Genomic DNA, 144,179 nt, shown 5'->3' with positions numbered 1-144,179 from the left:
CCTGCCAATAAAAGTGGTCAGAAACTTTTTTTGCGTTCATGTTTGGATTAGCACTAGATCCACCAACCATCCAGAATGTATAAAATTGAATATATTAAATTCAACGTGTAATATACTTTTTATACATATATATATATATATATATATATATATATTTTTTTTTTATATGCTGTAATTTTAATCAATTGATTTATTTACTATAACAGAATTGTATGCGCACATATATATGTATATATTTTTATATATATATATATATATATATATATATATATAAAAAATAAAGAAATGTGGGCAGCACCACTATCAATATAGTACAAACGGAGTGCCAGTGGCTGAGTAGGCGATCCACCTCCAAATAATGTAGAAAAAATGAAATCCGCAGCACATCCAAATAGTGAAAGAGTAAAAAAAAAAGGCTTTATTCACCAAGCATGCAACGTTTCAATCCTCTCAATGGGATTTTTCTCTATATATATATATATCCTCCCCCCAACCGTGTGGGGGCCCTTTCTGTGGATTTTTTGTTATTTCTTTTAGCTTCGGCAATTCTTCCCCTCTTTTTCTTTGTTGTTTAGACTTGAAAAAGGAGTTATAAACTCCGAAACGCGTTGTCAACTGAACAATAAATAGTATTTATACCTAAAAACCTGAAACTGTGGTCGTCCCTGTGCACCAAAGAGGTACCCTATCGTGTGTTTTCGGACACAAATCACTCTTCTCGCCCCTAACAATCCCTAGGAGTTTTTGGCAACTCCATCCAAAGGGACTGAACGGGTACCGGCAGCACGGACCTCCCTCACCCTCCCAACCTATTGTGTGTCTAAACCTGTTGTGCGCTTACACCTGCACAACACCCAAAGGTGAGCACATTCTATCCATCACGTTTATCTGCGTATCATCGCTTACTACCCTATGAGCGCCTCTCCCTTTTCTCTTTTGCCATAATTGCTGTTTGCGGGGTGGCAGGTTGCACTGTCACTCCAGAAGTGTATGAAGAGGCCACGACTTCAGCAGAAGAGGAAGCAGGAGGGGCCAGAGACCTTTCTTGGTTTTTGAGGTGTCTACTCCACTGCAGCTCGTGCTTTGCACTTAAATGCCTGGTCATGCAGGTTGTGCTCAGGTTGAGAATGTTTATGCCTCGCTTCAAGCTCTGATTGCACAGCGTGCAAACCACTCGTGTCTTGTCGTCAGCACATTGTCTGAAGAACTGCCACGCCAGGGAACTCCTTGGAGCTGGCTTTGGTGTGCTTGGTCCCTTGCTGCGGTGGGCAGTAGGAGGCGTACTGTCTAGAGAACGGCCGCTCGGCTTTTGCACCCTGCTCCCTCTTCTGCTGTGCTGGTGGCTCTGTGCGACCACCACCTCTTCCTCTGAATTACATAGGTCACTCGCATGACCTTGATTCCATGTGGGGTCGAGGACCTCATCGTCCTCCACATCATCTTCCACCCAGTCTTCACCCCTGACTTCCTTGTCGGTCTGCACACTTTCGAAAGCCCCAGTAGTTGGCACCTGTGTTTCGTCATCTTCCTAGACGTGCTGCAATGGTCCTCCCATGTACTCATCTTGAAAAATAAGTGGTTGGACATCGGTGCACTTAATCTCTTCCACTTCTGGGGCAGGGCTAGGTGGATGGCCCTGGGAAACCCTGCTAACAGAGTCATCAAAAAGCAGAAGAGACTGCTGCATGACTTGGGGCTCAGACTGCTTGGCTGATTTGCAAGGGGGTGAGGTGAAAGACTGATGGACATCGGCTGCAGGTGCCAACTGTGGTCTTTCAGCAGGAGACAGGGTGGGAGACAATGTGAAGGAACTGGATCCACTGTCAGCAACCCAATCTACTATCACCTGTACTTGTTTAGGCCTCACCATTCGTAGAGCAGCATTAGGCCCGACCAAATACCGCTGCAGGTTTTGTCGCCTACTCGCACCTGAGGAAGGGGTTTCACTTGTGCGTGTAGCTGGCACAGATCGACCAAGTCCTCTCCCTGCAACAGGAGCTCCACCAGCAGCACCACGACCTGGGCCACGTCCCTTATTTGATGCTCTCCTCATATTTTTTTAATTTAGGATCTTGCCCTAAATAGGTGTTTAATAATAGTAGAAAAGAACGACAGTATGTAAAGGGTGTGTCTCACACGGCCTGAACCAGACTAGGCCTCAATTAAAGATTTCTTAGCACAAAATGGCTGTATTTCAAATGGCTGTATTTAAAATGGCTGTATTTAAAATGGCTGTATTTCAAATGCCTAATTCAAACCCCTGTCATCGTCCTCCTCATCATCTTCCACCCAGTCTTCACCCCTGACTTCCTTGTCGGTCTGCACACTTTCGAAAGCCCCAGTAGTTGGCACCTGTGTTTCGTCATCATCCTAGACGTGCTGCGATGGTCTTCCCATGTACTCATCTTGAAAAATAAGTGGTTAGGCATCAGTGCACTCAATCTCTTCCACTTCTGGGGCAGGGATAGGTGGATGGCCCTGGGAAACCCTGCTAACAGAGTCATCAAAAAGCAGAAGAGACTGCTGCATGACTTGGGGCTCAGACTTCTTGGCTGATTTGCAAGGGGGTGAGGTGAAAGACTGATGGACATCGGCTGCAGGTGCCAACTGTGGTCTTTCAGCAGGAGACTGGGTGGGAGACAATGTGAAGGACCTGGATCCACTGTCAGCAACCCAATCTACTATCACCTGTACTTGTTCAGGCCTCACCATTCGTAGAGCAGCATTAGGCCCGACCAAATACCGCTGCAGGTTTTGTCGCCTACTCGCACCTGAGGAAGGGGTTTCACTTGTGCGTGTAGCTGGCACAGATCGACCATGTCCTCTCCCTGAAACGGGAGCTCCACCAGCAGCACCACAACCTGAGCCACGTCCCTTATTTGATGCTCTCCTCATATTTTTTGAATTTAGGATCTTGCCCTAAATGGGTGTTTAATTAATAGTAGAAAAGAACGACAGTATGTAAAGGGTATATCTCACACAACCTGAACCACATTTGGCCTCAATTAAAGATTTCTTAGCACAAAATGGCTGTATTTCAAATGGCTGTATTTCAAATGCCTAATTCAAACTCCTGTCTGTATAGGGGGGATCACACACGCCCTGAATCAGTGTAGGCCTGCAGTAAATATATTTTTGCACAAAATGGCTGTATTTCAAATGCCTAATTCAAACCCCTGTATGTATAGGGGGGATCACACACGCCCTGAACCAGTGTAGGAATGAAGTAAATATATCTTTGTACAAAATGGCTGTATTTCAAATGGCTGTATTTCAAATGCCTAATTCAAACCCCTGTATGTTATAGGGGGGATCAAACACGTCCTGAATCAGTGTAGGCCTGCAGTAAATATATCTTTGCACAAAATGGCTGTATTTCAAATGGCTGTATTTCAAATGCCTAATTCAAACCCCTGTATGTATAGGGGGGATCACACACACCCTGAACCAGTGTAGGCCTGCAGTAAATATATCTTTGCACAAAATGGCTGTATTTCAAATGGCTGTATTTCAAATGCCTAATTCAAACCCCTGTATGTATAGGGGGATCACACACGCCCTGAACCAGTGTAGGAATGAAGTAAATATATCTTTGTACAAAATGGCTGTATTTCAAATGGCTGTATTTCAAATGCCTAATTCAAACCCCTGTATGTATAGGGGGGATCAAACACGCCCTGAATCAGTGTAGGCCTGCAGTAAATATATCTTTGCACAAAATGGCTGTATTTCAAATGGCTGTATTTCAAATGCCTAATTCAAACCCCTGTATGTATAGGGGGGATCACACACACCCTGAACCAGTGTAGGCCTGCAGTAAATATATCTTTGCACAAAATGGCTGTATTTCAAATGGCTGTATTTCAAATGCCTAATTCAAACCCCTTTATGTAGAGGTGGTATCTCAGAGGGCCTGAACCTCTGTAGCCCTGAAGTAAATATATCTTTGCACAAAATGGCTGTATTTCAAATGCATAATTCAAACCCCTGTATGTATAGGGGGGATCACACACTTCCTGAACCAGTTTAGGCCTGAAGTAAATATATCTTTGCACAAAATGTCTGTATTTCTAATGGCTGTATTTCAAATGCCTGATTCAAACCCCTGTATGTAGGGGGGTATCTCACACGATCTGAACCAGTGTAGGCCTGCAGTAAATATATCTTTGCACAAAATGGCTGTATTTAAAATGGCTGTATTTCAAATGCCTAATTCAAATCCCTGTATGTATAGGGGGATCACACACGCCCTGAACCAGACTAGGCCTGAAGTCAATATTTCTTTGCACAAAATGGCTGTATTTCAAATGGCTGTATTTCAAATGCCTAATTCAAACCTCTGTATGTAGAGGTGGTTTGTCAGAGGGCCTGAACCTCTGTAGGCCTGAAGTAAATATATCTTTGCACAAAATGGCTGTATTTCAAATGGCTGTATTTCAAATGCCTAATTCAAACCCCTGTATGTATAGGGGGGATCACACACACCCTGAACCAGTGTAGGCCTGCAGTAAATATATCTTTGCACAAAATGGCTGTATTTCAAATGGCTGTATTTCAAATGCCTAATTCAAACCCCTGTATGTATAGGGGAGATCACACACGCCCTGAACCAGTGTAGGAATGAAGTAAATATATCTTTGTACAAAATGGCTGTATTTCAAATGCCTAATTCAAACCCCTGTATGTATAGGGGGGATCAAACACGCCCTGAATCAGTGTAGGCCTGCAGTAAATATATCTTTGCACAAAATGGCTGTATTTCAAATGGCTGTATTTCAAATGCCTAATTCAAACCCCTGTATGTATAGGGGGGATCACACACACCCTGAACCAGTGTAGGCCTGCAGTAAATATATCTTTGCACAAAATGGCTGTATTTCAAATGGCTGTATTTCAAATGCCTAATTCAAACCCCTTTATGTAGAGGTGGTATCTCAGAGGGCCTGAACCTCTGTAGCCCTGAAGTAAATATATCTTTGCACAAAATGGCTGTATTTCAAATGCATAATTCAAACCCCTGTATGTATAGGGGGGATCACACACTTCCTGAACCAGTTTAGGCCTGAAGTAAATATATCTTTGCACAAAATGTCTGTATTTCTAATGGCTGTATTTCAAATGCCTGATTCAAACCCCTGTATGTAGGGGGGTATCTAACACGATCTGAACCAGTGTAGGCCTGCAGTAAATATATCTTTGCACAAAATGGCTGTATTTAAAATGGCTGTATTTCAAATGCCTAATTCAAACCCCTGTATGTATAGGGGGGATCACACACGCCCTGAATCAGTGTTGGCCTGCAGTAAATATATCTTTGCACAAAATGGCTGTATTTCAAATGCCTAATTCAAACCCCTGTATGTAGAGGTGGTATGTCAGAGGGCCTGAACCTCTGTAGGCCTGAAGTAAATATATCTTTGCACAAAATGGCTGTATTTCAAATGCCAAATTCAAACCCCTGTATGTATAGGGGGGATCACACACGCCCTGAACCAGTGTAGGCCTGCAGTAAATATATCTTTGCACAAAATGGCTGTATTTCAAATGCCTAATTCAAACCCCTGTATGTAGAGGTGGTATGTCAGAGGGCCTGAACCTCTGTAGGCCTGCAGTAAATATATCTTTGCACAAAATGGCTGTATTTCAATTGGCTGTATTTCAAATGCCTAAGGCTACTTTCACACCTGCGTTCAGGTGTCCGCTCGTGAGCTCCATTTGAAGGGGCTCACAAGCGGCACCGAACGCAGCCGTCCAGCCCTAATGCATTCTCAGTGGAGGCGGATCCACTGAGAATGCATCCGCCTGCCAGCGTTCAGCCTCCGCTCCGCTCAGTGAGCGGACACCTGAACGCTGCTTGCAGCGTTCGAGTGTCCGCCTGGCCGTGCGGAGGTGAGCGGATCCGTCCAGACTTATAATGGAAGTCAATGGGGACTGATCCGCTTGAAGATGACACAATATGTCTCAATCTTCAAGCGGATCCGTCCCCCATTGACTTTCAATGTAAAGTCTGAACGGATCCGCTCAGGCTACTTTCACACTTAGAAATTTTTCTAAGTTATAATGCAGACGGATCCGTTCTGAACGGATGCAAACGTCTGCATTATAGGAGCGGATCCGTCTGATGAAACATCAGACGGACCCGCTCCGAACGCTAGTGTAAAAGTAGCCTTATTCAAACCCCTGTATGTATAGGGGGGATCACACACGCCCTGAATCCGTGTAGGCCTGCAGTAAATATATCTTTGCACAAAATGGCTGTATTTCAAATGCCTAATTCAAACCCCTGTATGTAGAGGTGGTATCTCAGAGGGCCTGAACCTCTGTAGGCCTGCAGTAAATATATCTTTGCACAAAATGGCTGTATTTCAATTGGCTGTATTTCAAATGCCTAATTCAAACCCCTGTATGTATAGGGGGGATCACACATGCCCTGAACCAGTGTAGGCCTGCAGTAAATATATCTTTGCACAAAATGGCTGTATTTCAAATGGCTGTATTTCAAATGCCTAATTCAAACCCCTGTATGTAGAGGGGGTATCTCAGAGGGCCTGAACCAGTGAATGCCTGAATTCAATTTTAGTGCACCAGATGGCGGTATTTAAAATCTCTGAATGTAACCCAAATGTATTAAGGGTGTATCTTTTTCAAACCCTAGAAAATGATGGGTGTATTTCTACCTTAAATTGCAGAGTGACTAATACAGATGTTGTAGAAGTCTTTTTTTCCTAACAGAATATGAAAGCTGTATATATTAAACTTGAATTTAACACTTGCAGATCTGGAAAATACAGTTTTTTGAAAAGAAAAGTGTGTTTTTCAAACCCCAGAAAATGATGGGTGTATTTCTACCTTAAATTGCACACTGACTAATACAGATGTTGTAGTTTGCCCCCAAAAAATGGTGATTTGCAATCTCCCAAAAGCTCAGATGCAGTGCTGGTGCACTGAGCATGTAAAAAATGGCCACCGCCGCCGCCACCCACCTAACTAACAGAATTCTAAAAGTTTGTATTTTTTGGTCAATGAGCTCACAACTATTTGTCTGTAGATCGCTGAGTTAGATTCTCTCCTATGCTCTCCCTGAAATCCCAAACACTTGTAACAGCAGAGTGACGTGCAGCGCTACGTGACTCAAGCTTATATAGAGCCTGGGTCACATGCTGCTCTGACCAATCACAGCCATGCCATTAGTAGGCATGGGTGTGATGGCCTCTTGGGTCAAGTAGTATGATGCTTGTTGATTGGCTGCTGTGCAGCCTTTCAAAAAGCGCCAAGAAAGCGGCGAACACCGAACCCGAACTTTTACGGAAATGTTCGGGTCCGGGGTCCCAAAATCCTAAAGTTCGGTACAAACCCGTGCTTGTATGTCCTGGGTTAAAACTGGGTAAAAAAAATTCTACTACAGTTAGATGGATGCCAAATGGGTGTTCTAAAGTAAAAAAAAAAAAATGTCAAAGACACACTCCACAGAAGAATTTGCTTTCCTATGTCAGTTAGACAGATTCCAAAGGGGCGTTCAAAATTAAAAATGTATTTTCTTTTTAATACTTTTTTTGGGTTTTTCGTTACCGTAGGCCCCAAAACGTTGGGAAATGGCAAAGAGAATGCACAAAGTGACCTGGAGTTTAACAATGGCTGGGGAAAATTGTAGAGAGGCTGTCCCAGATGGGCCGGGACAGACGGCATTCTTTGGCAACAGGAAGTATGTGTGAGGAAAAGGCATGGCCAAAAGTGGGCGTGTACCAGGCGTGGTATATCTAATGGATTTTTAGGACAGGGAGAGTGAAAAAGAGCTTGCTCTGTCCACTCCATGCATTAAGCTACTCTACTGTGGCTCACCATTGTATGTGACAGTGTTCGTCGGACTCTGCGGGCAAGGCCATGTCTCGCTTCTTTCTCCTGCCCCTCTGGGTTCTGGGACAAGTGGGACAGCTGCGGATAATACAATTGCTGACATCACCTATAGTATCTTTTCTTCTCAGTTTAATATCTCCTACGTCCCCTATCTGGCTACCATATATTAAAAGAATTTCCTCTCTCACAACCGTCAGACAGATGAAGGGGTGTTCTTAACCCCTTAGGGAAACATGACGTACTGGTATGGCATGTTTCCCGAGTCCTTAAGGACACATGACGTACCGGTACGTCATGTGTTGTTCCGATCACCGCCGCCCGGCGGGCGGTGATCTGAACATGGTGCCTGCTCAAATCATTGAGCAGGCACCTCGGCTAAATGTGCGGGGGATCCCGTGAACCCCCCCGTGTCGGCGATCGCCCCAAACCGCAGGTCAATTCAGACCTGCGGTTTGCGGCTTTTACCTGGTGCAGCGGTGGTGCCATCAGGTCCCCATGGGGCTGTGGGGGGGACCCGATGGGATGGAAGGCAGCGTGATGCCTTCCTGAGGCATCTGCGCTGCCTTCTGGTGAAGAGCCTGTGAGATCCAGCCCCCTGGTTTTTCCCCCCAAAAATTCAAAGTTTCAAGTGAAAATAAACAAAAATGTAATTTTCCCCAAATAAAGTGAAACAAAATTGGTAAAAAATAGGGGGGGGGAAAAGTATACATAATAGGTATCGCCGCGTCCGAATCGACCGGCTCCATAAACATATCATATGACCTAACCCCTCAGATGAACACTGTGAAAAATAAAAACTGTGCTAAATAAACCATTGTTTTGTCACCTTACATCACAAAAAGTACAACAGCAAGCGATCAAAAAGGTGTTTGCCCACCAACATACAGGGAGTGCAGAATTATTAGGCAAGTTGTATTTTTGAGGATTAATTTTATTATTGAACAACAACCATGTTCTCAATGAACCCAAAAAACTCATTAATATCAAAGCTGAATATTTTTGGAAGTAGTTTTTAGTTTGTTTTTAGTTTTAGCTATTTTAGGGGGATATCTGTGTGTGCAGGTGACTATTACTGTGCATAATTATTAGGCAACTTAACAAAAAACAAATATATACCCATTTCAATTATTTATTTTTACCAGTGAAACCAATAGAACATCTCAACATTAACAAATATACATTTCTGACATTCAAAAACAAAACAAAAACAAATCAGTGACCAATATAGCCACCTTTCTTTGCAAGGACACTCAAAAGCCTGCCATCCATGGATTCTGTCAGTGTTTTGATCTGTTCACCATCAACATTGCGTGCAGCAGCAACCACAGCCTCCCAGACACTGTTCAGAGAGGTGTACTGTTTTCCCTCCTTGTAAATCTCACATTTGATGATGGACCACAGGTTCTCAATGGGGTTCAGATCAGGTGAACAAGGAGGCCATTTCATTAGATTTTCTTCTTTTATACCCTTTCTTGCCAGCCACGCTGTGGAGTACTTGGACGCGTGTGATGGAGCATTGTCCTGCATGAAAATCATGTTTTTCTTGAAGGATGCAGACTTCTTCCTGTACCACTGCTTGAAGAAGGTGTCTTCCAGAAACTGGCAGTAGGACTGGGAGTTGAGCTTGACTCCATCCTCAACCCAAAAAGGCCCCACAAGCTCATCTTTGATGATACCAGCCCAAACCAGTACTCCACCTCCACCTTGCTGGCGTCTGAGTCGGACTGGAGCTCTCTGCCCTTTACCAATCCAGCCACGGGCCCATCCATCTGGCCCATCAAGACTCACTCTCATTTCATCAGTCCATAAAACCTTAGAAAAATCAGTCCTGAGATATTTCTTGGCCCAGTCTTGACGTTTCAGCTTGTGTGTCTTGTTCAGTGGTGGTCGTCTTTCAGCCTTTCTTACCTTGGCCATGTCTCTGAGTATTGCACACCTTGTGCTTTTGGGCACTCCAGTGATGTTGCAGCTCTGAAATATGGCCAAACTGGTGGCAAGTGGCATCTTGGCAGCTGCACGCTTGACTTTTCTCAGTTCATGGGCAGTTATTTTGCGCCTTGGTTTTTCCACACGCTTCTTGCGACCCTGTTGACTATTTTGAATGAAACGCTTGATTGTTCGATGATCACGCTTCAGAAGCTTTGCAATTTTAAGAGTGCTGCATCCCTCTGCAAGATATCTCACTATTTTTGACTTTTCTGAGCCTGTCAAGTCCTTCTTTTGACCCATTTTGCCAAAGGAAAGGAAGTTGCCTAATAATTATGCACACCTAATATAGGGTGTTGATGTCATTAGACCACACCCCTTCTCATTACAGAGATGCACATCACCTAATATGCTTAATTGGTAGTAGGCTTTCGAGCCTATACAGCTTGGAGTAAGACAACATGCATAAAGAGGATGATGTGGTCAAAATACTCATTTGCCTAATAATTCTGCACGCAGTGTAGTACCAATCTAACCGTCACCTCATCCCGCAGAAAACTGAGCCCCTACCTGAGACAATCGCCCAAAAAATTAAAAAACTATGGCTCAGAATATGGAGACACTAAAACATCATTTTTTTGTTTGAAAAAAGCTGTTATTGTGTAAAACTTACATAAATAAAAAAAGTATACATATTTGGTATTGCCGCGTTCGTATTGACCGTTTGTATAAAAATATCACATGATCTAACCTCTCAGATGAACACTGTAAAAAATAAAAACTGTGCTAAATAAACAATTTTTTGTCACCTTACATCACAAAAAGTGTAATAGCAAGCGATAAAAAAGTCATATGCACCCCAAAATAGTGCCAATCAAAACCGTAACCTCATCCCGCAAAAAATGAGATCCTACCTAAGATAATCGCCCAAAAACTGAAAAAACTATGGCTCTCAGAATATGGAGACACTAAAACATGATTTTTTTTTTGTTTCAAAAATTATATTATTGTGTAAAACTTACATAAATAAAAAAAAAGTATACATACTAGGTATTGTCGCATCCGTATTGACCGGGTCTATAAAAATATCACATGACCTAACCCCTCAGATGAACACCTTAAAAAATGTAAAATTAAAACTGTGCTAAATAAACCATTTTTTGTCACCTTAAATCACAAAAAGTGTAATAGCAAGCGATCAAAAAGTCACACGCACCCCAAAATAGTGCCAATAAAACCGTCATCTCATCCCACAAAAATCATACCCTACCCAAGGTAATCGCCCAAAAACTGAAAAAATTATGGCTCTCAGACTATGGAAACACTAAAACATGATTTTTTTTTGCATCAAAAATAAAATCATTGTGTAAAACTTACATAAATAAAAAAAAAAGTATACATATTAGGTATCGCTGTGTCCGTATCGACCGGCTCTATGAAAAATATCACATGATCTAACCTGTCAGATGAATGTTGTAAATAACAAAAAATAAAAACGGTGCCAAAACAGCTATTTCTTGTTATCTTGCCTCACAAAAAGTGTAATATAGAGCAACCAAAAATCATATGTACCCTAAACTAGTACCAACAATACTGCCACCCTATCCCGTATTTTCTAAAATGGGGCCACTTTTTTGGAGTTTCTACTTTAGGGGTGCATCAGGGGGGCTTCAAATGGGACATGGTGTCAAAAAAAACAGTCCAGCAAAACCTGCCTTCCAAAAACCGTATGGCATTCCTTTCCTTCTGCGCCCTGCCGTGTGCCCGTACAGCGGTTTACGACCACATATGGGATGTTTCTGTAAAATACAGAATCAGGGCCATAAATATTGAGTTTGGTTTGGCTGTTAACCCTTGCTTTGTAACCGGAAAAAAATTATTAAAATGGAAAATCTGCCAAAAAAGTAAAATTTTGAAATTGTATCTCTATTTTCCATTAATTCTTGTGGAACACCTAAAGGGTTAACGACGTTTGTAAAATCAGTTTTGAATACCTTGAGGGGTGTAGTTTCTTAGATGTGGTCACTTTTATGTAGTTTCTACTCTAGGGGTGCATCAGGGGGGCTTCAAATGGGACATGGTGTCAAAAAAAACAGTCCAGCAAAACCTGCCTGCCAAATACCGTATGGCATTCCTTTCCTTCTGCGCCCTGCCGTGTGCCCCTACAGCAGTTTAAGAGCACATATGGGGTGTTTCTGTAAACTACAGAATCAGGGCCATAAACATTGAGTTTGGTTTGGCTGTGAACCCTTGCTTTGTAACTGGAAAAAAATAATTAAAATGGAAAATCTGCCAAAAAAGTGAAATTTTGAAATTGTATCACTATTTTCCATTAATTTTTGTGGAACACCTAAAGGGTTAATGACGTTTGTAAAATCAGTTCTGAATACCTTGAGGGGTGTAGTTTATAGAATGGGGTCATTTTTGGGTGGTTTCTATTATGTAAGCCTCACAAAGTGACTTCAGACCTGAACTGGTCCCTCAAAATTGTTTTTTTTTAAATTTCTGAAAAATTTAAAAATTTGCTTCTAAACTTCTAAGGAGAGTTAAGCGAACCCGAACTGTAAAGTTCGGGTTCGTACCGAACTTTAGGTTTTTCGGCACCCGGACCCGAACATTTACGTAAAAGTTTTAGGTCGGTGTTCAGCGATATTTATGGCATTTTTGAAAGGCTGCAAAGCAGCCAATCAACAAGCGTCATACTACTTCCCCCAAAAGGCCATCACAGCCATGCCTACTATTGGCATGGCTGTGATTGGCCAACTGCAGCATGTGACCCAGCCTCTATTTAAGCTGGAGTCACTTAGCACCGCCCGTCACTCTTCTCAGATTAGTGTAGGGAGAGGCTGCAGCTGCTGTGAGGGAGAGATCAGGGAGCGATCTTATCAAAAACTGGTTTATGTACTTAGCGATCTACAGAAAAAGTGTTTTGTGGGTGCAGTGCCTAATTTTTTTAAGCCTGCCCTGAGCCAACTACTGCTGAAAACGAACTTTTTTTTCTTCATTTCATCAATATCAATACCTGATCGGCAGCCATTTTATGCAACAATAGTGCACCAGCATAGGCTATCTGCAAGTCCAGAAATACAGCTTTGGCATACTGGGGTGAAAAAACCCTCTAATATACTGCACATCTGGGATTTGACAAGCATAAGTGACTGTCACATTTATGACAAAAATACAGCTTTTTGGTTAGGGTGAAAAAAGCCTCTAATATACTGAACATCTGTGATTACACGTGCATAAGTCACTGTCACATTTAGGACAGAAATACAGCTTATTGGTTACTGGGGTGAAAAAAGCCTGTAATATACTGCAAATCTGTGATTACACGTGCATAAGTCACTGTCAAATTTAGGACAGAAATACAGCTTTTTGGTTACATACTGCACATCTGTGATTACACGTGCATAAGTCACTGTCACATTTAGGACAGAAATACAGCTTATTGGTTACTGGGGAGAAAAAAGCCTGTAATATACTGCACATCTGTGATTACACGTGCATAAGTCACTGTCACATTTAGGACAGAAATACAGCTTTTTTCTTACTGGGGTGAAAATACCCTCTGATATACTGCACATCTGTGATTACACGTGCATAAGTCACTGTCACATTTAGGACAGAAATACAGCTTTTTGGTTAGGGTGAAAAAACCCTCTGATATACTGCACATCTGTGATTACACGTGCATAAGTGATTGTCACTAGAGAGGGCCCGAATAGTTCGCCGGCGAATAGTTCCCGGCGAACATAGCTTGTTCTCGTTCGCCGCAGTGGGCGAACATATACGATGTTCGTTCCGCCCCCTATACATTATCATTGAGTAAACTTTGACCCTGTACCTCACAGTCAGCAGACACATTCCAGCCAATCAGCAGCAGACCCTCCCTCCCAGACCCTCCCACCTCCTGGACAGCATCCATTTTAGATTCATTCGGAATCTGCATTCTCAGTGAGAGGAGGGACAGTGCTGCTGCTGCTGATTCAATAGGGAAAGCGTTAGCTAGGGCAGTGTTCTGTGTCCACAAACTCATCTGCTGTAAGGACAGCGTCCTGACAGCGCCCCAAAAAGCCCTTTTCAGGGCTGGTACATCTGTCTGCTTTTTTTTAATTTATATATATATATATATATATATATATATATTGCAGTTGCCTGCCCGTGTGAGAGAGGCTGCAGGCTCAGTCACAGACAGTACTGTGTGCACACCATTCATACAGGGTGTAACAGAAAATACCTCGCAAATAAAAAAATATATATATTTAATTTCTTTTTGTGATATAATCACAGTTGCAAGCCCGTGTGTGTCAGGCCCACACAGACTGTATTGTGGCCACTGGCTAGGCCTCCACTCATACCGTTACAGGGTGTCACTCACTCAATACTTTTCAGATAATTTATTTTTTATTTTTCTGTGATATAATCACATTTGCAAGCCCGTGTGTGTCAGGCCCACACAGACTGTATCGTGGCCACTGGCTAGTGGCTAGGCCTCCACTTATACCGTTACAGGGTGTCACTCACTCACAAATACCTTGCAGATAAAAAAAAATTCTATTTAATATTTTTCTGTGATATAATCACATTTGCAAGCCCGTGTGTGTCAGGCCCACACAGACTGTATTGTGGCCACTGGCTAGTGGCTAGGCCTCCACTTATACCGTTACAGGGTGTCACTCACTCACAAATACCTCGCAGATTTAAAAAAATTATATTTAAGATTTTTCTGTGATATAATCACATTTGCAAGCCCGTGTGTGTCAGGCCCACACAGACTGTATTGTGGCCACTGGCTAGGCCTCCACTCATACCGTTACAGGGTGTCACTCACTCAAATACCTTTCAGATAAAAAAAAAATCTATTTAATATTTTTCTGTGATATAATAACATTTGCAAGCCCGTGTGTGTCAGGCCTACACAGACTGTACTGTGCCCACTGCCCACCACTTATATAGGGTGGCACAGTACCTTGCACGCATAGTAACACTTATCTAATAAAAAATGACAGGCAGAGGCAGGCCACGCCGCAGGGGCCGTCGTGGTCGTGGTGCTGTGATTTCCACTGGCCCTGGAATAATGCCCAGTGTTCAGAGGCCACGTACCCTGAACCCCAAAAATTCTGAGAAAATAGTTGACTGGCTTACACAGGACACCCAATCTTCAACAGCTTCCGCTAAGAACCTTGACGCACCATCCTCCTCCAGTTCAGCTTTGGTAACCTGCTCTCAAGTTACCACTCTCCCGCCCGCCGCCACCACCACCACTACCACCACAGCCACCACAGCCGCTTCACTTGATCCCTCAGAGGAGTTATTTACACATCAGTTGGATAGAATTAGTGATGCACAACCATTATTGCCAGAGGATGGAGATAACAGGGATATGTCTCAGTCAGGCAGCATTACACACCTGGACGTACAGTGTGATGATGATGATGATGATGTTGTACCCGCTGCTGCTTCCTTTGCTGAGGTGTCAGATACAAGTGAAGTGGTTGATGATGACGATGTGTCCGTGGATGCCACGTGGGTGCCTGCTCGAAGAGAAAAAGAAGAGGGGGAAAGTTCAGAAGGGGAGACAGAGAGAAGGAGGAGAAGAGTTGGAAGCAGGGGGAGGTCGTCGCAAGGAGCTAGTGGCACAAACAGACAGCATGTATCGGCACCCGGGGTCAGCCAGACAGCACACCAATCAACACATGCTGTTGCCACCACCAGAATGCCGTCATTGCAAAGCTCAGCAGTGTGGCATTTTTTTTGTGTGTCTGCCTCTGACAACAGCGATGCCATTTACAACCTGTGCAAAAAGAAACGGAGTCGTGGGAAATCCAACACCCACCTAGGTACAACTGCTTTGCGAAGGCACATGATCGCACATCACAAACGCCTATGGGATCAACACATGATGACGAGTAGAAGCAGCACACAAGCTCAAAGCCACCATCCTCCTCCTGGTCCAGCATCTTCAGCCACGTCAACCACTGCTGTCCTCCTTGCCCCCTCTCAACCACCCGCCACTCCGCCTCTCACCTTCAGCAGTTCCATCTCATCTGCCTTACAGTCAAGTGTCACGGCCATGGTCATGGTCGTGACTCTTAACCGCATGCTGTTGCCTGCGGTTTGGTTTGGGTGTTCAACCACAGGTGAGGGCCGCTAGTCTGTTGCCTCACTTGTGGTTGCCACGGGCAACAAGTTGTTTTGTATTGTCGCAGTATAGCAGCCTGAGCTGGTGCAAGGCAGCTTGCTGCAATGTGCATGCGGTTGCACCTGGCAACCTGTCTGTTAGGTGTGTCTTCTGAATGTCTGGTGTGCACTGTGTTTTATGTTTTGTATGCACTCTGACATTTTCCCTTCGTCTGTGGCTGCCCGTGGCAACATTTGGTGTTTGTACATGTGGTGGCAGTGTCTCGGCCTTTTGGCCGGCTCCCAGGACACGTGTGCCACGCATGTTGTTGTCAACGGTAACAGCTGCAGTGAGAGTTTGTGTGTATTCCCCTTTATGTGGTTCCACTACACTCCCTGGTGTTGGAAGGGTTAACTTCCTTCCCTGTGTGTCTGAACACTGGGTGTGTCTGTGTGGGTGTGACTACTTGGGCCTATATAGCCTCAGTTAAGACCTGATGTTTGAGGGGTACTCCAGCCTTGTAGTAAGCTGGAGGTACTCTCCTGGTCACATATAACATCTGCCAGTGAGGGCCACCCTTGTTGTCATAAACGTAATGTCTGGTGTTAGTTTATGGTTTATCTGTTATTGCAGCATATGGTTTACTGGGTTCCCGTGTGATGTCTGTTGTGTGCTGTGTCCTTTATGTTGGTTGTGGATAGCAGCACTTGCACGTGGGTTCCAGGTTGTGTGTCTGTGGCAAGTAAGTGTGGAACTAGTCTCACTTACCTGTCATTGCCATATGTCTGTTTATGTTCCCCCTTTCTATGTAGCTTGGCCAGTGAGACTCCTGTTCCTCCGTGTCTAGGAGGAACGGGTTGTCTTACCCTGCTCCTAGTCCAGGGCCACCCTGAGGGCAAGCAGGAATATCAGGTTCCGGAGTATGAGCCCTCCTACCTTCAGGGTTGGCTCATATGGATAGGAGACAGGGTCAGAGTTAGGGATGTGTAGGAGGTGACCAGCTCCCTAATTCTCTGTCCTGGCCTTGCAGCGACTCCATCTGCTGATACCGCACGGCGAAAGGGTTTTCCCCATCCTCAGCCGTTACATCAGGTGTCTGTAAAGGAAATGTTTGAGCGTAGGAAGCCAATGTCACAGAGTCACCCCCTTGCCCGGCGTCTGACAGCTGGCCTGACGGAACTCTTAGCCCGCCAGCTTTTACCATGCCAGCTGGGGGAGTCTGAGGCCTTCAAAAAATTTGTCGCTATTGGGACACCACAGTGGAAGGTACCCGGACAAATTTTTTTTTCAAAAAAGGCAATCCCAAACCTCTACTCAGTGATTGAAAAGGAAGTCATGGCATCTCTGGCATACAGTGTTGGGGCAAGGGTCCATCTGACCACTGATACCTGGTCTGCAAAGCACGGTCAGGGCAGGTATATCACCTACACTGCGCATTGGGTCAACCTGCTGAAGGCTGCCAAGCATGGAATGCGTGGCTCTGCAGCAGAGTTGGTGACACCGCCACGACTTGCAGGCAGGCCTACTGCCACCTCCTCTACTCCTCCTACTCCATCCTCTTCCATAACCTCCTCGGCTGAGTCCTCTTCTGCTGCGGCGTCTGGCTGCACATCAACTGAATCCCCCCAGCTCCCCAGGGGCTATTTCACATCCCGGATACGACAGTGTCACGCTGTCTTGGGGTTGACTTGCCTGAAAGCAGAGAGCCACACCGGACCAGCACTCCTGTCCGCCCTGAAAGCACAGGTGGATCAGTGGCTGACCCAGCACCAACTGAAGATCGGCAAAGTGGTGTGGGACAATGGAAGCAATTTGTTGGCGGCATTGAATTTGGGCAAGTTGTCACATGTGCCGTACATGGCACATGTGTTGAATCTCATCGTGCAACGCTTTGTGTCTAAGTACCCAGGCTTACAGGACGTCCTCAAGCAGGCCAGGAAGGTGTGTGGCCATTTCAGGCGTTCCTCCAGGGCCATGGCGCACTTTTCAGACATTCAGCGCCGAAACAACATGCCAGTGAGGCGCTTGATTTGCGACAGCCCGACACGTTGGCATTCAACACTCCTAATGTTCGACCGCCTGCTCCAATAAGAAAAAGCCGTCAACGAGTATTTGTATGACCGGGGTGCTAGGACAGAATTTTTTTGCCACGTTACTGGACTCTCATGTGCAATGCCTGTAGTCTCGTGCGTCCTTTTGAGGAGGTGACAAACCTAGTCAGTCGCACCGAAGGCACCATTAGCGACCTCATCCCATTTGTTTTCTTCCTGGAGCGTGCCCTGAGAAGAGTGCTGGATCAGGCTGTAGATGAGCGTGAAGAGGAAGAGTTGTGGTCACCATCACCACCAGAAACAGCCTTGTCATCATCGCTTGCCGGACCTGCGGCAACGCTGCAAGAGGAGTATAAGGAAGAGGAGTCAGAGGAGGAATGTGGCTTTAAAGAGGAGGAAGACCAACCCCAGCAGGCATCCCAGGGTGCTCGTTGTTGTCACCTATCTGGGACCCGTGGTGTTGTACGTGGCTGGGGGGAAGAACAGACCGTCAATGACATCAGTGAGGACGAGGAACGGGAAATGAGTAGCTCGGCATCCAACCTTGTGCAAATGGGGTCTTTCATGCTGTCATGTCTGTTGAGGGACCCTCGTATAAAAAGGATGAAGGAGAACGACCTATACTGGGTGGCCACGCTACTAGACCCCCGGTATAAGCAGAAAGTGGCGGAAATCTTACTAATTACCGAAAGTCAGAAAGGATGCAGCAGTTTAAAACAAAACAAAAAAAATATGCTTTACACAGCTTATAAGGGGGATGTCACAGCACAACGGGAATCTAACAGGGGAAGAGGTGAAAGTAATCCTCCTCCTACCACGACCATGGAGGCAAGGACAGGACGCTTTACAGATGTGTTGTTGATGGAGGACATGCAGAGCTTTTTCAGTCCTACACATCGCCACAGCCCTTTGGGATCCAGCCTTAGAGAACGACTCGACCGACAGGTAGCAGACTACCTCGCCTTAACTGAAGATATCGACACTCTGAGGAGCGATGAACCCCTTGACTACTGGGTGTGCAGGCTTGACCTGTGGCCTGAGCTATCCCAGTTTGCGATAGAACTTCTGGCCTGCCCCGCTTCAAGTGTCAGAAAGGACCTTCTGTGCAGCAGCAGTCATTGTCACTGACAAAAGAAGTTGCCTCGGTCAAAAAAGTGTTGATTACCTCACCTTCATTAAGATGAATGAGGCATGGATCCCGAAGGGACTGACAGTGGGGGATACGTTTGACTAACAAAAGGCCTGATGACATGCCTTGGCCTCAAAATGGTCCCCACGCTGCTGTATTTAATGTCTGCATACCGGATGACTTTCGTGAATTCTCCGCCACCAACTAGGGTTCAAGCCGCAATGTTTTAGTCACCTTTCTGCCTGGAAAACATCAATTTTTCCGGCCTCTGCTAAAACAGCGGCTGCAACAATAACGTTATTTTTCAGGCATGTGTACATGCCTAATTTTTCTGGCCTCTGGTTCTGCACTGTGTCTGCAAAAACAAAACAAAAAAAAAAGGCACATACAAGTGTCAATTCCCCTTCGTGATCATTACCTTGTTGTGTTGAAGGGGCTTGCGAATCACAATGAAGCGATCATCACCTCTATGAGTGTGTCGGCAATGTTGCCACACCCCAGATGATAAGGCCGATGCTTCATTATGATCAGACCAAAAGTGATCGGCTGGATAATTTTTCATAGAAAAAAACATAAATTTTTTTATATATTTTTTTTAAGTTGTATGGGTGGGTTTTTAATACATAAAATAAAAAAATCATAATAAAGTCTCTTAATAGTTTATTAGAAATAATGCAGACAATTTTAAAAATCCTCATCAATTCCAATACAAAGCAAGTACAAAGCTCAGAACTAAATTATTCCAGGATGTCGTAATGGTTCGTTAATTTGACAATGGTTAATCAATTCGACACGTGTCCCCGGATAGGGGACGTAACAGGGATTAAACTGATAAGAATAGTACTAGTTAAGACACCACTCATATAGGGTGTCACAGCACATTGCTCCGTGCACGCTCAGTGCCCCAACTTGGGAGTAAGAGGACCGACCAAGCTGCTTTTTCCATCTCCCGGTTCCTAAAATCAATTCAGTTTGGTGTATCAGAGTTTGGTCTGTCACTGTGAAGGCAGTCGAAGGTACTGTAATGACCAGCGTCACGCACAGGGAGGGAAAAGGGAAAGCCCTGCCCAAGGGAGAGGGAAAGGTGGTGACCCCTGACTCACCTTGTGTCACGGCGGGCGTGCACTCAGTATGACAGATAACGAACCAACCAGGCTCTGGGCGAGAGACAGGGAAGGGTCACCTCCTAGCTAATCCCTGACCTCTTTCTCTGCACTGCTCAGCCCATCTACAGATCTTGAAGGTAGATCTGAGATGTCCCCGTGCCTGGGCTGACAAAACCCTGAATTCCCTGAGATGGTGAAGTGGGAAATAGGAGCAGCCTGCTCGCACAGAACCTGGATGGGAAAGATGACACAAAACAACCAACTAGAAACAACACTTATCTTCCTGAGCTGGAGCAGACAGCCAACCTTCCTTCCTAGCTTCCAAGATCACAATAATGAATATAATCCGCTCAGGGCACTGGGCAGAGGAGCTATTTAAACTAATGACTCCACCCAGTGCACCTGATGAGGGGCGGATCCAGCACGACTCCAAAACAAACACTAAACTCGTGCTGCAATCCTGGCCGACCTCCGCACATCGTCAGAGTGGGGCATGACAGTACCCCCCCTCTACGGGTGACCTCCGGACACCCTGGACCAACCTTATCCGGATGGGACCTATGAAAGGCCCTCACCAGACGGCTGGCGTTGACATCTGACGCCGGAACCCACATCCTCTCCTCAGGACCGTATCCCCTCCAGTGAACCAGGTACTGGAGGGAACCCCGCAGAACTCTCGAGTCGAGAATCCTGGAGATCTCGAACTCCAAGTTTCCCTCGACCAGAACAGGAGGAGGAGGCAATGGCGATGGTACCACCGGTTTAACATATTTTTTTAGTAAAGACTTGTGGAAGACATCGTGGATCCTCCAAGTCTGCGGCAGATCAAGTCGAAATGCCACAGGATTGATCACAGCAGAAATCTTATATGGACCAACAAATCTTGGACCCAGTTTCCAAGATGGCATTCTCAACTTGATATTCCTAGTGGACAACCACACCAAATCACCCACACACAGGTCCGGACCAGTCACACGTCTCCTGTCAGCCATTTGTTTATACCTCTCACCCATCCTCTCCAAATTCCCTTGAATCCCCCGCCAGATAGAGGATAAGGCAGAAGAGAATCTCTCATCCTCTGGCATCCCGGAGGAACCAGACCCAGAAAAGGTACCAAACTGAGGATGGAAACCGTATGCGCCAAAACATGGCGACTTACCCGTGGACTCCTGCCTACGGTTATTCAATGCTAATTCTGCTAAGGGCAAGAACGAGGACCAGTCCTCCTGATTCTCAGCCACAAAGCACCTCAAGTAGGTCTCCAGGTTTTGATTGGTACGCTCCGTCTGACCATTCGACTGGGGATGAAAAGCTGACGAGAAAGAAAGTTGAATGCCAAGTCGAGGGCAGAACGCCCTCCAAAACCTGGAGACAAACTGCGTGCCCCTATCAGATACAATATCCGAAGGAATACCGTGCAATTTAACAATATTATCCACAAAAATCTGCGCAAGAGTCTTAGCGTTAGGCAGACTTGTTAGTGGTATAAAGTGAGCCATTTTACTGAAACGATCGACTACCACCAAAATCACTGTTCTCCCGGAGGAACTCGGTAGGTCCGTAATAAAGTCCATGGACAAATGTGTCCAAGGACAAGATGGAATAGACAATGGAAGAAGTGAACCAGGCGGTCGAGTATGAGCAACCTTAGACCGAGCGCAGGTTTCACAAGCTGCCACGTAATTCTCAATACTCTTACGCAAACCTGGCCACCAGAACCTCCGGGACACCAGATCACAGGTGGACTTACCACCAGGATGTCCAGCGAGAACAGTATCGTGATGTTCCTTAAACACCTTGTATCGTAGGCCCTCAGGAACAAACAACCTCCCTGGGGGACACGAACCAGGAGCCCCCTCCTGAGCTCCCAACACCTCCATCTCCAATTCAGGGTGCAGAGCGGAGACCACCACTCCATCCGCCAAAATCGGCGCTGGATCTTCTGAATCACCTCCCCCAGGGAAGCTGCGAGACAAGGCATCAGCCTTGACGTTCTTGACCCCTGGGCGAAAGGTAACCACGAAATTGAACCTGGTAAAAAAAAGTGACCATCTGGCCTGCCTAGGGTTCAGACGCTTGGCAGATTGCAGGTAAGCCAAATTCTTATGATCAGTATACACCGTAACGGGGTGAGACGCCCCCTCCAACCAGTGGCGCCATTCCTCAAAGGCCAACTTGATAGCCAACAACTCTCTATCTCCAACATCATAATTCCTCTCGGCAACCGAGAGCTTCTTGGAGAAGAAGGCACACGGGACCCACTTGCCAGGAGATGAACCCTGTGACAGCACCGCCCCAACCCCCACCTCTGATGCATCAACCTCCACTACGAATGGTTGAGACACATCCGGCTGCACCAGAATGGGAGCGGACGCAAAACGCTCCTTAACAGCCGAAAAGGCCTGCAACGCCTCATCCGACCAGACAGAGACATCGGCGCCCTTCTTGGTCATATCAGTAAGAGGTTTTACTAGGGTAGAATAATTCGAAATAAATTTCCTATAATAATTTGTAAACCCCAAGAACCGCATTAAAGCTTTCTGATTCTCTGGTCGGTCCCACTCCAGAACCGCCCGGACCTTTTCGGAGTCCATAACAAAACCGGAATCAGAAAGCATGTATCCCAAAGACGGAAGCTCTTGCACCGCAAACAAACATTTCTCCAATTTGGCATACAACTTATTCTCCCGATGGATCTTCAAAACCTGTCTCCCATGATCCTGATGGGTCTTCAGATCAGGAGAATAAATTAAAATGTCATCCAGGTAAACTACTACGAACCTCCCCACCAAGTGATGAAAAATGTCATTGACGAATCGCTGAAATACTGCTGGCGCGTTCGTCAACCCAAAAGGCATCACCAGGTTTTCAAAATGACCCTCGTGCGTATTGAAGGCCGTTTTCCACTCATCCCCCTCCTTGATCCTGATCAGATTGTAGGCTCCTCTCAAATCCAACTTGGAGAACACCTTGGCTCCAACAATCTGATCAAAAAGATCAGAGATCAAGGGCAGGGGATATAGATCCCGGATTGTAATACGGTTCAACTCCCGGAAATCCAAACACGGTCTCAGTGATCCATCTTTTTTCTTCACAAAGAACAAACCTACTGCCACTGGAGACTTAGATGGTCTAATATGACCCTTTGCCAAACTCTCAGCGACATACTTTCGCATGACCTCTCTTTCGGGTTGAGAGAGGTTGTAAAGCCGAGACTTTGGCAACTTGGTGCCAGGAATGAGATTAACTGGACAATCATAGTCCCGATGAGGGGGCAATTCCTGAGCCCCACCCTCCGAAAAAACATCCGCAAAATCCGAGAGATACGGAGGTAAAGCCGTAATGGACACTTCAGAAATAGATGTGACAAGACAATTGTCCGAACAAAACTCGCTCCAACCAATGATTTGTTTCGCTTGCCAGTCTATAATTGGGTTATGTCTAATAAACCATGGCAACCCCAAGACTATAGGAGCTGGCAAATCCTTCATGACAAAACAAGAAATAATTTCAGCATGTGAATCACCCACCCTTAAATGAATACCATGAACAATGTGAGTGAGACTCCTTTGAGAAAGAGGGGAAGAATCAATTGCAAAAACACGAATCTCGTTCTCTAACGTGCAAGTACTTAGTCCCAGGCCTTGAAGAAAAAGAAAGTCAATTAGGTTTACCCCAGCACCACAATCAAGGAATACATCAACAAACACATTTTTTGACTCTAGCGCCACCATAGCTGAAAGGAGAAAACGGGAACTGCAGGGAGCTTGCATACCTGTCTGCTCCACCACACCATTCATACAACCAAGTGTGAGGGAGTTTTTTTTTTCTTTTTTCCTTTTCTCTTCCACCTGTGATTTAACACGAGGACAAGAAAAAATAAAATGACCCCTCTTTCCACAAAAGTAACATAGTTTGTGCAATTTCCTAAAGTCTCTACTATCAGAATGGCAAGAAATCTGACTTAATTGCATGGGTTCCTCCGCTACTCCAGAGTTATAAGCAATATCACCCTGGGCAGAAGAAGAAAAAAAAACACACGCAGGAGGAATCCCCTGCACGGAGGGACCCTTACCCCTCTCTCGGATACGTCTATCGAACTGTATAGCCAAAGACATTGCATTCTCTAAAGTATCCGGATACTCATGAAAATCCTTCAACCTTTCAGATAACCCCTGACAAAACTGACTACGTAACGCGGGGTCGTTCCACCCCGACTCAGTAGCCCACCTCCTAAACTCTGTACAGTAACCCTCTGCAGTATGTTCACCCTGCAGTAAGTTACGCAATTTCGATTCTGCCATCGAGACCCGATCTGGGTTATCGTAAATCAATCCCAGGGCTTGGAAAAATTCCTCCACTGACCGGAGAGCCAGAGAACCGGGCGGCAGAGAAAAAGCCCAGGATTGAGCGTCCCCTTTAAGCAGAGACATGATGATACCAACCCTCTGATCCTCATTACCTGACGAAAATGGACGCAGTCGAAAGTACAATTTGCATGACTCTTTAAATCGGAAAAAATCATCCGTACTCCCTGTAAATCTGTCGGGAAGAGCGACTTTAGGCTCCCCACCAATTTGACCTGTACCTGATGCCAGAAACCTCTGACACTGTGTGACCGTACCACGCAGATCCGCAACCTCCAGGGATAAATCCTGCATGCGGTCAACCAGTGCATCAATTGACGCCATCACAAAAGCGCTGGGTGATGGCAGTCACAGTATGGCGGATTATAATGTCACGGCGGGCGTGCACTCAGTATGACAGATAACGAACCAACCAGGCTCTGGGCGAGAGACAGGGAAGGGTCACCTCCTAGCTAATTCCTGACCTCTTTCTCTGCACTGCTCAGCCCATCTACAGATCTTGAAGGTAGATCTGAGATGTCCCCGTGCCTGGGCTGACAAAACCCTGAATTCCCTGAGATGGTGAAGTGGGAAATAGGAGCAGCCTGCTCGCACAGAACCTGGATGGGAAAGATGACACAAAACAACCAACTAGAAACAACACTTATCTTCCTGAGTTGGAGCAGACAGCCAACCTTCCTTCCTAGCTTCCAAGATCACAATAATGAATATAATCCGCTCAGGGCACTGGGCAGAGGAGCTATTTAAACTAATGACTCCACCCAGTGCACCTGATGAGGGGCGGATCCAGCACGACTCCAAAACAAACACTAAACTCGTGCTGCAATCCTGGCCGACCTCCGCACATCGTCAGAGTGGGGCATGACACCTTGCAGCTGGCACCTGACTGCCCTGACGTCCCTAGACGGGTTCCTCACCCGTGCGGCGATCACGTGCCTAAACCCTGGCTTTCCCTAGAATGAGCCCTAGATAGTGAACGGGCCGGTGGGATCGCTAGTCCGCACCACTGACACTAAGAGGGAAACACCAGAGGACAGACAATACAGACAAACACATACACCCAGGTGGGCGACCACAGCAGACCACAAAGTTACAACAGGGATCCGGAGGGTAACGTTCTGGACCAACAACCAGAGAACACAGCTCCAGAGGGTCAGTATAGAAGTCCAGGCAGGAAGCTCTATATCTGGCAACCAGAGAAGTGTGAGAGGGGAATATAAGGAGGTTGGGAGTGCTGGACAAGGAACAGCTGAGGAGAAGGAGCTACGGATCCCTGAGTGAGCCAAAAAGGGTTGCAAAGCAAACCCAGAAAGCTACCATAAGGAAACAGCCCTATTTTACATAGAGCGCGCAGCCAACCGCTGCGACTTCCTGACCCCGGGTTTTAACGGAGTCAGGCGTGGCTCTTGACACCCTCGTGACAGGTACCCGGCCTAAATTTATTTACACAAAAGGCAATCGCACCCTGATATGGGACTTAACAGGGATTAAACTGATGAGAAAAGTACTACAGAAAATGCCACTCATATCGGGTGTGACAGTAAATTTCACGGCGCAGACGCAGTGACCGTGGCGTGGATTCAATCAAAGGGGAGGGAGCCAGCGTTTTTTTAACCATCTCCCCGTTCGAAAAATCAATTTATTAAATGGACCCCAGATTGGGGACCATACAGGGATTAAACTGATGAGAATAGTACTACAGAAAATACCACCCACGGGTGTGACAATAAATTGCACGGCGCAGACGCAGTGACCGTGGCGTGGATTCAAACAAAGGGGAGGGAGCCAGCGTTTTTTTAACCATCTACCCATTGGAAAAATCAATTTAATAAATGGATCCCAGATTGGGGACCATACAGGGATTAAACTGATGAGAATAGTACTACAGAAAATACCACTCACGGGTGTGACAGTAAATTGCACGGTGCAGACGCAGTAACCGTGGCGTGGATTCAAACAAAGAGGATGGAGCCATCGTTTTTTTAACCATTTCCCCGTTCAAAAAATCTATTTAATAAATGGACCCCAGATTGGGGACGTAACAGGGATTAAACTGATGAGAAGAGAGAACTACAGAAAATACCACTCATATCGGGTGTGACTGTAAATTGCACGGTGCAGACGCAGTGACCGTGGCGTGGATTCAAACAAAGAGGAGGGAGCCAGCGTTTTTTTAACCATCTTCCCGTTTGAAAAATCAATTTAATAAATGGATCCCAGATTGGGGACCATACAGGGAATAAACTGATGAGAATAGTTTTACAGAAAATACCACTCACGAGTGTGACAGTAAATTGCACGGCGCAGAGGCAGTGACCGTGGCGTGGATTCAAACAAAGGGGAGGGAGCCAGCGTTTTTTTTAACCATCTCCCCGTTCGAAAAATCAATTTAATAAATAGATCCCAGATTGGGGACCATACAGGGATTAAACTGATGAGAATAGTACTACAGAAAATACCACTCACGGGTGTGACAATAAATTGCACGGCGCAGACGCAGTGACCGTGGCGTGGATTCAATCAAAGGGGAGGGAGCCAGCGTTTTTTTAAACATCTCCCCGTTCGAAAAATCAATTTAATAAATGGACCCCAGATTGGGGACCATACAGGGATTAAACTGATGAGAATAGTACTACAGAAAATACCACTCACGGGTGTGACAATAAATTGCACGGCGCAGACGCAGTGACCGTGGCGTGGATTCAAACAAAGGGGAGGGAGCCAGCGTTTTTTTAACCATCTACCCATTGGAAAAATCAATTTAATAAATGGATCCCAGATTGGGGACCATACAGGGATTAAACTGATAAGAATAGTACTACAGAAAATACCACTCACAGGTGTGACAGTAAATTGCACGGTGCAGACGCAGTAACCGTGGCGTGGATTCAAACAAAGAGGATGGAGCCATCGTTTTATTAACCATTTCCCCATTCAAAAAATCTATTTAATAAATGGACCCCAGATTGGGGACGTAACAGGGATTAAACTGATGAGAAGAGAGAACTACAGAAAATACCACTCATATCGGGTGTGACTGTAAATTGCACGGTGCAGACGCAGTGACCGTGGCATGGATTTAAACAAAGGGGAGGGAGCCAGCATTTTTTTAACCATCTTCCCGTTCGAAAAATCAATTTAATAAATGGACCCCAGATTGGGGACGTAACAGGGATTAAACTGATGAGAAGAGAGAACTACAGAAAATACCACTCATATCGGGTGTGACTGTAAATTGCACGGCGCAGACGCAGTGACCGTGGCGTGGATTCAAACAAAGAGGAGGGAGCCAGCGTTTTTTTAACCATCTTCCCGTTTGAAAAATCAATTTAATAAATGGATCCCAGATTGGGGACCATACAGGGAATAAACTGATGAGAATAGTTTTACAGAAAATACCACTCACGAGTGTGACAGTAAATTGCACGGCGCAGAGGCAGTGACCGTGGCGTGGATTCAAACAAAGGGGAGGGAGCCAGCGTTTTTTTTAACCATCTCCCCGTTCGAAAAATTAATTTAATAAATAGATCCTAGATTGGGGACCATACAGGGATTAAACTGATGAGAATAGTACTACAGAAAATACCACTCACGGGTGTGACAATAAATTGCACGGCGCAGACGCAGTGACCGTGGCGTGGATTCAATCAAAGGGGAGGGAGCCAGCGTTTTTTTAAACATCTCCCCGTTCGAAAAATCAATTTAATAAATGGACCCCAGATTGGGGACCATACAGGGATTAAACTGATGAGAATAGTACTACAGAAAATACCACTCACGGGTGTGACAATAAATTGCACGGCGCAGACGCAGTGACCGTGGCGTGGATTCAAACAAAGGGGAGGGAGCCAGCGTTTTTTTAACCATCTACCCATTGGAAAAATCAATTTAATAAATGGATCCCAGATTGGGGACCATACAGGGATTAAACTGATGAGAATAGTACTACAGAAAATACCACTCACGGGTGTGACAGTAAATTGCACGGTGCAGACGCAGTAACCGTGGCGTGGATTCAAACAAAGAGGATGGAGCCAGCGTTTTTTTAACCATTTCCCCGTTCAAAAAATCAATTTAATAAATGGACCCCAGATTGGGGACGTAACAGGGATTAAACTGATGAGAAGAGAGAACTACAGAAAATACCACTCATATCGGGTGTGACTGTAAATTGCACGGCGCAGACGCAGTGACTGTGGCGTGGGTTCAAACAAAGGGGAGGGAGCCAGCGTTTTTTTAACCATCTTCCCGTTTGAAAAATCAATTTAATAAATGGATCCCAGATTGGGGACCATACAGGGAATAAACTGATGAGAATAGTTTTACAGAAAATATCGCTCACGAGTGTGACAGTAAATTGCACGGGGCAGAGGCAGTGACCGTGGCGTGGATTCAAACAAAGGGGAGGGAGCCAGCGTTTTTTTAACCATCTTCCCGTTCGAAAAATCAATTTAATAAATGGATCCCAGATTGGGGACCATACAGGGAATAAACTGATGAGAATAGTACTACAGAAAATACCACTCACGGGTGTGACAGTAAATTGCACGGCGCAGACGCGATGACCGTGGCGTGGATTCAAACAAAGGGGAGGGATCCAGCGTTTTTTTTAACCATCTCCTCGTTCGAAAAATCTATTTAATAAATGGACCCCAGATTGGGGACGTAACAGGGATTAAACTGATGAGAAAAGTACTACAGAAAATGCCACTAATATCAGGTGTGACAGTAAATTTCACGGTGCAGACGCAGTGAATGTGGCATGGATTCAAACAAAGGGGAGGGAGCCAGCGTTTTTTTAACCATCTCCCTGTTCGAAAAATCAATTTAATAAATGGATCCCAGATTGGGGACCATACAGGGATTAAACTGATGAGAATAGTACTACAGAAAATACCACTCACGGGTGTGACAGTAAATTGCACGGCGCAGACGCAGTGACTGTGACGTGGATTCAAAGAAAGGGGAGGGAGCCAGCGTTTTTTTAACCATCTCCCCGTTCGAAAAATCAAATAAATAAATGGACCCCAGATTGGGGACGTAACAGGGATTAAACTGATGAGAAGAGAGAACTACAGAAAATACCACTCATATCGGGTGTGAGAGTAAATTGCACTGCGCAGATGCAGTGACCGTGGCATGGATTCAAACAAAGGGGAGGGAGCCAGCGTTTTTTTAACCATCTCCCCGTTGGAAAAATCTATTTAATAAATGGATCCCAGATTGGGGACCATACAGGGATTAAACTGATGAGAATAGTACTACAGAAAATACTACTCACGGGTGTGACAGTAAATTGCACGGCGCAGACGCAGTGACCAGGGCGTGGATTCAAACAAAGGGGAGGGAGCCAGCGTTTTTTTAACCATCTCCCCGTTCGAAAAATCTATTTAATAAATGGACCCCAGATTGGGGACATAACAGGGATTAAACTGAAGAGAAGAGAGAACTACAGAAAATACCACTCATATCGGGTGTGACAGTAAATTGCACGGCGCAGACGCAGTGACCGTGGCATGGATTCAAACAAAGGGGAGGGAGCCAGCGTTTTTTTAACCATCTCCACGTTCGAAAAATCTATTTAATAAATGGACCCCAGATTGGGGATGTAACAGGGATTAAACTGATGAGAAGAGAGAACTACAGAAAATACCACTCATATCGGGTGTGACTGTAAATTGCACGGCGCAGAAGCAGTGACCGTGGCGTGGATTCAAACAAAGGGGAGGGAGCCAGCGTTTTTTTTAACAGTCTTCCCGTTGGAAAAATCTATTTAATAAATGGATCCCAGATTGGGGACCATACAGGGATTAAACTGATGAGAATAGTACTACAGAAAATACCACTCACGAGTGTGACAGTAAATTGCACGGCGCAGACGCAGTGACCGTGGCGTGGATTCAAACAAAGGGGAGGGAGCCAGCATTTTTTTAACCATCTTCCCGTTCGAAAAATCAATTTAATAAATGGATCCCAGATTGGGGACTATACAGGGATTAAACTGATGAGAATAGTACTACAGAAAATACCACTCACGAGTGTGACAGTAAATTGCACGGTGCAGACGCAGTGACCGTGGCGTGGATTCAAACAAAGGGGAGGGAGCCAGCGTTTTTTTAACCATCTTCCAGTTTGAAAAATCTATTTAATAAATGGATCCCAGATTGGGGACCATACAGGGATTAAACTGATGAGAATATAACTACAGAAAATACCACCCACGGGTGTGACAGTATATTGCACGGCGCAGACGCAGTGACTGTGGCGTGGATTCAAACAAAGAGGAGGGAGCCAGCGTTTTTTTAACCATCTTCCCGTTTGAAAAATCAATTTAATAAATGGATCCCAGATTGGGGACCATACAGGGAATAAACTGATGAGAATAGTTTTACAGAAAATACCACTCACGAGTGTGACAGTAAATTGCACGGCGCAGAGGCAGTGACCGTGGCGTGGATTCAAACAAAGGGGAGGGAGCCAGCGTTTTTTTTAACCATCTCCCCGTTCGAAAAATCAATTTAATAAATAGATCCCAGATTGGGGACCATATAGGGATTAAACTGATGAGAATAGTACTACAGAAAATACCACTCACGGGTGTGACAATAAATTGCACGGTGCAGACGCAGTGACCGTGGCGTGGATTCAATCAAAGGGGAGGGAGCCAGCGTTTTTTTAAACATCTCCCCGTTCGAAAAATCAATTTAATAAATGGACCCCAGATTGGGGACCATACAGGGATTAAACTGATGAGAATAGTACTACAGAAAATACCACTCACGGGTGTGACAATAAATTGCACGGCGCAGACGCAGTGACCGTGGCGTGGATTCAAACAAAGGGGAGGGAGCCAGCGTTTTTTTAACCATCTACCCATTGGAAAAATCAATTTAATAAATGGATCCCAGATTGGGGACCATACAGGGATTAAACTGATAAGAATAGTACTACAGAAAATACCACTCACGGGTGTGACAGTAAATTGCACGGTGCAGACGCAGTAACCGTGGCGTGGATTCAAACAAAGAGGATGGAGCCATCGTTTTTTTAACCATTTCCCCGTTCAAAAAATCTATTTAATAAATGGACCCCAGATTGGGGACGTAACAGGGATTAAACTGATGAGAAGAGAGAACTACAGAAAATACCACTCATATCGGGTGTGACTGTAAATTGCACGGTGCAGACGCAGTGACCGTGGCATGGATTTAAACAAAGGGGAGGGAGCCAGCATTTTTTTAACCATCTTCCCGTTCGAAAAATCAATTTAATAAATGGACCCCAGATTGGGGACGTAACAGGGATTAAACTGATGAGAAGAGAGAACTACAGAAAATACCACTCATATCGGGTGTGACTGTAAATTGCACGGCGCAGACGCAGTGACCGTGGCGTGGATTCAAACAAAGAGGAGGGAGCCAGCGTTTTTTTAACCATCTTCCCGTTTGAAAAATCAATTTAATAAATGGATCCCAGATTGGGGACCATACATGGAATAAACTGATGAGAATAGTTTTACAGAAAATACCACTCACGAGTGTGACAGTAAATTGCACGGCGCAGAGGCAGTGACCGTGGCGTGGATTCAAACAAAGGGGAGGGAGCCAGCGTTTTTTTTTAACCATCTCCCCGTTCGAAAAATCAATTTAATAAATAGATCCTAGATTGGGGACCATACAGGGATTAAACTGATGAGAATAGTACTACAGAAAATACCACTCACGGGTGTGACAATAAATTGCACGGCGCAGACGCAGTGACCGTGGCGTGGATTCAATCAAAGGGGAGGGAGCCAGCGTTTTTTTAACCATCTCCCCGTTCGAAAAATCAATTTAATAAATGGACCCCAGATTGGGGACCATACAGGGATTAAACTGATGAGAATAGTACTACAGAAAATACCACTTACGGGTGTGACAATAAATTGCACGGCGCAGACGCAGTGACCAGGGCGTGGATTCAAACAAAGGGGAGGGAGCCAGCGTTTTTTTAACCATCTACCCATTGGAAAAATCAATTTAATAAATGGATCCCAGATTGGGGACCATACAGGGATTAAACTGATGAGAATAGTACTACAGAAAATACCACTCACGGGTGTGACAGTAAATTGCACGGTGCAGACGCAGTAACCGTGGCGTGGATTCAAACAAAGAGGATGGAGCCAGCGTTTTTTTAACCATTTCCCCGTTCAAAAAATCAATTTAATAAATGGACCCCAGATTGGGGACGTAACAGGGATTAAACTGATGAGAAGAGAGAACTACAGAAAATACCACTCATATCGGGTGTGACTGTAAATTGCACGGCGCAGACGCAGTGACTGTGGCGTGGGTTCAAACAAAGGGGAGGGAGCCAGCGTTTTTTTAACCATCTTCCCGTTTGAAAAATCAATTTAATAAATGGATCCCAGATTGGGGACCATACAGGGAATAAACTGATGAGAATAGTTTTACAGAAAATACCGCTCACGAGTGTGACAGTAAATTGCACGGGGCAGAGGCAGTGACCGTGGCGTGGATTCAAACAAAGGGGAGGGAGCCAGCGTTTTTTTAACCATCTTCCCGTTCGAAAAATCAATTTAATAAATGGATCCCAGATTGGGGACCATACAGGGAATAAACTGATGAGAATAGTACTACAGAAAATACCACTCACGGGTGTGACAGTAAATTGCACGGCGCAGACGCGATGACCGTGGCGTTGATTCAAACAAAGGGGAGGGATCCAGCGTTTTTTTTAACCATCTCCTCGTTCGAAAAATCTATTTAATAAATGGACCCCAGATTGGGGACGTAACAGGGATTAAACTGATGAGAAAAGTACTACAGAAAATGCCACTCATATCGGGTGTGACAGTAAATTTCACGGCGCAGACGCAGTGAATGTGGCGTGGATTCAAACAAAGGGGAGGGAGCCAACGTTTTTTTAACCATCTCCCTGTTCGAAAAATCAATTTAATAAATGGATCCCAGATTGGGGACCATACAGGGATTAAACTGATGAGAATAGTACTACAGAAAATACCACTCACGGGTGTGACAGTAAATTGCACGGCGCAGACGCAGTGACTGTGACGTGGATTCGAAGAAAGGGGAGGGAGCCAGCGTTTTTTTAACCATCTCCCCGTTCGAAAAATCAAATAAATAAATGGACCCCAGATTGGGGACGTAACAGGGATTAAACTGATGAGAAGAGAGAACTACAGAAAATACCACTCATATCGGGTGTGAGAGTAAATTGCACGCCGCAGATGCAGTGACCGTGGCATGGATTCAAACAAAGGGGAGGGAGCCAGCGTTTTTTTAACCATCTCCCCGTTCGAAAAATCAATTTAATAAATGGATCCCAGATTGGGGACCATACAGGGATTAAACTGATGAGAATAGTACTACAGAAAATACTACTCACGGGTGTGACAGTAAATTGCACGGCGCAGACGCAGTGACCAGGGCGTGGATTCAAACAAAGGGGAGGGAGCCAGTGTTTTTTTAACCATCTCCCCGTTCGAAAAATCTATTTAATAAATGGACCCCAGATTGGGGACATAACAGGGATTAAACTGAAGAGAAGAGAGAACTACAGAAAATACCACTCATATCGGGTGTGACAGTAAATTGCACGGCGCAGACGCAGTGACCGTGGCATGGATTCAAACAAAGGGGAGGGAGCCAGCGTTTTTTTAACCATCTCCATGTTCGAAAAATCTATTTAATGAATGGACCCCAGATTGGGGACGTAACAGGGATTAAACTGATGAGAAGAGAGAACTACAGAAAATACCACTCATATCGGGTGTGACTGTAAATTGCACGGCGCAGAAGCAGTGACCGTGGCGTGGATTCAAACAAAGGGGAGGGAGCCAGCGTTTTTTTTAACAGTCTTCCCGTTGGAAAAATCTATTTAATAAATGGATCCCAGATTGGGGACCATACAGGGATTAAACTGATGAGAATAGTACTACAGAAAATACCACTCACGAGTGTGACAGTAAATTGCACGGTGCAGACGCAGTGACCGTGGCGTGGATTCAAACAAAAGGGAGGGAGCCAGCGTTTTTTTTAACCATCTTCCCGTTCGAAAAATCAATTTAATAAATGGATCCCAGATTGGGGACTATACAGGGATTAAACTGATGAGAATAGTACTACAGAATATACCACTCACGAGTGTGACAGTAAATTGCACGGTGCAGACGCAGTGACCGTGGCGTGGATTCAAACAAAGGGGAGGGAGCCAGCGTTTTTTTAACCATCTTCCAGTTTGAAAAATCTATTTAATAAATGGATCCCAGATTGGGGACCATACAGGGATTAAACTGATGAGAATATAACTACAGAAAATACCACCCACGGGTGTGACAGTATGTTGCACGGCGCAGACGAAGTGACTGTGGCGTGGATTCAAACAAAGGGGAGGGAGCCAGCGTTTTTTTAACCATCTTCCCGTTCGAAAAATCAATTTAATAAATGGACCCCAGATTGGGGACGTAACAGGGATTAAACTGATGAGAAGAGAGAACTACAGAAAATACCACTCATATCGGGTGTGACAGTAAATTGCACGGCGCAGACGCAGTGACCGTGGCGTGGATTCAAACAAAGGGGAGGGAGCCAGCGTTTTTTTAACCATCTTCCCGTTCGAAAAATCTATTTAATAAATGGATTACAGATTGGGGACCATACAGGGATTAAACTGATGAGAATAGTACTACAGAATATACCACTCACGAGTGTGACAGTAAATTGCACGGTGCAGACGCAGTGACCGTGGCGTGGATTCAAACAAAGGGGAGGGAGCCAGCGTTTTTTTAACCATCTTCCAGTTTGAAAAATCTATTTAATAAATGGATCCCAGATTGGGGACCATACAGGGATTAAACTGATGAGAATATAACTACAGAAAATACCACCCACGGGTGTGACAGTATATTGCACGGCGCAGACGCAGTGACTGTGGCGTGGATTCAAACAAAGGGGAGGGAGCCAGCGTTTTTTTAACCATCTTCCCGTTCGAAAAATCAATTTAATAAATGGACCCCAGATTGGGGACGTAACAGGGATTAAACTGATGAGAAGAGAGAACTACAGAAAATACCACTCATATCGGGTGTGACAGTAAATTGCACGGCGCAGACGCAGTGACCGTGGCGTGGATTCAAACAAAGGGGAGGGAGCCAGCGTTTTTTTTAACCATCTTCCCGTTCGAAAAATCTATTTAATAAATGGATTACAGATTGGGGACCATACAGGGATTAAACTGATGAGAATAGTACTACAGAAAATATCACTCACGAGTGTGACAGTAAATTGCACGGCGCGGACGCAGTGACCGTGGCGTGTATTCAAACAAAGGGGAGGGAGCCAGTGTTTTTTTAACCATCTCCCCGTTGGAAAAATCTATTTAATAAATGGATCCCAGATTGGGGACCATACAGGGATTAAACTGATGAGAATAGTACTACAGAAAATACCACTCACGGGTGTGACAGTAAATTGCACGGTGCAGACGCAGTGACCGTGGCGTGGATTCAAACAAAGGGGAGGGAGCCAGCGTTTTTTTAACCATCTCCCCGTTCGAAAAATCAATTTAATAAATGGACCCCAGATTGGGGACATAACAGGGATTAAACTGATGAGAAGAGAGAACTACAGAAAATACCACTCATATTGGGTGTGACTGTAAATTGCACGGCGCAGAAGCAGTGACCGTGGCGTGGATTCAAACAAAGGGGAGGGAGCCAGCGTTTTTTTAACAGTCTCCCCGTTGGAAAAATCTATTTAATAAATGGATCCCAGATTGGGGACCATACAGGGATTAAACTGATGAGAATAGTACTACAGAAAATACCACTCACGGGTGTGACAGTAAATTGCACGGCGCAGACGCAGTGACCGTGGCGTGGATTCAAACAAAGGGGAGGGAGCCATCTCCCCGATCAAAAAATCTATTCAATTCACCTTTCGGGGACCCTTGGTGTTGTACGTGGCTGGGTGGAGGAAGAAACCTTCAATGACATCGACGGGACGTGGCTAGTTTGGTATCCAACCTTGTGCAAATGGGAAGTTTGCGGTTGGGCAAATGGACTGTTTGCTGTTGTTTGCGGTGCATTAAAAGGGGAGTTTGGTCTGTCAATGTCTGTGAAGCGGGCATAACCCTTACACTACCTGATCGATACAACATCATACCTGATCGTATACACACACTGGATGTTTTAAACCACGTTGTTAAAAAAAAATTGGATTGTTAGGTGATTTATGCCCTTTATGGATTAAAATCCAATTCTGCGTCAACTACAGTAGGTGTTTCTGACATTGTGTTTTTAGCACGACAGCGTCGCGCTGATACTCGGCAACATGGTGCCGAGATCTCGCACTCACTGGGATAGTGACAGCACATCCCAGCAAGCGCGTCATAGAAGCGACGGGAGATCCGACTTGGATTCCCGCCAATTCTACACGTGTGCAGCGTTTGTTATGAATCCTGAGGGGGAAGTCCCCGCCGGATTTTAAATAAAAATCCGGCCTGGGTCCCGCCCTCAGGAGCATACCGGGCCCTTAGGTCTGTTATGGGTTGTAAGGAGAGCCCCCCCTACGCCGAAAAAAACGGCGTAGGGGGTCCCCCTACAATCCATACCAGACCCGTATCCAAAGCACGCTACCCGGCCAGCCAGGAAGGGAGTGGGGACGAGCGAGCGCCCCCCCCCCCCCCCCCCCTCCTGAGCCGTACCAGGCTGCATGCCCTCAACATGGGGGGTTGGGTGCTCTGGGGCAGGGGGCGCACTGCGGCCCCCCCACCTCAGAGCACCCTGTCCCCATGTTGATGAGGACAGGGCCCCTTCCCGACAACCCTGGCCGTTGGTTGTCGGGGTATGCGGGCGGGAGGCTTATCGGAATCTGGGAGCCCCCTTTAATAAGGGGGCCCCCAGATACCGGCCCCCCACCCTAAGTGAATGAGTATGGGGTACATCGTACCCCTACCCATTCACCTGCAAGAAAAGTGGTAAAAACACAAATAAACCACACAGTGTATTAAAATATTTTATTTTTCTGCTCCGGAGGCCGCCCCCTGTCTTCTTTATTAGCTCTTTTACCAGGGGGGGGCTCTTCTTCTTCCGATATCCCGACGGGTCTTCTCCGCTATCGGGGGGGGCTTCTCAACTCTCCGGGGTTCTCCTTCTGTCTTCTACTTCTGTCTTGTTGTCTCCTTCTGTCTTCTCCTTCTGTCTTGTTGTCTCCTTCTGTCTTCTGTCTCCGGGGTTCTCCTTCTGTTTTCGCCTCTCTCTGTTGTTGACTCGGCGCACCCCGGTTCTTCGTCTCGCGAGACGTCTCGCGAGACGAAGAATCGGGGTGCGCCGAGTCTCGCGAGACGAAGAACCGGGGTGCGCCGAGTCAACAACAGAGAGAGGCGAAAACAGAAGGAGAACCCCGGAGACAGAAGACAGAAGGAGACAACAAGACAGAAGGAGAAGACAGAAGGAGACAACAAGACAGAAGGAGAAGACAGAAGGAGAACCCCGGAGAGTTGAGAAGACCCCCCCGGATAGCGGAGAAGACAGAAGGAGAACCCCGGAGACAGAAGACAGAAGGAGACAACAAGACAGAAGGAGAAGACAGAAGGAGAACCCCGGAGAGTTGAGAAGACCCCCCGGATAGCGGAGAAGACCCGTCGGGATAGCGGAAGAAGAAGAGCCCCCCCCTGGTAAAAGAGCTAATAAAGAAGACAGGGGGGCGGCCTCCGGAGCAGAAAAATAAAATATTTTAATACACTGTGTGGTTTATTTGTGTTTTTTACCACTTTTCTTGCAGGTGAATGGGTAGGGGTACGATGTACCCCATACTCATTCACTTAGGGTGGGGGGCCGGTATCTGGGGGCCCCCTTATTAAAGGGGGCTCCCAGATTCCGATAAGCCTCCCGCCCGCATACCCCGACAACCAACGGCCAGGGTTGTCGGGAAGGGGCCCTGTCCTCATCAACATGGGGACAGGGTGCTCTGAGGTGGGGGGGCCGCAGTGCGCCCCCTGCCCCAGAGCACCCAACCCCCCATGTTGAGGGCATGCAGACTGGTACGGCTCAGGAGGGGGGGGGGGGGGGCGCCCGCTCGTCCCCACTCCCTTCCTGGCTGGCCGGGTAGCGTGCTTTGGATACGGGTCTGGTATGGATTGTAGGGGGACCCCCTACGCCGTTTTTTTCGGCGTAGGGGGGGCTCTCCTTACAACCCATAACAGACCTAAGGGCCCGGTATGCTCCTGAGGGCGGGACCCAGGCCGGATTTTTATTTAAAATCCGGCGGGGACTTCCCCCTCAGGATTCATAACAAACGCCGCACACGTGTAGAATTGGCGGGAATCCAAGTCGGATCTCCCGTCGCTTCTATGACGGCTCTGTCTCCATCGCGGCAAGCCAGCTCGGCGCTGGCTCCCGCGATGGGGCTCGTATGTGCTCAATCTCGCCGAGAAATACAGCGAGATTGACACAAAATTGGGTTCACCTACTGTATGTCATTTTCCATGGGAGTTTTGCCATGGATCCCCCACCAGCATGCCACAGTCCAGGTGTTAGTCCCCTTGAAACAACTTTTCCATCACTACTGTGGCTAGAAAGAGTCCCTGTGGGTTTTAAAATTCGCCTGCCTATTGAAGTCTATGGCGGTTCGCCCGGTTCGCCCGTTCGCGAACATTTGCAGAAAATTTGATGTTTGCGACATCTCTAATTGTCATATTAAGGCCAGAAATCCGGCTTTGGCATACTGGGGTGAAAAAACCCTCTGATATACTGTACATCTCTGATTACACGTGCATAAGGGATTGTCACATTTAGGCCAGAAATACGCCTTTTTGTCACTGGGGTGAAAAAAGCCTCTAATATATTGCACATCTGGGATTACACATGCATAAGTGAGTGTCACATTTAGGCCAGAAATACGCCTTTTTGGTTACTGGGTTGAAAAATGCCTCTGATATACTGCACATCTGGGATAAGACGTGCATAAGTGAGTGTCACATTTAGGCCACAAATACCGCTGTCATATAGAGTTTAAAAAAAAGAAAAATTGAGTGCAAATTTTTTTAACAGACTTAATTACTTTTTACTTTGCTTTGTAAACGCTAACTATGAGGCAAACATCTAATAAGGGACGCGGTCATGGTCATGGTGGAGCACGTTGGTGGAGCCTCTGGTGCAGGGAGAGGACGTGGCCTTTCTGCCACAGCTACACGTCGTACTGAACCTACTAGCTCAGGTCCCAGTAGCCGCCAGAATCTACAGCGATATTTGGTCGGGCCTAATGCCGTTCTAAGGATTGTAAGGCCTGAGCAAGTACAGGCGCTAGTCAATTGGGTGGCCGACAGTGAATCTAGCACGTTCACATTATCTCCCACCCAGTCTTCTGCAGAAAGCGCACAGGTGGCGCCTGAAACCCATGCCTATCAGTCTGTCACATCACCCCTGTGCATATCGGGGAACCTGTCTGAGCCTCAAGTCATGCAGCAGTCTCTTATACTGTTTGAAGACGCTGCTGGCAGGGTTTTCTCAAGGGCATCCACCTAGCCCTTCCCCAGGGTTGGAAGACATAGAATGCACTGACGCACAACCACTTATGTTTCCTGATGAGGACATGGGAATACCATCTCAGCACGTCTCTGAGGATAACGAAACACAGGTGCCAACTGCTGCGTCTTTCTGCAGTGTGCAGACCGAAAAGGAGATCAGGGAGGAAGACTGGGTGGAAGACGATGCAGGGGACGATGAGGTCCTAGACCCCACATGGAATGAAGGTCGTGCCACTGACTTTCAGAGTTAGGAGTAAGAGGCAGTGGTGAGACCGAGCCAACAGCGATGCAAAAGCGGGAGCAGGGTGCAAAAGCAGAGCAGCCGTCGCCAAAACAGTTCGCCTGCTCCTGGCCACCGTCACCAGGGACCGAGCACACCAAAGGCAGCTTCAAGGAGTTCCCTGCATGGTATTCATACAATGTGCTGATGACAAGACCCGAGTGATTTGCACGCTGTGCCATCAGAGCCTGAAGCGAGGCATTAAAGCAGGGATGCTCAACCTGTGGCCCTCCAGCTGTTGTAAAACTACAACTCCCACAATGCCCTGCTGTAGGCTGATAGCTGTAGGCTGTTCGAGCATGCTGGGAGTTGTAGTTTTGCAACAGCTGGAGGGCCGCAGGTTGAGCATGCCTGCATTAAAGGGTTTCTATCACTTCGTTTGACATATTTAGGTGTCAGACACTAGCGATCCGCTAGTGTCTGCTCTAACAAACCATCCTAATATGATAGGTTTTGGGGCAGCCGTTTTGCTAAAATAAGAACTTATATCTATATGCTAATGAGCCTCTAGGTGCTATGGGGGCGTCATTAGCACCTAGAGGCTCCGTCTACCTTCATAAACTGCCGCCGCCCAGCGCGTCCCTCCAGCCCACCCATCTCCTGCTGAATGCGATCCTCTCCGTGCGCGTCTCTGTTCTGCGCATGTGCAGTGAATGTCTGACCGCTTCCCTGCTCAGACATCTCCACTGCGCCTGTTCCTCGGAGCACTATGATGTCATCGGCGCAGGCGCAGTGGAGATGTCTGAGCAGGGAAGCTGTCAGACATTCACTGCGCATGCGCAGAACAGAGACGCACACGGAGAAGATCGCATTCAGCAGGAGATGGGCGGGCTGGAGGGACGCGCTGGGCGGCGACAGTTTATGAAGGTAGACGGAGCCTCTAGGTGCTAATGACGCTCCCGTAGCACCTAGAAGCTCATTAGCATATAGATATAAGTTGTTATTTTAGCAAAACGGCTAATCATATTAGGATGGTTTGTTAGAGCAGACACTAGCGGATCGCTAGTGTCTAACACCTAAATATGTGATACCAAGTGATAGAAACCCTTTAACGTTCTGAACCTTAGCACAACCTGCATGACCAGTCATCTCCATGCGCGACACGGGCTGCAGTGGAGTAAGCACCTTCAAAACCAAGAAAGGGCTCAGGCCTCTCCTGCTCCCTCTTCTGCTGCTGCCTCGGCCTCTCCCTCCGCCTCTGGAGGAACGTTGTCACCTGCCTCCCAGCAAACAGAGGATGTGCCACCAACAACACCACCTCCGTCACCAAGCATCTCCACCATGTCACACGGAAGCGTTCAGCTCTCCATCCCACAAACCTTTGATAGAAAGCGTAAATTCCCACCTAGCCACCCTCGATCCCTGGCCCTGAATGCCAGCATTTCTAAACTGCTGGCTTTTGAAATGCTGTCATTCAGGCTGGTGGAGATGGACAGCTTCAAACAGCTCATGTCGTTTGCTGTCCCACAGTACGTCGTTCCCAGCCGCCACTACTTCTCCAGGAGAGCCGTGCCCTCCCTGCACAACCAAGTATCGGATAAAATCAAGTGTGCACTGCGCAACGCCATCTGTGGCAAGGTCCACCTAACCACAGATATGTGGACAAGTAAGCACGGCCAGGGATGCTATATCTCCCTAACTGCACACTGGGTAAATGTAGTGGTGGCTGGGCCCCAGGCGGAGAGCTGTTTGGCGCACGTCCTTCCGCCACCAAGGATCGCAGGGCAACATTCTTTGCCTCCTGTCTCCTCCTCCTCCTACTCAGCTTCCTCCTCCTCTTCTTCCACCTGCTCATCCAGTCAGCCACACACCTTCACCACCAACTTCAGCACAGCCCGGGGTAAACGTCAGCAGGCCGTTCTGAAACTCATATGTTTGGGGGACAGGCCCCACACCGCACAGGAGTTGTGGCGGGGTATAGAACAACAGACCGACGAGTGGTTGCTGCCGGTGAGCCTCAAGCCCGGCCTGGTGGTGTGCGATAATGGGCGAAATCTCGTTGCAGCTCTGGGACTAGCCGGTTTGACGCACATGCCTTGCCTGGCGCATATGCTGAATTTGGTGGTGCAGAAGTTTATTCACAACTACCCCGACATGTCAGAGCTGCTGCATAAAGTGTGGGCCGTCTGTTCGCGCTTCCGGCGTTCACATCCTGCCGCTGCTCGCCTGTCTGCGCTACAGCGGAACTTCGGCCTTCCCGCTCACCGCCTCATATGCGACGTGCCCACCAGGTGGAACTCCACCTTGCATATGCTGGACAGACTGTGCGAGCAGCAACAGGCCATAGTGGAGTTTCAGCTGCAGCACGCACGGGTCAGTCGCACTGCGGAACAGCACCACTTCACCACCAATGACTGGGCCTCCATGCGAGACCTGTGTGCCCTGTTGCGCTGTTTCGAGTACTCCACCAACATGGCCAGTGGCGATGACGCCGTTATCAGCGTTACAATACCACTTATATGTCTCCTTGAGAAAACACTTAGGACGATGATGGAAGAGGAGGTGGCCCAGGAGGAGGAGGAGGAAGAGGGGTCATTTTTTGCACTTTCAGGCCAGTCTCTTCGAAGTGACTCAGAGGGAGGTTTTTTGCAACAGCAGAGGCCAGGTACAAATGTGGCCAGACAGGGCCCACTACTGGAGGACGAGGAGGACGAGGATGAGGAGGAGGTGGAGGAGGATGAGGATGAAGCATGTTCACAGCGGGGTGGCACCCAAAGCAGCTCGGGCCCATCACTGGTGCGTGGCTGGGGGGAAACACAGGACGATGACGATACGCCTCCCACAGAGGACAGCTTGTCCTTACCTCTGGGCAGTCTGGCACACATGAGCGACTACATGCTGCAGTGCCTGCCCAAAGACTGCAGAGTTGCCCACATTTTAACATGTGCTGACTACTTAGTGGCCACCCTGCTGGATCCCCGTTACAAAGACAATTTGCCGTCCTTAATTCCCTCACTGGAGCGTGATCGGAAGATGCGCAACTACAGGCGCACGCTGGTAGATGCGCTCCTGAGAGCATTCCCGACTGACGCCGGGGGACAAGTGGAAGCACAAGGCGAAAGGCAGGGGAGGAGGAAGAGGTCGCCAACACAGCTGTGTCTTCGCCAGCACCTCAGAAGGCAGGGTTAGCATGGCCAACATGTGGAAAACCTTTGTCACCTCGCCGCAACAACCGGCCCCAACTGCTAATATGGAGCGTGTTAGCAGGAGGCAGCATTTGAACAATATGGTGGAACAGTACCTGTGCACACGACTACACGTACTGACTGATGTTCCGTACTGACTGATGGCCCCATTCAACTTCTGGGTCTCCAAATTGTCCACATGGCCAGAGCTTGCCCTGTGTGCCTTGGAGGTGCTGGCCTGCCCTGCAGCCAGTGTACTCTCTGAACGTGTATTTAGCACGGCAGGAGGCATCATTACAGACAGACACAGCCACCTGTCCACAGCCAACGTGGACAAGCTCACGTTCATTAAAATGAACCAGGCTTGGATCCCACAAGATTTGTCTGGTCTGTACCTTGTGCAGAATAGACATTTATACCACCGTCAAACATACATTCTTGTGCTCAAGTCAAGTGCAATGATTCTTTGTTTTCTTTTTTTTTTATTTGTCCCAATATTGTGGGGGCTACCTACTCAATAAAAAATTAAAAAAAACATTCTTGGCTACCTGTTCCTCCTCCATTGCTGCCTCCACCTACAACACCACATTCACCGCCTCCTCAACCTCCGACTCCATATCCACCGCCTTCTCTGAGTTGCAGGTTAATAATTTGTAATTTTTAGTTATTTTATTGCATTTTAAGTTATTTCCCTATCCACATTTGTTTGCAGAGCAGTTGCCATGCTCTTAAGCACATTTCACTGCCTTTTACATCCCTCTAGCCTTTTCAAGGACTATTTTAGAGCCATTTTAATTTAGTGCCCTAAATTGAAAAAAAATTCTTATTTTCAATTGTCGGGTGACATTTTACCATTTTTGCGTATACAAACCCCTGCTGTGCCTGGGTGACAGGGGCCTAAATCTCTCAAAATCCTCTGTTGTATTGCTGGGTGACATGAACCCCCTTTTGCCGTGAATGAACCCCTGCTGTGCCTGGGTGACAGGGGCCTAAATCTCTCAAAATCCTCTGTTCTATTGCTGGGTGACATGAACCCCCTTTTGCCGTGAATGAACCCCTGCTGTGCCTGGATGACAGGTGCCTAAATCTCTCAAAATCCTCTGTTCTATTGCTGGGTGACATGTACCCCCTTTTGCCGTGAATGAACCCCTGCTCTGCATTGCTGACAGGGGCCTAAATCTCTCAAAATCCTCCGCTGTTGTATTGCTGGGTGACATGAACCCCCTTTTGCCGTGAATGAACCCCTGCTGTGCCTGGGTGACTGGGGCCTAAATCTCTCAAAATCCTCTGTTCTATTGTTGGGTGACATGATCCCCCTTTTGCTGTGAATGAAACCCTGCTGTGCCTGGGTGACAGGGGCCTAAATTTCTCAAAATCCTCTGTTCTATTGTTGGGTGACATGTACCCCCTTTTGCCGTGAATGAACTCCTGCTCTGCATTGCTGACAGGGAACTAAATTTAGTGAAAACATCTGTTACTGATTGGAAGATGTGCGACTACAAGCGCACGCTGATGACAGCATTCCCACCTGACAGCGGGGGCACAGTGGAAGCACAAGGCGAAGGCAGAGGAGGAGGAAGAGGTCACCAATGCAGCTGGGGCACAGCCAGCACCTGAGAAGGCAGGGTTAGCATGGCCCAAATGTGGAAAAGCTTTGTCAGCCTTGGAGATGCTGACCTGCCCTGCAGCCAGTGTATAGTGTGAACGTGTGTTTAGCACGGCAGAGAGCATTATCACAGGCCACAGCCAATGTGGACAAGCTTACATTTATTAAAATGAACCAGGCATGTCCGTACCTTGTGCAGAATAGACATTTATACCATCCTCAACCATCCATTCTTGTACTCAAGTGCACTTATTCTTAGTTTTTATTTCGTTATATGTCCCAATATTTTGGGGGATACCCCAATTTAAAAATTAAAAAATAACACAAATCAGTGTTGGCTACCTATTCCTCCATCACCGCCGCTTCCACCTACACTGCCACGTCAACCTACACCGCCAGATCCACCCATCCACCGCCTCCTCAACCTCCTACTCCTAGATCCAGATTGTTATTTTTAATTTTTCTGTATTTTATGTTATTTTAAGTCATTTCCCTATTCACATTTGTTTGCAGAACAGTTGCCATGCTCTTAAGCACATTTTGATGCCTTTTTCAGCCCTCTAGCCCTTTCCAGGACTATTTTGGAACCATTTTAGTGCCCAATAGTTCGGGTCCCCATTGACTTCAATGGGGTTCAGGTTCGGGGTCAAGTTCGGGTCCTGAACCCGAACTTTTTTTTTCAAGTTCGGCCTAACCTGCCGAACCTGAACATCCAGGTGTCCGCTCAACTCTACTTCTAAGCCTTGTAATATCCCCAAAAAATAAAATATCATTCTCAGAATGATCCAAACATGAAGTAGACATATGGGGAATGTAAAGTTATAACTATTTTTGGAGGTATTACTATGTATTATAGAAGTAGAGAAATTGAAACTTGGAAATTTGCAATTTTTTAAAAATTTTGGGCAAATTTGGTATTTTTTGAAAAAATAAAAATGTTTGTTTTTTTACTTCATTTTACCAGTGTCATAAAGTACAATATGTGACGAAAAAACAATCTCAGAATGTCCTGGATAAGTCAAAGCGTTTTAAAGTTATCAGCACTTAAAGTGACACTGGTCAGATTTGCAAAAAATTGCCTGGTTCTTAAGGTGAGATAGGGCTGAGTCCTTAAGTGGTTAATAAAAAATAAAAATAAATCATAACTTTCACAGACCCACTCCACAGAAGAATTTCCTCTCCCACAATAGTTAAAAAAAAAAAAAAAGAAGGATGAATGGGGTGTTTCTAATTTTTTTAGATTTTTTTTTATTCTTGACTTGACTTTCACAGACACAATCCACAGAAGAATTTCCTCTCCCACATTAGTTGGATGGATGCAAAAAGGGTCGTCTTATTACAATTCTTTTTTTTTTAAGGGGGTAACTGTCGACCACTGGAGTATAGCAATGGCTAGATGCGGCTCAATATACAGTAAGACATAAAAATCTTGAGCCTGGAGGCGGAGATCCCAGTGAAGGAGGAGGCGGATGTGGCGGTGCAGACGTTATGGTGCAGGTGGATGTGGGGGGTTCAGGTGGAAGAGGCGTAGGAGGTAGCCAGCCTTTATTTTGTTTAAAATTTAAAATTTTTATTTTTTGGTTTGTGAAGGCCTGAAAACATTGGGAAATAGCAAAGAAAATGCACAAACTGTGCTGGAGTATAACAATGGCTGGGTGCTACCAGTATACCTATCTACTCAAGCCAAGGTACAGACAAGTCCTGTGGGATCCATGTCTGGTTCATTTTAATGAACGTGAGCTTGTCTGTAATCACCTCCCTGCAGTGCTAAACACATGTTCTGCACCACCAAGTTCAGCCCATATGCCATGCAAGGGATATGCGTCAAACCAGCTAACCCTAGAGCTGCTACGAGAATTTGTCCATTGTCGCACACCATCAGGCCGTGCTTGAGGCTCAGCGACACCAACAACTTATCACTCTGTTCTTGCATGTCCCCCCACAGCTCCTGCGCGGTGTGGGATCTTTGCCCCAAACATATGAGTTTCAGAACATCCTGCTGTTGTTTCCCCCTGGCTGTGCTGAAGTTGGTGGTGGCGGTGTTGCGCTGACGTGATGAGGAGGTGGTAAAGGAGGAAGCGGAGGAGGAAGCATAGTAGGAGGAGGAGGCACAGCGAAACGTCCAGCAATCCTCGGTGGCGGTAGGACATGTGTCAAACCGCTTTCCACCTCAGACCCAGCCACCACTACATTTACCCAGTGGGCAGTTAGTGAGCTATAACGTCCCTGCCTGTACTTACTGGTTCACGTGTCGGTGGTAATGTGGACCTTGCCACTGATGGTATTGCCCAGCGCACTCCTGATTTTTTTTTTTTTTTTTCTGCCACTTGTTCATTTAGGGCAGGGATGGCCTGCCTGGAAAATTAATGGTGGCTGGGAACCATGTACCATGGGACAGCTGCCGTCATGACATTTATAAAACTCTCCGTCTCCATCAGATGGAATGGCACCATTTCAAAGGCCAGCAATTTTGAAATGCTGGCATTCAGGGCCAAGGCTTGTGGGTGGGTGGGGTACTTCCTCTTTCTCTCCAGTGTTTGGGGAATGGACAGCTGAACGCTTCCATGGTAAAGTGTGGAGATACTTGGTGACGGTGGTGGAGGTGATGGTGTTGCTTCCGCATCTTCTGTTTGTGGGGTGGCAAGTGCCACTGTTGCTCCAGAGGGGAAGGGGGGACAGCCAAGACCGCAGCTGTAGAGGGAGCAGGTGGAGCCTCTGATCTTTTGAGGTTCTTGAAGTGTCTACTGCACTGCAGCTCGTGCTTTGTTGTCAGATGCCGGATCATGCAGGTGGTGCTCAGGTTTAAAACATTTATGCCTCGCTTCAGACTATGACTGCGCAGTGTGAAAACCACCCTTGTCCTGTCGTCAGAACGCTGCCTGAAGAACTGCCACGCCAGGGAACTCTTTTGCGCTGGCTTTGGTGTGCTTGGCGCGTTGGGCAGTAGCAGGTGTACTTGCTGGGGGACAGCTGCTCTGCTTTTGCACCCTGCTCCCTCTTTTGCTGTGTGGCTGGCACTGCATGACCCTCACCTCTTCCTCTGAACTGCACATGTCACTGGCATGACCTGGATGCACTGTGAGGTCTAGGACCTTATCATCCTCCACATTATCTTCCACCCACTCCTCATCCCTGCCCTCCTGGCTGGTCTGCACACTGCAGAAAGCCGCAGCAGTTGACACCTGTGTATCGTCATTGTAATCAGAGACGTGCAGCGGTGGTTATCTCACATCCTCTTCCTCAAACATAAGTGGTTGGACATCAGTGCACGAAAACCCAGTTAGAAGAGTCATCAAAAAGCATAATTGACTGCTGCATGACTTGGGGCTCAGACTGCTTGGCTGTTGTGCAAGGGGGTTGAGGTGGAATACGGATGCCCAACTCTGTGCTTCCAGCAGTGGAGTGGGTGAAAGACATTGTGAAGGAACTGGGTGCACTCTCAGCCATTCAATCTACTACCATATCTACTTGTTCTGGCCTCACCATTCTTAGAGTGGTATTCGGGCCTACAAAATGACGAAGAATGTCCTGTAGCCTGTGTGCACCAGAGGAAGGTGTTTTATTTTGGCACATAGCTGGCACAGATTAACAATGTCCTCTCCCTTCAGCAGGAGCTCCACCACCAGCAGCACCACAACCACAGCCACGTCTCCTAGTTGATACTATCCTTATTTTGTTACGGTCACCCACAAAATTGGCTGACATACGAACAATTGTATATCCGTGACATGGATGCAAAAGAAGTATTTTGAACAAAAAAATTGGTTTGTCTCACTGCCCCAATTAACAGAGTAATTAACTATTATATTTCCCTGTGAGGGTGGCAAGCACATTTTATTTTTCACCACAAAAAATAAGTAGATCTTATAGACCCAATTAACAGGCTGATTAACTATTATATTTCCCTGTGAAGGTGGCAAGTAAAGTTTATTTTTATATAGGCACATATGCTCTGCAGAGAACATGGTTAAATCTGAATAGATAACTACTACTTGTTTGCCCAATTTAAGAACCTGAAAAAAAATATATATATATATTAAAAGTGCAATTGTTTGTACACCCTTCCATTTGACCCTTCAGTGTCTCCGTGAAAGACAGACTACTCGACATATTATATATAAATCCTATGTAAAGACATTTTTGTCTCCAAATTTTTTTTTACTGTGGTTTGATTATGACATCTCAAGGAAGCCAAGTGAATTCATATAGCTCAAAATATCAGACAAAAAGGTTCATGCAAGTAAAAGGTTTGGGGACACAGTAGTCAATTAAATACCCCGTACTGAGCAGTAGCTGAAAAACAAAGTGATTTAAAAGGCTGGGAGGGATCTTGGAGTACTAGAGTCAAAAAGCCATATCATGTACTGCATTGAAGTAAAATATATTCGCAGCCAGTTTTAAAGCAAGTATTTCAGCATTCTGTGTCAGGGAAAAAAATGAAACAGGATGATCAGATTATCTAGTTTCTATTTTTAATAGATGATTATGTCAGACTTCTATATAAAAGACAAAAAATAAACCTGGCAAAAGATTTTTAGTGGAAGCTACTTAAATAGGCTAAATATGAGAATATAATAATACAGTACATACACAGTTGAGTCAAATTATTATGACCACTTCTTAGGCCCAGTTCACACATCAGTTATTTGGTCCGTTATTTCCACCAGTTGGGCCTCTTGCACACGACCGTATGGCTTTTTCAGTATTTTTCGGTCCGCTAAAAACGGATCCGCAAAAAATACAGATGACTTCCGTGTACATTCGGTTTTTGCGGAATGGAACAGCTGGCCCCTGATAGAACAGTACTATCCTTGTCCATTATGCGGACTATAATAGGACATGTTCTCTCTTCTCTCGTAAAACGGAAATACGGAAATGGAAGGCATACGGAGTACCTTCCATTTTCTTTTTGCGGATCCATTGAAATGAATAGTTCCGTATACGGTCCGTATACGGAACGCAAAAAATGGAACGCAAACGGGGGAAAAAAACTTTCGGGTGCAGGAGGCCTAATTGTGAGGCAAAACCAGTAGTGAAGCCTACTCAGAGATAAGGTATAAGGAAAGATTTGCACGTGTTCTGTGTTTTTGACCCGCACCTGCTTTTGGCTCACAAAAACTGATCGAAATAACTGACCAAATAACTGAAGTATGTACTAGGCCTTAGTTTTGACGTGGGCAGCACCAATCTCATGAAGGAAGTCATGTGTCATGAGCGGGCTTTATGGCTATATAAGGTGTGCAATAGGCTGTTTGCACACATATCCCGAATTGCTGTCAGGTGTAAACAGGGCAATTTATCATAGATGCAAAGAGGGATGATTATTGACTGTTGACAAAAAAACAACAACCTGGAAACTGTGGAGCACCATGTTTCATTCATGTGGGAAGTGAACATCTGCTACAAAGGCGCACAAAGGTAAACTGACATGCTACAGTGGAGCAGATCACCACCAAAATGAACCGGGATGCTACCCGACATGTGCCTGAAACAACAGTTCAGCTAATCCTACTGCGTATGGAGCTCAGAAGCAGACAGATAGTAATTGTACCTTACTGTTGAGCGAGTCAAAGTGAAATGAATTGACTTTGATCCGAATTTCAAATTGATCCGAAAATTTTTATTTGCCAAGAATCCAAATTTCCACGCCTTTCGTAGTAACAAATCACTTTTTTCCAAAAATGGTAGCTAAATGTATTACAAAGTAAGAATCTCGGGAATGTAATACAGTAATACAGTCCTGATCAAAAGTTTAAGACCACTTGAAAAATGGCAAAAAATCATATTTAGCATGGCTGGATCTTAACAAGGTTCCAAGTAGAGCTTCATTTGCCGCCTCATCTATCTCATTTAGATTTTCTGTGGACTCTGGTATATTAGGTGGTTTATAATAAACTGCTATTAATAATTTATCATTGTTTTTGCCTCCATGTATTTCTACCCACAGTGACTCCACATTTTCATGTCCCTCACTTATATCTTCTCGGACTGTGGGCTTCAGACAGGACTTTACATAAAGGCAGAACCCTCCCCCTCTCCGGTTTTAGCTATCTTTTCTAATCAGATTGTAACCCTGTACATTAACCGCCCAGTCATAGCTATCATCCAGCCATGTCTCAGTTATTCCCACTATGTCATTGTCCTCCTCACACATCACTAATTCCAGTTCCCCAATTTTTAAAATTTTATGTGTGGTGAATGCTGTGACAAAAAAAAAATATTTTAAAACATTTAACTTGCCATCTTTTCTCACCAAAAAAATTGAATAAAAGTCATACATACCACAAAAATTGAAACCAATAAAAACTGCAGTTTGTTATGCAAAAAATATGACCTCATACAGCTCTGTAGACCAAAATCTAAAATGTTATGGCTGTCTGAATATGACAATTAGAAATGAGCGAAGTTATCAAAAATCACCATGGTAAAAGATCATGTGACGTACCATGTGATGACCGGAGTGACATCATCCCAGGTCCTTAAACTATAGTTAATGCTCTCCACAGGTCCTAGACAGTAAAAGAGTCAGACGGAGATGCCCGGCATCGCGAGCAAGTGGATTAGGGTGAGTTAAATGATTTTTATTTTTTTTAACCCCTCCAGCCCTGTTTTACTTAGCATTCTGTATTCAGAATGCTATTATTTTCCCTTATAACCATGTTATAAGGGAAAATAATAAGGTTCGGGTCTCCATCCCGATCGTCTCCTAGCAATCGTGCGTGAAAATCGCACCGCATCCGCACTTGCTTGCGGATGCTTGCGATTTTCACGCAACCCCATTCATTTTTATGGGGCCTGCGTTACGTGAAAAACGCACAAAGAGGAGCATGCTGCAATTTTCACGCAACGCAAAAGTGATGCGTGAAAATCACTGCTCGTGTGCACAGCCCCATAGAAATGAATGGGTCAGTATTCAGTGCAGGTGCAATGCGTTCACCTCCCGCATCGCATCCGCGCGGAATACTCGCTCGTGTGAAAGGGGCCTAACAGTAAAAAAATTTCAGGGGTGAGGCTGTCGCGGCCATCTTGATTGACAAAACCACACAAAAACTAATGAAGACACGGGGCAAAAACTTGCACATGGTGATTAGAGAAAAATTAGATTTGGCTGGTTCACTGAATTTTCAGAAAAAATGTGGTTTGATTCTAATTAATTTGTGGTGAATCGCTTTAAAAATCGGCTATGTCGTGGGTGCAGAGAGCCTTTATAGTGGTGTAGAACACTGTGCCTTGCAGTAACACGCTTAAGGAGTCTGCTGTGGTAATGAAATAATACTGTGAGTCAGTATGACTAGTGTTGAGCGCGAATATTCGAATCGCAAATTTTAATCTTGAATATCGCCACTTTGAGAATATATGGTACATATATTCGTATTCGCGAATAGTGTTGATCGCGAATATTTTAATATCAAATTTATCGCGAATAGCGGCACTTAGCAACATCCCTAGCAAACCATAGGAACGCTGCCTAACCCCTTAGTGTTGATTGTGAATATTCTAATATTGAATATATCGTGAATATCGGCACTTAGCAACATCCCTATCAACCCATAGGAACGTTGCCTACCCCTTAGTGTTGATCGAATATTCTAATCGCAAATTTTTTGTCGCAAATACATTACATTGCAGATTTTTGCAATTAAGAAAATAATGACTGGAGATCTTTGATTTATGGCGAATATTCGGCCAAAAATTTGCTAAATATTGCAAATTTGAATATTGCCTATGCTGCTCATCACTAAGTATGACATGCAGATGACAGGCGTCGCTCTTAGAATCACTGCGCACTTCACTTTTTTAGGCAGTCATGGGGCCAAAACTGACAAAATAACTCAAGTATGAACTCAGCCTTACAGGTCAATGTTAGCGTCAAGAGGATACACACTCCTTTTACACCATCGTCAGCTGATTTCACATAGATGTCTACAGAACCTGTTCTATTAAATGCTTATACAAGTAGAGTCCCCCGACATAGTGGTGAGGGTGTCAGCAGTAATTTTATTTTTATTTTGCCACTAATACACGCAAAACAGGGCTTTAGAGCAAATAACTGCACCACTGAACGGCAAATATATTTTTATTTTACCACTAATACACGCCACAAAAGGCTATACAACATATAATTGCACCGCTGAACGGCAAATATATTTTACTTTTACCATTAATACATGCCACAAAAGGCTTTACAACATATAACTGCAAGGCTGGACGGCAAATATTTTTTTTTCTTTTGCCACTAATACACACCACAAAAGGCTTTAAATCATATAACTGCACCACTGAACGGCAAATATATTTTTATTTTGCCACTATTACACGACAAAAAGGGCTTTAAAACATATAACTGCACTGCTGAACGGCAAATATATATTTTTTGCCACTAATACACGCCACAAAAAGCTTTACAACATATAACTGCACCGCTGAACGGCAAATATATTTTACTTTTGACACTAATACACGCCACAAAAGGCTTTACAACATATAACTGCACCGCTGAATGGCAAATATATTTTTATTTTGCCACTATTACACGAGAAAAAGGGCGTAGAAAAAAATAACTGCACCACTGAACGGCAAATATATTTTTATTTTACCACCAATACACGCCACAAAAAGCTTTACAACATATAACTAGACCGCTGAACGGCAAATATATTTTACTTTTCCCACTAATACACGCCACAAAAGGCTTTACAACATACACTGCTCAAAAAAATAAAGGGAACACAAAAATAACACATCCTAGGTCTGAATTAATTAAATATTTTTCTGAAATACTTTGTTCTTTACATAGTTGAATGTGCTGACAACAAAATCACACAAAAATAAAAGAATGGAAATAAAAAATTTTAACCCATGGAGGTCTGGATTTGGAGTCACACTCAAAATTAAAGTGGAAAAACACACTACAGGCTAATCCAACTTTGATGTAATGTCTCAAATGAGGCTCAGTAGTGTGTGTGGCCTCCACGTGCCTGTATGACCTCCCTACAACGCCTGTGCATGCTCCTGATGAGGTGGCGGATGGTCTCTTGAGGGATCTCCTCCCAGACCTGGACTAAAGCATCTGCCAACTCCTGGACAGTCTGTGGTGCAACGTGACGTTGGTGGATAGAGCGAGACATGATGTCCCAGATGTGCTCAATTGGATTCAGGTCTGGGGAACGGGCGGGCCAGTCCATAGCATCAATGCCTTCATCTTGCAGGAACTGCTGACATACTCCAGCCACATGAGGTCTAGCATTGTCTTGCATTAGGAGGAACCCAGGGCCAACCGCACCAGCATATGGTCTCACAAGGGGTCTATGGTCTCGTCTCGGTACCTAATGGCAGTCAGGCTACCTCTGGCGAGCACATGGAGGGCTGTGCGGCCCTCCAAAGAAATGCCACCCCACACCATTACTGACCAAATGCCAAACCGGTCATGCTGGAGGATGTTGCAGGCAGCAGAACGTTCTCCAGGGCATCTCCAGACTCTGTCACATCTGTCACATGTGCTCAGTGTGAACCTGCTTTCATCTGTGAAGAGCACAGGGCGCCAGTGGCGAATTTGCCAATCTTGGTGTTCTCTGGCAAATGCCAAACGTCCTGCACGGTGTTGGGCTGTAAGCACAACCCCCACCTGTGGACGTCGGGTCCTCATATCACCCTCATGGAGTCTGTTTCTGACCGTTTGAGACAGACACATGCACATTTGTGGCCTGCTGGAGGTCATTTTCCAGGGCTCTGGCAGTGCTCCTCCTGTTCCTCCTTGCACAAAGGCGGAGGTAGCGGTCCTGCTGCTGGGTTGTTGCCCTCCTACGGCCTCCTGCATGTCTCCTGATATACTGGCCTGTCTCCTGGTAGCGCCTCCATGCTCTGGGCACTACGCTGACAGACACAGCAAACCTTCTTGCCACAGCTCGCATTGATGTGCCATACTGGATAAGCTGCACTACCTGAGCCACTTGTGTGGGTTGTAGACTCCGTTTCATGCTACCACTAGAGTGAAAGCACCGCCAGCATTCAAAAGTGACCAAAACATCAGCCAGGAAGCATAGGAACTGAGAAGTGGTCTGTGGTCACCACCTGCAGAACCACTCCTTTATTGGGGGTGTCTTGCTAATTGCCTATAATTTCCACCTGTTGTCTATCCCATTTGCACAACAGCATGTGAAATTGATTGTCACTCAGTGTTGCTTCCTAAGTGGACAGTTTGATTTCACAGAAGTGTGATTGACTTGGAGTTACATTGTGTTGTTTAAGTGTTCCCTTTATTTTTTTGAGCAGTGTATAACTGCAACGCTGAACAGCAAATATATTTTTCTTTTGCCGCTAATAAACGCCACAAAAGGCTTTACAATAGAGATGGGACGGGGGATTCGTCAAATCCACAAATCCCTCGAATCTTGCTGGATTCGTGGGATTCGTGGACTCGAATCCCGACGTAATTTACATGATACGAATCCCGGTGGGAGGGACTGGGAGGAGGAGCTGGGGGCCGGTGCGTTCACTGTGCTCCAGCCCCTCAACTCCAGTACAGTTATAAAATGTGTAATTCTGACTGCCCCCTCTGTCTGTAGTATAACATTCAATGAATCTTACTCACAGGGCTACTGATATCGTAATGCAGGCCGGCCGGGCAGATGAGCGGCAGAGTGACTGACGTCACCTGCCTGCGCCGCCTGCTTCATTCATAAAGCAGGCGGCGCAGGCAGGTGACGTCAGTCAGTCACTCTGCCGCTCGTCTGCCTGGCCGGCCTGCATTACGATATCAGTAGCCCTGTGAGTAAGATTCATTGAATGTTATACTACAGACAGAGGGGGCAGCATGAATCATTATTAATCAGAATTACAAATTTTATAACTACTGGAGCGGCAATGGGGGGTCTGTGGGTGACACTGTTAAGGGGTGGGGGGTGGGTCTGTGGATGGCACTGTTATAGGATGGGGGGGTCTGTGGATGGCACTGTTATGGGGTGGGGGGGTCTGTGGATGGCACTGTTATGGGGTGGGTGGGTCTGTGGATGGCACTGTTATAGGATGGGGGGGGTCTGTGGATGGCACTGTTATGGGGTGGGGGGGTCTGTGGATGGCACTGTTATAGGATGGGGGGTCTGTGGATGCCACTGTTATGGGGTGGGGGGGTCTGTGGATGGCACTGTTATGGGGTGGGGGGGGTCTGTGGATGGCACTGTTATGAGGTGGGGGGGGTCTGTGGGTGGCACTGTTATAGGATGGGGGGGTCTGTGGATGGCACTGTTATAGGATGGGGGATCTGTGGATGCCAGGGGGAGAGGTGAGAGGCACTATGATACTACTGGCACATTGGAGGGAGGCACTATGATACTGGCACATTATGGGGGGAGATGGCACTATGATACTGGCACATTATGGGGGGAGGTAGCACTATGATACTGGCACATTATGGGGGAGATGGCACTATAATACTGGCACATTGGGGGGGAGATGGCACTATGATATCGGCACATGGGGGGAAGGAGAGAGGCACTCCACACTTGATACTGGCACATGATTAGAGGGGCATCTATGGGGACACTTACTGGCACATTATTGGGTGGCACTGTGGGGCCACTTCTTATTGGCACATTATTGGGGAGCACTATGGGGGCATCTACTGAGGCCACAAAGAAGGGGTATTTTATATGGGGGGCTCTGTGTGGTACTAGTATTATCAGGGGTATTATCTGTTTCTGCAGTATAGTATTGGGAAACACAGCGGCACAGTATTGGGGGTGTTAGGATGATTTGTCCAGAAGATGGGAGGATGATGGAAAAGTAGTAAACTAAGATTTTTTTTTGTCAAGCTGCAGAGACGAAAAATGGCTGAAAAATGGTGGTCTGGTCTGAAGGTCTGAAAGGAGAAGATGAGGAAAGAGAACATGTACATCAAAGAGACGTCACTGAATGTAAGAGGTATGGGGCTGTATTACCCTGTATGTTCTGTGGTGATAGGAGCAGGGGTCATAGCAGGGGTCATCGCGGTCATATAGGGTGCGACCGTGACTGGGAGGTGGAGGTTCAGACAAACTGACGCGGTCTGACTTTGTTTCTTACACCGTTCACACAATTATGTACAGGATTCGTAGGATTCAAGATTCGAAAGATTCAATATATTCGAGAACCTTTTCGGATTCGGATTCGAAAAAAATTGGATTTGTCCCACCTCTACTTTACAACATATAACTGCATCGCTGAACTGCAAATATATTTTACTTTCCCCACTAATTTACGCCACAAAAGGATTTAGAACATATAACTGCACTGGTGAACAGCAAATATATTTTTATTTTGCCACTATTACATGACAAAAAGGGCTTTAAAACATATAAATGCACCGCTAAATGGCAAATATATTTTACTTTTGACACTAATACACGCCACAAAAGGCTTTACAACATATAACTGCACCGCTGAACGGCAAATATATTTTTATTTTGCCACTAATACACATCTTAAAAGGCTTTGCAACATATAAATGCACCACTGAACGACAAATATATTTTTCTTTTGCCACTAATACATGCCACAAAAGACTTTAGAACATACGACTGCACTGCTGAACGGGAAATATATATTTCTTTTGCCACTAATACACGCCACAAAAGGCTTTAGAACATATAAATGCACCGTGAACGGCAAATATACCGTATTTTTCATCCCATAAGATGCAAAGTGGGGGAAAAATGTCCCTGCATCTTATGGGGTGAATACTAATCAGCGCTTCCTTTATGGAAACGCTCATTAGTACCGGAGGACCAGGAAGCGGTTAAGGCTGTGTACTCACCTTTTCCTTGTTTTCGGCTGTTGGATATGCAGTGGCTGCGCACAGCTTGAGGGCGCTCTGTGACCTCACACTGTGCGTGGTGCCGGTTCACAGCACAGCCGAACGAGAGTAAGGATGAAGGTTCACAGCACAGCTGAACGAGAATAAGAATGTGGAGCGGTGGCATCCGGAGCAGGAGAGGTAAGTGATTTTTAAAATTGTATCTGATCTGAGGCTGGGGGCTGCAGGCTGCTCAAATGAAGCTGGGGGCTGCAGGCTGCATAAATTAAGCTGTGGGCCGCAGGCTGCATAAATGAAGTTGGGGGCTGCAGGCTGCATGCATGAAGCTGGAGCTGCAGGCTGCATACATGAAGCTGGGGCTGCAGGCTGCATAAATGAAGCTGGGGCTGGAGGCTGCAAACATGAGGCTGGAGGGCTGATCTGAGGCATGGGGGTCTGATCTGAGGTCTGATTGAGGGTCTTATTAACATTGGTGGTCTGATTGGGGCTGTCAGTTGAGGTCTGATTAACATTGGGGTCTGATCTGAGGTCTGATTTAAAATATTTTTTTCCTATTGTCCTCCTTTAAAACCTAGGTGCGTCTTATGGGTCGGTGTATCTTATAGGGTGAAAAATACAGTATTTTTATTTTGCCACTATTACATGCCATAAAAGGCTTTTGAATATATAACTGCACTGCTAAACAGCAAATATATTTTTCTTTTGCCACTAATATATGCCACAAAAGGCTTTACAACATATAACTGCACCGCTGAACAGCAAAAATATTTTTATTTTGCCACTAATACACGCCACAAAAGGCTTTAGAACATATAAATGCACCGTGAATGGCAAATATACCATATTTTTCACCCCATAAGACGCAAAGTGGGGGGAAAATGTCCTTGCATCTTATGGGGTGAATACTAATGAGCGCTTCCTTTATGGAAACGCTCATTAGTACCAGAGGACCAGGAAGCAGCTAAGGCTGTGTACTCACAGCTTCTTTGTCATCAGCTGTTGGATATGCAATGGCTGCGCACAGCTTGAGGGCGCTCTGTGACCTCACGCTGTGCGTGCCGGTTCACAGCACAGCCAAACGAGAATAAGGATGAAGGTTCACAGCACATCCAAACGAGAATAAGTATGAAGAGCGCAGGCGGTGTGGAGCGGCGGTGTCCGGAGCAGGAGAGGTAAGTGATTTTATTTTATCTGATCTGAGGCTGGGGGCTGCAGGCTGTATAAATGGGGCTGCGGGCTGCATAAATGAAGCTGGGGGCTGCGAGCTGCATAAATGAAGCTGGGGGCTGCGAGCTGCATAAATGAAGCTGGGGGCCGCAGGCTGCATAAATGAAGCTGTGGGCCGCAGGCTGCATACATGAAGCTCGGGCTGCAGGCTGCATACATGAGGCTGAGGGCTGCAAACATGAGACTGCGGGCTGCATACATGAGGCTGGGGAGCTGATCTGAGGTATGGGGTCTGATTGAGGGTCTTATTAACATTGGTAGTCTGATTGGGGCTGTCAGTTGAGGTATGATTAACATTGGGGGTCTGATTGGTGGTCTGATGAAAAATATTTTTTTTCCTATTGTCCTCCTCTAAAACTTAGGTGCATCTTATGGGTCGGTGAGTCTTATAGGGTGAAAAATACAGTATTTTTATTTTGCCACTATTACATGACAAAAAGGGCTTTAGAACATATAACTTCAACGCTGAACGGCAAATATATTTTTCTCTTGCCACTAATACACAACAAAAAGTGCTGAAAATTTTACCAGACAAGTTCTAATAAGCTATTTTGTTCCCACTAATGCAAGCCAAAAAATGCTTTAGAACATATAACTGCACTGCACAAGGGCAAATAAGACTTAGAAACATTTCCTTGTAATAAACCCTGTTAATGGCTGTAACATCCCAATAACAAGAACGGTTTGCTGGAATTACAGAGCTGTATAATGGCAATGTGGGTGCCCAGTCAGTATAGCAAGGTGTAATAGGATTGTTACTATTACCCAGGCTGTAACCTTCCCTACTGAACCCTGTTCAACATAAATGCTGTGGAGTGATCCCTCTCTATCCTTTCCATGCACCTTGAATAATCTTTACCTGCTCTTGTAAATCATTTTTTAGCACAATTACGTTTTTTCTAGCACTGTCCTTAGTGCCTGTTTTCGTCTCTCCCTGCAATAAGTACACTAGAAAATGGCAGAATCCAAGATGGCTGAGGCAATTTATAGGGCTGTGACATCACAGAGCTGGCTGGCTGCTGATTGGCTGCATGCATGACATTATGGGTGATCCCACCTTCCCAGAGTTCCTTTCTCCATGTCCTCACATGTGCAGCAGCTATTTTAGGAAAAAATGCTATTCGTTACCATAAAGCGGGAGGAAATTCATATTCGGTGATAATCGAATTTTTCCTGAAATTCGTATTGAATTCAATTTTGTCAGCTTCTATTCGTTCATATCTAATGGTGACGTGCGTGAGGTTTTGAGCGGGGTCTTCAATCAAGATGGCTATGACAGCCTCTATGCAATCAAATGGATCAGGTGAGTATGTTTTTTTGGGTGTTTTTTACCGCCATTTCAGAAAAAAATATATTTGTTACTACGAAGTGCAAGCAAATTCGGCTTTGTGGTGAATAAAACTTTACCTGAAATTTGGATCAAAGTCAATTTGTTTCAGTTCGATTTGCTCAACTGAAAATGTAGATTTTTTTTCAAAGTAATTAAACCAAATGAAAACTATACAAGTTTGGTATTGTCACAATCGTATTGAGCCACAGAATAAGGACATCATGTAATTTTTATGATAAAACCCACAAAAACTTTTTTTTTTCAATTTTACCCACAAATACAAGACATGGTAAATTACCGTATTTTTCGCCCCATAGGACGCATCCCCCCCCCAAAAAAAAAAGTGGGGGAAAAAACACCCTGTATCTTATGGGGTGAATATTAATGAGCTCTTCTATTATGGAAGCACTTATTAGTACCGGAGGACCAAGAAGCGGTGAAGGCTTTGTACTCACCACTTCCTGGTCCTCGGCTGTCGGCTGTGCAGGGCTGCGCACAGCATGAGGCACTCTGTGACGTCGCACTGTATGCAGCCTTCACAGCACAGCCGACAGCAGGAGGATGCAGATCACTCTGGAGGAGAGGAGCGGCGGCGTCCAGGAGCAGGAGAGGTAATTGTTTTTTTTGTGTTTTATATTTATGAGGCTAATGGACACTTCTGAGGGCTGATGGAGAGGCTGCTGGGGGATAATGGGAAACTACTGGGGGCTGCTATGAGGCTACTGGGGGCTGATATGAGGCTACTGGGGGCTGCTATGAGGCTACTGGTGATAGGCATGGGGCTCTTATCTGAGGTCTAATTGGGGGTCATTCATATTGGGGTCTGATCTGAGGTCTTATTGAGGTCTTATTAACATTAGGAATCTTATTGGGGCTGTTAGCTGAGGTCTGATTAACATTGGGGGTTTGATTGGTGATCTGACCTGAGGTATAATGAAAAATATTTTTTTCTTATTGTCACTCTATAAAACGTAGGTGTGTCTTATTGGCCAGTGCGTCTTATAGGGCAAAAAATACGGTAAGTGGCAACATTAAAAAACGCATCTTTCCCCGCAAAAAATAAGCCCTCATATGGCTATGTGAATGGAAAAATATAGTATATTGGAGCATGGTGAAGAGAAATCAAAAATTCAAAAATGAAAATAGCCCTGGTCTTTAAGAGGTTAAAAAGGTTGTCCAGGATAGGTTATCACTTTCAGATTGGCAGGGTTCTGGCTTCTGGCACCGCCACCTATCAGCTGTATGAAGAGATGGTGCACGCAATGTGCGCGTGCCATCTCCCTTCTCTCTTCCTGTGTGGACAACCCCTTCAAGGCCTCCTGCACACGAACGTGTGTGGATCCGCAATACACGGGCGCTGTTCCGTGGGCATTCCGCAAATCCGGAGATGGTGCAAAATGGAAGCATGGAACGGAACCCTACGAAACCACTGCGGAGTGATTCCGTGGGGTTTCGGCCTGTACTTCCGTTCGGCAAAAAGATAAACCATATCCTATCTTTTTGCAGAACGGGCAGATTGCCGACCCAATAAAGTGAATGGGTCCGCGATCCACTGCGGCTGCCCCGCGGTCGGTGTTTGTGCATTGCGGCCCACAATTTGCGAGCCTCAGCACGGCCACGGGGCACACACGTTTGTGTGTTGCCTAAGTCACATCCTGCAGTGCCTGTCACGGTCATATTGGTGTTTGACCGTGACGCAGTTGCTGTGCAGACTGGTTGCCAGGGGCAACGTGTAGTTTGTGGTTTGCACGTGCCCTTCCCCTTTAACCACCTCCGGACCGCCTAACGCAGATTCGCGTTCCGGAGGTGGCAGCCCTGCGCAGAGTCACGCATATATGCGTCATCTCGCGCGAGCCGGGATTTCCTGTGAACGCGCACACACAGGCGCGCGCGCTCACAGGAACGGAAGGTAAGAGAGTTGATCTCCAGCCTGCCATCGGCGATCGTTCGCTGGCAGGCTGGAGATGTGATTTTTTTTAACCCCTAACAGGTATATTAGACGCTGTTTTGATAACAGCGTCTAATATACCTGCTACCTGGTCCTCTGGTGGTCCCCTTTGTTTGGATCGACCACCAGAGGACACAGGCAGCTCAGTAAAGTAGCACCAAGCACCACTACACTACACTACCCCCCCCGTCACTTATTAACCCCTTATTAGCCCCTGATCACCCCTGATCACCCCATATAGACTCCCTGATCACCCCCCTGTCATTGATTACCCCCCTGTCATTGATCACACCCCTGTAAAGCTCCATTCAGATGCCCTCATGATTTTTACGGATCCACTGATAGATGGATCGGATCCGCAAAACGCATACGGACGTCTGAATAAAGCCTTACAGGGGCGTGATCAATGACTGTGGTGATCACCCCATATAGACTCCCTGATCACCCCCTGTCATTGATCACACCCCTGTAAAGCTCCATTCAGATGTCCGCATGATTTTTACGGATCCACTGATAGATGGATCGGATCCGCAAAACGCATACGGACATCTGAATGGAGCCTTACAGGGGCGTGATCAATGACTGTGGTGATCACCCCATATAGACTCCCTGATCACCCCCCTGTCATTGATTACCCCCCTGTAAGATCCATTCAGATGTCCGCATGATTTTTACGGATCCACTGATAGATGAATCGGATCCGCAAAACGCATACGGACGTCTGAATAAAGCCTTACAGGGTCGTGATCAATGACTGTGGTGATCACCCCATATAGACTCCCTGATCACCCCCCTGTCATTGATTACCCCCCTGTCATTGATCACACCCCTGTAAAGCTCCATTCAGATGTCCGCATGATTTTTACGGATCCACTGATAGATGGATCGGATCCGCAAAACGCATACGGACATCTGAATGGAGCCTTACAGGGGCGTGATCAATGACTGTGGTGATCACCCCATATAGACTCCCTGATCACCCCCCTGTCATTGATTACCCCCCTGTAAGATCCATTCAGATGTCCGCATGATTTTTACGGATCCCCTGATAGATGGGTCGGATCCGCAAAACGCATACGGACGTCTGAATAAAGCCTTACAGGGGCGTGATCAATGACTGTGGTGATCACCCCATATAGACTCCCTGATCACCCCCCTGTCATTGATTACCCCCCGTCATTGATCACACCCCTGTAAAGCTCCATTCAGATGTCCGCATGATTTTTACGGATCCACTGATAGATGGATCGGATCCGCAAAACGCATACGGACATCTGAATGGAGCCTTACAGGGGCGGGATCAATGACTGTGGTGATCACCCCATATAGACTCCCTGATCACCCCCCTGTCATTGATCACCCCCCCTGTCATTGATCACCCCCCCCTGTCAGGCTGCATTCAGATGTCCGTATGATTTTTACGGATCCACGGATACATGGATCGGATCCGCAAAACACATACGGACATCTGAATGGAGCCTTATAGGGGGGTGATCAATGACAGGGGGGTGATCACCCCATATAGACTCCCTGATCACCCCCCTGTCATTGATTACCCCCCTGTCATTGATCACACCCCTGTAAAGCTCCATTCAGATGTCCGCATGATTTTTACGGATCCACTGATAGATGGATCGGATCCGCAAAACGCATACGGACATCTGAATGGAGCCTTACAGGGGCGTGATCAATGACTGTGGTGATCACCCCATATAGACTCCCTGATCACCCCCCTGTCATTGATCACCCCCCTGTCATTGATCACCCCCCCCCCCCCTGTCAGGCTGCATTCAGATGTCCGTATGATTTTTACGGATCCACGGATACATGGATCGGATCCGCAAAACACATACGGACATCTGAATGGAGCCTTATAGGGGGGTGATCAATGACAGGGGGGTGATCACCCCATATAGACTCCCTGATCACCCCCCTGTCATTGATCACCCCCCTGTCATTGATCACCCCCCTGTCGTTGATCACCCCCATGTAAGGCCCCATTCAGACATTTTTTTGGCCCAAGTTAGCGGAATTTTATTTTTTTTTCTTACAAAGTCTCATATTCCACTAACTTGTGTCAAAAAATAAAATCTCACATGAACTCACCATACCCCTCACGGAATCCAAATGCGTAAAATTTTTTAGACATTTATATTTCAGACTTCTTCTCACGCTTTAGGGCCCCTAGAATGCCAGGGCAGTATAAATACCCCACATGTGACCCCATTTCGGAAAGAAGACACCCCAAGGTATTTCGTGAGGGGCATATTGAGTCCATGAAAGATTGAAATTTTTGTCCCAAGTTAGCGGAAAGGGAGACTTTGTGAGAACAAAATAAATAAAATCAATTTCCGCTAACTTGTGCCAAAAAAAAAAAATTTCTATGAACTCGCCATGCCCCTCATTGAATACCTTGGGGTGTCTTATTTCCAAAATGGGGTCACATGTGGGGTATTTATACTGCCCTGGCATTCTAGGGGCCCTAAAGCGTGAGAAGAAGTCTGGGATCCAAATGTCTAAAAATGCCCTCATAAAAGGAATGTGGGCCCCTTTGCGCATCTAGGCTGCAAAAAAGTGCCACACATGTGGTATCTCCGTACTCAGGAGAAGTTGGGGAATGTGTTTTGGGGTGTCATTTTACATATACCCATGCTGGGTGAGAGAAATATCTTGGCAAAAGACAACTTTTCCCATTTTTTTATACAAAGTTGGCATTTGACCAAGATATTTATCTCACCCAGCATGGGTATATGTAAAATGACACCCCAAAACACATTCCCCAACTTCTCCTGAATACGGCGATACCAGTAGTGTTGAGCGCGAATATTCGAATTGCGAATTTTTTTCTCGAATATCGCAATTTTGAGATTTCGCGAATATTTAGAATATCGTTCTATATATTCGCGAAATCGAATATTCGTTTTTTTTCTTTTTTTTTTTATTATATTTTTTTCTTTCCCACTTCCCTAAAGTTATTCTTACCTGTCCTTTGGATTCCTGGCTTCCTGGCTGCTCCAGTCAGTGGCGTTTTCAACTTACTGCTATATTCCATATTAGCTAAATTACAATCTAATCTATATGTGTATTTTACGAAATTTCGCAATAGTCGCAATTGCGATGCGAGTAATATAACACGAAATATTCGCATGAAGATTTCAACTTAGCACTGCTATACTCCATATTCTAGCCTAATATGGAATATAGCTGTGCTAAGTTAGCACTGCTATATTCCATATTAGGCTAGAATATGGAGTATAGCAGTGCTAAGTTGAAATCTTCATGCGAATATTTCGTGTTATATTACTCGCATCGCAATTTCGACTTTTTCAAATGTTCTTAATATTGCTCTAACTTCGTCTTTTAGAAATTTCGTAATATTGCTCTAACTTCGTCTCTTAGAATATTACGAATATTCTAAAAGACGAAGTTAGAGCAATATTACGAAATTTCGTAAAATACACATATAGATTGTAATTTAGCTAATATAGTGCTATAATCCCTTTTTTTTCCTGTAATTTTTTTTTGCCTCTTCTGAACTTAAGTTTTGTAAAATATGTACACTATTAAAAATTATTACTATAGCAGTATATTAGCTTAAATACAATCTATGTGTATTTTACGAAATTTCGTAATATTGCTCTAACTTCGTCTTTTAGAATATTACGAATATTCTAAAAGACGAAGTTAGAGCAATATTAAGAACATTTGCAAAAGTCGAAATTGCGATGCGAGTAATATAACACGAAATAGTCGCATGAAGATTTCAACTTAGCACAGCTATATTCCATATTCTAGCCTAATATGGAATATAGCAGTGCTAACTTAGCACAGCTATATTCCATATTAGGCTAGAATATGGAATATAGCAGTGCTATGTTTAAATCTTCATGCGACTATTTCGTGTTATATTACTCGCATCGCAATTTCGACTTTTGCAAATGTTCTTAATATTGCTCTAACTTCGTCTTTTAGAATATTCGTAATATTCTAAGAGACGAAGTTAGAGCAATATTACGAAATTTCGTAAAATACACATATTAGCCTAGCCATAGTCATTAGCATAGGAACGTTGCCTTATACTATCAAGATAAATTTTCGCAATATGCGAAAAAATAATTTTGCGATAATTGGAATAATTGCGAATATTCGATTTCGACGAATATAACACGAATATTCATGCGAATATTCGTGAAATCGAATATGGCACCTCCCGCTCATCACTAGATACCAGATGTGTGACACTTTTTTGCAGCCTAGGTGGGCAAAGGGGCCCACATTCCAAAGAGCACCTTTCGGATTTCATAGGTCATTTACCTACTTACAACACATTAGGGCCCCTGGAAAATGCCAGGGCAGTATAACTACCCCACAAGTGACCCCATTTTGGAAAGAAGACACCCCAAGGTACTCCGTGAGGGGCATGGCAAGTTCCTAGAATTTTTTATTTTTTGTCACAAGTTAGTGGAAAATGATGATTTTTTTAATTATTTTTTTTCCCTTACAAAGTCTCATATTCCACTAACTTGTGACAAAAAATAAAAACTTCCATGAACTCACTATGCCCATCAGCGAATACCTTGGGGTGTCTTCTTTCCAAAATGGGGTCACTTGTGGGGTAGTTATACCGCCCTGGCATTCTAGGGGCCCAAATGTGTGGTAAGGAGTTTGAAATCAAATTCTGTAAAAAATGACCAGTGAAATCCGAAAGGTGCTCTTTGGAATATGGGCCCCTTTGCCCACCTAGGCTGCAAAAAAGTGTCACACATCTGGTATCTCCGTATTCAGGAGAAGTTGGGGAATGTGTTTTGGGGTGTCATTTTACATATACCCATGCTGGGTGAGAGAAATATCTTGGCAAAAGACAACTTTTCCCATTTTTTTATACAAAGTTGGCATTTGACCAAGATATTTCTCTCACCCAGCATGGGTATATGTAAAATGACACCCCAAAACACATTCCCCAACTTCTCCTGAGTACGGAGATAACAGATGTGTGACACTTTTTTGCAGCCTAGGTGGGCAAAGGGGCCCATATTCCAAAGAGCACCTTTTGGATTTCACTGGTCATTTTTTACATAATTTAATTTCAAACTCCTTACCACACATTTGGGCCCCTAGAATGCCAGGGCAGTATAACTACCCCACAAGTGACCCCATTTTGGAAAGAAGACACCCCAAGGTATTCGCTGATGGGTATAGTGAGTTCATGGAAGTTTTTATTTTTTGTCACAAGTTAATGGAATATGAGACTTTGTAAGAAAAAAAAAAAAAAATCATCATTTTCCGCTAACTTGTGACAAAAAATAAAAAGTTATATGAACTCACTATGCCCATCAGTGAATACCTTAGGGTGTCTACTTTCCGAAATGGGGTCATTTGTGGGGTAATTGTACTGTCTGGCCATTGTAGAACCTCAGGAAACATGACAGGTGCTCAGAAAGTCAGAGCTGCTTCAAAAATCGGAAATTCACATTTTTGTACCATAGTTTGTAAACGCTATAACTTTTACCCAAACCATTTTTTTTTTTACCCAAACATTTTTTTTTTATCAAAGACATGTAGAACAATAAATTTAGAGCAAAATTTATGTATGGATGTCGTTTTTTTTTGCAAAATTTTACAACTGAAATTGAAAAATGTCATTTTTTTGCAAAAAAATCGTTAAATTTCGATTAATAACAAAAAAAGTAAAAATGTCAGCAGCAATGAAATACCACCAAATGAAAGCTCTATTAGTGAGAAGAAAAGGAGGTACAATTCATTTGGGTGGTAAGTTGCATGACCGAGCAATAAACGGTGAAAGTAGTGTAGGTCAGAAGTGTAAAAAGTGGCCTGGTCTTTCAGGGTGTTTAAGCACTGGGGGCTGAGGTGGTTAAGGTGTGCCTCCCTGCTGTTTGGTCAGCAAGGGGTTAATCTTCTGGTTAGTGAGGATTAAGGTGTTTCCTGGGTGTGGCCGCAAGCTTGATATAAACCTGTCGCTTGCTGGCTTGGGGCAGTGGTTCTACTGCCTTTGTTGGACTAGAACCTTGCTCCTAACTCTTTGTCATCTGAGGGCCATCCTAGTTGTCATCAATGTCATCCCGGTGTCTCCTTCCCTTCCTATCCTTATTTGTTTGGAGTAGGTTATGTACAGGGTGTTTGTATGTCTAGTTTGGTGTTACATGTCTGGTGGCGTTTGGTGTCCAGCATGTTTGCTAGACATTCCCCTGTCTTTTGTTGTATCCTCCGGAAGGGGGTCTCTGGTTCCCCGGAGGGGGGACCAATTGTCCATACGTAGCCTTGTGTGTCCTGTATACCTGTGTGGTTGTTGTATGTGCTGTGTCCTTTATGTGTGTGGACATCAGCACTTGTCCACGGGTTCCAGTTGGTGTGCCTGTGGCAGGTAAGTGTGTTGCATTCGTCGCTTACCTGCCAATTCCATATGCTGTATACGGTCTGCTTTATTTGCAGCTTGGTCGGTTGAGACTCCTGTTCGTCTGTGTTTTGGAGGAACAGGTCGTCTTTACCCTGCTCTTAGTCCAGGGATTTCTGTTAGGATACAAGGTTTGTATTGTATAAGCAACAACCACTGTATGTCATTACTATATGCCTAGTATATTGTATGGTCACTAGATGGCAGTGTTACATTTGTGTAACTTCCTGTTTTTCTATCCTTCAATAAAAACAGTTAAGTGCTCGTGCAGTTACCGTCAAGAGGTCAGTTAAACCTGAAAGACTGTCTGACTGTTCTTTGTTTAGCCTCAGAAAGTATTTCTAACAGGTTATGGGCCCAGGACATGATACAGAAGCCCTGTATATAACACAGATTACCTCTGGATGAAACCAGATACAGTGAGCTAAAGCAATTGAGTGCAGGAGACATCAACAGAAGAAATGGCTGCCACCATCCCCTCAGCAAAGTTTTCCATCGCAAATCTGACAAATCAGAACTACCAATCCTGGAAATTTAAGATAAAAATACTGCTTATAAGAGAAGGTACGTGGAAATGTATAAATGAACTCAGACCTGTACAGCCCACAGAAGAGTGGTTAGACAGAGATCAGAAAGCCCAGAGCACAATCTCTCTGTGCATAGACGATGATCAAATTATACATATATGAAACTGTCAAACTGCTAAAGACATGTGGGAAGGATTACAAAAAGTGCATGAAAGAGTTAATCTCAGCAATAAACTGTATTTAATCAGAAATATGTATCAGACTAAGCTACAGAAAGACCATGATATGCAGGACTATATAAGACAGACCTTAGAAATGGTGGAGAGACTGAGAGGGATTGGAGAAGATATAAAAGATTTCCATGTTGCAGCATTATTGTTAAGTGGACTTCCTGAAAGTTATGAGACACTTGTCACAGCACTGGATGCACGTCCAGATGATGAACTATATCAGCTGAACTGCAGTGAAATAGTTAAAACAGCCAAAGAGGATAAACATTCAAACTGCATCTACACTTGGCACAGACGATTTGGGCACAGAAATTCTAATACAATAAAGAAAATAGTTGAGAATAACTATGCAAGTGGTATTAAGATTAATCCATGTGATCAAATAATCATCTGCACCAGCTCTATTAAAGGAAAAATGACTAGGACATCTTTTCCCAAGCAGATCAGCAGCAAAACTCAAAAACCTCTGGATTTAATACATTCAGATCTTTGTGGTCCAATGAAAACTATAACTCCAGGAAAGAAAAAGTACTTCCTGACCTTTATTGATGATTACTCCAGATATACCACAGTGTTTCTACATATAATTCAATATAATTGTCTCATTGGCTTTTAAATGGGTTTCATATATTGAGATATTTTTATACTATTTTAACTATTTATATGTGTTTTTTTTCTTCAATAAAGCCTACGTTTTAACACAATGTGATGCACATTTGGAACATACCCCTTTTAGGGCAATATTTTAGTAGCTAGCAGCAAAAACGCATTGATACCGCATGGTTACTGTAACGGAACGCCTAGCACCCCGACCGGGTACCTCCGTCGATAGATGCTCCTAGTGCTTCCAGAGGACTCCAAGCATTCCACTCGACACCGTCAGCACTGCAGACCCCACGAACCGCCGAAGCTTGGTGGAGGTCTCGCCGTCTCCTACCCACCCTGGACCTACGACAAGTCTCCCGGCTCCAGTGGGTGAACCTCTCCTAAATCCAGAGACAGGAACCAGGAGCAAGCTCTTACAAGAGCTTATACTCAGGGGAGTATTATGATATAGCAATCCCCAAGAGTGTAGTTATCCCATGAGCCAAACATGAGCCAAGACTTCATGAAGGTATAAAACAGAAACTCTCTTTATTTTAACACACAAGCATTTTATACACATCTTCCAACAAAGTTACCACCCCAGGGTTTTGTAAAAACAGCCAATAACCACGTACAATACACTCAGACACTCCCACACAAAATCCTCCCCTCTGTCAGTGATAGAATTACCTCACACTGGGTTGATGCAATCATCACAGGCAGACGAATACACAATATCCTCTGTCCTGGAGACAACCGAGAAGTAATTCAATTATCTCTCAGGACAAAGGACATTGCCAATACACACAGAGAGACATTGGAACAGACCTCCCTACTCAACGTATACAATGTCCCACCCTTTTCAATACACATAGACATTTAACATCCCAAAATGGCACGAATTAGACCAGGGTTCAAGTTAGTCCAAGTCCTTTGTGAACAAATGAGGCCTGGCTGATGAGAGGGCCCATAATCCTGAGGCAAGAGGCTAGTACCCAGGCCCCTCCAAAACCCAGTGGCGAGGTTGGTTTCGCCACAGTTACAAATTGCGTTTTATGTACCAACGGAATAAACAGCCATGAAATTTATACTGTATGGATGGACATACAGATGAGGGACTGCTAACAATGAAAGATTGTATCTGACATCTGACACATCAAAATGGAAAGTGGAGTATACACGTGAGATAGACACATCTAGGATACTTCCGGAATGGAATCCATGCCGGCTTTTACATTGAACATTATTTTGGTATAAAAGAGGCTGCTTTTGGGGGGGGGTCCGATTACCACTGAGGAAGGGGACACTTCAACCCCGAAACGTATCTGGTCAGACCCCCCATTTGAATGTGAGTGCACCACATCGATCGAGTAAAGGACCAGTGCCAAAAATTTGTTTGAATTCCCACGGGAGAGGTGGCAGTAAAACGGAGACCGGATCCAAACAGGCAGGCTCACGTGCAGTGATTCACCAACGCGACGCACAAACCACTTGCGAGACTTAAGGAGAAGATCCTAGTGAGGTCCGCAGGACGGCAGAGGTCTGAAAGTACCGGTAAGACTGATCCGACATCGAAGCCGGCTTAACCATTACAGGTCCTAATACTTACCCTGAGCGGGACGCCGCTAGGTTAGTAATATAGTGGGACGCTGCCGCATACAGCTTGGACACCACTATCCCAATGACTCCGGTCAATGACCTAAGGCTGTAGGTTATTGTGAGGATATGGAGAACTTTGTTGATTCTGCTTTCCGCTGCTAACTGGAATAATCATAGGAACTTGAACTACTTTGACACTATTGTTGCCAGTACTGCTGCTGCATTTTGATTCATGCTGCTACATTGAGTTTACGCTGCTACTTTCCCTACCTTGAACTGGGAGTCATCATTACCAATATTTTATATACAAATTTTTTCATTTTACAATTTGATGTATTAGTACTATAATATTTATTCACAGGTGATACCCTCGTTTAATTGCACCATTTCGTATTATTGCTGTGCGATTGCCCTTTAGGATTGTCCCTTTTTATCCTTAGTTCCATGTGCTTTTAGACATATTTATAATATCGAAATTGGGAGTTCTTTATTTATTCATTTTATCAATAGATGTATTGATCCCATGATATTTATTTACAGGTGGCACCCGCTCTTAATTGCACTATTTTGTTATAATTGTTGCGTGATTGCTCTTCAGAATTGTCCGATCCATTTTTAGTCATATGTGTTTTTGGATATATTTTACAATATTGCATCTAAATCTATTAAACTTAGTGACCTAATATCCTAGGTGTGCCCAGTCTTTTTAAATGTGCAAGTGTGTCTGAAAAAACTATGGTGTCCTCCCACCACCCCAGAAATAAATTTGCAAACGTCGGTGCACAAGGGGTCCCCATCGCGGTACCCTTCATCTGCTGGTAAAAGGTACGGTTACATAGGAAATAGTTGTGAGTAAGAATAAATCTTAACAAAAGGATAACAAAGTCATTGTGTTCGTGAAAGCTTGTGCTCTTAGTGTCCAGAAAGTATTTGGTGGCCTTTATTTCTAGCTCATGTTCGATGTTACTATACAAAGCCTCCACGTCCAAACTAGTCAGATATGTGGACGGAGACAGTGAGATTTCCCTGATTTTAGTCAATACATCAGTGATATCCTTTATATAGGAAGGCAAGGATGTAACAAATGGTCTCAGTATCTCGTCCACATATTCACTGGCTGGTTGGCTTAGGGAGTCAATCCCTGACACTATAGGATGCCCAGGTATTGGATTCTTCTTTTTGTGCACCTTTGGCAGTGCATAGAATGTAGGAATAGTGGGGCTTTTATTGTAAAGAAAATCAAACTCTTCATTTGATATCAGACATTTATCTCTGGCTGTCTTTAAAATACTTTTCAGGTCCTATAAGTACCTCTTGGTTGGATTTTCTTGTAAAGTCTGATATATTTCCCTGTCCATTAGCAGCCTTTATACCATGCCTTCATAGTCTGCACTATCTTGGACCACTATGCTGCCCCCTTTGTCACTTGATTTCAGGATGATCTCCTTATTTGCTCTCAAGTCTTCCAGAGCAGTAAGTTCCTCATCTGTCAGGTTTTCAGGAATAATCTCCTTACTATTTTTATTTATTTATTGATCTCTTGAGACACCAAGTGAACAAAGGTCTCTATATTTTTAAACTGCAAGAAGGGGGGGGGGGGGGGCATTTAGATCTAGGTTTCAGGTCTGTCAATGGAGGTATAATCTCTGAACTGTAGCCCTCACTTTCCAAATGCAGGCTTTCCAAGGTCTGCAGGGCTTGTTGTTCTCTCTGGATAAGTTTACTAGTATCTGTACTCATACTAGCAAATTGCTTGTGCAGTGCTAGCTTGCGTGCAAACAAATTAATATCCTTAATCCAATTAAATTTGTCAAAACGTGGTACTGGTGTAAATGTGAGTCATTTTTGCAATAAAGTGATTTGTGCCTTTGTAAGAGACAGTGCTGACAGGTTTATAATCTGGGTTATCTCCAAATTTCCGATTGTTTTGTCAGTTATTTCATATTGTAACCCCATTTGTCCCTGTCCCTCAGCTGGTCATTGCTCTGTCCTAAAAAAAGAGGGGCTTTAGGTGGTGTGGCAAAGAGGTTTGATTGTCCTGACAAAATTTGGCCCTGATTCTGTTGCACTGTAGCATTTATGGTGCTTATTGTTCCATGTGTAGGTGCTAATGGTGCTGTCTCTGGGGTATTCGATGTTTCTGCCGTTGTTTTGGGTCTTGTTGATGTACTGTGGTCCATTTTGTTCTGGGCCCCCAGGCCAATTATATTGGGAAATACAAAGCCATCCAAAAAGGAGGGTTCTCCACCTTGTGAGGGCTGAGTACGTTCTGACGTATTATTCACTGGGTTACCAGTTTTTTCAGATTTCTAAATCGATTATATCGCACCTTTCTTTTTGTTCCTCCCCTATTTGCAGGGTCCTTATTATTAGTGCTCTCGGTACCCGAGGCTTCCGATTCGGCGTAAACAGTGTACCTGGTGTTTCTCACTGGATAGATCTGTCTATTTTTCCAGTTGTACACACGATCGGTGTCAAAATCTAGTTTATCGCGGATGTATTTGCAATGTTTCCTTTCTTTTATTTCCTCTTTTAGGGTCTCCAAACTTTTTTGCAATCTGAGTTCCTGGTTTTTAAAGTCTGGGTGTTGTCCGAATGTAAGTATCTCTTTTATTTCCTGATTTAATTGTTCAACTGTACGTTCAAAGCAGCGTCTTTCATAGTCCACCATAAATCTCATTAATTTTAGGGAGCCCTCTGTTAGGATGTCATACGACCCCTTTATGTATTCAGGGTCCTCAGTGTGAATATTTGGTCTCAAAGTGCTTCTCAGACCTCTATAAACAATTTTTTGATCTATATATGTCTCAAGGCTGGCTATTTCCCACCAAGAGCGGTAATATTGTTTATAGGTTTTACCAAGATTTTTAAACCCAGTCTGTATGTCCGTGCTATTTAAGGGGATGGCCTGTTTTGAAAAGACCTGATTTGCCTCTAGGGTGAATATGTCTTTGTTAATGTTGGGCACTAGCACAAGCCTGAGGAGTAGCGAATAGTTGCCATTTTTGGAACTGCCTCCCAGGCGCTGACAAAATTGACACAGTGTGTGCTGGAACAGGCAGATATACATGGCGGGCATATTGCAGTGTTAGGAATCTGAAGGATGACTTCCATAATTGTCAAAGGCGGCCCTGGAAAGTGGCAATAGTAATGCACCTTATAGGCATAAATATATCAATATAAGGTTGCCCCCAGCAACCAGGATCAACAAAGCATAGTCCATCCTACACCTCACTGATACTCTGACAATTTTAAAATCAGGTTTTCTTGTTGTGTGTTTGTTTCAAAACAAATTAAATAAAGATAAGATTTTATTAGTTAGGGACCCCTAAAGGGATTTTGGTCCCACAGACCGCATCTAAATTATATAATATATATTATTAGTGCAACCTGCGCTAAATTGTGTGCAATTGTTTGGCCGCTGCTGAAGGTGATACAACCTCTGCTACATCTGTTGTTACATTTGTGCATTGTAAATATCAGTGACATTCAGCGCAATTGTTTGGCCGCTGGTGACAGCGACATTACCTGCGAAACATCTCCTGTATAATGTTTGAGCATCCTAAATATCTATGACATTCAGTTACTTTTTTTGCCACTGGTGACAGCGACATTACCTGCACTACATATCCTATATATTACCTTTGAGCATTCTAAATATCAGTGACATTCAGTTAAATTTTTTCGCCACTGGTGACAGCAACAATACCTGAGCTACATCTCCTGTATAACGTTTGAGCATCCTAAATATATGGGACATTCAGTTTAATTTTTCGCCACTGATGTCAGCGACATTACCTGCGCTGCACATCCTAAATATCAGTGACATTCATTTTTCACCACTGGTGACAGTAACATTACCTGCGCTACATCTCCTGTATAACGTTTGCACATCCTAAATATCTGGGACATTCAACTGAATTTTTTTTGCTACTGGTGACAGCAACAATACCAGAGCTACATCTCCTGTATAACGTTTCAGCATCCAAAATTTCTGTGACATTTTAATTTATTTGCGCATACACTTATAAAACATGCGCTACTGTACGTGTGACATACTTGCAAGCATATATTTCAATTAATATGCTCAAGGCGAGCAGTAAGGAATGGGAAAGTGGCCGTGATGCTGATGATGTACGCAGAGGCCGTTGCCCTGGGCACGGTGAAACTGTGCCTGCTGCCAGAGCACAAGAAACACTCATCCACAATACCTAGCTTCATGTCCCAATTTGCAGGGCAGCGCTGGACACCACTCTCAAAGTCACACCAGTGCGACCAGGTGGTCGGTTGGATTGCGTCAGATAATGCTTTCAGTCGGTTAAGCACCACCCTGTCTTCCACAAAGTGCAGTCTCAGTAGCAAAGAGTCTGGTTAACAGAATTGTCGCCCTGATCCTCCTTTCTCCCACCATGGAGAGTCTTTGCAAACAAGTGATCCCACACTTGGATATTCAGAGGAGCTCTTTTTCTCGCCATTCCTTAATTTGGGCCTCTTGGCAAGCCCTCTTGAAGAGGGACATGAGGAGATCTTGTGCACTGATTCCCAAACTCTTGAGCATTCACAGTCAGAAGAAGATGTCGGTGGGGAACGGCAATTAGTGTTTCACGAAGTGGATGATGAGGATGAGACACAGTTTTCAATAATTGAGGTTGTTGTTAGGTTAACAAGTCAGGAGGATGACCAGAGTGAGGAAGTGGAAGAGGAGGTGGTGGATGATGAAATCACTGACCCAACCTGGGAAGATGGCAAACCAAGCGAGGACAGCAGTACAGAGGGGGAGGAATCCGCAGCACCGTAACAGGCTTGAAGAGGCAGTGGGATGGCAAAAGGAATAATGCGGGCCACACCAAACAGGCCCACATCTGTTCCCCGGAGCACCCCCTTGCGGCAATCTCCCTTGCCAAGGGGTAGGTGTTCTGCAGTCTGGCGCTTTTTTGAGGATAGTGTGGACAATAAAAGAATTGTTATTTGCAGCCTGGGGCGTGAACACTAGCAACATCACCACCACCAGCATGATCTGCCACATGGCATCAAAGCACCCTAATAGGTGGGCCGAACGCCTGGGTCCACAATCAGTGTCTGCGAGTCACACCACTGCCTCCTCTTCCCCTGTGTTACGTGCTGGCAAATCCCCTGGCCAAGACTCGGGCCCGGATGCCTCCCGCCCTGCACCTGGACCTTCGCAAGCACCATCTTATAGCACTTCTGTGTCCCAGTGCAGCGTACAGATGTCCATACCCCAGGCCTTTGAACGAAAGCGCAAATACCCAGCCACCCACCCACAGGCCATAGCACTAAATGCACACCTTTACAAATTGCTGGCCCTGGAAATGTTGCCATTTAGGCTTGTGGACACAGAGGCTTTCTGCAGCCTGAAGGTGGTGGCCATCCCTCGTTACTCAGTACACAGCCGCCACTATTTTTCCCGGTGTGCTGTCCCCACCTTACACCAGCATGTGTGCTGTAACATCACCCGTGCAATGACCAATGCAGTTATTGGGAAGGTCCACTTAATGACTGACACAGGGACAAGTGCTTGTGGCCAGGGATGCTATATTTCCCTGACGGCACACTGGGTGAACATTGTGGAGGCCGGGAGCGAGTCGTACCCTGGGATGGCACAGGTGCTACCGACACCAAGGATTGCGGGCCCTACTTCCATCAGGATTTCCGCCACCATGTAAATTAGTGGCTGCAACCCCCCCCTTCCACCACCTCCTCCACTTCCACCTCTGAATTGTCATCATACAGCACCAGTCAGCCATCAGTCAGTAGCTGGAAGCAGTGTAGCACTGCAGTGGGGAAGCTGCAACAGGCCGTGCTGAAAATTATTTTCTTAGGTGACAAACAGAACACTGCCGCAGAGCTGTGGCAGGGTATAAGGGACCAGACTGAGCTGTAGCTCTCGCCATTCAACCTAAAACCAGGCATGGTTGTGTCTGATAATGGCCGTAACTTGATGGCGGCTTTGGAGCTCAGCAAGTTCACACACATACCATGCCTAGCCCACGTGTTAAACGTGTGTTTCAGTGGTTTCTCAAAAACTACCCCAATTTGCCTGAGCTACTGGTGAAGGTGCTCCGCGTGTGTGCCCATTTCCGAAACTCCTCTACAGCTGCCGCCGGTCTGGCAACGTTGCAGCAGAGCTTGCAATTGCCAGCTCACCGACTGCTGTGCGACGTGAGCACGCGCTGGAACTCCACGTTCCACATGTTGGCCAGGCTTTGTGAGCAGCAGAGGGCAGTAGTGGAATACCAGCTGCAACATGGTCGCCACCTTTCCAGTCAGCTTTCGCTATTCACAAGCGAGGAGTGGGCATGGATGTCTGACCTCTGTGAGGTTTTAAGCAACTTTGAGGAATCAACACAGATGGTGGGCGGCAATGTCGCTATTATCAGCGTAACCATCCCACTTCTGTGTCTACTGAAATGCTTGCTGCTCACAATGAAGGCGGACGTTTTGCATGTGGAAGAGGTGAAAATAGGGCAACACAGTATACAGGGTGATAGCCAGACCACCCTCAATTCGTCTTCTCAGCGCGAAATGGATGATGATGAGGAGGAGGAGGAGGAGCATGAGATGGTTGCCTCCGCTACAGAAGGTAGTACCCATAGAAGGTTTATTCTATCTGTTCAGAGTGGATGAGTAGAAGAGGATGAGGAGATTGAGTCATCCTCCTGATGAGGACAGCAAAGTCTTGTCTGTTAGCACTATGGCACATATTTCTGACTTCATATTATGCTGCCTTTCCCGTGACCATCACGTTATACGCATTTTGGCCAACACTGATTACTGGTTGTTCACCCTTCTCGACCCCCGCTACAAAGAGACATCTCTCATTCCTGTGGTGGAGAGGACTAGCAAAATGGTGCAATACCACAAGGTCCTTGTTCATAAATTGCTCCAAAAATTTCCAGCTGACAACGCTGGCGGCAGAGTACATATCCTTTTGGAGGATCTTGTGAGCTACTGATCAGACATTCAAACCAACTCAGCGGTCTCATTATATCTCCAAAGAAGATATGTTGAGATAAGTATGCCTTGAGGAAGTATAATGGGTTCTTGAGTGTCAGTAAGGGGGAGATTGAAAGGCTGTCCCTTAACCTATTTAGTGACAAAGGCGTATTGTCATGGAATAATTCTCTCAGAAATGTGAGGGAGTCTCTGAGGTGTGTGGGTAAGCTGTCAAGGAGAGCTTTGGGAGCTATTTGTAGAATGTCCCGTACCTGGAGAAGTGGCGTAGGGAAAAGGACCTGGAAGTGAGTGGACTGGAACCATTTCCCGGTATTAATCGTGGCTTTAATCGGAGGGGTTGCATCCGGAGGCATAGGGGGGAGGCATTTGCGACCTAGGAGGAGAGCTCTGAAGGAGGATTTAACCAGAGTTTGTTCTATCTGAACCCAGGATTTATGAGGAGGGGCCGTCAGCCAATCCACCAGTCTGGAGAGAAGAACGGCTTTACCGTACAATTCCGGATCCGGAAGGGCTATACTACTTAGTGACTTAGGTCTATTCAGGACCTTGTAGGAGAGGCAAGCTTTTTTCTTGTTCCAAATGAAGGAACTGAATATTGATCTAAGCGAGGCGTAATAAGAGGATGGGATTGGTATAGGGAGGACCTGTTGTAGGTATGTCAGTTTGGGTAAAACTAAAGAAGTAAGAATGTTTTTCCTACCAAACCAGGATAGTATTGGAAGGTTGAGGTTTTTCAGGGTGTCAGAAATATGGTTCAAAAGAGGAGTATAATTTAAAGCAAAAAGTTGGGAGGGATCATTGCTTATCTTAATACCTAAGTAAGTTAGGTGTGGTAGAGACCAGTTAAAAGGGGAGTTGTGTTCTAAACAGTTTTTTGGGGAATTAGATAGGCCAGTGTATATAATTAAGGACTTGCTATGGTTGATCTTGAAGTTGGAGAACTTGCTAAATGTTTCTATGTGTTGGTAGATTTTAGGGAGCGCAATGCTTGGATTACTAACCATTATCAACAAGTCGTCAGCAAAAGCCGCTGTCTTGTGTTCCTGATCACCGAGTGTTACACCTTTAATTTCTATCTAGTCTGATAGTCTGTAAGAGGGGCTCCATAATTAAAACAAAGAGGAGAGGGGAAAGGGGGCAACCTTGCCTAGTGCCATTACTTATCTGGAAGGGGGTAGAAATAGTGCCATTGATGGAGATTGAGGCTGAGGCTTTAGAATACAGGGCATCAATAGCTGATAGGAAGGGGTCAGGGAATTTTTGAGAAGACTTCTGTAAAGGACCGTTTCAGCAGACAAGGGGTTAAAATCCGTTTAGGCGATAAGCCCCTTTCTGAGAGACAGGCACAGCTACTGCAGAACACCAATGTCCCGAACTGGATACAAAATAGCACTCCAAACTGGAACCTCACGAATAGCTGCTAGCAGACGAACAGGAATCAGCTTACACTCCTAGCAATCAGTCTGTAACAGCATACAGCGGATCCCCCCAATAACGAGACAAGGCTCCGTGTTGAGGGTCAAGCAGTGGTCTCAGGTGCTGGCACACCCAGCCTGGTTTTTATTACAGTTGTTGCAAATACAGGTCCGCCCACAGGGGTTTGAAATACAGCCAATCAATATGTCACAACACATACAATGTAAGTACACGCCCCTAGGGGACCAGAATGAAGACTTGTGACACAGGACAGATACAACATATCCCCCCAATGCATCATGGTTCCCTCCTCTCTGTCCCGGAGACAACCGAGGCGTAATCCAATTATCTCTCAAGACAAAGAGAAGTCACCAATACACATGTGCAGACAATAGGACAGACATCACCCTTTAAACACACAATGGGACAATGGCACAATAGAAACACACTCAGCATTTTCTTCCCAAGCTGACAAGTTACACTTATTATAAATTGCTACAACTTTGTGAGTTTACATTGGCCATACATATAACTTACATCAATTTAAACAGTATAACTTAGGGACAAACCTATCCAAAATTCACTTGAATAGGTTCAGGGGTTTAAAAGTTAGTATATGGCCCATAATCCAGGGGCAAGAGGGCAGCAGCCAGTCCTCTCCAAAACCCAGTGGCGAGGTTGGTTTCGCCACAACTTCATTTCATGAAAGACCATTTAACTCTGTCAAATGCCTTCTCAGCATCTGTACTAAGAAGGACAAGGGGCAGGGATTTCTTTTTAGCATAGTAAAGGATGTTGAGGACTCTGGCGGTGTTATCTTTGCCCTCTCTCCTTTTAAAAAAGCCGGTCTGATCTCTATGGATCAGAGAAGGGAGTATAGAGGCTAAACGAATAGCCAACATTTTGGCCAGTAGTTTGAGGTCTAAGTTAAGGATAGAGATGGGCCTATAGCTAGGGCATAGCGTAGGATCTTTACCCTCTTTTGGGATCAAAATAATATGGGCTTTAGTTATTTCACTAGACAGAGGGTTGTTTTTCAGGGATAAATTGTAGATTGGTAACATGTATGGTATAAGTGTATTTTGGAATGTGGAGTAATAAGAGATGGGAAGACCATCTGGGCCTGGGCTTTTACCTTTAGGGGACCCATGGATAGCCTCCATAAGTTCATCTGAGGTAAAAGGTGAGGCCAGGAGTTTTTTGTCCTGTTCTGAGAGAGAGGGGAGTTGCAATTTCTCCAAAAAGGAGGAGGGGGATGGTGAGGGCTCTGATGGGATAAGTGTGTGGGGGAGACCTTCAAGGTTATAAACGGATTCATAGAAGTCTCTAAATTGCGCTGCAATCTGGTTTGAGTCAAAAATGGGCAACCCTGATGCACAAAATTATTTGATTTCCTCATTTTAACCCTCTGAATAACAAATTTAGAGGCTTTGTTACCATGAGCAAAGATCTTTTGCTGTGAGTTAAGATAGTATTTCACTGATTGGGAGTTCAGAAGATTTTTGAGGGAGTGCCTATAGTTGTTTAACTCATCTAAATGTGATTTAAGTAGGGAGATTTTATGGATTTTCTCTAATCAGTTGATTTTCTTATGGAGATCATCAAACTGTTGATTTCTGATTTTCTTAAGGTGGGCCCCAATACTGATACACTGGCCTCTCACATATGCCTTATGAGCGTCCCATAGGGTCTGAGGTGAGATTTCAGGAGAAACGTTTAAATGGAAGTAATCATTTAGAGCTGTTTGTATTTTAGCTTTGGCCTCTGGATTCCCTAATAATTGTTCATTAAATCTCCAGGTGGCAAAGGATTTGTTTTTCCTCGGGATGGAGAGGGAAACGAAGGTAGGGGAGTGATCAGATAGGAGGATGTTTCCTATGCTCGCTTCTTTACAATATTGAAGGTGGTCTTTAGATATAAAGATATAGTCCAGGCACTGGTAAGAGCCATGAACTGATGAAAAGAAGGTATAGTCCTTAGTGTCCGGGTGGAAAGTACGCCAAACATCAATAAGATGGGCCTTCCGTAATTTAGAGGTCAAAGATCGAATGGCGGATTGGGAATGGGTGGACTTCCCTGGAAAGGAGTCTAAAAGGGGGTTTAAAACCAGGTTAAAATCACTGCCTAGCACAAGGGTACCTTCACTAAATGTGCTAATTTTGTCTAGTATATTTTTTAACCAGGGGATTTGCTTAGTATTTGGGACATATACATTTATAAAGGTATATAAATGCTGAAGAATTTTCCCTTTTAGCATTAAGTAACGTCCATCTGGGTCAATGCATTGATCAAGTGGCTGAAATTGAATTCTCTTTTGTATACCTATACTCACACCTCTAGAGTTGGATGAGCTGGAGCCACTATGGAACCATTGAGAAAAATTGGAATGTGAGAGGTTAGGATAGTGACCCAACTTCAGGTGTGTCTCCTGAAGAAACACCACTGTGGCTCTGTCTCTCTTCAGCATCCCAAATACCTGCCTCCTTTTAGATAGCGAGTTAAAGCCCCTCACATTATAAGAGGCAATCCGAAGGTCAGCCATCTGGGACGCCGGGAGAGGCCGAGCCCGCTAGAAGAAGTGTGTATGCGTAGTTACCTTCCAACTCTAGAGGAATAAATAACACAATCATTACCACAGGTAAATCTGACCTTAGTTTTGCATTGCAATCCAATACCCGCCTCATAAGACCTGCTGGTGACGGACGTACATACATAACAGTGAAACTAGAAAAAAAGAACAAAAAACATAAGCAGTATATCTGCATTAACATCAGTGGGGGAGAAAATGGGTAGAAAACCCTAGGACAGACATAGCTTTACCAAAAAAGGATATTGAAATAGAACCAGAGCGTGGAAGTAGGCCAAAGAGCCCACCTCCAGCCATGGAACTACCGGCAATTCAAGTAATAAGAACAATGTGTGTCAGGCAGGAGAGGACTGGTGGAGTAAGACCAGAACTGGCTCTATATGGAGTCATATACTAGAGTCCTCCCTCTACCATGCGCAACCTTACGAATGTCCCTGAGAAGAGGAAAGAGACGAGTTTAGGGGGGGGGGGGGGGGGGGGAGGAGGGAAGGATAGGGGAAAAAAGGGAGGGGGTGGGAAGGAGAAGGAGAAAAAGAAGGGAACAAGATTAAAGTCCAGTGCATCAGATACTCATGGACGAGAGGAATGGGTCCACATCTTCTTCCAACTCACCGGGACACGACCATCAATTAGGCGGCTGTAATTGGAAAGGAAAATTCAGAAAGTGTCACGTGAAGTGTTAGGGAGTTAGCCTTCTTCCTCTGGCGATGGGCCTTTGGGGTCCTCCTGGGCTCAAAAGGGTTCGGTTTAGGAACTTCTGGTAGGGAGGCGACATCTTGAATAAAGTCCCAGTTTTCTATACCCATACAGGGAATCTCCAAGTGCTGAAAAGCTTGCTCTAAATCAGCATGGCTTCTTATCGTGATCCGAGTCCCCTTGTATAGGAACGAGAGGCCGAATGGGAAAGTCCAGCGATAAAGGATTTTGTGGTGAATGAGCCACTCTGTCAGGGGCTTGAGCACTTTGCGCTTTTTCAGGGTGACAGGAGCCAAATCCTGGTAGATGTGAATTCGTTGATCTCTAAACAACACCTCTTGTAGCTTCCTGGCACACTCTAAAATGGCTTCCTTATCTTGGAAGTTTAAGAAGCGGCAGATTATGTCCCTGGGCGGCTCAGATAGTTTAGGTTTTGGACGGAGGGTCCTATGGGCTCTTTCAATTATCGGGACGGGTTGTTCCGGACCCAGAAGCTGTTCACACAGGGAATCGCCTCAGGTATTTCGGAGGTAAGTATAGACTCTGACAGGCCCCGGAATCTTAAGTTATTCCTCCTTCCCCGATTCTCCTGGTCCTCCAGTGCGGCATGCATGGAGTTAAGATGGTTTTGCACTGAGTGAAGGCTGTTTTTTAGCAGCCGATTGAAATTCTAGCATGGCGGTTAGCGCATTCTCTAGGTCTTCCACCCTGCCCCCAATATGTCTGATATCCTGGCGCATGAAGGACAATTCGCTTACCAGCGGTTCCAGGGCTTTTGTTAGGGCTGACCTCAGATATTTCCTCGAAATCGGAAGGTTTAGGCAGCTTCCTGTATCTTCAGAATCGCTTTCTCTCTCTGAATTATCCTGACTTCCATCCTCAGGTTCAAGCAGTGAGGCCGGCGCCATCTTGGGTTCTTTGGCGGCGTGTATGGACGCCGCTTTTTTAATAAATTTGTCCATCTCGCCACTTGCTATGGATGACTTCTGGTGATGAGGAGGTTCCCCTGCTCTCGGGTAGCCAATTTTCACAATTTTCCAGCCGGTATAGCTAACTTTAGCAGCAGTAAAGATATGTCTGCAAGACGGAGCTCAGACGCACACAGCCATCCACGTCCGGCGCTAGCTCCGGCCCCCCCGAACTTTTTCCACCTTTAATGTGACCTATAAACTGTACAACTCAATTAAAAAACCAACTTAAATCTTTTAGGTAGAGGGAAGAAAAAATATAAAAATAAAATAATATGGTTGCATAAGTGTGCACACCCTTAAACTAATACTTTGTTGAAGCACCTTTGGATTTTATTACAGCACTCAGTTTTTTTAAGTATGAGTCTATCAGCATATTTTGACTTGGCAAGATTTGCCCACTCTACTTTGCAAAAACACTCCAAATCTGTCAGATTGCGAGGGCATCTCCCCACAGATTTTCAATCGGATTCAGGTCTGGGCTCTGGTTTGGCCATTCCAAAACTTTAATCGACCGGGGTCGCTCTTAGAATCACTGCATACTTCACTTATTTGGGCAGTCATGGGGCCAAAACTGACCAAATAACTAAAGTATCAACTCAGCCTTACAGGTCGATGTTGGCGTCAAGAAGAAGCGCACTCCTTTTACACCGTCACCAGCTGATTCCACGAAGATATTTACAGAACCTGTTCTATTAAACGCTTATACAAGTAGAGCCCACCCCCTTCCCCCCCCGGACAGAGTGAAGAGGATGTCAGCAGTAAGTTTGTATTGACGTCACTGATTAATTTGCCCATCCTTTGATCCGTCAGAACAATAACGCATATGCCTTTACTCGGTCAGCATTTGCTCAATAATCCATCAGTATTGCTAATGGCAAAAAAAAAAAAAAAACAGGACTGGATCTAAAACAGAGATGACACGTGAATGTAATATTTGCATGTCTTCTGTGTTTTCTACCCACTCCTGCTTTTGACTACCAAATCATAAGCCAATTCTGATGGGACTGTTCTGTCCTCCTTATGTGTGAATGTACATAGCTTGACAGACAGCTAAACCTTATCCCGGCAATGAATTGACAATGGAGTAATGTCCAACTTTATCTTTATTGCAAGGATGTAAAACTGGGGAACAGAAAAAACAATGTGCTTACTAATGGGGTCTGACATATAGTAATGCATATACAAACACAGATGCATACACTGCGTGCAGAATTATTAGGCAAATGAGTATTTTGACCACATCATCCTCTTTATGCATGTTGTCTTACTCCAAGCTGTATAGGCTCGAAAGCCTACTACCAATTAAGCATATTAGGTGATGTGCATCTCTGTAATGAGAAGAGGTGTGGTCTAATGACATCAACACCCTATATTAGGTGTGCATAATTATTAGGCAACTTCCTTTCCTTTGGCAAAATGGGTCAAAAGAAGCACTTGACAGGCTCAGAAAAGTCAAAAATAGTGAGATATCTTGCAGAGGGATGCAGCACTCTTAAAATTGCAAAGCTTCTGAAGCGTGATCATCGAACAATCAAGCGTTTCATTCAAAATAGTCAACAGGGTCGCAAGAAGCGTGTGGAAAAACCAAGGCGCAAAATAACTGCCCATGAACTGAGAAAAGTCAAGCGTGCAGCTGCCAAGATGCCACTTGCCACCAGTTTGGCCATATTTCAGAGCTGCAACATCACTGGAGTGCCCAAAAGCACAAGGTGTGCAATACTCATAGACATGGCCAAGGTAAGAAAGGCTGAAAGACGACCACCACTGAACAAGACACCCAAGCTGAAACGTCAAGACTGGGCCAAGAAATATCTTAAGACTGATTTTTCTAAGGTTTTATGGACTGATGAAATGAGAGTGAGTCTTGATGGGCCAGATGGATGGGCCCGTGGCTGGATTGGTAAAGGGCAGAGAGCTCCAGTCCGACTCAGACGCCAGCAAGGTGGAGGTGGAGTACTGGTTTGGGCTGGTATCATCAAAGATGAGCTTGTGGGGCCTTTTCGGGTTGAGGATGGAGTCAAGCTCAACTCCCAGTCCTACTGCCAGTTTCTGGAAGACACCTTCTTCAAGCAGTGGTACAGGAAGAAGTCTGCATCCTTCAAGAAAAACATGATTTTCATGCAGGACAATGCTCCATCACACGCGTCCAAGTACTCCACAGCGTGGCTGGCAAGAAAGGGTATAAAAGAAGAAAATCTAATGACATGGCCTCCTTGTTCACCTGATCTGAACCCCATTGAGAACCTGTGGTCCATCATCAAATGTGAGATTTACAAGGAGGGAAAACAGTACACCTCTCTGAACAGTGTCTGGGAGGCTGTGGTTGCTGCTGCACGCAATGTTGATGGTGAACAGATCAAAACACTGGCAGAATCCATGGATGGCAGGCTTTTGAGTGTCCTTGCAAAGAAAGGTGGCTATATTGGTCACTGATTTGTTTTTGTTTTGTTTTTGAATGTCAGAAATGTATATTTGTGAATGTTGAGATGTTATATTGGTTGCACTGGTAAAAATAAATAATTGAAATGGGTATATATTTGTTTTTTGTTAAGTTGCCTAATAATTATGCACAGTAATAGTCACCTGCACACACAGATATCCCCCTAAAATAGCTAAAATTAAAAACAAACTAAAAACTACTTCCAAAAATATTCAGCTTTGATATTAATGAGTTTTTTGGGTTCATTGAGAACATGGTTGTTGTTCAATAATAAAATTAATCCTCAAAAATACAACTTGCCTAATAATTCTGCACTCCCTGTATCTAACCAGAGCATGTTTCCTGTCTGCATAACAAGCATGGTCCCTTGCTACTAACTATAAGCTGCTATAAAGTAAAGGAGAAAGATATGTAAATATATAAGAAAACAGATGCAAACAGGCAGTGATGCAACTGTGAGCTTAGATGTGGAGGATGTCTCCGGAGGCTTTCAAGCCATGTGCTATCCTCAGGCAGTGATGACTGTGAATGAAGAAAATGGCTGCTATGTGCAGGGATGATGATGTCAATAAGATAATGGAGCTTAAGTAGCCCAAACTTGTAGTATGAATAGCTGCAGATGTATGTAAAACGGCCATTAGATGGTGCTATTACACAATGAACAGAGAATTATACAGAACACATATTAACTATGTATGAAAGTTATGCATAAATTAACAATAAACTTGCTGAAGGCATGAAAGGGACCATACAGGCCTTACAGCTGCTAAACAGACAGGATCTGTTGTGCGTCTCATTTTTCCTTCCTTCTGGCAGATCAGAAGAATGGTCAAATAAATCATGATGTCAGCCAGGCCGAAAAGGCAAAATAGTGGCCCAGTCATAAAGTGGGGAGGGTGGGAACAGCATGAGAAGTCAAAGAGTGGACCTATGACATATTGATGAGGTGGAAGCAGCATCAGGATACCACAGAGTGGCAAGGTGAGATAGTGTGGAGATGGCAGCAGCAGGATACCACAGAGTGGCACGGTGACATAATGTGGATATGAAAAAATCAAAAAGAGTCAGCACTACTACGTCAGGTCCCCCGGATGGGTGCTCTCAGCCAAAAGATTCACCCAATCTATAAAGCTAAAGTAATATATCAAAAAAAATCTGGGCACTCGCTATATGTGGAGTAAGTGGTACTTTATTAATATGACAATAAAATCTTAAGACAATAAATATATATGTGAGGATAAGTCTGGCCAAACTAAAAAGTGATATATAATAAATTATAAATGATATAAATAATTATTAAATAATACAATATACAATATGCAATACAATTGTGAAATTAAAATGGTGTAGGTTCTCCAGTGGAACCCGATCTGTGAGGATAAATAATAATACTGTATAATTCTCGATCCAATATTCAGATATGCTTATATTTCACATAAATATTTTTATAGCAATGTTCGTATAAATGATCACATGTAGTTGCCACGACAATGAACATTCGCAATTAATTTCGAGTATATCTATGCGTTTTATGAAATGTCTACCAATAAGTAGAAACTGTGTCTTTCAGTTGTGGTGTTAAATTATACTGTTCGATTCAAACTAAAAAATCGATTAAGCCCTCATCACAATTATTTTGATTTACCACTATACAGTGTGTCTACTCACGAGCCAGGTTGATATGGGCAGAATCCATAACTCCCAAACTGGAGACAGACCTGGTGCTATGGCAGAGATACATTGATGATGTATTTTTTATTTGGCAATCTGGCCAATCCAATCTTGATCAGTTTTTAAGCGATATTAACATTAACAATTTTAATTTAAAGTTTACCTCGATGACCAGCCAAACCAAACTTGAGTTTTTAGATTTATAAATCAAAGTTGAGGAAAACAGGCTAAAGTGCAGTACTTTTGTTAAACCAACAGCACGCAAAAGTTACATTTTGTATGGCAGCTGTCATCTCCCAAAATGGCTTCTAAATATCCCTCAAGGACAGTTTAGAAGAATAAAAAGGAACTGCACAGTGGATCAACAATTTGAATTAGAAGCAACAGATATGAAAAAACTATTCTTAGAAAAACAATACCTGCTTACAATTCTGGATAAAACTTTAGAAAGGGTTCGAAATATGGATAGGAAGTCGTTCTTTGATGACACTACCGCACTTCAGAAAAACAATATAGAAGATAAAGTTAGGATGATACTACCATATAATGAACAATATTAAAAAATCCAAAATATTATTAGAAAACATTGGCATATGGTACAGAAGGATAAGATCATTGGGGACATGATGCCAGATAATCCATTAATTACTTTTACAAAGGCCCAAAATTTGGGCATCAAGGTAGCCTCATATATCAAACCCCTATCTATCAATGGTAAAATCACAAACTATACAAAAATGGGCTGATATCAAAGTTTATTTTAGGTGTGAACATTGCAATAATTGCAAGCCACATCATAAAAAAAAAAAAAAAAACATGGTAATCATATCTACTTCCAATGGGTATAAACACATGATTAAAGAGTTCTTATCCTGCGATTCAAGTGATGTAATATACATCATTGAATGCCCTTGCAGATGCCAATACATTGGAAGAACTAAGAGGCTACTGAAAAAAATATATACATAAGAAAACAGATGCAAACAGGCAGTGATGCAACTGTGAGCTTAGATGTGGAGGATGTCTCCGGAGGCTTTCAATTCATGCCATAGCAGAGAATCTGGCTTCATGTCACCCACCACTGGAACAGGCCACTGTCACATATTTAGGCCCCGGCACCCAGACAGAGGAGAGAGGTCCCGTAACACAGAATCTGGCCTTATGTCAGCACAGAATCTGTCTTCATGTCATAGCAGAGAATCAGGCTTCACGTCACCCACCACTGGAACAGGCCACTGTCACACATTTAGGCCCAGGCACCCAGGCAGAGGAGAGAGGTCCCGTAACAGAGAATCTGGCCTTATGTCAGCGCAGAATCAGTCTTCATGTCATAGCAGAGAATCAGGCTTCACGTCACCCACCACTGGAACAGGCCACTGTCACACATTTAGGCCCAGGCACCCAGGCAGAGGAGAGAGGTCCCGTAACAGAGAATCTGGCCTTATGTCAGCACAGAATCTGTCTTCATGTCATAGCAGAGAATCAGGCTTCACGTCACCCACCACTGGAACAGGCCACTGTCACACATTTAGGCCCAGGCACCCAGGCAGAGGAGAGAGGTCCCGTAACAGAGAATCTGGCCTTATGTCAGCGCAGAATCAGTCTTCATGTCATAACAGAGAATCAGGCTTCACGTCACCCACCACTGGAACAGGCCACTGTCACACATTTAGGCCCAGGCAGCCAGGCAAAGGAGAGAGGTCCCGTAACAGAGAATCTGGCTTTATGTCAGCACAGAATCTGTCTTCATGTCATAGCAGAGAATCAGGCTTCACGTCACCCACCACTGGAACAGGCCACTGTCACACATTTAGGCCCAGGCACCCAGGCAGAGGAGAGAGGTCCTGTAACAGAGAATCTGGCCTTATGTCAGCGCAGAATCAGTCTTCATGTCATAGCAGAGAATCAGGCTTCACGTCACCCACCACTGGAACAGGCCACTGTCACACATTTAGACCCAGGCAGAGGAGAGAGGTCCCGTAACAGAGAATCTGGCCTTATGTCAGCACAGAATCTGTCTTCATGTCATAGCAGAGAATCAGGCTTCACGTCACCCACCACTGGAACAGGCCACTGTCACACATTTAGGCCCAGGCACCCAGGCAGAGGAGAGAGGTCCCGTAACAGAGAATCTGGCCTTATGTCAGCGCAGAATCAGTCTTCATGTCATAGCAGAGAATCAGGCTTCACGTCACTCACCACTGGAACAGGCCACTGTCACACATTTAGGCCCCGGCACCCAGACAGAGGAGAGGTTCATTCAACTTTGGGTTGCCCCGCAATATAATGGTAAAATGAAATTAAAAATAGTATTGAATGAGGAAGTGCCCTGGAGTAGAATAATATATGGTTAAGGGGAGGTAGTTAATATCTAATCTGCACAAGGGATAGACAGGTCCTGTGGGATCCATGCCTGGTTCATTTTTATGAACGTCAGCTTGTCCACATTGGCTGTAGACAGGCGGCTGCGTTTGTCTGTAATGACGCCCCCTGCCGTGCTGAATACACGTTCAGACAAAACACTGGCCGCCGGGCAGGCCAGCACCTCCAAGGCATAAAAGGCTGGCTCTGGCCACGTGGACAATTTGGAGACCCAGAAGTTGAATGGGGCCGAACCATCAGTCAGTACGTGGAGGGGTGTGCACAGGTACTGTTCCACCATGTTAGTGAAATGTTGCCTCCTGCTAACACGTTCCGTATCAGGTGGTGGTGCAGTTAGCTGTGGCGTGGTGACAAAACTTTTCCACATCTCTGCCATGCTAACCCTGCCCTCAGAGGAGCTGGCCGTGACACAGCTGTGTTGGCGACCTCTTGCTCCTCCTCTGCCTTCGCCTTGGGCTTCCACTGGTTCCCCTGTGACATTTGGGAATGCTCTCAGTAGCGCGTCTACCAACGTGCGCTTGTACTCGCGCATCTTCCTATCACGCCCCAGTGTAGGAAGTAAGGTGGGCACATTGTCTTTGTACCGGGGATCCAGCAGGGTGGCAACCCAGTAGTCCTCACACGTTAAAATGTGGGCAACTCTGCTGTCGTTGCGCAGGCACTGCAGCATGTAGTCGCTCATGTGTGCCAGGCTGCCCAGAGGTAAGGACAAGCTGTCCTCTGTGGGAGGCGTATCGTCATCGTCCTGTGTTTCCCCCCAGCCACGCACCAGTGATGGGCCCGAGCTGCTTTGGGTGCCACCCCGCTGTGAACATGCTTCATCCTCATCCTCCTCCACGTCCTCCTCGTCCTCCTCGTCCTTCAGTAGTGGGCCCTGTCTGGCCACATTTGTACCTGGCCTCTGGTGTTGCAAAAAACCTCCCTCTGAGTCACTTCGAAGAGACTGGCCTGAAAGTGCTAAAAATGACCCCTCTTCCTCCTCTTCCTCCTGGGCCACCTCCTCTTCCATCATCGCCCTAAGTGTTTTCTCAAGGAAACATAGAAGTGGTATTGTAACGTTGATAACGGCGTCATCGCCACTGGCCATGTTGGTGGAGTACTCGAAACAACGCAACAGGGCACACAGGTCTCGCATGGAGGCCCAGCCATTGGTGGTGAAGTGTGTCTGATCCGCAGTGCGACTGACCCGTGCGTGCAGCAGCTGAAACTCCACTATGGCCTGCTGCTGCTCGCACAGTCTGTCCAGCATATGCAAGGTGGAGTTCCACCTGGTGGGTACGTCGCATATGAGGCGGTGAGCGGGAAGGCCGAAGTTACGCTGTAGCGCAGACAGGCGAGCAGCGGCAGGGTGTGAACGCCGGAAGCGCGAACAGACGGCCCGCACTTTATGCAGCAGCTCTGACATGTCGGGGTAGTTGTGAATGAACTTCTGCACCACCAAATTCAGCACATGCGCCAGACAAGGGATGTGCGTCAAACCGGCTAGTCCCAGAGCTGCAACGAGATTTCGCCCATTATCGCACACCACCAGGCCGGGCTTGAGGCTCACCGGCAGCAACCACTACCCCGGGCTGTGCTGAAGTTGGTGGTGAAGGTGTGTGGCTGACTGGATGAGCAGGTGGAAGAAGAGGAGGAGGAAGCTGAGTAGGAGGAGGAGGAGACAGGAGGCAAAGAATGTTGCCCTGCGATGCTTGGCGGCGGAAGGACGTGCGCCAAACAGCTCTCCGCCTGTGGCCCAGCCACCACTACATTTACCCAGTGTGCAGTTAGGGAGATATAGCGTCCCTGGCCGTGCTTACTGGTCCACGTATCTGTGGTTAGGTGGACCTTGCCACAGATGGCGTTGCGCAGTGCGCACTTGATTTTATCGGACACTTGTTTGTGCAGGGAAGGCACGGCTCTCTTGGAGAAGTAGTGGCGGCTGGGAACAACATACTGTGGGACAGCAAGTGACATGAGCTGTTTGAAGCTGTGTGAGTCCACCAGCCTAAATGACAGCATTTCATAGGCCAGTAGTTTAGAAATGCTGGCATTCAGGGCCAGGGATCGAGGGTGGCTAGGTGGGAATTTACGCTTTCTCTCAAATGTTTGTGAGATGGAGAGCTGAACGCTGCCGTGTGACATGGTTGAGATGCTTGGTGACGCAGGTGGTGGTGTTGGTGGTACATCCCATGTTTGCTGGGCGGCAGGTGCCAACGTTCCTCCAGAGGCAGAGGAAGAGGCAGAGGCGGCGGCAGCAGCAGCAGAAGAGGCCGAGGCGGCGGCAGCAGCAGAAGAGGTAGCAGGGGGAGCCTGAGTGACTTCCTTGTTTTTAAGGTGTTTACTCCACTGCAGTTCATGCTTTGCATGCAGGTGCCTGGTCATGCAGGTTGTGCTAAGGTTCAGAACGTTAATGCCTCGCTTCAGGCTCTGATGGCACAGCGTGCAAACCACTCGGGTCTTGTCGTCAGCACATTGTTTGAAGAAGTGCCATGCCAGGGAACTCCTTGAAGCTGCCTTTGGGGTGCTCGGTCCCAGATGGCGGCGGTCAGTAGCAGGCGGAGTCTCTTGGCGGCGGGTGTTCTGATTTTGCCCACTGCTCCCTCTTTTGCTACACTGTTGGCTCGGTCTCACCACTGCCTCTTCCTCCGAACTGTGAAAGTCAGTGGCACGACCTTCATTCCATGTGGGGTCTAGGACCTCATCGTCCCCTGCATCGTCTTCCACCCAGTCTTGATCCCTGACCTCCTGTTCAGTCTGCACACTGCAGAAGACAGGGTGGGAGATAATGTGAACGTGCTGGATCCACTGTTGGCCACCCAATTGACTAATGCCTGTACCTGCTCAGGCCTTACCATCCTTAGAACGGCATTGGGCCCCACAAAATATCGCTGTAAATTCTGCTGGCTACTGGGACCTGAGGTAGTTGGTTCACTAGGACGTGTGGCTGTGGCAGAACGGCCACATCCTCTCCCAGCACCAGAGGGTCCACTAACACCACCACGACCATGTCCACGTCCACGTCCGCGTCCGCGTCCGCGTCCCTTATTAGATGTTTTCCTCATTGTTCCCGTTCACCACAATTTTGAGAATGGCAAATTTGGGAATAGTTTTTCAACCCAGAACAAAAAGTGTGCTTTTACGGTCACTACAAATAACTTGACCAGCTAAAACAGTACAGATTTGATTGAATAGAAATGTGAGGCCTGTTTTTTTTTTTGCGCTGTGTGACAGGAATAGGTTTAATCACAGAATCAGACTTCTATCTGCACGGTAGCGTGTGTCTTAGGTTTTTCTGAATGACACTATCAGCACCTTCAATGTAAGATATCCTTTTTGGGATAGATTTCAAGTAGGCCTCATATAGCAGAAACTAGTTATTTTGAGAATGGCAAATTTGGGAATAGTTTTTCAACCCAGAACAAAAACTGTGCTTTTATGGTCATTACAAATAACTTGACCAGCTAAAACAGTACAGATTTGGTTGAATAGAAAAGTGAGGCCTGTTTTTTTTTTTGCGCTGTGTGACAGGTATAGGTTTAATCACAGAATCAGACTTCTATCTGCACGGTAGCGTGTGTCTTAGGTTTTTCTGAATGACACTATCAGCACCTTCAATGTAAGATATCCTTTTTGGGATAGATTTTAAGTAGGCCTCATATAGCAGAAACTAGTTATTTTGAGAATGGCAAATTTGGGAATAGTTTTTCAACCCAGAACAAAAAATGTGCTTTTACGGTCACTACAAATAACTTGACCAACTAAAACAGTACAGATTTGGTTGAATAGAAAAGTGAGGCCTGTTTTTTTTTTGCGCTGTGTGACAGGTATAGGTTTAATCACAGAATCAGACTTCTATCTGCACGGTAGCGTGTGTCTTAGGTTTTTCTGAATGACACTATCAGCACCTTCAATGTAAGATATCCTTTTTGGGATAGATTTCAAGTTGGCCTCATATAGCAGAAACTAGTTATTTTGAGAATGGCAAATTTGGGAATAGTTTTTCAACCCAGAACAAAAAATGTGCTTTTACGGTCACTACAAATAACTTGACCAGCTAAAACAGTACATATTTGGATGAATAGAAATGTCAGGTCTATTTTTTAGGCGCTGGGTGACAGGCTCAACTTGCCCCTGATGTAGTATATGGCCAAAAAATAACCACACTATTGATGGTTAAATGCACTTGGGTGACACAGGCTCAGCCTGCACCAGATGTAGTATATGGCCAAAAAATAACCAGACTGTTGATGGTTAAATGCACTTCGGTGACACAGGCTCAGCCTGCAGCTGATGTAGGATATAGCACAAAATAACCACACTATTGATGGTTAAATACACTTGGTGATAGCTTGTGCTGGCGCACCACAAGTCACAAAATGGCCACCGATTAACCCAGAAAAAAGTGATCTAAAAACACTCTGGGCAGCCTCAAAAAAGTGAGCAAGTCGATATTAGCACTTCAATGATCCACAGCTGCAGATCGATCACAGAATTAAGTCTTTTGGAGGAGTTAATCTGCCTAATCTCGCCCTAACGTCGCAGCTGCAACCTCTCCCTATGCTTGAATCAGCAGAGTGACGTGCAGCGCAACGTGACCCAAGCTTATATAGAGGCTGGGTCACATGCTGCACTGGCCAATAACAGCCATGCCAATAGTAGGCAAGGCTGTGATGGCCTCTTGGGGCAAGTAGTATGACGCTTATTGATTGGCTGCTTTGCAGCCTTTCAAAAAGCGCCAAGAAAGCGCCGAACACCGAACCCGAACCCGGACTTTTACGAAAATGTTCGGGTTCGGGTCCGTGTCACGGACACCCCAAAATTCGGTACGAACCCGAACTATACAGTTCGGGTTCGCTCATCCCTTTTAAAAATTACTTAGGCCTATTGCACACGGACGTTTTTTTTTCCCGTTTACTGGCCGTTTTTTGCGTTCCGTATACGGAACCATTCATTTCAATGGTTCCACAAAAAAAACGGAATGTACTCCGTATGCATTCCGTTTCCGTATTTCCGTTTTTCCGTTCCGTTTTAACATAGAACATGTCCTATTATTGCCCGCAAATCACAGTCCGTGGCTCCATTCAAGTCAATGGGTCCGCAAAAAAACGGAACACATACGGAAATGCATCCGTATGTCTTCCGTTTCCGTTCCGTTTTTTGCTGAACTATCTATTGAAAATGTTATGCCCAGCCCAATTTTATCTATGTAATTACTGTATACTGTATATGCCATACGGAAAAACGGAACGGAAAAACGGAACAGAAACGGAAACACAACGGAAACAAAAAACGGAACAACGGATCCGTGAAAAACGGATCGCAAAACACTGAAAAAGCCTTACGGTCGTGTGCAATAGGCCTTAGAGAACAGCTTGTGCTATGTACACTGGCGGAAAGAGTCAGCAGTCATCTTCTCCTCAGCAGACAGGGTTAAAGGTATAAATAAACCTTGCATTAGAATAAATAACACAGGATCACACTGTTTACAAAAGGCTGGTTCAGTTCCTTCTCCCTTTAATCTTTTCTTTCACTATTGCCTCTGCCGCTTCAGAAATGTCCACTTTTATGTTAGTTACTATGACTAACTATGCATTCAGAACTACTACCATAGAGAATACATGCCTTAACTATACGGAACAGCATGGTCATTACATTTGTTTTGCCTTATTCTGTCCATAGTTTCATGTTTATCAAATATCTATATTATTTTTTATATAATACACTGCTCAAAAAAATAAAGGGAACACAAAAATAACACATCCTAGATCTGAATTAATTAAATATTGTTCTGAAATACTTTGTTCTTTACATAGTTGAATGTGCTGACAACAAAATCACACAAAAATAAAAAAATGGAAATCAAATTTTAAACCCATGGAGGTCTGGATTTGGAGTCACCCTCAAAATTAAAGTGGAAAAACACACTACAGGCTGATCCAACTTTGATGTAATGTCCTTAAAACAAGTCAAAATGAGGCTCAGTAGTGTGTGTGGCCTCCACGTGCCTGTATGACCTCCCTACAACGCCTGTGCATGCTCCTGATGAGGTGGCGGACGGTCTCCTGAGGGATCTCCTCCCAGACCTGGACTAAAGCATCTGCCAACTCCTGGATAGTCTGTGGTGCAACGTGACGTTGGTGGATAGAGCGAGACACGATGTCCCAGATGTGCTCAATTGGATTCAGGTCTGGGGAACGGGCGGGCCAGTCCATAGCATCAATGCCTTCGTCTTGCAGGAACTGCTGACACACTCCAGCCACATGAGGTCTAGCATTGTCTTGCATTAGGAGTAACCCAGAGCCAACCGCACCAGCATATGGTCTCACGTTTGGTCTGAGGATCTCATCTCGGTACCTAATGGCAGTCAGGCTACCTCTGGTGAGCACATGGAGGTCTGTGCGGCCCTCCAAAGAAATGCCACCCCACACCATTACTGACCCAATGCCAAACCGGTCATGCTGGAGGATGTTGCAGGCAGCAGAACGTTCTCCACGGCGTCTCAAGACTCTGTCACGTCTTTCACATGTGCTCAGTGTGAACCTGTTTTCATCTGTGAAGAGCACAGGGCACAGTGTTGCTTCCTAAGTGGACAGTTTGATTTCACAGAAGTGTGATTGACTTGGAGTTACATTGTGTTGTTTAAGTGTTCCCTTTATTTTTTTGAGTAGTGTATATGGTCAGAAGAATGTGGACACCTGACCAGCATGTTTATATAAACGTATTCAATCATCCCACTCAAAAACTATTATGCTGTTAAGTCCGCTTCTGTAACTATACATCCACTCCTGTGGGGAAGATTTCCACAAGGTTTAGGACCTATTTAGTCAAAACAGTAGTGTAGTATCCTGTAATGGTGCCTAAAGATTAAGTAACAGTTAAACCTAATTGATGGTTTATCTCCATTATAAGACACCAGTCCCTATGTACAGATGTAGCAGGAGTAACACACACACACTCTTAACTAAAAACTTTTTACTCATCGCGTTATCTTGAAACTAAAGCCATTGAAAAGCAATTGCTTAATGCATTTAGTTGCATTTAGTTTAGATAACGTCTCATAAAGCATGAGTGTTAACCCTGCTACATCCTTACTTGACCATGTATGTTCACTAGTGATGATCGAGCATGCTCGGCCAAATACCGTTTCGGCTCGAGCATCGCTATGCACCGCTATGTACCACATGTGCTCGAGCGCCATGCTAGAGTCTCCTCCCCGGACGTTTGGCGCCTTCTAAGCAGCCAATAAACATGCTGGTAAGTATTGCCATCACTGTAATGCCATTAGACATGTTTTCTACTGGCATTACAGTGATTGACTGGCCAGAACACGTCATCGGGTGCTATATAGCACCCGGTCACGCGGGTTCAGCTCATTGCGAGTCAGTGAGAGCTGCTGTTAGGAAGGGACAGAGCAAGTGTAGAGCGAATTTGATCTCAAACCTTTCAGAGACCCAAAAGTCCTTTTAAGGACTATTGTTAGAGGTGGCAGCACAATTTATTTTTGGGGAATTATTTTTTTGTGTCAGGGCGACCGTTAGTGACATTCATTTTCTGCATTCTACAAACTCTGCTTGCTGTGACCAGTGAGAAGCAAATCAGCACTGATATCTAGGCCGTGTGTGACGCCTATATTTAATCCAAATTGCAGTTACAGTCAGTTTCTGTATTATACAAACTCTGCTTGCTGTGACCAGTGAGAAGCAAATCAGCACTGATATCTAGGCCGTGTGTGACGTCTATATTTAATCCAAATAGCAGTTACACAGTCAGTTTCTGTATTATACAAACTCTGCTTGCTGTGACCAGTGAGAAGCAAATCAGCACTGATATCTAGGCCGTGTGTGACGCCTATATTTAATCCAAATTGTAGTTACAGTCAGTTTCTGTATTGTTCAAACTCTGCTTGCTGTGACCAGTGAGAAGCAAATCAGCACTGATATCTAGGCCGTGTGTGACGCCTATATTTAATCCAAATAGCAGTTACAGTCAGTTTCTGTATTCTACAAACTCTGCTTGCTGTGACCAGTGAGAAGCAAATATACACTGATATCTAGGCCGTGTGTGACGCCTATATTTAATCCAAATTGCAGTTACAGTCAGTTTCTGTATTAAACAAACTCTGCTTGCTGTGACCAGTGAGAAGCAAATCAGCACTGATATCTAGGCCGTGTGTGACGCCTATATTTAATCCAAATTGCAGTTACAGTCAGTTTCTGTATTATATAAACTCTGCTTGCTGTGACCAGTGAGAAGCAAATCAGCACTGATATCTAGGCCGTGTGTGAGGCCTATATTTAATCCAAATTGCAGTTACAGTCAGTTTCTGTATTCTACAAACTCTGCTTGCTGTGACCAGTGAGAAGCAAATCAGCACTGATATCTAGGCCGTGTGTGACGTCTATATTTAATCCAAATTGCAGTTACAGTCAGTTTCTGTATTGTTCAAACTCTGCTTGCTGTGACCAGTGAGAAGCAAATCAGCACTGATATCTAGGCCGTGTGTGACACCTATATTTAATCCAAATAGCAGTTACAGTCAGTCTCTGTATTATACAAACACTGCTTGCTGTGACCAGTGAGAAGCAAATCAGCACTGATATCTAGGCTGTGTGTGACGCCTATATTTAATCCAAATAGCAGTTACAGTCAGTTTCTGTATTCTACAAACTCTGCTTGCTGTGACCAGTGAGAAGCAAATCAGCACTGATATCTAGGCCGTGTGTGACGCTATATTTAATCCAAATAGCAGTTACAGTCAGTTTCTGTATTCTACAAACTCTGCTTGCTGTGACCAGTGAGAAGCAAATCAGCACTGATATCTAGGCCGTGTGTGACGTCTATATTTAATCCAAATTGTAGTTACAGTCAGTTTCTGTATTATACAAACTCTGCTTGCTGTGACCAGTGAGAAGCAAATCAGCACTGATATCTAGGCCGTGTGTGACGCTATATTTAATCCAAATAGCAGTTACACAGTCAGTTTCTGTATTATACAAACTCTGCTTGCTGTGACCAGTGAGAAGCAAATCAGCACTGATATCTAGGCCGTGTGTGACGCCCATATTTAATCTAAATTGTAGTTACAGTCAGTTTCTGTATTATACAAACTCTGCTTGCTGTGACCAGTGAGAAGCAAATCAGCACTGATATCTAGGCCGTGTGTGACGCCTATATTTAATCCAAATTGCAGTTAGGGTCAGTTTCTGTATTATACAAACTCTGCTTGCTGTGACCAGTGAGAAGCAAATCAGCACTGATATCTAGGCCGTGTGTGACGCCTATATTTAATCCAAATTGTAGTTACAGTCAGTTTCTGTATTATACAAACTCTGCTTGCTGTGACCAGTGAGAAGCAAATCAGCACTGATATCTAGGCCGTGTGTGACGCCTATATTTAATCCAAATTGCAGTTAGGGTCAGTTTCTGTATTATACAAACTCTGCTTGCTGTGACCAGTGAGAAGCAAATCAGCACTGATATCTAGGCCGTGTGTGACGCCTATATTTAATCCAAATTGCAGTTAGTCAATTTCTGTATTGTTCAAACTCTGCTTGCTGTGACCAGTGAGAAGCAAATCAGCACTGATATCTAGGCCGTGTGTGACGCCTATATTTAATCCAAATAGCAGTTACAGTCAGTTTCTGTATTATACAAACTCTGCTTGCTGTGACCAGTGAGAAGCAAATCAGCACTGATATCTAGGCCGTGTGTGACGCCTATATTTAATCCAAATTGCAGTTAGTCAATTTCTGTATTGTTCAAACTCTGCTTGCTGTGACCAGTGAGAAGCAAATCAGCACTGATATCTAGGCCGTGTGTGACGCTATATTTAATCCAAATTGCAGTTACAGTCAGTTTCTGTATTGTTCAAACTCTGCTTGCTGTGACCAGTGAGAAGCAAATCAGCACTGATATCTAGGCCGTGTGTGACGCCTATATTTAATCCAAATTGCAGTTAGGGTCAGTTTCTGTATTATACAAACTCTGCTTGCTGTGACCAGTGAGAAGCAAATCAGCACTGATATCTAGGCTGTGTGTGACGCTATATTTAATCCAAATTGCAGTTACAGTCAGTTTCTGTATTGTTCAAACTCTGCTTGCTGTGACCAGTGAGAAGCAAATCAGCACTGATATCTAGGCCGTGTGTTACGCCTATATTTAATCCAAATTGCAGTTAGGGTCAGTTTCTGTATTATACAAACTCTGCTTGCTGTGACCAGTGAGAAGCAAATCAGCACTGATATCTAGGCCGTGTGTGACGCCTATATTTAATCCAAATTGCAGTTACAGTCAGTTTCTGTATTGTTCAAACTCTGCTTGCTGTGACCAGTGAGAAGCAAATCAGCACTGATATCTAGGCCGTGTGTGACGCCTATATTTAATCCAAATTGCAGTTACAGTCAGTTTCTGTATTATACAAACTCTGCTTGCTGTGATCAGTGAGAAGCAAATCAGCACTGATATCTAGGCCGTGTGTGACGCCTATATTTAATCCAAATTGCAGTTACAGTCAGTCTCTGTATTATACAAACTCTGCTTGCTGTGACCAGTGAGAAGCAAATCAGCACTGATATCTAGGCCGTGTGTTACGCCTATATTTAATCCAAATAGCAATTACAGTCAATTTCTGTATTGTTCAAACTCTGCTTGCTGTGACCAGTGAGAAGCAAATAAGCACTTATATATAGGCAGTGTGTGACGCCTATATTTAATCCAAATTGCAGTTACAGTCAGTTTCTGTATTAAACAAACTCTGCTTGCTGTGACCAGTGAGAAGCAAATCAGCACTGATATCTAGGCCGTGTGTGACGCCTATATTTAATCCAAATTGCAGTTACAGTCAGTTTCTGTATTAAACAAACTCTGCTTGCTGTGACCAGTGAGAAGCAAATCAGCACTGATATCTAGGCCGTGTGTTACGCCTATATTTAATCCAAATTGCAGTTACAGTCAGTTTCTGTATTGTTCAAACTCTGCTTGCTGTGACCAGTGAGAAGCAAATCAGCACTGATATCTAGGCCGTGTGTTACGCCTATATTTAATCCAAATAGCAGTTACAGTCAATTTCTGTATTGTTCAAACTCTGCTTGCTGTGACCAGTGAGAAGCAAATAAGCACTGATATCTAGGCAGTGTGTGACGCTTATATTTAATCCAAATTGCAGTTACAGTCAGTTTCTGTATTAAACAAACTCTGCTTGCTGTGACCAGTGAGAAGCAAATCAGCACTGATATCGAGGCCGTGTGTGACGCCTATATTTAATCCAAATAGCAGTTAGGGTCAGTTTCTGTATTATACAAACTCTGCTTGCTGTGACCAGTGAGAAGCAAATCAGCACTGATATCTAGGCCGTGTCTGACGCCTATATTTAATCCAAATTGCAGTTAGGGTCAGTTTCTGTATTATACAAACTCTGCTTGCTGTGACCAGTGAGAAGCAAATCAGCACTGATATCTAGGCCGTGTGTGACGCCTATATTTAATCCAAATTGCAGTTACAGTCAGTTTCTGTATTCTACAAACTCTGCTTGCTGTGACCAGTGAGAAGCAAATCAGCACTGATATCTAGGCCGTTTGTGACGCCTATATTTAATCCAAATAGCAGTTACAGTCAGTTTCTGTATTCTACAAACTCTGCTTGCTGTGACCAGTGAGAAGCAAATCAGCACTGATATCTAGGCCGTGTGTGACGCCTATATTTAATCCAAATTGTAGTTACAGTCAGTTTCTGTATTATACAAACACTGCTTGCTGTGACCAGTGAGAAGCAAATCAGCACTGATATCTAGGCCGTGTGTTACGCCTATATTTAATCCAAATTGCAGTTAGGGTCAGTTTCTGTATTAAACAAACTCTGCTTGCTGTGACCAGTGAGAAGCAAATCAGCACTGATATCTAGGCCGTGTGTGACGCCTATATTTAATCCAAATTGCAGTTAGGGTCAGTTTCTGTATTAAACAAACTCTGCTTTCTGTGGCCAGTGAAAAGCAAATATACACTTATTTCTAGACAGTGTGTGAGGCCTATATTTATTCCAAATAGCAGTTAGTCAGTTTCTGTATTGTTCAAACTCTGCTTGCTGTGACCAGTGAGAAGCAAATCTACACTTATTTCTAGACAGTGTGTGAGGTTTATATTTAATCCAAATATCAGTGACATCCAGTGTCAATATGAAGAAGGCGAGTATTAAGGGACGGGGAAGTGGACGTGATTCTGATGGTTCACGCAGAGGTCGTGGCTCAAGGCGCGTTGCAACTGTGCCTGCTGCCAGAGCAATAGGAAAACAGTCATCCACGATACCTAGCTTCATGTCCCAGTTTGCAGGGCGTCGCAAGACAACACTCTTGAAGTCAGACCAGTGCGACCAGGGCCGCTGATAGAAATCATGGGGCCCCGTACAGCATACATGACGGGGCCCCCTTCAGCTCCACCCCCTGATCCCTCCTTCAGCCACACCCCTGGCCCCGCCCTTGGCCCCTCCCCAGACGCCGCCTTGAAACAACATGCAGATTTGTCTACAAGTGATATTTATTTTTCTCCAGCCAGTTATAAGTTTTATTATCCAAAATAAATACTGTTTTCAGATGAGAACAGACCTCTTTAATATCAATATGTAATAAAAAAACATTAATGAATAAATGAAGTGGTATTTTGAAAACATTAGGAAGATTAAACAAATGATAAAGGTGGAAAAAAAACAACAAGCCAGGTCTCGTTAAAGATAGTTTACTGTAGACAACTGGGTAAACATAAGTGCGCCAACAGGCACAAAAACAACAGGAGTCAAACGACCCAAGTTCAGAGTGCAATTGAACATTCACAGTCTGCATATGTGCATATATTTATGGCTTCACCCAAAAACACTGACCAGTTTCACTAGTCCTTTCCCATTTTGCCAAAGGTGTTACAAATTTGTAGTGGACATTCTTCGTACCTTTGCTTCAGCAAACTCATTTATAAGGTCTTTAAAGTTTAGCTGTCTTGCAAGTTCATGCTCATGCCATCCACAGATCCCCCCCATAACAGTCATCCACAGATCCCCCCATAACAGTGTCATCCACAGATCCCCCCCATAACAGTGTCATCCACAGATCCCCCTCCCTCCATAATGGTGCCATCCACAGATCCCCCCCATAAGTGTCATCCACAGACCCCCCGGCCCCCCCCATAAGTGTCATCCACATGACAGACCCCCCCCCCCATAACAGTGCCATCCACGGATCCCCTGCCCTCCCTATAACAGTGCCGTCATGACGTCATCCATATAGATCCCCCCCCCCGCCACTCACAGTAGTATACATTAATAAATCGGTGCAGCCGTGCAGGCTGCAGACAGTAACTTTAATTTTAGCACAGGCACAGCGCTCATCTCTTTACTAAAATACTACCTTACATTCAGCTCCTGCCTCCTCCCTCCACCCTCCAGTAACAAGTGCGGGCGGCAGCGCTCACTCACTGACGTCACGCGCCTGCGCCGCCTAGTGGGAGGAGCAGGCGTGTGACGTCAGTGAGTGAGCGCCGCCCCCACACTGCCTGCTGTTACTGGAGCCAGCCCACTGACAGCAAAAAAATTAAAATGCAGTGCTCCAGACTAAAAAAAATACCTAGTAGCCATTGGCTCCTGAACTGAAAAATTTAGGAGCCAAATCAAATTTTTAGTCGCCAAATCGAAACTGAATCAAATCTTTGGTATCGTGACAACGCTACGCCGATCAGATCGGCGTAGGGTTGTTTTGAAACCAAAATTTTGATTCGCTTTCGTCACCATAAAAAATTATTGCGATACTCAATACCGCGCAAAAAAAACCCCAAAAAAAACAAAAAAGCCGCGTGCATTTCGCATTTTATGAAACATTCGGCTCATAATAAAACAGTCCTATGCTATTTTTTGGGGTGACAAGGTGACTAAAAAATGGCGAATGCTCACCGCATAGGAGATATTTTTTAATAATTTAATAGTTTGGACAGCGCTATGTAATATGTTTATTTATTTATTGTTTATATATTTTATATGTAAAATTGGGAAAGGGGGGATTTAAACTTAATATTTTAAAGTACTTTCACACTAGCGTTTTTCATTTCCGGCATTGAGTTCCGTCACGGGGGCTCTATACCGGAAAAGAACGGATCAGGTATATCCCCATGCATTCTGAATGGAGAGTAATCCGTTCAGTTTGCATCAGGACGTCTTCAGTTCAGTCATTTTGACTGATCAGGCAAAAGATAAAACCACAGCATGCTACGGTTTTATCTCCGGCGAAAAAAAATGAAGACTTGCCTGAATGCCGGATCCAGCATTTTTCCCCATAGGAATGTATTAGTGCCGGATCCAGCATTCAAAATACCGGAATGCACCCGCACTAAATCCGGACCCATTCACTTCTATGGGGCTGTGCATATGAGCGGTGATTTTCACACATCACTTGTGCGTTGCGTGAAAATCGCAGCATGCTCTGTTGTGCGTTTTTCACGCAACGCAGGCCCCATAGAAGTTAATGGGGCTGTGTGAAAATCGCAAGCATCTGCAAGCAAGTGCGGATGCGGTGCGATTTTCACGCACGGTTCCTAGGTGACAGTCTATTCACTGTATTATTTTCCCTTATAACATGGTTATAAGGGAAAATAATAGCATTCTGAATACAGAATGCATAGTAGAAGGTCAATATAATAAACATTGGTGGCGCAGTGAGCCCCCCCATCACCCCAGTATAAACATTGGTGGCGCAGTGCGCCCCCCCATCACCCCAGTATAAACATTGGTGGCGCAGTGCGCCCCCCCATCACCCCAGTATAAACATTGGTGGCGCAGTGCGCCCCATCACCCCAGTATAAACATTGGTGGCGCAGTGCGCCCCATCACCCCAGTATAAACATTGGTGGCGCAGTGCGCCCCCTCAATATAATAAACATTGGTGGTGCATCGGGCAGTGCCAATGAGGGTTAAAAAATAAAAAAATAATTAACTCACCTCCTCCAGTTGATCGCGTAGCTGCCGGTCTCCTGTTCTTACTTCTTTCTTCAGGACCTGTGGTGACGTCACTGAGCTCCTCACATGATCCATCACCATGGTAATGGGCCATGTGATGAGCTCAGTGACGTCACCACAGGTCCTGAAGAAAGAAGTAATAACAGGAGACCGGCTGCTACGCTATCAACTGGAGGAGGTGAGTTAATTTTCTTTTATTATTTTTAACTCTCATTGGCACTTCCCACTGTGGGGGGGGGGGGGGGGGGGGGGGGGGCGCACTGTGCCACCAACGTTTCTTATACAAATACAGGAGGCGGGTGCCGGAATCAAATAGCCGGCACCCGACCTCTGTGACAGGGAGCTGCGATCAGCTACAATTAACCCCTCAGGTACCGCACCTGAAGGGTTAACTCAACCGCAGCGGATCGCAGCTCCCTGTCACAGAGGTCGGGTGCCGGCTATTTGATTCCGGCACCCGCCTCCTGTATTTGTATTACAGCTCAGTTTTCTTCATTGGTGGCGCAGTGGCCACAGCCCCTCCTCCTCCTCCTCCCGTCTCTCTTCTTATTGGCAGCGGCGGGGGCAGCACAGGGGGGAGGGAGAGACTCCTCCTGCGCTGCTGAGAACTATCATCAGCTCCTGTGCCCCGCCGCTGTATTGAGCAGAGCTGCGGCGGCGGGTCTAGTCGCAAATGGCGACAAGACTAAAAAGTCTTGTCGCCATTTGTAAATTCTAGGTCGCATTGGCGACCATTTTGGTCGCCATCTGGAGCCCTGAAATGGCTCGGGAGTCGGCAGCCCGGGCCCCCCTGCCAGCCGGGCCCGGTACAACTGGGCCAGCTGTACTGGCCTATCAGCGGCCCTGAGTGCGACTAGGTGGTCGGTTGGATTGCAGCAGATAATGCTTCCACTGGTTTAAGCACCACCCTGTCTTTCACCAAGTCCAGTCTCAGTAGCCAACAGTCTGGTCAACAACACAATCCTCACCCTGATCATCCTTCCTCCCACCATGTAGAGTCTGGCCAAACAAGCGATCCGGTACTCGGATGTTCCGAGGAGCTATTTTCACCCCCACCACTTAATTTGGCCCTCTCCCCAAGCACTCTTGAAGAGGGACATGAGATCTTGTGCCCTGATTCTCAACCTCTAGAGCCTTCACACTCACAAGATGATGTGTTTAAGGAGCTGGATGATGACGAGACACAGTTGCCATCAAGTCAACCACAATTACTGTCTGAAGAGGTTGATATACCATTGTCAATCACTGAAGTTGTGTTGGGGTCAGCAAATGAGGAGGATGATCGGAGTGGGGAAGTTGAAGAGGACTTGGTGGACAATGAGGTTACTGACCCAACATGATAATGCGGAAACGCGAGCGAGGACAGCAGTTCCAAGGGGGAGCGATCTGCAGCACTGCAACAGGCTGGAAGAGGCAGTGGGGTGGCAACAGGGAGAAGGCGGGCCACGCCAAACAGGCCCGCAAGTGGTCCACGGAGCACCCCCTTGCGGAAATCTCCCTTGCCAAGGGGTAGGTATTCTGCGGTATGGCGCTTTTTTGCGGAGAGTGCAGACGACAAAAGAATAGTAGTTTGCAACCTGTGCCACACCAAAATGAGCCGAAGTGTGAACAGTAGCAACCTCGCCACCACCAGGCAGCCAAGCACTGCAATAAGTGGGAGGAACGCCTGGGTCCACAATCTGTGTCTGCGGGTCACACCACTGCCTCCTCTTCCCCTATGTTGGGTGACGACCAGCCTCCCGCGCTGCACCTGTACCGTCGCAAGCACCATCAGCGACCACATCCACTTCCCTGTCCCAGCGCAGCGTCCAAATGTCTTTACCCCAGGCATTTGAACGCAAGCACAAATGTAGTGTACGGGGACTGTAATGCCCGTCACTACAGAAGGGTCACTTGTGTGCTGTCGTCCCCCTTATTTATGGGGAAGTTGGTATAAGTCATCTTTATAAAATGTAATGTAATGTAATGCTATGTATTTCCCTGGTACTGTAAAATGTGCATGTACAGGCCTGCTAGGGGTGTCATTCCAGCTCTTAGTCACTAGAGGGAGCTAGGGAGTCCTAGGTTATATAAGGCCCAGTCAGGGAAGGAAAAGGGAGTCTAGAGTTGGAGTTGGAGTTGGAGTCTGAAGTCTGTAGTCTAGTCTAACCAGAGATTAGGCTATGTCAGAGTCAAGTCCAGGCCTGAAGCCTGTGGACCAGGAGAGGGTAATGCAGTCCCTGTAACCGGGTTCCAGATCCAAGGAAAAGGTTCCCCTCCTGAATTTATATATGCAGAAGCAGGAACACCACAGCTAATCAGCCTGAGGACACTGAGAGAGAGACAGAGGCAAGTCAAGAAAAGCAAGAGGTACTCAAGACAACAGAGGAGGTACTTGATAGAGATAAAACCAAGGATATACGCCAGAGCTAGGGCATTGGACCTTGGAGAAGAGTTTCTATGTTCCAGGATCAGTCAGGAATAGAGTGCAAGCTGCCTGTACTGCAAGTCCTGTGTTTAACACTCTAAAGTCACCTTGCTATATATATATATATTGCCTGCATCAACTGTATTGAAAATCAACTGTCTTCAAAGGAACTGCGCTTCCGTCAATGTCCCTAAATGATGACTACTAAAGTTTGAATTCTGTTTTAACATCACGTGGTTCCTCAGTTATTCCTGCTGTCAGCAAACGGCGTGCCACCGTTTAATTGGCACTGGCGTCACGAACATTTCTCATCATCACCTGCCCTTGCAGAGAGTCAGCCGTCTCAGGTTAGTGTCTATTGCACTACAACACCCAGGAACATTTCTAAACCTAACTTGAGTACGCTGCACCTCTCTTTTGGCGTCACAAACAGGATACGCACGCTTTATAGTGCAAGAAGCGTGAACTTTGTGCCTTATACAGTTGCCCTGTGACCAAAGTGACAAATTGCCTGTTTTATTAAAGTGGACTTTGTGGACTGAAAAACATACCCAAAGTGTGCCTAAAACCTCCAAAAAGCGCTGTGCAGTGTTGCGCTATCAAGAGGAAAGAAATCGCCACATCGGAGTGTGGTTTTATGGACTTTTTACCATCCTGCTTGCTGTCAGTGAATAGACAGCGGATTTTGCTAAAGATGGCCGCTGAGGCTACTGAAATAGCTGCTGCGTCATCTTCATCCCGAAAAAGCGGGAAATATTGGCGCCTTTTTGAGGAAATAGCGGGAAGGAGTTCAAGGTCAGGCGCCACTGCTTATCTAGACATTTGCATGTCGGCCAGCATGGACTCCGCCTTCCATATACTGGAATACCTGGGGGGCGGCCTCCCAGTGCAATGGGAGGAGCTGGCTGATCTTATTGGCGCCACCCTATCGCTCTCCAGAGAAGGATCGAGCATGTTGGAGAGTGAGCACTGCGTTGCTGCAACGTCCGCGCCTGAAATATCAAAAATGGATAATGTTGGTGTCGAGCCAGAGGAGGCTCCACCGGCCTACTCTCCGGGACCGGAGAGACCCGCCTGCCTGCCACGGGAGAAAGAACCAGAGCCCTGCTATGGCTCTTGGAGAGACTTCTTTCAGCCCTCTTTCAAGTGGTCCTCATTAATGGCAGAGATCCGGGAGGCCGCTATAAAGCGGAATACCAAGACTAAAATATATTATGAGGAACTGACCAAGACTATCCATGAACGACACACCAACACCCAACCCCGCCTGGAAAGGAGAAAGGGGTTGGTGGTGTCCTTTGACAAAACCCGTGGCTACGGGTTCATCCAAGATTATCTAACTGGCAGAGACTTGTATGTTAACAGAAGATCTGTCAAGAGAGACTACCTCCCTTCCTATCAGCACAGCCTCCGCGAGGGAGAGGAAGTGGAGTTCACCCCTGCCGAGAGCCTGAGAGGCCCTTATGCAACTGCCGTGACCCGTCCCAAGCGAGAACCTGAGGACTGGGAGGCAGAAGAAGACTACTCTGGCTGCGAGCGGGAACCTGAACGCTCTCCAGAGCCGGCCCATCACGCCTTCCAAGAGCGGGGCTCCTTCATTGGGCCTAATGTCTTCTGGCAGCCAACCGTGTTGGAAAAATGGGTGAGCCCCTATCCTTCCCCCGAGCTGCCTCGTCGGGAGAAGACCGTACAAGACATGGAGAATTTAAAAGGACTTCGGGTTACCTTGGAGAATATCCGGAAGGGTAGGAGACCCGATGCGCCACCGGAATCTGCAAAGGCCGCGTCCGAGCCATCGTTGACTGTACCTGCGCCGGCGGCGCCAGCAGAGGACAGCGATTCCGACACAGAGAGCATTGGTGACCAGATCGTCCGGCTGGAGGAAAAGTTGCGGGAGCTGCGCAAGATTGCCACCGCCAGGATCCGGACGCCGCCTAAGGAGGATGAGGTAAGGGTGCCTGTCACCACCCGTAGACCACCTTCTGTCACCCCCGCTCCGTTGCGGCCCCAAAGAGGACCCGCTACTGCTGTGAACTGCTGCACAGAGCCCACCGGACCGCTTGCGGCGGCGGTACCCAATGCAGCACCACCCACAATCATTATGCCGGGACCGGTACGGTCCACCCGAGGGTCTACCCCTAGGCCCATGGGGCCAATACCTATTAGGGGCCCCTTTACCTTGCAGCTGCCCCCTGACACTGTTATGTGGGCACATCCTCCTGTAGAGGACTACTACAGGCCGTACTTGCCAGCAGAGGCGGGTAATTATGACATACCCCTGTGAATCAGCCTGCTAGGCCTTTGATTTATTTCACCAAAGAATGATGTTGTTAACCCTTCCAGGAGTCCTATGTTTTCTGGTCCTTTGTTGCTGCTGCCAGTTCATCCACGGCTCAGTGGTAGGTGTCACTCACTGAAATAATAAACTCAACAAAGCCAAGTTTGTTTCCAGGATCTCCTGCCTGCTTTTGCTATTTTCCACCACGTTGTGCCTGTTCCTTTGTTGCACCTTTTACCCTTACCCCCCTTTTCAGGTTGATCAGGGGTATTACAGCACTTGTTTTATATTATACAATTTTATTGTGCAACTTGATACTAAGGAACCGTGCCCGGATATAGACTCAAAAGAACCTGAGCCTCTGAGATTTTTGCTCTTTTAAAAGGAAATGTGCCCAGAGATGGACTCCACCGCATGAGAGCCTCTGTGATTTATAGGAAAATAACCTGGGTACGGACTCATATTTGTTCTTTGAGCCTCCAAGAACTTTTATACTGTTTTACCGTTTCTTGCTGTTCTAATATGGACTTATTGTCATGGACTATCCTGGTATTAATGTCACGCTGTGCCAGGTCAGCGCCCCAGTTCCATTCACTATCCTGAGAGAAGAGAACGACGCCTCTTGTCATCACCCTTCACCTTTGCCAATTGGACCTGATATGAATGTAAATGCAGATGAATTACATATGTGTATGCCTGCATGTGTCTTTTTCTATTTCAGGTAAAGATTCCAGTTGGGCGGGCCCTGATGGAGTACGAGGTCGTACTCAGCTTAAAGCAGTGGGGTATGTAGTGTACGGGGACTGTAATGCCCGTCACTACAGAAGGGTCACTTGTGTGCTGTCGTCCCCCTTATTTATGGGGAAGTTGGTATAAGTCATCTTTATAAAATGTAATGTAATGTAATGCTATGTATTTCCCTGGTACTGTAAAATGTGCATGTACAGGCCTGCTAGGGGTGTCATTCCAGCTCTTAGTCACTAGAGGGAGCTAGGGAGTCCTAGGTTATATAAGGCCCAGTCAGGGAAGGAAAAGGGAGTCTAGAGTTGGAGTTGGAGTTGGAGTCTGAAGTCTGTAGTCTAGTCTAACCAGAGATTAGGCTATGTCAGAGTCAAGTCCAGGCCTGAAGCCTGTGGACCAGGAGAGGGTAATGCAGTCCCTGTAACCGGGTTCCAGATCCAAGGAAAAGGTTCCCCTCCTGAATTTATATATGCAGAAGCAGGAACACCACAGCTAATCAGCCTGAGGACACTGAGAGAGAGACAGAGGCAAGTCAAGAAAAGCAAGAGGTACTCAAGACAACAGAGGAGGTACTTGATAGAGATAAAACCAAGGATTTACGCCAGAGCTAGGGCATTGGACCTTGGAGAAGAGTTTCTATGTTCCAGGATCAGTCAGGAATAGAGTGCAAGCTGCCTGTACTGCAAGTCCTGTGTTTAACACTCTAAAGTCACCTTGCTATATATATATATATTGCCTGCATCAACTGTATTGAAAATCAACTGTCTTCAAAGGAACTGCGCTTCCGTCAATGTCCCTAAATGATGACTACTAAAGTTTGAATTCTGTTTTAACATCACGTGGTTCCTCAGTTATTCCTGCTGTCAGCAAACGGCATGCCACCGTTTAATTGGCACTGGCGTCACGAACATTTCTCATCATCACCTGCCCTTGCAGAGAGTCAGCCGTCTCAGGTTAGTGTCTATTGCACTACAACACCCAGGAACATTTCTAAACCTAACTTGAGTACGCTGCACAAATACCCAGACACCCACCCACCCACAAGCCATGGCACTAACCGCCCAACTTTCTAAGTTACTGGCGGTTGAAATGTTGCCATTTAGGCTTGTGGACACCGAGGCCTTTCGCGGCCTGATGTCAGTGGCCGTCCCTTGGTACTCAGTCCCCAGCCACCACTATTTTCCCGGTGTGCCATCCCCGCCTTACACCAGCATGTGTCTGCTAACATTACCCGTGCCCTAACCAACGCAGTTACTGGTAAGGTCCACCTAACGACTGATACATGGACAAGTGCTTGTGGCCAGGGACGCTACGATTCCCTGACGGCACACTGGATGAACGTAGTGGAGGCTGGGAGCGACTTGTACCCTGGGATTGCACAGGTGCTACCGACGCCCAGGATTGCGGGCCCTACTTCCATCAGGGTTACCGCCAGCCATGTAAGTGGCTCCTCCTCCTCCGCCTCCTCCTCCACTTCCACCTCCGAATTCTCTGCGTGCAGCACCAGTCAGCCATCAGCTGGTAGCAGTGTAGCTCTGCTGTGGGGATGCGTCAACAGACCGTGCTGAAGATGATAAGCTTAGGGGATAAACAGCACACCGCCGCAGAGCTGTGGCAGGGGATAAGAGACCAGACTGAGCTGTGGCTCTCGCCACTCAACCTGCAAACAGGCATGGTTGTGTGTGATAATGGGCGTAACTTGGTGGCGGCTTTGGAGCTCGGCAAGCTCACACACATCCCATGCCACTTTAACTTAGTCGTTCAGCGGTTTCTGAAAACCTACCCCAATTTGCCCAATCTACTGGCGAAGGTGCACCGCGTGTGTGCACATTTCCGCAAGTCATTAACAGCTTCGGCCGGTCTGTTGACGCTGCAGCAGCGCTTAAAATTGCCAGCTCACCGGCTGTTGTGCGACGTGAGCACGCGCTGGAACTCCACGTTGCACATGTTGACCAGGCTTTGTGAGCAGCAAAGGGCCTTTCCAGTCAGCTTTAACTCTTCACAAGCGAGGAGTGGGCATGGATGTCTGACCTCTGTGAGGTGTTAAGAAACTTTGAGGAATCAACACAGATGGTGAGCGGCAGTGTAACCATCCCACTTCTGTGTCTACTCAAACGCTCACTGCTCACAATTAAGGCCGACGCTGTTCGTGGGGAAGAGTTGGAAATGGGGGAAGAAGACATGACCCTGGGTGATAGCCAGAACACCCTCAGTTTGTCTTCTCAGCGCGTATTGGAGGAGGAGGAACAAGGGACGGTTGCCTCCGCTACACAGTGTAGTAGCCATGGAACTTTAATTCCATCTGTTCAGCGTGGGTGGATAGAAGGGGAGGAAGAGGATGAGGAGATGGACAGTCATCCTCCTGATAACAACAGCGAAGTCTTGCCCACTGGTACTCTGGCACACATGGCTGACTTCATGTTAGGCTGCCTTTCCCGTGACCCCCGTGTTATACGCATTTTAGATAACAGGGATTACTGGGTGTTCACCCTTCTCGACCCCCACTACAAAGAGAACTTCTCATCTCTCATTCCTCCGGTGGAGAGGATGAGCAAAATGGTGATATACCAGAAGTTCCTTGTTGACAGATTGATGCAAAAATTTCCATCTGACAGTGCTGGCAGCAGAGTCCCCACTTCCTTGGGCAACCGAGGTGGGGAGACAAGGAGGGCACACAGCACTTCCAGCAAAGGCAGGGCAACACTCTCCAAGGCCTGGGACAGTTTTATGACACCCCGCCAGCACCCTCAACATGATGCACGTCCTGGTGTCACAAGGAGGGAAAAGTTTTGGAAGATGTTAAAGGAGTACGTAGCAGACCGTGTCAGCGTCCTCAGTGATCCCTCAGTGCCGTACAACTACTGGATGTCCAAGCTGGACACGTAGCAGGAACTGGCGCTCTACGCCTTGGAGGTGCTGGCCTGCCCTGTCGCCAGCGTTTTGTCTGAGCGGGTATTTAGTGCTGCTGGTGGCATTATAACAGATAAGCGTATCCGGCTGTCAACTGAAAATGCTGACAGGTTGACTCTTATTAAAATGAACAAGGCCTGGATTGCCCATGACTTCTCCACTCCACCAGAGGAAAGCCACGACTGAACATAAAGGCACTTTAAATGTGTTGTTTAGAATGTACTGAATACTCTGTATTCCCATGCACCCCTTCCGCCACAAAAAAGGGTATATGGTTGAATCTTCCTTTTCTCATCCTCCTCCTCCTCGTCCATCACGTATATGCCTTCTCATATAATTTTTCGGATGGTCAGCTCACCAGCAGGCCCTCACCCATAATGTTTTAGATGGTCAGCTCACCAGCAGACCCTCACCCATAATGTTTTAGATGGTCAGCTCACCAGCAGGCCCTCACCCATAATGTTTTAGATGGTCAGCTCACCAGCAGGCCCTCACCCATAATGTTTTAGATGGTCAGCTCACCATCAGACCCTCACCCATAATGTTTTAGATGGTCAGCTCACCAGCAGGCCCTCACCCATAATGTTTTAGATGGTCAGCTCACCAGCAGGCCCTCACCCATAATGTTTTAGATGGTCAGCTCACCAGCAGACCCTCACCCATAATGTTTTAGATGGTCAGCTCACCAGCAGGCCCTCACCCATAATGTTTTAGATGGTCAGCTCACCAGCAGGCCCTCACCCATAATGTTTTAGATGGTCAGCTCACCAGCAGGCCCTCACCCATAATGTTTTAGATGGTCAGCACACCAGCAGGCCCTCACCCATAATGTTTTAGATTGTCAGCTCAGCTGAAGACCCTCACCCCTAATGTTTTAGTGGGTCACCAGCAGGCCATCAATCATACTTTACCTCTCCTGTATAACGTTTCCTCATCCTATATACCTATGACATTCCCTGTAATTTTTTTGTACTCGTTCCAATGACAGGCTCTCTTAAGAGTCCTGTATTGTTATTTATTGTCACTACCTCCCTGAGTCGGTACTGGGAAATTTGCGCACCCCCACCTGCCTTTCTTGGAAGTGGTAGCCGTGGCCATCCCTCAGGCTCTCTCTCCGGAAGCGAACCCTGATTCCCCATTACCCGTGGTCACCATGGTAGGTGCAAAAAAGAACATCGAAAGTTGATAGAGCAGACATCCGAATAGATCATCAACATCACGGGGACGTGTGATCAGCTTAGAAGTTATCTAGAGTTAACAAAGCGGCAGCAGGCCCTCACCTACAATTTTTTATACGGTCAGCTCAACGTCCGTTCCTCTTCCAAGTTCATTATCATCAGATGATAGTCTGGTCCACACAATCGTAATCACCGGGGGTCACGTAACTAATTAGCATGGAGGAGTGTCTTTGGTTATCGGAATGAACCACACAAATCGACTCGATCCACACGCTCAAAACGGCCATGCACCACCACCCACAGAATAGTGAAATAGGTATCAATCTGTCAATCCTTTCTGTGTCCGGGCCGGGTGAGGCTTCCCGTGCGTAGTCAAATTAAGCCGCAGGCTCCACTCCTGGTGGTGCCCTTCCATCAATTAGTTTAAGTTTCAGCTTTGCAACCATACTCCCTCCAAAGACTTTTGTTTCCCAGAAAATGCTTGGCGGGAAATGGGAACAACGCTGCCGTGGATCGTCTTCGAACATCCAACTTAAGTTGTTGATTAATGAAAACGTTCGTGGCAACAAAGGTTTTGGCTGTGGTTTGGCTTGCGCCGGTACAAGAATTTCACCTCTACAGATACAATACGAATGCCACCGGCCGTTCCTCTTCCAATGAGTTCAGTTTGATCGTCCGAGAGTCCGGTCAACACAATCAAAACCACCGGCCGTCCCTCTTAGTCATGGCCCCAGTTCCGAAAATCACGAAATTTTTTGTCTGAACTTGCTCTTTATATAAAAGTAAATATACAGGAAAGAATGTTTCCTAACAATTTTTCATCTAAAATCACTTTTATCTTCGGTTTTGTGAGTTTTATGGTCAGTCTGTAAAAGTGGCGTACAACTCGGGCAACATCGTTATCAGCAGCGACATTGTAGTCCAAGATGCATCCAGACCTCCTCCCCATGCTGTCCCCAACCCATTTTGGTGGTTTTTCCATCAATTTCTGACCTTTTCCTATGAACCAGGCACCCTCCCCTCTTCAGAGCAGGGTGGGCCTGGTTTAATGCTAGGGTCCTCCCCTTGACTTCTATAGGGCTCGGGTGCTCGGTAGAGCACCCAAGCATCCTGGTGTGCTCGGGCAGAGCACCCGACCATCGGGTGCTCGATCATGACTAATGTTCACTGATTGCTTTTGTACACAGTTTTCTTGCCCAGTGATGAAGCTGGTTAAGACACTAGCAGAAATAAGTATGGGCTTTTCAGTTTGGGTTCTGGCGCCTTCATTAGGCTGTATCATGGCTTAATAGAAACACTCAACTGGGTGGATATTTTCAGGATGGGGTCTCCACAAATGGACATTAGAGGGGGAATTACCGTACCTTAGGGTGAGAAGAACAGTGTTACAGATCTGTGGCATCTGTGGAATGCAAATTGGAAAGGCAGCAAGCAATAATGAGGTCCTTATTGTGGGGGATTTTAACTATCCCGACTTTAATTGATTGTGCTAGAAGCTATAAGTTTTTAGCCACAAAGGCCTTTTGCACACAAACATGACATGTTTTGCGGTCTGCAAATTGCGGATCCACAAAACACGGATACAATTTGCAGAACGAAACAGGCGGCCCATTATATAAATGCCTATTCTATTCCGCAAACGGACAAGAATAGGACATGATCTATAATTTTTGAGGGGCCACGGAACGGAGCAACGGATGTGGACAGCACACTGAGTGCTGTCTGCATCTTTTGCGGCCCCATTTAAGTAAATAGGTCTGCACTCGAGCCGCAAAAAATGCGGCTCAGATGCAGAACCAAACCACAGTCATGTGCAAGAGGCCTAAGACAGTTACTACTTGCAGCTGATCAAAGAACCAACCAGAGGGGATAATTTGCCTTGTGAAGCATATCAGATACCATATTGGATGCGCAGGTCCAGGGGAACTTGGGTAACAGCAACCATAATATGGTGAGTTTCAATAATAATAATATTTCATAAGGTCCTACAAAAAGGAGCCAAAGAAACATGGAACTTTAGAAAGGCTAAATACAGGTTCTGGCAAATAGGGATACTGAAGCTAAGGCTACTTTCACACTAGCGTTCGGAGCGGATCCGTCTGATGTTTCATCAGACGGATCCGCTCCGATAATGCAGACGTTCGCATCCGTTCAGAACGGATGCGTCTGCATTAAAACTTAGAAAATTTTCTAAGTGTGAAAGTTGTCTGAGCGGATCCGTTCAGACTTTACATTGAAAGTCAATGGGGAACGGATCCGCTTGAAGATTGAGCCATATGGTGTCATCTTCAAGCGGATCCGTCCCCATTGACTTACATTGTAAGTGTGGACGGATCCGCTCGCCTCCGCACGGCCAGGCGGACACCCGAACGCTGCAAGCAGCTTTCAGGTGTCCGCTCACTGAGCGGAGCGGAGGCTGAGCGCTGGCAGGCGGATGCATTCTCAGTGGATCCGCCTCCACTGAGAATGCATTGGGGCCAGACGGATGCGTTCGGGGCCGCTCGTGAGCCCCTTCAAACGGTGCGCACGAGCGGACACCCAAACGCTAGTGTGAAAGTAGCCTAAATAAGAAGTTTGAAATCGATGTTACAAGACACCTGTAGAAAGTGCATTGGTAACAAAATGTCCATGAATAAAAGGAAACTAATATGGCTAAACAGGGATGTATGAACATAAAATAAAAATACTATAAAAATACTATAAAAACAAACAGCATTTAAAACACTGAAGGCGAAGTGCTCAGAAAAAGCATTCCAGACTTGCAAAGAGCTTAACAAGAAATGTAAAAAGGAAATAAAGTTAGCTAAGGCTTCGTTCACATCACTGTTCAGCCTTTCCGTTCTCCTGCCCTGTTTAGGGGCAGAAGAACGAAAAGGACGGATTCGGCACATAACTGAGCCAAACAGAGTCCACGGGCCCCATAGACTATAATGGGGTTCGTTAGGTTTCCGCTCAGAAGAAGATTTTTCAATTGGAGACAAAAGTACTGTATGCACAACTTTTGTCTCCCCTTAAAATCATCTTCTGAGCGGAAACCTAATGGACCCCATTATAGTCTATTGGGCCCGTGGGCAGGAGAACTGAAAGGCTGAACGGTGATGTGAACGAAGCCTAAATTAGCCACATTAAACAAATTGTGGATCGCATTAAAATAAATCCCCAAAACTTTTATAAATAAATACCAAAATGAAAAAAATATAATACTGGCCCTATGAAAGATAACCATAGGAATAGAATTTCAGAGGACAAAAAGATATTACTTTTCATCTGTGTTCACCAACGACCTGCAAGTGCCAGATATCATTTGGGGGGGGGGGGGGGGAGAAAACAAGGGTCTCTGTCATATATCACTATCTTAACACAAGAAGAAGTACAGCTACAGCTGAGCAAATATTGATAAAGCCCAGGGCCCATGGTTACTTAGGCAATTACCAAATTCGCCCTATAAGATGTACTGACCCATAAGGCGTATGCAGGTTTTAAAAGAGGACAATAAGAAAAAATATTTTTCATTATACCTCAGATTAGACCAGCAGTCAGACCCCAGCTCACAGCCCCAATCAGACCTTTGATCAGACCTCTAATGTTAATAAGGCCACAATCAGACCTCAGATAAGAGCCCCAATATAAATTAGACCCCCCTATTCAGACCTCAGATGAGGCCCCAATTGTCTTATATCAGCCCGCATTGCCTGATTTTAGCCCCAATTGCCTCTCATATCAGTCCCCATTGCCTCTCATATCAGCCTCCATTGCCTCATATCAGTACCCATTGCCTTATATCAGCCCCCATGCCATCAAATAAAAAAAATCCACTTGCCCCCGGATGCCACCGCTCCTCACCTTTAGTGTTAATCGCAAATATTCTAATCGCAAATTTTTATCACGAATATCGGCACTTTGAGAACTCGCTAAGATGTAGAATATAATGCTATATATTCATAATCCCAAATATTCTAGATTATTTTTTTTCATCAGTAACATCCCTTCTTGCTTATGGGTAGGGATGAACAAACCCGAACTGTATACTTCGGGTTCATACCGAATTTTGGGGAGTCCGTGACACGGACCCGAACCCGAACATTTTCGTGAAAGTCCGGGTTCGGGTTCGGTGTTCGGCGCTTTCTTGGCGCTTTTTGAAAGGCTGCAAAGCAGCCAATCAACAAGCGTCATACTACTTGCCCCAAGAGGCCATCACAGCCTTGCCTACTATTGGCATGGCTGTGATTGGCCAGTGCAGCATGTGACCCAGCCTCTATATAAGCTTGGGTCACGTAGCGCTGCACGTCACTCTGCTGATACAAGCATAGGGAGAGGTTGCTGCTGTGACGTTAGGGCAAGATTAGGCAGTGATTAACTCCTCCAAAAGACTTCATTTAGTGATCGATCTACAGCTGTGGACAATTGAACTGCTGATATTCAATTGCTCAGTGTTTTTAGGCTGCCCAGAGCATTTTTCAGTCACTTTTTTCTGGGTTGATCGGCGGCCATTTTGTGGCTTGCTTGTGCGCCAGCACAAGCTGCCACCAAGTACATTTAACCATCAATATTGTGTTTATTTTTTGCTATATCCTACATCAGGGTCAAGCTTTCATCAAGTGCATTTAACCATCAATAGTGTGGTTATTTTTTGGCCATATACTACATCAGGGGCAAGCTGACCTTGTCACCCAAGTGCATTTAACCATCAATAGTGTGGTTATTTTTTGCTATATCCTACATCAGGGTCAAGCTTTCATCAAGTGCATTTAACCATCAATAGTGTGGTTATTTTTTGGCCATATACTACATCAGGGGCAAGCTGACCTTGTCACCCAAGTGCATTTACCCATCAATAGTGTGGTTATTTTTTGGCCATATACTACATCAGGGGCAAGTTGAGCCTGTCACCCAGTGCCTAAAAAATAGGCCTCACATTTATATTAATCCAAATCTGTCATTACTGCTTTAGCTGGTCAAGTTATTTTTAGTGACCGTCAAAGCACAGTTTTTGTTCTGGGTTGAAAAACAATTCCCAAATTTGCAATTCTCAAAATTAGTGGTTTCTGCTGTATCAGGCCTACTTTAAATCTATCCCTAAAAGGGTATATTAGATTTAAGGTGCTGATAGGGTAATTCTCAAAAACTTAACACACACGCTACAGTGCAGATCCAAGTCTAATTCTGTGATTAAACGTATACCTGTCACCCAGCGCCTAAATAATAGGCCTCACATTTATATTCATCCAAATCTGTACTGTTTTAGCTGGTCAAGTTGGTTTTACTGTCCGTCAAAGCACAGTTTTTGTTCTGGGTTGAAAAACAATTCCCAAATTTGCAATTCTCAAAATTAGTGGTTTCTGCTGTATCAGGCCTACTTTAAATTTATCCCTAAAAGGGTATATTAGATTCAAGGTGCTGATAGGGTAATTCTCAAAAACTTAACACACACGCTACAGTGCAGATCCAAGTCTAATTCTGTGATTAAACGTATACCTGTCACCCAGCGCCTAAATAATAGGCCTCAAATTTATATTCAGCTAAATCTGTCATTACTGGTGTGCCTGTATTAGTGTAATACGGTACCTAAATAGATAGCCAGATAGACTTAGTGTTAGGTGTCTGTAAAAAAAGGCCTGAATTTTAATTCAATACATTGGCCAGAATAATATTTTTCTTATTGTGGTGAACGGTAACAATGAGGAAAACATCTAGTAAGGGACGCGGACGCGGACATGGTCGTGGTGGTGTTAGTGGACCCTCTGGTGCTGGGAGAGGACGTGGCCGTTCTGCCACAGCCACACGTCCTAGTGTACCAACTACCTCAGGTCCCAGTAGCCGCCAGAATTTACAGCCATATTTGGTGGGGCCCAATTCCGTTCTAAGGATGGTAAGGCCTGAGCAGGTACAGGCATTAGTCAATTGGGTGGCCGACAGTGCATCCAGCACGTTCACATTATCTCCCACCCAGTCTTCTGCAGAAAGCGCACAGATGGCGCATGAAAACCAAGCCCATCAGTCTGTCACATCACCCCCATGCATATCAGGGAAACTGTCTGAGCCTCAAGTTATGCAGCAGTCTCTTATGCTGTTTGATGACGAAACACAGGTGCCAACTGCTGCGTCTTTTTGCAGTGTGCAGACTGAACAGGAGGTCAGGGATCAAGACTGGGTGGAAGACGATTCAGGGGACGATGAGGTCCTAAACCCCACATGGAAGGAAGGTCGTGCCACTGACTTTCACAGTTCGGAGGAAGAGGCAGTGGTGAGACCGAGCCAACAGCGTAGCAAAAGACAAAGAGGGAGCAGTGGGCAAAAGCAGAACACCCGCCGCCAAGAGACTCCGCCTGCTACTGACCGCCGCCATCTGGGACCGAGCACCCCAAAGGCAGCTTCAAGGAGTTCCCTGGCATGGCACTTCTTCAAACAATGTGCTGACGACAAGACCCAAGTGGTTTGCACGCTGTGCCATCAGAGCCTGAAGCGAGGCATTAACGTTCTGAACCTTAGCACAACCTGCATGACCAGGCACCTGCATGCAAAGCATGAACTGCAGTGGAGTAAACACCTTAAAAACAAGGAAGTCACTCAGGCTCCCCCTGCTACCTCTTCTGCTGCTGCCGCCTCGGCCTCTTCTGCTGCTGCCGCCGCCTCGGCCTCTTCTGCTGCTGCTGCCGCCGCCTCGGCCTCTTCTGCTGCTGCTGCCGCCGCCTCGGCCTCTTCCTCTGCCTCTGGAGGAACGTTGGCACCTGCCGCCCAGCAAACATGGGATGTACCACCAACACCACCACCTGCGTCACCAAGCATCTCAACCATGTCACACGGCAGCGTTCAGCTCTCCATCTCACAAACATTTGAGAGAAAGCGTAAATTCCCACCTAGCCACCCTCGATCCCTGGCCCTGAATGCCAGCATTTCTAAACTACTGGCCTATGAAATGCTGTCATTTAGGCTGGTGGACTCACACAGCTTCAAACAGCTCATGTCACTTGCTGTCCCACAGTATGTTGTTCCCAGCCGCCACTACTTCTCCAAGAGAGCCGTGCCTTCCCTGCACAAACAAGTGTCCGATAAAATCAAGTGTGCACTGCGCAACGCCATCTCTGGCAAGGTCCACCTAACCACAGATACGTGGACCAGTAAGCACGGCCAGGGACGCTATATCTCCCTAACTGCACACTGGGTAAATGTAGTGGCGGCTGGGCCCCAGGCGGAGAGCTGTTTGGCGCACGTCCTTCCGCCGCCAAGGATCGCAGGGCAACATTCTTTACCTCCTGTCTCCTCCTCCTCCTACTCAGCTTCCTCCTCCTCTTCTTCCACCTGCTCATCCAGTCAGCCACACACCTTCACCACCAACTTCAGCACAGCCCGGGGTAAACGTCAGCAGGCCGTTCTGAAACTCATATGTTTGGGGGACAGGCCCCACACCGCACAGGAGTTGTGGCGGGGTATAGAACAACAGACCGACGAGTGGTTGCTGCCGGTGAGCCTCAAGCCCGGCCTGGGGTGTGCGATAATGGGCGAAATCTCGTTGCAGCTCTGGGACTAGCCGGTTTGACGCACATCCCTTGACTGGCGCATGTGCTGAATTTGGTGGTGCAGAAGTTCATTCACAACTACCCCGACATGTCAGAGCTGCTGCATAAAGTGCGGGCCGTCTGTTCGCGCTTCCGGCGTTCACATCCTGCCGCTGCTCGCCTGTCAGCGCTACAGCGTAACTTCGGCCTTCCCGCTCACCGCCTCATATGCGACGTGCCCACCAGGTGGAACTCCACCTTGCACATGCTGGACAGACTGTGCGAGCAGCAGCAGGCCATAGTGGAGTTTCAGCTGCAGCACGCACGGGTCAGTCGCACTGCGGAACAGCACCACTTCACCACCAATGACTGGGCCTCCATGCGAGGCCTGTGTGCCCTGTTGCGCTGTTTCGAGTACTCCACCAACATGGCCAATGGCGATGACGCCGTTATCAGCGTTACAATACCACTTCTATGTCTTCTTGAGAAAACACTTAGGGCGATGATGGAAGAGGAGGTGGCCCAGGAGGAGGAGGAGGAAGAGGGGTCATTTTTTGCACTTTCAGGCCAGTCTCTTCGAAGTGACTCAGAGGGAGGTTTTTTGCAACATCAGAGGCCAGGTACAAATGTGGCCAGACAGTGCCCACTACTGGAGGACGAGGAGGACGAGGATGAGGAGGAGTTGGAGGAGGATGAGGATGAAGCAGGTTCACAGCGGGCTCGCACCCAACGCGTGCGTGGTGCGTGGCTGGGGGGAAACGCAGGACGATGACAATACGCCTCCCACAGAGGACAGCTTGTCCTTACCTCTGGGCAGCCTAGCACACATGAGCGACTACATGCTGCAGTGCCTGCGCAACGACAGCAGAGTTGCCCACATTTTAACGTGTGCAGACAATGTGCCCACCTTACTTCATGCATTGGAGCGTGATAGTAATATGCGCGAGTACAAGCGCATGTTGGTAGACGCGCTACTGAGAGCATTCCCAAATGTCACAGGGGAACAAGTGGAAGCCCAAGGCGAAGGCAGAGGAGGAGCAAGAGGTCGCCAACGCAGCTGTGTCACGGCCAGCTCCTCTGAGGGCAGGGTTAGCATGGCAGAGATGTGGAAAAGTTTTGTCACCACGCCACAGCTAACTGCACCACCACCTGATACGGAACGTGTTAGCAGGAGGCAACATTTCAATAACATGGTGGAACAGTACCTGTGCACACCCCTCCACGTACTGACTGATGGTTCGGCCCCATTCAACTTCTGGGTCTCCAAATTGTCCACGTGGCCAGAGCTACTTAGTAGTAATAATGCCCCTATAGTGCCCTAGTAATCATGTTCCTCATAGCCCCCCAGTAGTAGTAAAGCTCCCCATAATACCTCCTAGTAGTACTAATTTTCCCTATAATATGACAGTACATGAAATACCCCCGCTTAGTGCCTGCAGTTGAGCTAATGTCCCCATAATGTATGCCAGTATAAAATACCCCTATATAGTGCCCCAGTAAATGCACTCATACTGCTCCTCTCCCCCTTCCCCATAGTGTCCCCCATAATATGCCAGTAAAAAAATGCCCCTTAGTGCCCCCAGCAGATGCCCCTATAGTGCACCTCTCCCCCACAATGTGCCAGTAAAAAAATTCCCCTTCTTAGTGCCACCATATGCCCCAATAGTGCCCCCAAATAATGCCCCATAGTGCCGCTCTCCCCTATAGTGCCCCCCAGAATGTGCCAATAATAAAAAAAAAAAAAGCCCCTTTAGAGCCCCTAGATACCCCCATAGTGCTCCTCTCCCCCATGGGGCCCCCCATAATGTGCCAGCAAGAAATGCCCCCATAGTGCCAGCTCCTCCAATAGTGCCAGCTCCCCCCCCCCATAGTGCCAGCTCCCCCCCCATAGTGCCAGCTCCCCCCCCATAGTGCCATCCCCCTTATAGTGCCAGTTCCCCCATAGTGCCAGCCCCCTTATAGTGCCAGCTCCCCCATAGTGCCAGCCCCCCCATAGTGCTAGCTCCCCCATAGTGCCAGCCCCCCCATAGTGCTAGCTCCCCCATAGTGCCAGCCCCCCTATAGTGCCAGCTCCCCCTATAGTGCAAGCCCCCCCCATAGTGCCAGATCCCCCCCCATAGTGCCAGATCCCCCTATAGTGCAAGCCCCCCTATAGTGCCAGATCCCCCACATAGTGCCAGATCCCCCCCCCCATAGTGCCAGATCCCCCCCTATAGTGCCAGATCCCCCTATAGTGCCAGATCCCCCTATAGTGCCAGATCCCCCACATAGTGCCAGATCCCCCCCCCATAGTGCCAGATCCCCCCCCCCCATAGTGCCAGATCCCCCCCCATAGTGCCAGATCCCCCCCATAGTGCCAGCTCCCCCCCATAGTGCCAGCTCCCCCCCATAGTGCCATCCCCCTTATAGTGCCAGTTCCCCCATAGTGCCAGCTCCCCCCCATAGTGCCATCCCCCTTATAGTGCCAGTTCCCCCATAGTGCCAGCCCCCTTATAGTGCCAGCCCCCCCATAGTGCTAGCTCCCCCATAGTGCCAGCCCCCCCATAGTGCTAGCTCCCCCATAGTGCCAGCTCCCCCTATAGTGCAAGCCCCCCCCATAGTGCCAGATCCCCCCCCCATAGTGCCAGATCCCCCCCCCATAGTGCCAGATCCCCCTATAGTGCAAGCCCCCCTATAGTGCCAGATCCCCCACATAGTGCCAGATCCCCCTATAGTGCAAGCCCCCCTATAGTGCCAGATCCCCCACATAGTGCCAGATCCCCCCCCCCATAGTGCCAGATCCCCCCCTATAGTGCCAGATCCCCCCCTATAGTGCCAGATCCCCCACATAGTGCCAGATCCCCCTATAGTGCAAGCCCCCCTATAGTGCCAGATCCCCCACATAGTGCCAGATCCCCCCCATAGTGCCAGCTCCCCCCCATAGTGCCAGCTCCCCCCCATAGTGCCAGCTCCCCCTATAGTGCCAGCTCCCCCCCCCATAGTGCCAGCCCCCCTATAGTGCCAGATCCCCCCCATAGTGCCAGATCCCCCCCATAGTGCCAGATCCCCCCCATAGTGCCAGATCCTCCCCATAGTGCCAGATCCCCCCCATAGTGCCAGATCCCCCCCCCATAGTGCCAGCCCCCCCTATAGTGCAAGCCCCCCTATAGTGCCAGATCCCCCCCCCCATAGTGCTAGCTCCCCCAAAGTGCCAGATCCCCCCCATAGTGCCAAATCCCCCCCCCCCATAGTGCCAGATCCCCCCTATAATGCCAGATCCCCCCCTATAATGCCAGATCCCCCCCATAGTGCCAGATCCCCCCAATTTTTTTTTTTTAAGACGGGCGGCCCAGCGGCCGTTTATTTAGGGCGGCCTGGGGGGCAATTGCCTCCCTGCCCCCCGGCCCAGCCCGCCCCTGCATATATGTACCCATACTAGAATCTGTCAAAGAAAGCGGTACTCACATATAACAGTCATTCCATCTGTAATCCATACAGTCAAAAGACTGAAAGTATTCCAGTGAGGGAATTTTTTTTATTTAAAAAAGGCCAAGTTAGTTTATCTGGCGTTCAATATACTAGATACAGTTAGGCCTGCGTTTCATACATCTGGAATTAGCAAACTAATGTGCTGGGGTTGGGAAAACATATATGTACCCATACTAGAATCTGTCAAAGAAAGCGGTACTCACATATAACAGTCATTCCATCTGTAATCCATACAGTCAAAAGACTGAAAGTATTCCAGTGAGGGAATTTTTTTTATTTAAAAAAGGCCAAGTTAGTTTATCTGGCGTTCAATATACTAGATACAGTTAGGCCTGCGTTTCATACATCTGGAATTAGCAAACTAATGTGCTGGGGTTGGGAAAACATATATGTACCCATACTAGAATCTGTCAAAGAAAGCGGTACTCACATATAACAGTCATTCCATCTGTAATCCATACAGTCAAAAGACTGAAAGTATTCCAGTGAGGGGATTTTTTTTATTTAAAAAAGGCCAAGTTAGTTTATCTGGCGTTCAATATACTAGATACAGTTAGGCCTGCGTTTCATACATCTGGAATTAGCAAACTAATGTGCTGGGGTTGGGAAAACATATATGTACCCATACTAGAATCTGTCAAAGAAAGCGGTACTCACATATAACAGTCATTCCATCTGTAATCCATACAGTCAAAAGACTGAAAGTATTCCAGTGAGGGAATTTTTTTTTTATTTAAAAAAGGCCAAGTTAGTTTATCTGGCGTTCAATATACTAGATACAGTTAGGCCTGCGTTTCATACATCTGGAATTAGCAAACTAATGTGCTGGGGTTGGGAAAACATATATGTACCCATACTAGAATCTGTCAAAGAAAGCGGTACTCACATATAACAGTCATTCCATCTGTAATCCATACAGTCAAAAGACTGAAAGTATTCCAGTGAGGGAATTTTTTATTTATTTAAAAAAGGCCAAGTTAGTTTATCTGGCGTTCAATATACTAGATACAGTTAGGCCTGCGTTTCATACATCTGGAATTAGCAAACTAATGTGCTGGGGTTGGGAAAACATATATGTACCCATACTAGAATCTGTCAAAGAAAGCGGTACTCACATATAACAGTCATTCCATCTGTAATCCATACAGTCAAAAGACTGAAAGTATTCCAGTGAGGGAATTTTTTATTTATTTAAAAAAGGCCAAGTTAGTTTATCTGGCGTTCAATATACTAGATACAGTTAGGCCTGCGTTTCATACATCTGGAATTAGCAAACTAATGTGCTGGGGTTGGGAAAACATATATGTACCCATACTAGAATCTGTCAAAGAAAGCGGTACTCACATATAACAGTCATTCCATCTGTAATCCATACAGTCAAAAGACTGAAAGTATTCCAGTGAGGGGATTTTGCTTATAAAAAATAATATATTTCATTGTGGTGCGAGTTGAATCGCAACAATGAAGAAAAATACTATTAAGGGACGAGGACGCGGTCGTGGTGGTGTCCGTGGAGCCTCTGTTGCTGGTAGAGGACGTGGCCGTTCGGCCCCAGGCGCACACAGTAGGGAACGAACTCCCTCAACTAGCCGGCAGAATGTACCGCAATATCTCGTGGGGCCCAATGCCGCTCTTAGGATGGTAAGGCCTGAGCAGGTACAGGCATTAATCGATTGGGTGGCCGACAGTGCTTCCAGCACGTTCACCACATGGTCTTCCACCCAGTCTTCTGCGGAAAGCGCACAGGTGGCACCTGAAAACCAAGCCCATCAGTCTGTCACATCACCCCCAAGCATATCAGGGAAACGGTCTGAGCCACAAGTTATGCAGCAGTCTCTTCTTCTGTTTGAAGACTCTGCTTCCAGGGTTTCCCAGGGGCGTCCACCTAGCCCTTCCCCAGTGGAGGAAGACATACCATGCACTGACGCACAACCACTTATGTCTCCAGATGAAGAGGACATGGGAATACCACCACAGCAGAGTCACCGACTCTCTGATGATGACGAAACACAGGTGCCCACTGCCGCGTCTTTTTGCAGTGTGCAGACTGAACAGGAGGAGGTCAGGGAGGGAGACTGGGTGGAAGACGATGCAGAGGACGATGAGGTCTTAGACCCCACATGGACTGAAGGTCGTGGTGATGACTTTCACAGTTCAGAGGAAGAGGTAGTGGTGAGACCGAGACAACAGCGAAGCCAAAGAGGGAGCAGGGGGCCAAAGCAGACGAGCCGCCGCCCCCAGAGTTCGCCTGCTACTGGACATCGCCAACAGGGACCCAGCCCCACAAAGGCAGCTTCAAAGAGTTCCCTGGCATGGCACTTCTTTAAACAATGTCCTACCGACAAGACCCGAGTGACTTGCACGCTCTGCCATCAGAGCCTGAGGCGAGGCATTAACGTTCTGAACCTCAGCACAACCTGCATGACCAGGCATCTACATGCAAAGCATGAACTGCAGTGGGGTACACACCTTAAAAACCAGGCACTCGCTGAGGCTCCCCCTGCTCCCTCTACCGCTGCTGCCTCGGCTTCCGCCTCGAGAGGAATGTTGCCACCTGCCGAGCAGCAAACAGAGGATGTGCCACCGACACCACCACCACCGCCACCGTCAACTAGCGTCTCCACTATATCACACAGCAGCGTTCAGCTCTCAATATCTCAAACCTTAGAGAGGAAGCGCAAATTCCCCCCGAGTCACCCTCGAGCCCTTGGCCTGAACGCCAGCATTTCTAAACTGCTGGCCTTTGAAATGCTGTCATTCCGGCTGGTGGACACAGACAGCTTCAAACAGCTGATGGCCATGGCTGTCCCGCAGTATGTGGTTCCCAGCCGCCACTACTTCTCCAAGACAGCCGTGCCTTCCCTGCACATGCAAGTGTCCGATAAAATCAAGTGTGCACTGCGCAACGCCATTTGTGGCAAGGTCCACCTAACCACAGATACGTGGACCAGTAAGCACGGCCAGGGACGCTATATCTCACTAACTGCACACTGGATGAATGTAGTGGCGGCTGGGCCCCCGGCATACAGTTCCTTGGCGCACGTCCTTCCGCCCCCTAGGATCGCAGGGCATCATTCTCTGCCTCCTGTAGCCTCCTCCTCCTACTCGGCTTCCTCCTCCACTGCTTCCACCAGCTCATCCGGTCAGCCACACACCTTCACCACCAACTTCAGCACAGCCCGGGATAAACGTCAGCAGGCCATTCTGAAACTCATATGTTTGGGGGACAGGCCCCACAGCGCAAAGGAGTTGTGGCGGGGTATTGAACAACAGACCGACGAGTGGTTTCTGCCGGTGGGCCTCAAGCCAGGCCTGGTGGTATGCGATAATGGGCGAAATCTCGTGGCAGCTCTGGGACTAGCCGGTTTGACGCACATCCCTTGCCTGGCGCATGTGCTGAACTTGGTGGTGCAGAGGTTCATTCACCACTACCCCAACATATCAGAGCTGCTGCATAAAGTGCGGGCCGTCTGTGCGCGCTTCCGCCGTTCACATCCTGCCGCTGCTCGCCTGTCTGCGCTACAGCGGAACTTCGGCCTTCCCGCTCACCGCCTCATATGCGACGTGCCCACCCGGTGGAACTCCACCTTGCACATGCTGGAGAGACTGTGCGAGCAGCAGCAGGCCATAGTGGAGTTTCAGCTGCAGCACGCTCGCGTCAGTCGTACTGCCGAACAGCACCACTTCACCACCAATGATTGGGCCTCCATGCGAGACCTGTGTGCCCTGCTGCGCTGTTTCGAGTACTCCACCAACATGGCCAGTGGCGATGACACTGTTATCAGCGTTACAATACCACTTCTATGTCTCCTTGAGAAAACACTTAGGGCAATGATGTTAGAGGAGGTGGCCCAGGTGGAGGAGGAGGAGGAGGATGAGGGCTCGTTTCTAACACTTTCGGGCCAGTCTGTTCGAAGTGGCTCAGAGGGAGGTTTGTTTAAGCAGCAGAGGACAGGTTCACAAGTCGCCAGCCAAGGCACTGTACTGGAGGACGAGGAGGATGAGGAGGAGGAGGTGGAGGGGGACGAGGATGACGCAAGTTCACAGCGGGGTGGCAGCCCAGGCCCATCACTGGTGCGTGGCTGGGGGGATACGGTGGACGATGACGATACGCCTCCCACAGAGGACAGCTTGTCCTTACCCATGGGTAGCCTGGCCCACATGAGCGAATATATGCTCCAATGCCTGCGCAACGACAGCAGAGTTGCCCACGTTTTAACGTGTGCAGACTACTGGGTGGCCACCCTGCTGGATCCCCGGTATAAAGACAATGTGCCCACTTTAATTCCTGAACTGGAGCGCGACCGTAAGATGCGCGAGTACAAGCGCACGCTGATAGAGGCGCTCTTGAGAGCATTCCCACATGTCACAGGGGAACAGGTGGAAGGTGAAAGCAGAGGAGTGGCAAGAGGTCGCCAACGCAGCTGTGTCACGGCCAGCTCATCTGAGGGCAGGGTTAGCATGGCAGAAATGTGGAAAAGTTTTGTCTCCACGCCACAGCTATCTGCACCGACACCTGATACGGAACGTGTTAGCAGGAGGCAGCATTTCACTAACATGGTTGAACAGTATGTCTGCACACCCCTCCACATCCTGACGGATGGTTCGGCCCCATTCAACTACTGGGTTTCGAAATTGTCCACGTGGCCAGAGTTAGCATGTTATGCCTTGGAGGTGCTTTCCTGCCCGGCGGCCAGCGTTTTATCTGAACGCGTATTCAGCACGGCAGGGGGCGTCATTACTGACAAGCGCAGCCGCCTGTCCACAGCCAACGTGGACAAGCTGACCTTCATAAAGATGAACCAGGCATGGATCCCACAGGACCTGTCCCTCCCTTGTGCAGAGTAGTCCTTATTAACTGCCTAAAACATGTCTTGTTGTGCTACGGGCCACTTCTTTATTTGATACAAATTTTATGAAACCCACAGTTGAATGAAACTCTTCTCTGTCTGGGCGCCGGGGCCTAACCAGATGAAAGTGGCCGGTTAAACTAACGGGTGACATGAAGCCATAACCTCTGCCATGCTACCTCTGTCTTCTGTCTGGGTGCTGAGGCCTAAGTCAAATAAAGCGGTCTTCTGCTGTGCTGGGGGATATGAAGCTAATCTCTGACCTCTCTCCTCTGTCTGGGTCCAAAGGCCTAAATCACTGAAAGAGGCCTTCTCCTGTGGTGTGTGATATGATGCCAGAATATGTGCTGTGGGGCCTCTCTCCTCTTCCTGGGTGCAGGGGTCAAATAAACTAAATTGTGGCCTACTCCTGTGGTGGTTGATATGATGCCTGATTCTCTGATGTGGAACCTCTCTCCTCTGTTTGGGTGAAGGGGTCAAAGTAACTAAATGGTGGCTTCTCCTGTGGTGGCTGATATGATGCCAGAATATGTGCTGTGGTGCCTCTCTCCTCTTCCTGGGTGCAGGGGTCAAAGTAACTAAATGGTGGCTTCTCCTGTGGTGGCTGATATGATGCCAGAATATGTGCTGTGGTGCCTCTCTCCTCTTCCTGGATGCGGGGGTCAAAGTAACTCAATGGTGGCTTCTCCTGTGGTGGCTGATATGATGCCAGAATATGTGCTGTGGGGCCTCTCTCCTCTTCCTGGGTGCAGGGGTCAAAGTAACTCAATGGTGGCTTCTCCTGTGGTGGTTAGTATGATGCCAGAATATGTGCTGTGGGGCCTCTCTCCTCTTCCTGGGTGCAGGGGTCAAAGTAACTCAATGGTGGCTTCTCCTGTGGTGGCTGATATGATGCCAGAATATGTGCTGTGGTGCCTCTCTCCTCTTCCTGGGTGCGGGGGTCAAAGTAACTCAATGGTGGCTTCTCCTGTGGTGGCTGATATGATGCCAGAATATGTGCTGTGGGGCCTCTCTCCTCTTCCTGGGTGCAGGGGTCAAAGTAACTCAATGGTGGCTTCTCCTGTGGTGGTTAGTATGATGCCAGAATATGTGCTGTGGGGCCTCTCTCCTCTTCCTGGGTGCAGGGGTCAAAGTAACTCAATGGTGGCTTCTCCTGTGGTGGCTGATATGATGCCAGAATATGTGCTGTGGTGCCTCTCTCCTCTTCCTGGGTGCGGGGGTCAAAGTAACTCAATGGTGGCTTCTCCTGTGGTGGCTGATATGATGCCAGAATATGTGCTGTGGGGCCTCTCTCCTCTTCCTGGGTGCAGGGGTCAAAGTAACTCAATGGTGGCTTCTCCTGTGCTGATTGATATAAAGCTGATGGTTGTGCCATCTGACATGGTTGCCAGGGTCTGATTCAATGGGGGCCTACTCCTGTGGTGGGTGATCTAAATGCCTGATTCTCTGCTGTGAAACCTCTCTCCTCCGTCTGGGTGTAGGGGTCAAAGTCTTTCAAAGTCGCCTTCTCCTGTGCTGATTTATATGAAGCTGATGGTTGTGCCATCTGACATGGTTGCCGGGGTCCCATTAAATTGTGGCCTACTCCTGTGGTGGTTGATATGATGCCTGATTCTCTGATGTGGAACCTCTCTCCTCTGTTTGGGTGAAGGGGTCAAAGTAACTAAATGGTGGCTTCTCCTGTGGTGGCTGATATGATGCCAGAATATGTGCTGTGGGGCCTCTCTCCTCTTCCTGGGTGCAGGGGTCAAAGTAACTCAATGGTGGCTTCTCCTGTGGTGGCTGATATGATGCCAGAATATGTGCTGTGGTGCCTCTCTCCTCTTCCTGGGTGCGGGGGTCAAAGTAACTCAATGGTGGCTTCTCCTGTGGTGGCTGATATGATGCCAGAATATGTGCTGTGGTGCCTCTCTCCTCTTCCTGGGTGCGGGGGTCAAAGTAACTCAATGGTGGCTTCTCCTGTGGTGGCTGATATGATGCCAGAATATGTGCTGTGGTGCCTCTCTCCTCTTCCTGGGTGCAGGGGTCAAAGTAACTAAATGGTGGCTTCTCCTGTGGTGGTTGATATGATGCCTGATTCTCTGCTGTGAAACCTCTCTCCTCCATCTGGGTGTAGGGGTCAAAGTCTTTCAAAGTCGCCTTCTCCTGTGCTGATTGATATAAAGCTGATGGTTGTGCTATCTGACATGGTTGCCAGGGTCTGATTCAATGGGGGCCTACTCCTGTGGTGGGTGATCTAAATGCCTGATTCTCTGCTGTGAAACCTCTCTCCTCCGTCTGGGTGTAGGGGTCAAAGTCTTTCAAAGTCGCCTTCTCCTGTGCTGATTGATATGAAGCTGATGGTTGTGCCATCTGACATGGTTGCCGGGGTCCCATTAAATTGGGGCCTACTCCTGTGGTGGGTGATCTAAATGCCTGATTCTCTGCTTTGAAACCTCTCTCCTCCGTCCGGGTGTAGGGGTCAAAGTCTGTCAAAGTCGCCTTCTCCTGTGCTGATTGATATAAAGCTTATGCTTGTGCCATCTGACATGGTTGCCGGGGTCTGATTCAATGGTGGCCTACTCCTGTGGTGGGTGATCTAAATGCCTGATTCTCTGCTGTGTAACCTCTCTCCTCCGTCTGGGTGTAGGGGTCAAAGTAACTAAATGGTGGCCTACTCCTGTGGTGGGTGATATGATGCCTGGTTCTCTGCTGTGGGACCTCTCTCCTTTGTCTGGGTGCTGTGGTCAAAATAATAGTAAGTGACCTTCTCCATTGGTGGGTGACTTGAAGCCTGATTCTGTGCTATGGGACCTCACTCCAATTAATATTGTTTAATTTTTATTTATTTTATGTTAACTCATCATTTCCCTATCTACATTTGTTTGCAGGGGATTTAACTACATTTTGCTGCCTTTTGCAGCCCTCTAGCCCTTTCCGGGTGTGTTTTACAGCCTTTTTAGTGCCCAAAAGTTTGGGTCCCCATTGACTTCTATGGGGTTCGGGTTCGGGATGAAGTTCGGGTCGAGTTCGGATCCCGAACCCGAACATTTTTCGAAAGTTCGGCCGAACTCGTCGAACCCGAACATCCAGGTGTTCGCTCAACTCTAATGCTGACTGATTCTCTGCTGACATGAAGCCAGATTTTCTGTTACGGGACCTCTCTCCTCTGCCTGGGTGCCTGGGCCTAAATATCTGACAATGGACTGTTCCAGTGTTGGGTGACGTAAAGCATGATTCTCTGCTATGACATGAAGATTTATTCTCTGCTGACATGAAGCCAGATTCTATGTTACGGGACCTCTCTCCTCTGCCTGGGTGCCTGGGCCTAAATATCTGACAATGGACTGTTCCAGTGTTGGGTGACGTAAAGCATGATTCTCTGCTAGGACATGCAGACTGATTCTCTGCTGACATGAAGCCAGATTCTCTGTTACGGGACCTCTCTCCTCTGCCTGGGTGCCGGAGCCTAAATATATGACAATGGACTGTTACAGTGGTGGGTGACGTAACGCCTGATTCTCTGCTATGGCATGAAGAGACTGATTCTCTGCTGACGTGAAGCCAGATTCTCTGCTATGGGACCTCTGTCCAATTGATATTGGTTAATTTTTATTTATTTTATTTTTATTTTAATTCATTTCCCTATCCACATTTGTTTGCAGGGGATTTACCTACATGTTGCTGCCTTTTGCAGCCCTCTAGCTCTTTCCTCGGCTGTTTTACAGCCTTTTTAGTGCCAAAAAGTTCGGGTCCCCATTGACTTCAATGGGGTTCGGGACGAAGTTCGGGTCGGGTTCGGATCCCGAACCCGAACATTTCCGGGAAGTTCGGCCGAACTTCTCGAACCCGAACATCCAGGTGTTCGCTCAACTCTACTTATGGGCCAATGATAAGGCTGCAATATCTTTGTCAGAGCTTAGCAACATCCCTATCAACCAATAGAAAATTTTCCTACCCCTTTATTATATTGGAAACTCCCCAGCAGCCATTTTCTGCATTTTTTTTTTTTTGCAGTTCTGAGAGAGAGCAGTGTCATTACTGTGCTTTGTGCTTTCATCTGGATCCTATTCCTTATCCAATTACATTAGTTAGTTAGTTAGCTCATATATATAATACAGATAGTTAGTGGGAGATAGTCAGTGTAGGTTAGATAGTGATATAGTGTAGCAGTGCAGTGTGTTAGGTAGTGTGATAGGAATTACTGTTTCTCTGCTGTCCATGCATACATGCCGTAGACGTAGTGCTGTGATGTCACAACAATACTTAGTGCACCAATCAGTAATATCTACTCAGACCTGATAAAATGTGAAGTTGCATGTATTGTGCAAAAAATATGCACATCATTAGTGCCGATTTGCGTAATCACAAATACAATGACTGGAGATCACAAGTTCTAGAATTTATTTATAAAGTGGCATATTCCATACGCATAAAGACAAAAACTCACAGAAAAAAGTGGCCTAAATGGGTGGAAATGCTCCAAACCCAAACACTGTAGCGTGTCTATAACCGGGGGTGCAATTCCTCCGCATGCGGTCCGCATCCAACGGCAATCCCCAGCAAAAAATGCGTACAATGGAGGATGCCGGGGCGGACCGCATGCACCACAAGAACATCTTACACAAAATGATACATTGTGCAGATGAAAACATTTACATACAAAAATCACTGCAAAAAATTAACCAAAACACCAAAATGATACACAACTGACAATACTAGCAAATTCCTCAGGCCGATGTTAAAAGCTGAGAACTTTGCCAATATCTTCCAGTCTGGAACATATCGGAGCCCCTCATGCACCACGTCACGGTGTCTCAGCACGCATGGGGTCCTACCACTCAACTGCCCATGGTGTGGTAGCAGGGTCTGAATTAGTGCTAGAAATCAACTCACAGCCAGACTCTCACATGCCTCCATAGTGGTATCACCAATGCACTGTGAGGTAGGATAAAGCTGTGAGCCGCACCCACAACAGACCATGTGACAGAGAAGCTACCAGGTGCAAAAGAATGTTACCAACAAAATAAAGTGGCACATTCCATACACAAAGACAAAAAAACTCACTGAAAAAAATGGCCTAAACGGGTGAAAATGTTTCAAACCCAGACACTGTAGCGTGTCTTCTCTTATGTGCAAACATGCCCACAGTCCTCTTTCTTAATTTAATTAACCACCTCAGCCCCTATAGCTTAAACACCCTTAATGACCAGGCCACTTTTTACACTTCTGACCTACACTACTTTCACCGTTTATTGCTCGGTCATGCAACTTACCACCCAAATGAATTTTACCTCCTTTTTTTCTCACTAATAGAGCTTTCATTTGGTGGTATTTCATTGCTGCTGACATTTTTACTTTTTTTGTTATTAATCGAAATTTAACGATTTTTTTGCAAAAAAATGACATTTTTCACTTTCGGTTGTAAAATTTTGCAAAAAAAAACCACATCTGCAGCACGCCAGACCTGCAGGGTATTGCAAAGTGAGGTCACGGTTATGGGCAATCGAGGGTTGCTCACTATTTGAAGGAGAACCCTGGGCAGGCATGCGGCAGTGAATGAGAGGTAGACACAAGTTCCTCTGGGGCACACTCTGTATGTAGGGACCAGGCCTGATGGTGGATGAGGTGCCCTGGATGTTACAGGTATTTTGAGTGCCTGGGGCAAGGTCCCTTTTGGATTCGTGACGCCAGTGCCTGTAACGGTGGCACACCGATTTATAGTAGTAATAAGTGAGGTACACAGGTGGTATGGTGAACCAAACGTTGCTTTACTTAAACAGTCCAACTTTGTACATCAAGATGGTAATGCAGTCCTTTATATCACAAGCTTCACAAGCAGGCTTATTTCACAAGATGGCAGGTATTAATCATGCAAGATACTCAGAGGGTAAATCCATAACACACTCAGAATCAGGTTGTACCTTTCCTCAGAAATAGTGTACACTGTTCTTCTAGAACTCCTGTCTGGTTTCTTATCCCAAGGCCCGGATGCCTAAATGCTGCTTTAAATCCTTGGCAAATATATATCTTCCTCCCGTATTAATTCTTGCTCTGCTACTGTATAGTTCCTCTGCCCATCTTGGCTGGAAATATCCTTACTTGACTTGAGGGTAACTGCAGGTTTTCTCCCAGGAGGTCCTGTCCTTCTACTGGGGTATCTCAACTGAGCTAATCCTAGCCTCAGGAGCTTCAGGTAGACGAAGTGACTCCTCTAGTCCCCTGGAATGCACTAACTCTTCCCTGTCTGGGCCTGCCTATATATAACCAGGGCTCTCTGGCTCCCTCTAACGTCTGGGAGGCTAAACTGCACCCTGACAGGCCTGACACCCAGTTAACACAAGGAAAATGCATACACATGACATTAAATGCAATTAAGACACATTAACCCCTTTTGTGTAGTGCCCACCTTTACCTAGTGGGACACTACATACCACCACGCTATAACGTTGCCCGTCCTTGGCGCAACATGGAGGGGCCCTGCCCGGCTGGATACTGCAGCCTGAAAGACAAAATAGAGAACCGGCATACATGGCAATTATCACAGCAACAATATAAAGATTAACAAACAGTGTAACTGAAAGGAATGGTGAAAAGGGGCGTCATTCTCTTCTCTCAGGATAATGTAAGGGAACAGGGGCACTGACCTGGTGCAGCGTATCAATAAACCAGGATAGTCCATAAAAATGCAAACAAACATAAGTCCTTGGAGGCTCAAAGGATCACATGAGTCCGTACCCAGGCTTGCAAAAGGGTTAAACAGGGGTTTCCCGTGAGGGGCTACCTGGGCCCATGATGTAGTCCCCAAACCTCACAGGTGGGTGTCCCCTGGTAGAACGAGTGGACCTCCTTAGTGGCAGGGATTCTTTCTGCCTGGACTCAGGAAGGTCAGGGGAGCTCATCGCCTCTGGAACTACTTCAGGAGCTCTCTGGGGTAAGATGTCCTGAGACGGAGGACTAACAGGAACGGGAGCAGGAACCAGTAAATTCAACCAAGGCATGAGGGCCCAGTGGAGCGGCTCTTTATCATGGATCAAATTCTCCACAGCCTGCATAGGGTCCATAGGTGGAGCCGGCAACTCTTCCTCAGAAGGCTCAGGCTCCATCTCCTTTGCCGCTGGTTCTCCTTCTATACAGGGCTTGAGGCGGTTCCTGTGAACGACTTAAGGGACCTTTTCCTTCTCTGGAGACCTGGTAAATGTGGGCTGCAGCATTGGGTATGGCAGTAATGATGTAGGGAATCCTTTCCCATTTGCTGTCCAACTTGCTGGTCCGGTGGTTGTTTTTCAACCATACCTTGTCTCCAATAGCCAAGGGTCCCGCATGGGCAGTCTGGTCAAAGTCTTTTTGCTGGCGTTCCCGGACATTTTCCATGCGTTCTTGCACGATCTCCTTGGCATTAAGAAGACGCCTTTGGTGCTCCACTACCCAATCAGTCCTGGGCAGTGGGTTGATCACATCCGGCACTTGTACCCCCAGGGAGTGATCCGCAGGTAATCTCCCTTGTCGCCCAAACATCAGATAGAACGGGGTGTAACCGGTTGAACAATGGATGGTGTTGTTATAAGTGTACATAAGTTGTGGCAACAGAGTAGGCCAATCACCCCTCGTATCAGGGGGTACTGCTCTCAGCATTTCAATGAGAGTCTTATTCATTTTTTCACAGAGTCCGTTACCTTGCGGATGATAGGCGGTGGTTCGGACTTTCTGGCAGTTGTGCAGCAGGCACATCTCATGGAACAGCTGCGACTCAAACGCAGACCCTTGGTCGGTGAAGATCCTTTCTGGGCAGCCATAGGGCAACAGGAAATGCTTCCAGAATGCCTCCGCTGTAGTCTTGGCTGTCAGGTCCTTCACAGGCACTGCTACGACAAACTTAGTGAAGTGATCAATTATAGTCATGGCATACGTATACCCAGAGCGACTCGGTTCCAACTTCACATGATCAATAGCGACAAGTTCTAAAGGAGCTGTACTTACAATAGGATGGAGAGGCGCCCTCTGGTCATGGCGTTCAGTTCGCCCCACAGCACAGGCAGTGCATTCTCGGCACCATTTCTCGATATCCTCTCTCATCCCAATCCAATAGAATCTTCTACGTATGGTGGCCTCAGTCTTTTGCACACCGAAGTGTCCGGACTGGTTGTGGTACATATCCAGTACCAGGCTGGCATCCCGACGTGGCAGGAGAATTTGGTAAACTCTATCACAGGACACTGGATCCAGACTCCTTCTGAGCAATAGGCCTCTTTGAAGGAATAGTTGGTGGCGATGTCTCCACAGTCTCACTAGTTCTGGGTCTGCACTCTTCCTGCGGATTCTCTCAGGGATTTTCCCACTGGTAAGGAAGTCGAGCAGTTCACCGAGGACTCTACTTTCGGACTGGAGCCTAATCCATTTTTCTTGATCGCCTCTGGACTCAGGATCATCTGATGAGGGAAGATCCGCAGCAGGGAGATTTTCAGTACGGATATTATCCTGCTGGGCAAATTTATCGTAGAACGCGGGCATTTCCACTTCTTCCCAGGCATCTTTCGGTTCATCTGGGGCCTCTGTAGTGGGAAGCCGCGACAGAGCATCGGCATTATCATTGGAGCGGTCTGCCCGGTATTTCACAGCAAAGTCATAGTTGGCAAGGCGGGAGGCCCATCTTTGCTCCAGTGCCCCTAATTTGGCTGTATTCAGATGTGCCAGGGGATTATTGTCCGTGAAGGCAACAAATGGTGTGGCGGCGAGATAGTCTTTAAACTTTTCGGTCACAGCCCACACTAAGGCAAGAAACTCCAGCTTGAAAGAACTGTAATTCTGGTCATTCTTTTCAGCTCCCTTCAGGGATCTGCTGGCGTAGGCAATTACCCTTTCTTTTTTATCTTGCACTTGAGCCAACACGGCCCCCAGGCCTCTTTTACTGGCATCTGTGTAGAGGTGGAATGGCTTCTGATAATCTGGGTAACCCAGAACAGGGGGTTCAGTCAACTTCTTCTTTAGGAGTTGAAAGGCAATTTCTCGTTCTTGGTTCCATTCAACAGGAATAGGAGTTTTCGGGCTCTTCTTTGGATGCCCCCTCAGGAGTTCCTGGATGGGATCCGCAATTTGTGCGAAATGCGGGATGAAACGCCTGTAGTACCCTGCAAAACTGAGAAAGCTTCTCACCTCTTTCACGGTCGTAGGAGTAGGCCAGTTGCGGACAGCAGCAAGTTTATCAGGATCAGGCTGTACTCCTTCGGCACTGACAACGTGCCCAAGGTATTTGACAGCTGGTTTCAGCAGGTGGCACTTGGATGGCTTGATTTTGAGGCCATATTTAGCAAGAACTCGAAACACCTCACCCAGGTGCTTTAAATGGTCCTCATACGTCTTGGAGTATACAATGACGTCATCCAGATATAAGAGTGCAGTCTCAAAATTCCTATGGCCTAAACAACGTTCCATCAGCCTCTGGAACGTTCCTGGGGCGTTACACAGTCCAAACGGCATATAATTGAACTCAAACAGGCCCATAGGTGTGGTGAAAGCAGTCTTTTCTCGATCTTCCTGGGCCATGGGTACCTGCCAGTACCCACTGGTTAAGTCCAAGGTGGAGAAATAGGCTGATGACCCCAGGGCAGTCAAGGACTCTTCAATGCGTGGCAATGGATATGCATCTTTGTGGGTGATTTGAATAATTTTTCTGTAGTCCACGCAGAACCTTATGCTGCCATCCTTTTTCCGGACAAGTACTAGGGGCACAGCCCAGGGACTGTGACTGTCCCGGATTATATTAGAGTCTTTCATCTCTTTTATCATCTCTTTCACAGACTGATAGGTAGTAGGCGGTATGGGTCTGTGCCTCTCCTTAATAGGAGGATGAGAGCCAGTGGGTATGGTGTGTTTGATTACACTGACCTCTCCGTAGTCCGTGGAGTGCTTGCTGAAAGCCTGGTGGTGCTCCTTCACCAGCTTCAGGACTCCCTCTATTTGCTCCTTTGGGGTGGATTCGTCCCCCACATGTAGTTCTTCCCACCAGGATGTTGTAGGGGTGCTGCTGCTCTGTGTGGTCTGGAACGCCTCCGTGGCAGGCAGACGGATCACATCCTGGAAAGACACCTGGAAAAGCTGAGCAACGGGGCAGTGTTTAAGGAGAGTAACGGGATGATCACCAAAGTTAATTAGGCGGACAGGCACTTTACCTTGAGACACGGTCACCAGGCTCTTGGCTGTCCGTATGAAGGGATGATTTTCAAAGGGAATAGGTTCCACTAGGGCTTGATAGTCCTGGCCCTTGATCCCTAACACCGCACGGCACCACAGGATGATCTGGGAATTTGGAGGCAGAGTTACCGGCCGGTTATCCCGGATCCGGACAGTGCAAATTTCTCCATTCTTGTTGGCGAACCTTTGTTGAGCACACAGCACACTAATAGTCTTTTGAATAACTCTTCTGGAAGCAAGTGAGGCTGAAGATATAGTTTGATTTAATGCGTCAAGCACTTCAGAGTAACAATTTTTTAGAACGTTAGTCCCTAATATCACAGGGTGTCCTCCTTTATCTCCTGCTTGTACCACAATCACGCCTTGCTGTGGCAGGGTGGCTTCTCCCACCTGAAGGGTAGGTTCCCAATACCCATGCACTTTCACTGGCTTACCGTTGCTGGCAATGATATCTAGCCAGGACTCTGGTGGCTGGGTGAGGAGACTTGGATCCCAGAACTTGTCAAAGGCAGGCCATTGAATGGTGGTGACCTGTGACCCAGTGTCCAACAGGGCTTCAAAGGGTATCCCGTTGATACATATATTGACTTTTGGACGGGATCCTACATACTTAGGCATCCAGCTTGGATCCTTTGGACCTACTGTTCTACCTCCCGAGGGGCGGTCCTCTGCCTCAGGGGTTGCCCGTTTAACTGCCAGCACATTGATTCAGTATGGCCATATTTCTTGCAGTGGTGGCAGACAGGCTGTTTTCTACTTCTGGGCCGGTACCTTGGTCGCCCATCAGGCTCTTTTGGGTATACGTCTCCATATGCAGGTGGGAGCCTTGGAGGAAAAGGACCTTCATCTTCTAGTAACAATGGTCTCTCCCACTCCTCTATTTTCTTGCACACCTTCTCTAGACTTAGAGTAAGATGGTTCACTTACTCCATGAGGGCTGCCACTACATCTGTGACTGGAGCTTGGGTGGCCTGACTGACCCCTGCAGACCCCACATTCACAGTCTTGGGCTGACAAGCCTGGGTTTCATAGGAGGCTGCTGGACCTGGAGCAGGGTTCTGGCCTAATATACTGATGGCCAATTCCTTAAAGTCCAGAAATGCACAGTGAGGGTGTTGAGCTGACAACATGCGTAGCTGGCCTTTTAAATGCTCAGTACTTATGCCCGCAATGAATTGCTCTCTAAGAGTCCGGTCCTGGTCCTCAGCTTCTTTAGGATCCACTTGGACTACAGCTCTCAGTGTCTCTTGTAAGTACAGGGCAAAATCGCGGAGCGACTCTCCAGGCTGCTGCTTTCTGCTGAAGAAACGCATTTTAACTTCTGACACCGTTCTGGCCTCAAATGTGGTGCCCAAGCGATCAAAGATCTGTTCCAGGCTATTTTTCTCAGAGCGGGGCCACGACATGACTTCCCTGCGGGCGGCCCCTTCCAACTGAGCTAGGAGGATCTCCATTTGTTGTTCAGCAGTTATGGGATAAAGCCGGAACAAGGCCAGTATCTGCTCCCTAAAGTCCTTTAACTTATGGGCTTCCCCTGAATAACGTGGGAACCAGGGGGCCCCAAAATAGTACGGCATAGTTAGCGGCATCAGGCTTGGCGGTGCCGCGGCGGCAGGGGCCCTAGGGTCGGCTGGGGATACTTCAGAAGGCACGACGGGGGCCACCTGTCCGATTTCCTCAGGTGTAGACATGGCGTTGCTAGGTGGGTATGGCCCTTTAAATGTAGCGGAGCGGACCGGAGCAGCAATGGTAATGACTTTCTTTTCTCTTTTTTTTTTTTTCACAGAAAAGTCTTTGGTTACTAACGGGGGTCCCTCCGGTGCCCTGGCAGGGGTCGGGAAGATTCCGGTAAGGTGATCGGGGGAGCCGGCAAAAGTTTTAAGTCTGTACTTACTCCGGTGGTGCTCGCTCCAGGTCTCGCGAGATGCGTGGCTACGGGCGTTGAGCGTCCTGCGTACAGCGTCAGCAGGTGGGCGCGGCCTCTCGTAGCTCCGGAACTCAGGTAGGCGGCACCTTTTCTTCCAGACAGGGCGGCGTTATTCCTCCTTGATGGCCGGGCGATGACTCCGCCTGGTTCTTTTCGCGCCAAAGTCCTCTTTTTTTTTCCGCGCCAAACGGTTCACCAGGCGCACTAGCAATCCACCTCAGGTTTAAGTGGCAAAATCGCTGTCTATTCACTGACAGCAAGCGGTGGCTCAAACAAGCAGCAAACAGTCCAGAAAATATTATCTTCACACCGCTAATTTTTCAGTTCTTTGGCCCAGCAATTTTTAATAAAACAATTAGGGCTTGGTCACTTTAAGGCAATTTTCAGCACACAGTTTTATATCCGCAATGGCGCAGGAATGTTCGTTATCCTGATCGTGACGCCAATTTATGCAGCACGCCAGACCTGCAGGGTATTGCGAAGTGAGGTCACGGTTATGGGCAATCGAGGGTTGCTCATAGGGATGAGCAAACCCGAACTGTATAGTTCGGGTTCGTACCGAATTTTGGGGTGTCCGTGACACGGACCCGAACCCGAACATTTTCGTAAAAGTCAGTGTTCGGGTTCGGTATTCGGCGCTTTCTTGGCGCTTTTTGAAAGGCTGCAAAGCAGCCAATCAACAAGCGTCATACTACTTGCCCCAAGAGGCCATCACAGCCTTGCCTACTATTGGCATGGCTGTGATTGGCCAGTGCAGCATGTGACCCAGCCTCTATATAAGCTTGGGTCACGTTGCGCTGCACGTCACTCTGCTGATTGAAGAATAGGGAGAGGTTGCAGCTGCGACGTTAGGGCGAGATTAGGCAGTGATTAACTCCTCCAAA

The sequence above is a fragment of the Bufo bufo genome, chromosome 1 (assembly GCF_905171765.1).
Source record: "Bufo bufo chromosome 1, aBufBuf1.1, whole genome shotgun sequence".
In the NCBI taxonomy this organism is placed as follows: domain Eukaryota; kingdom Metazoa; phylum Chordata; class Amphibia; order Anura; family Bufonidae; genus Bufo; species Bufo bufo.
This window is presented reverse-complemented; position numbering follows the sequence as displayed.